We start from the raw sequence: 105,746 nt of genomic DNA, 5'->3' as shown, positions 1-105,746 counted from the left end.
CAGACGCACATCACGCGCGCCTGTGGCGCCACCTCATAGCGCCATTTAAGGCTTGGCGATTTCGACGAGTGTACGTTCGGCACGTGTGTTTACCTTGTGGTTGTTTCACAAGACGATCAGTTTTGCCTCGTAGACAACAGCGAACATCGTTTGATCAAGTATCCGAGTTCGACAGAGGAAGGATAGTGGCTTACCGAGATTGTGGATTATCATACAGAGAAATCGCTAGTCGTGTTGGACGAAACCAAACAACTGTAATGCGGATATGTGACCGTTGGATGCAGGAGGGTACGACGGACCGACGTGGTCGATCGCATTCACCTCGGTGCACCACTGCACGTGCTGATAGGCAAATTGTGCGCATGGCAGTGACGGATCGCTCAGTGACATCCCGAACCATAGCACAGCACATTGCGTCTGTAACGCATCATCCAGTGTCTGCGCGTACCATTCGACGCCGTTTACAGCAGAGTGGTCTGTCCGCAAGACGTCCATTGCTTCGTCTCCCATTGACGAAGAACCACAGACGTCTCCGTCGCCAATGGTGTGATGACAGACGGATGTGGACGGCAGAATGGAATGACGTTGTCTTTACTGACGAGGCACGCTTCTGTCTGCAGCACCACGATGGTCGGATTCGAGTGTGGAGACACCGTGGAGAGAGGATGCTGGACAGCTGCATTATGCACCGCCACACTGGTCTTGCACCGGGTATTATGGTATGGGACGGTATTGGATATTACTCTCGCACGCCTCTAGTACGCATTGCCGGTACTTTAAATAGCCGGCGCTACATATCCGAGGTGCTGGAGCCAGTTGTCCTTCCTTACCTTCAGGGCTCGGCCACAGCCATATTTCAACAGGATAATGCGCGACCACACGTGGCACGCATTGTCCAAAGGTTCTTCGTCAATAACCAGATTGAATTGCTTCCCTGGCCGGCTCGCTCTCCGGATCTTTCGCCGATAGAAAACGTGTGGTCCATGGTTGCTCAACGAGTGACCCAGATTACATCCCCAGCTGCCACACCAGATGATCTTTGACAACGTGTGGAAGCTGCTTGGGCTGCTGTACCCAAGGAACACATCCAACGTCTCTTTGACTCAATGCCGAGACGTGTGGCAGCGGTGATCTCCAACAATGGCGGCTACTCTGGCTACTGAATCTGGCAGGAACCACATGTCACAGACGTCTGTAAACGTAATCATTTGATACTTGGTCAACATGTTATCTACAAAATAAATTTTGTTGTGCTACCTCTTGTCTTTCTTGGTGTTGAATTTACGGTGGCCAGCAGTGTATGTGCATGATTTCGAATTTTTTAGGTGTCCTTCAGGATGAGGATATTGATCTGAGCTTGAGCGATGTGTCCTGCTAGAAGTTTTCCACACTGATTTTTTTGTGTCATGGGGTGCTCATTTTCCCCAGTGTGAGACAAAGTTTCTGGATAATATTCGGTTACTTGTGATCAGGATTCATCTCACTGTGCATTGTAATGCTTCAGCAATCAGTAAGGCACAGTATAAACTGCATTCACTAGTACTACAACTTGTTCAGACTCATATAAATAAAACGAATTATTGTTAAATATTTTTACTTTCTTATCAAAAGTTTCAATTATTTTTAAGACATAGAAAACAAATAATTTCCTGACTTTTAGCACACAGAAATGCGACAAGGAACCACTTGAGTGCGAGGTCCAAGTTCATTCCTTACTGACACTCATTTGAAAGTGTTGTGTTAACAATTATGGCAGGAAAAATATTAACTGCTAATGACTCACCACGTGCATCAATACGGAGACTGAAAATAAATGTTCGGGAGGCGCAGAGATCTATCTATTACACTTCGCAAAATAGACGTCGACAAAAGCCAAGAAATGTTAAAAACAAACCATTGACTTGCATCATGGACACCGAATGATAAATGGTGCCCTCAGTGATCACAAACGTTCGCACCATCAAGATCGAAGGCGAACTCCTTGGGAGTTACAAACCGTCCAGGACGTTCAGCAAGGTATCTTGTCGTAAAGAATGCATGTAGAATTATATTGGTGTAACGGGCTGATGGGAACTAATGGTAAGTGATGCATGCAACCGAATTCGAAACAGTCTGTTGTGGAGCTTATCATGAAATCGGCTGTCCTTAAAGGCGTAGCTGCAGATAGTGCGATAATACGTACGTTTAATGAGGACGGACAACCAAAAATCCAGAGGCTGTATTTATCCAGCGGTTGTAGGTGGTATGAATTGCAATACCACACACTTTTCAGAAGAGGTAGTTTGCTCTAAAGGAATATAATTTTTATTCAGAGACCAGGAATCAAGCAAAAGCAAGTTCTTTTTATCAGCTATTGGCTAAACCAGTGCTCATACCTTAGTTGTAGTTCTCTTACGCCCATTTCACCACTCCTACTGCCCTTGCAAGATCAAGCACACGAGAAAGAATTGTAGGGGACAGCGCATCTCCAACTTCTCGTAGCACAATAAATAACTTCCCAACCATTTTACCGTGTAGAGTAACTAGCGGCGTAACTGTATACGAATGTGTTAGGGTACTGACGATAGTTGATCGTGCATTTTCTCTTCAAACCCCGAATGGTCGGAGTTGAAAACAAATTTATCTGATTTCAAATCCGGGAAATCAGCCAGGTAACACTTTCAGCGACCGCCGATATTTCGGCGGGAGAACACCCCGCCATTTTCAAGGCAAACTGCAACGGACAGGCGGCGTACATACAAATTTAATACCTCGGTTCCCGGACAGAAGCAGAAAAGATAACACACACACACACACACACACACACTGAACACTAGTGCCACCAAAGATGACCAAATTCAGAGCTATCGATAGTGAGACTATGAATTCGCAGGTGAGGCAGCATTGACTCTGTTCCTCTGTTTTTTGACAAGGGAGAGAGCCGGATACGAAACAGAGTTTAAACAGAAATCTCCATCCCTGTTAACGATGTTGCTGGCTAATTTAATCTCAACTGCCTCCCTAATAACACTGTCCCAATAGCTGGACGTGCATGCCAATATCTCGGTGTTATTATATAACATGAGGTGACCAGTATCCAAGCAATGTTCGGCAATAGCAGATCTATTTGGCTGCTGTAATCGTGTGTGCCGTTTATGCTCAGTACTTCTGTCCTCCACGGTCCTGATAGTTTGACCAATATATGCCATGCCGCAGCTACAAGAAATACGATATACACCTGCCTTACGCAGTCCAAGATCATCCTTAACGGAACTCAAAAGTGCTCTATATATTGGTCAAACTATCAGGACCGTGGAGGACAGATGTACTGAGCATAAACGGCACATACGATTACAGCAGCCAAATAGATCTGCTATTGCCGAACATTGCTTGGATACTGATCACCCCATGTTATATAATAACACCGAGATATTGGCATGCACGTCCAGCTATTGGGACAGTGTTATTAGGGAGGCAGTTGAGATTAAATTAGCGAGCAACCTCGTTAACAGGGATGGAGGTTTCTGTTTAAACTCTGTTTGGAATCCGGCTCTCTCCCTTGTCAAAGAACAGAGGAACAGAGTCAATGCTGCCTCACCTGCGAATTCATAGTCTCACTATCGATAGCTCTGACTTTGGTCATCTTTGGTGGCGCTAGTGTTCAGTGTGTGTGTTATCTTTCCTGCTTCTGTCCGAGAACCGAGGTACTAAATTTGCATGTACGCCGCCTGTCCGTTGCAGTTTGCCTTGAAAATGGCGGGGTGTTCTCCCGCCGAAATATCGGCGGTCGCTGAAAGTGTTACCTGGCTGAATTCCCGGAAGTTATTTGAAAGTTGTATACGCCAGGAGAAACTCAGGTCTCAAATTTATCTGATATATAAATTTTTGGCCCGATTCCGCAGTTTGCTGTGGTTAGTCAAGTTGAAGCATTGCTTGAATTTTCGTTGTCTTACGTCTTCCAGTTCTGTAGCACTGTTTGTAGTTATGCAAGTATCCACTCCTTCCCTTGAAATCACTGTAATCTATATCGCGCGCAATTTGATGTGCATAACGTAGTAGGTTCCTATCACGCACATCCCGTAAAATGTATCGAGCATCCTTGAAACGCACGAACACCAGTTTTTGTAACGCCCTGTTCCCCTTGAATATCCAGAGTTTTTCTTATACGCTATACGGTCATATTGCTGCGGACTTATTCGAAATCTTTTTTTTTTCTATGCTGCGGATGGTCTCACATGTACGCAATTATGTTTGGTACCCTCTCTTTAGCCCGCCCCGCTAGCCGCGCGGTCTGAACGCGCTACGTCCCGAGCGGGAAGGCGTGCCGGTCCCCAGCACGAATCCGCCCGGCGGATCAGTGTCGAGGTCCGGTGTGCCGGCCAGCCTGCGGTGGTTTTTAAGGCGGCTTTCCATCTGCCTCGGCGAATGCAGGGTGGGCCCCGTTATTCCACCTCAGTTACACTATGTCGGCGAATGCTGCGCAAAGAATGTCTCCACATACGCGTACACCATAATTACTCTACCACGCAAACATCATTTGGGGTTACACTCGTCTCGTATGAGACGTTCCCGGATGAAGGGGGGAGGGAGGGGGGATGGCTGGGGGCCGAACCGCACAATAACCTTGGGTCCAGTGTGTGGGGCGGCGGTGGGGTGGGTGGACTGCTGTGGCCTGTTGTGAACCACTGAGGGCTACGGCGGGACGAAGCCTCTCCGTCGTTTCTAGGTCCCTGGTTCAGTACACAAACACACACACACACACACACACACACACACACACACACACACACACACACCCTCTCCCTGCACAACGACTGTCGTTTGCTTCGTTTCACTGGAGATGGGATTTGTGGTTCTCTGTCCGACAAGGATAACGAACTACATGGCTCAATACCTGTTTCAATATCACTTTCATTTGTTCAGCACGTTGTTGTTGTTGTTGTTGTTGTGGTCTTCAGTCCTGAGACTGGTTTGATGCAGCTCTCCATGCTACTCTATCCTGTGCAAGCTTCTTCATCTCCCAGTACCTACTGCACCCTACATCCTTCTGAATAATCATACAGTAATGCCCTCGGGAAAAATTACGGCCGTAGTTTTCCCTTGCTTTCAGCCGTTAGCAGTACCAGCACAGCCAGGCCGTTTTGGTTATTTTTACAAGGCCAGATCAGTCAATCATCCAGACTGTTGCCCTTGAAACTACTGAAAAGGCTGCTGCCCCTCTTCAGGAACCACACGTTTGTCTGGCCTCTCAACAGATACCCCTCCGTTGTGGTTGCACCTACGGTACGGCTATCTGTATCGCTGAGGCACGCAAGCCATCGTCATCATTTTACTTCTCATGTACATTGTCCGCACAGCCGAGCGTGTACGACACCACACATTCCACTGACTCATCTCGCAGAAACGCTAATATTTCATCTCTCACTTCTTTCTCATGCTGTGAAATTCCTTGGGTTCTTTTTTGACGAAATGTGAACTTTGGCGACTGTTGTAGATATAATGCAATGTTTGCTTTGATTATCGTTACCTTTGCTCTGCTTTGTATCAACACCACTAGCACTGTAGCACTGTTGTGAGGTACTCGTCGACTAAGCAGTTCAACAGCGCTGCGAAACCTCATGCTGGGCACGTCATTGGATATCTCCAGTCCCGCCCCCTGTTGCCATTGGCAGCCAATATTGTGGTTACATGGTAACCAATATGTGGCCGTCGTACGCCGTAAACATCATCGGTCTTTTGCGACTTCGCACTGAACCCTAGTTTTGAGAAAAAAACGAGCAGAAACAGAAAGACAGATTTTTTAAGAGAAATATCAGCTATTTGTGACACAGGATGTTAAAGTAGAAGGGAATGGCCGAAGTAAAAAGGACAGTTGAGTAAGAAAAACTGGACCTTGTCCACATTCCGACTTTCAAGAACTTACGTAATTTTCTTTGTTTAATGCAAATAATACAAGTAGCACACATGAACACATCGTTTTTATTACATTTGTTAGAATACCTTCAACATCATCAGTGTTGATAAAATTTATTTTTCGGGATTCAGAAGCAAACTGGACTATATCCGCATCATACATTTTCATTTCAAAAACATTTGAAGAGAATACCTTACGACAACATTCTTAAACATTTTGGAAAACCGGAGAGTTTCCTTTGTTAACAATCTTCTTCATTAACTCCATATTCTGATGTTAGATTCAAGCCGAAGGTGTGATACACAGAGTCTAAGTATGGGTTATTTCGGTCTTCTGGTGTTCTATTTTGATGCAGATTCTTTCCGCATTGTTTCCCATACCTCCTTCATTTTCAATGTAGTTACCTACATGGCAGGTGCGATTTTGAAATATGGAAAGACAGATTGTAATTTCATGCAAAAATTGCCTGTAAGCTTATTCGTTAATAAGCTGAAATTTTCTTTCCCGAAAAGAAAACCGTAAATCCAGGAAACGTGAAGTGATATGCTGAAACTACAATCGTGTCTCGTATCGCACTACACATAAATTTTAAATAAAAACTTGAAATAAACACAAAAGTAGCCCATTGTTGAGATTTTACTTGTTTTTGCCGTTTCTATAATTGTTGTAAAAGTGAAAGTTGAAATCACAGCCTATATTCAACACTTGAGGTGGTCCATATCAATATCAAAAAAGTTTTGCATCACCTCGGTTGCGAGGGTTCCGGAACCTGTAGAAAATTGGAACAGAGATCAACATAAACATAATTTCTGCCCTTTTTATTGCTCATGAAAACCATATATTGCACGTTGTACCACCATACAGCGAGACCTTCAGAGGTGGTGGTCCAGACTGCTTTACACACCGGTGCCTCTAATACCCAGTAGCACGTCCTCCTGTATTAATGCGTGCCTGTATTCGTCGTGGCATACTATACAAGGCACTGTTGGTCTAGATTGTCCCAGTCAACGGTGATTCGGCGTAGATCCCTCAGAGTGGTTGGTGGGTCACATCGTCCATACACAGCCCCTCTCAAGCTATCCCAGGCATGTTCGATGAGGTTCATGTCTGGAGAACAATACTGGCCAGTCTAGTCGATCGATGTCTTTATCCTTAAGGAAGTCATTCACAAGATGTGGACGATGGGGGCGCGAATTGTCGTCCATGAAGACCAATGCCCCGCCAATATGCTGCTGACTATCGGTCGGAGGATGGCATTCACGTATCGTACAGCCGTTACGGCACCTTCCATGACCACCAGCGGCGTACGTCGGCCCCACATAATGGCACCCTAAAAAACAGCAGGGAACCTCCACCTTGCTGCACTCGCTGGACAGTGTTTGTAAGTCGTTCAGCTTGACCGGGTTATCTCCAAACACGTCTCCGACGATTGTCTGGTTGAAGCCATAAGCGACACTCATTGATGAAAAAAGAACGTGATGCCAGTCTTGAGCGGTCTGTTCGGCATGTTGTTGGGCCCATCTGTACCGCGCTGCATGGTGTCGTGGTTGCAAAGATGGACCTCGCCATGGATGTCGGGAGTGAAAATGCGCATCATGCAGCCTATTGCGCACAGTTTGACTCGCAACACTACGTCCTGTGGCTGCGCGAAAAGCATGAGTGTACATGGTGGCGTTGCGGTCAGGGTTCCTCTGGGCGATAATCCGTAGGTAGCGGTCATCCACCGCAGTAATAGCCCTTGGGCGGCCTGAGCGAGGCGTGCCATCGACAGTTGCTGTCTCTCTGTATATCTCTCGGAAACAACATCGCTTTGAGTCTCTCCGAGACGCCTGGACACTTCCGTTGTTGAGAGCCCTTCCGGGCACAAAATAACACTGCGAATGCCATCGAACTGCGGTATTGACCGTCTAGGTATGGTTGAACTACAGACAACACGAGCCGTGTACCTCCTTCCTGGTGGAATGACTGGAACTGATCGGCTGTCGGGCCCCCTCCGTCTAATAGGCGCTGCTCATGCATGGTTGTTTACATCTTTGGGCGGCTTTAGTGACATCTCTGAACATTGAAAGGGACTGTGTCTGTGATACAGTATCCACAATCAACGTCTATCTTCAGTTCTGAGAACCGGGGTGATGTAAAACTTTTTTTGATGTGTGTATTACTGAACAAAGAAATCTCGTTTCTTTACTGTAGGACCTGCAGCATATACTGTATTATGCCCCGTAAGACATTATGCAGAGAATTAGTTGACAGTACGCTATTTGATCTTTTTTTTAATGAATCAAGCAGTGTGCCGTCTACTATTTCTCTGCACAAAGAAATCCCGCTTCGTAGAAGTACAGAAACCTGTTATTAGATGGCGGGGAAGTACACACTGTAGGACATAACTTCGTTTTCTCTGACGGATGTCTGACCGATTGCAAGGAGCAATGTAAAAATTAGACACGGTACACTTCTCTACTTCAGAGTCAGAATATCTGCCAGTTACGACTGTCCAACGGTTTTAGCACTACCATTGTGATTCTGTGGCAAGTCCAATGGACATTGCGTTATTAGCAAAATTATTTCATTTTTATGCATTATTTCACTCCGTTTGTTTGGGTAGGAAGTAACATCAGAGCTCACAGCAAATATCAATCTATACAGACAAAGAAGTGCTAATTATCAGATTTTGCCCTCCTCTTGCTACCCGCAAAGCTCCACAATGCACTATGATCCTCACGCAACTTAGCTGGTGGCATCCAACAATGAATTAACAGGATAACCACAAATGCCAACAATCTGCGCTCTGGTATGGTAGTGTACTTAGCAGATATCTTACGTAGCTACCCAATGATACCTAAAGTTTGTGTCATGAGGAACACTTATCCTACAGAACAAAATAATGTTGTCTCATAGACATAGATGTTTTTAACATTCATTTGTTTCGTTCAAGGTAAGAAACTTCAGGGTCATAATTAATACAGACACCATTTAATGCCATTGAATTCTAACAAGAGTCACCGATGATCAGAGCCGATACTAAATCTCTGTATGTGATTTACAGTTCTCAAAAAATTCCACATGAGGGAAAGTGTGAAATACTTCCTACATGAAATCAGAAACTTGAAGAGTAATGTTCAAATACAGAATTTATTTCAGAATCTGCAAAATGAATTGTTTAACAGTTATCCACGTTCTTTGTCCATTGCGAGTCTAACGTACACCTCACGCTGTGATCAATAGGAAAAGCATTATATCAAAGCAAACGGCGTTCCTCTTCTCTATAACTACAGTAAATAATATTCGAATCAGTGAACCTACCCTACAACAACAAAAGCGTACAAAAGATATTCAACAGTTTATCGATCTGTTACATATTTACCAAGTATGATATATGATAATACATATCGTCAAAATGGTGATCTAAAACTGGCAGCTGAAGAAGCTATGTTGCCCAGTATTCAGTCAGCTTTGCCAGACCACGTCATACGAGTTCATCAGCTGGAATTTGCGTGTTGGTGTCGTGCTGGTGATGGACAGAAGGTTTCCTCTGTTCTGTTTCGAACAACACTCAAGGCGCTCCCACGTATATAGTTCGGAACACCCCAAACCAGTTTCCAAACCAACAACCCAAGGAAAACACGAGTAAGGTCTCGTGACACGTAACGGACACTATACAGCTAAATATCGGACAACCATGGTGTCGAACCGAAAAGCTTCCTCTGTGACCTACATCGACAAGTAAATTTTTTCATAAATGAGGAACTTTAACCCCATTACATTGCAGTTGTGACCGTGTTTACGTCAACCAAAAATTTCACAATCTCTCAGCTCTTGCTGAAGTCACAGAGAAAGATTCGCAGCTTAACTATAAAATCATTAAGCCGTAGAGAGTGCCCTGCTGCTAAGTCGTAGAGAATGTCCGTAATTATTTATATCAGAAGTTAACAGAGCTGCTAACACGAAGTTCGACGTTATCACAAGTGTGGTATCCAACGAGCAATATGCTAATAAATAATGCATATATACTGAGCAGCAGCGTAAATCTTTGTAAATCACTGAAGAAAGATACAAATTGTGAGCATTGGTATTGCTATTTAATGTGTGGCAATGTAATGACCCAGTTTCCTTCATTCCGCAGGAAAAGTGCATAACAAGCTGTTTGTTCTGAGAATTATTTGAGGGTACACCGTAAAATTTGTATCATTGAGGATGAAGAAGAAATTTTGCAGAGAAGACTTTGGACGAACGGATTTAGAATGGCGGCTTGGAGTAGTGATATGTAGAACAAGTAATCTATGAAAGTAAACTGTCTCATCAAAAATATATCGACATCTGTTAGAGGAAATCAATATGGGGTGTATCCACTCCTCGCCTTTATGGCGGCTTGACCGCTAGTGAAGGCACTTTCAGTGATGTGACTGAATATCTGTGGAAGAATGCCAGTGCATTCTTCTTCCAGAGTCGAAACCAGAGAATGTATTGATGTTGGGGGCTGAGATCTGGAGTAAAGTAGACGTTTTAACTGAAACCGAAGGTGTTCCATTCCATTCAGGTCGCAGCTCTAGGCAGGCCAGTCCATTCCAAGAATGTTGCTGTCCGTAGACTATTGGCTGACAGGTAATGCCTTACGACAAAGTGCATTGTCATGCTGACACGTAGTCTGCGAACTGTTTCTCTATACAATGCTGTAAAATGTATTCCTATCGTTCCGCATTTAGCGTTTTCTTAAGCACAATAAGGGGACCACACCCTAAAAACGAAAAACAACCCCATCAATGGAACCTCGCATAGGGAGAACAATTCGTTCCAGAATCTTACTCGTAGTGCGAAGGACTCGTTAAGCGAAACAATTTATCCCATATAAATTAATGTAAAATACGATAATGCGTTCCATGCAGAAAAAGTGCAAAAACTTTTATCTTATTCATGCCATTTATTCAAATAAAACAATACATACAGTATTACATACTTTGTTATCCACGATATATAACTCTTTTTTGCTACGAATCTATAATCGTTTATTTCTGTCGACGCTTCAACACTTAGCGAAAATGTGGCGCGTAGCATTAGTGTCAAACAGATTCGTAGCGCGAGTAGCCACTGCTTTGCTGGGGTGATGGTCTTCAATGTACGATGCAACCGAGTCCCATTCTTCAGGCATTTCTCTTATTGCGCCAGAAGACTGCTGCTTTGCTGTTGCCGTCTCCCCCTCCTTCTCCTCCTCCTCTGAACAACTCCACTCCACAACTTTCTGCTGTGAAACACACTGCAACTCCATAAGTTCTTCGGTGGGCATTTCTTGGCTGTGATCTTCCTCAAGCTCGTCAATGTCATTGTTATACACTTCTGCTCCCATGCTCTTGGCCAAAGACACACTCTCGTTGACTACAGACTGTATACGTACTCACTCAAATGCCTCAGAGCCACATTCGACAACGCACTCCGACCAAAGCTTCTTCCAAGCAGAAGTGAAAGTTCTGTTGGTTTTCGCTTCCCGCGCCTTTTCGATCATCTTGACGCAGGTAACGATGTCGGTGTGATATTTCCAAAACTCTCAGAAAGTGAGGTTGGCAGCTTCAGTCAAACCAATGCTCAACGAGTGCTTTACTTTAAGGCTTAGAACTAATCTGCTGGTTCATAGGCTGGAGCAAAGGAGTGGTGTCAGGAGGCAAAAGTTGGATCTCGATGAACTGAAATTCTTCAAGGAGATGGTCTTGTAGGCCTCGAGAATGGGCAGGAGCATTGTCCATAAGAAGCGAGACACGGCGTGGCAGATTCATCTCAAACAAATATTGTTTCACCGAAGGCCCAAACTGTTCACTGATCCAATCACAAGAAAGATCATGTCCCACCCAAGCCTTGTTGTTGGACCTCCAGATCACATTTAACGTGGTCTTCTGAACTTTTCACTTGTTGAAGGCTGGTGGAGTTTCTGAGTGGTAAACAAGCAGCGGTTTAATTTTCAATTCGTCGCTTGCACTGGCACAGAATAGCAGTGTAAGGCGGTCTTTCAATGGCTTGTGACCGTGCAATGCATTCTCCTCTGCTGTTATGAAGGTGCGCTCCGGCATCTTTTTCCAGAATAGACCCGTTTTGTCACAACTAAAAACCTGTTGCGGCAGACAACCCTCAGAATCTACGAACATCTTGAAGTTCTCTGCTGCCTTCGCGTCGGAGCTGGCTGATTAGCCGTGCCTCACAGTGGTGTGGATGCCGATCCTTCTATTAAACTTCTACAGCCATTGACGGCTTCCCTTAAACACTTCTCCGGCCGCTGATGTTCCTGGCGTCTTCTTAGCGACGTCGGCGACAATCATTTTCGCCTTCTCACGAACGATATTCTCGTTAATAGTGTCGCTTTGCAATTGCTTTTCATTTATCCATATAAGGAGCAACCTTTCGACATCGTCCAGGATAAGAAACCGTTGTTTAGATACACTTGTCGCTCCCTTTGAAAGATCTATTTCGTTAATCATGTCCTCGTCCTTGAGGATAGCGGAAATAGTTGATGTGTACCGATTGTACGTGTGTGCTAAATCGGCAAGGCTCGCGCCGCGTTCGTGTTTTTCAATGATTTTACGTTTCCAGAATGAGATTTTGACTCTGCAGCGGAGTGTACGCTGATTTGAAACTTCCCGGGAAATTTAAACTGTGTGTCGAACCGAGACTCGAACCCGGGACTTTTGCCTTTCGCGGGCAAGTGCTCTCTTGCGACTTTATCTTCGGGGACATTTCTACGAAGGACAGTAAAATTTGCACGGAAAAAAGCTATCCTCGCTGAAATTAGAACCAACACCAGCTATGTTTGTTACAATAGTAGTCACAAATCAAAATATCTGTCTTTCAATATAACGTTCCTGTATTATGATCACCATTCATGAGACACAAGATCGCTACTCTCCAAACAACTTTAGGTCCTCTCTCGCACCAGTAGTGTTCACTTCAAGTATTCCTGCGCTGTATGCATTTCAGTACGGAATGACATGTTTCTAAAATACACAAGTTTAGAAAAATATGTGATCACAAGCTGAACTAGGATGGTAGCAGAATGAGCGCTAAACCCAGACTGCAGTACGTACTAAAACACATTCTTCATATGACACTGGCGACAATGAAAGGCGTTCATATTGGTGAACGTTTCCCATGCTGCGCGCGAACGGCTGGTGAAGTCACACTATATTGTCGTCACTGATGCGAAACATCGCTCGTTAAGCGAGTCATTTTTTTACTATTTGTTTTGCTCGTTATGCGAATTGGACATAATGGGAGGTGGTCGTTAAGAGAGTTTCCACTGTACTGTAACATCGCCTCCTAAATACTTCATTGTTGGCACAACACACGATCAAGTAAAGTTTTCCAGGAGTTCGAGAACCCAAACGGTTCCCTCGGATAACCACAGAGGCAGGATGATTCATTGCTTCAAACCAGTTGTCTCCATTCGTTTACTTCCAGCTGCGCCGCTCTTACATCACCACAAGGGCCGCATAGATTTGAGTACAGAAATATGTGGCTTATAAGGATTTGCTCGAACATTACACCTTAGTCTTCTTAGCTCCCGACACACCATCATTGTGCGAGCTGAACTGCTGACATCACTTTGTAAGTCTCAGGTGGTTCGTGCTGTTCATTTCGGGCCATTTTTCTTTACTACCATCCTCCGCAATGTCCGATGACCCCTGTCTGTCAGTCCATGAGGCCTGCCCACCCTTGGTTAAGCCGTGGTTGTTCCTTCGCGTTTTTACTTCACAATCACATGACCAATAGTACACTTGTGTAGCTTTAGAAAGGTTGAATTCCTCCCGTTCGATTTGTTACTCGGGCGACGTCGTAAGACCCCTCTTCTATTACTGCATCTCTACTGACGACACACTACGACGCATTTCACTCTGTACTGGCGTGTCCGTCTTTCATGAGACGTAGTGGTCAGTTCTGCGTTACGAAGATGCAAAGCTGGTACTTTTTGCCGATGATACAAGTATAGCTATCACACCCAACAGACAAGAATTAACTGGTGGAATTGTATACGATGTTTTTCAGGAAATCATTAAGTGGTTCTCTGCAAATGGGCTCTCATTAAACTTTGAAAAAACACAATATATACAGTTCCACACAGTAAATGGAATGACACCATTAACAAATATAGATCTCGATCAGAAATCGGTAGCTCAGGTAGAATATTCAAACTTTCTGTGTATGTACTGATGAGGGGTTGAACTGGAAAAAACACACTGAAGATCTGCTGAAACGTTTGAGTTCAGCTACTTATGCTATTAGGATCATTGCAAATTTTGGCGATATACATCTGAGTAAATTAGCTTACCACGCCTATTTTCTTTCTCTGCTTTAGTATGGCATCATATTCTGGGGTAACTCATCATTGAGTAAAAGAGTGTTCATTTCACAAAAGCGTGTAATCAGAATAATTGCTGGAGCTCATCCAAGATCATCCTGCAGACATTTAAAGAGCTAGAAATCTTCACTGTAGTCTCACAATATATATATATATATTCACTTATGAAATTTGTTATTAACAATCCGAACGAATTCAAAAGTAATAGCAGTGTACATGGCTACAACACTGGGAGAAAGGATGATCTTCACTACTCAAGGTTAAATCTAATTTTGGCTCAGAAATGGGTAAATTATGGTGCCACAAAAGTCTTTGGTGATTTACCTAATAGCATCAAAAGTCTGACAGTTAGCCATACAGCATTTAAAAGGAAATTAGAAGGATTTCTGAATGGCAACTCCTTCTACTCATTAGATGAATTTTTGGATATAGTAAGTGGGTAATTCCCACCCCCCGCCCTCCCTCAACCAAAAAAATTATAAATATTAACTGTTATGTAATACTTTGCGTAACGTAATATCTTGTATGCACACCTTTTATTAACCTGACACGTTCCACATCATTACGAAGTGTCATATTCATTATGTATGGAACAAGTACTAATCTAATCTAATCATAGGGGTGTTCTGACACTTTTGATGAAATAGTATATTTTGGGTGAACCAATTTAGGATGACGATACAAAATGACGACGATGTCTGAAAAAAGTTTGTTATGTACCATCACAGTATATGTTGTTTCTAATGGGAAACTGTGGGGCGGCGGGAGGCTTTATTTTGTTTATATAAATGTTCCTGAATGCAAAACCAGTTCCTATTATTTATGATGTCTTTTGCCGTTCTCAACACTGGCTCTCTAACTACAATATTGGCAACCAGAAAGTGATTAGCAAAACGTGAAGCCTGTAATTAGAATTCTTAGTGCCCACTTCATCTGAGAAATACACTTATAGCTACAACTTATAGCTCTGAGAAATTAGGAGATTGTCTGGGATTCATAATCAAAAACGATAGTGAAAAAAATGTTCTCTGTATTCTGAAAGTCACAGATGACAAAAAAAAAAAAAAAATCCACACAACCTGACTAACAGAGCAGTTCAGAGTCTAATGCGCTGATGCAACTATAACTGTCCAAATTAAATGTTTAAATGAATGCTCGCCATAATTTGATGATAATGCTCATCAAACGCCACGCAAAATAATGGTAGAATGTCTGTCCCGCGGCGGCACGTGAAAATACGACATACGCAAACTGAAGATATATCATTAAAGTCATCCCAGAATTAACACTTCACTCGAAAACGATTTCATGGTTACGCGTATCCAGATTAACTTAATACGGCATCCGAGGCTGTTTATACAGGGTGTTTCAAAAATGACCGGTATATTTGAAACGGTAATAAAAACTAAACGAGCAGCGATAGAAATACACCGTTTGTTGCAATATGCTTGGGACAACAGTACATTTTCAGGCAGACAAACTTTCGAAATTACAGTAGTTACAATTTTCAACAACAGATGGCGCTGCGGTCTGGCAAACTCTATAGTACGATATTTTCCACATATCCACCATGCGTAGCAATAATATGGCGTAGTCTCTGAATGAAATTACCCGAAACCTTTGACAACGTGTCTGGCGGAATGGCTTCACATGCAGATGAGATGTACTGCTTCAGCTGTTCAATTGTTTCTGGATTCTGGCGGTACACCTGGTCTTTCAAGTGTCCCCACAGAAAGAAGTCACAGGGGTTCATGTCTGGCGGATAGGGAGGCCAATCCACGCCGCCTCCTGTATGTTTCGGATAGCCCAAAGCAATCACACGATCATCGAAATATTCATTCAGGAAATTAAAGACGTCGGCCGTGCGATGTGGCCGGGCACCATCTTGCATAAACCACGAGGTGTTCGCAGTGTCGTCTAAGGCGGTTTGTACCGCCACAAATTCACGAAGAATGTCCAGATAGCGTGATGCAGTAATCGTTTCGGATCTGAAAAATGGGCCAAGATTCCTTTGGAAGAAATGGCGGCCCAGACCAGTACTTTTTGAGGATGCAGGGACGATGGGACTGCAACATGGGGCTTTTCGCTTCCCCATACGCGCCAGTTCTGTTTATTGACGAAGCCGTCCAGGTAAAAATAAGCTTCGTCAGTAAACCAAATGCTGCCCACATGCATATCGCCGTCATCAATCCTGTGCACTATATCGTTAGCGAATGTCTCTCGTGCAGCAATGGTAGCGGCGCTGAGGGGTTGCCGCGTTTGAATTTTGTATGGATAGAGGTGTAAACTCTGGCGCATGAGACGATACGTGGACGTTGGCGTCATTTGGACCGCAGCTGCAAGATGGCGAACGGAAACCCGAGGCCGCTGTTGGATCACCTGCTGCACTAGCTGCGCGTTGCCCTCTGTGGTTGCCGTACGCGGTCGCCCTACCTTTCCAGCACGTTCATCCGTCACGTTCCCAGTCCGTTGAAATTTTTCAAACAGATCCTTTATTGTATCGCTTTTCGGTCCTTTGGTTACATTAAACCTCCGTTGAAAACTTTGTCTTGTTGCAACAACACTGTGTTCTAGGCGGTGGAATTCCAACACCAGAAAAATCCTCTGTTCTAAGGAATAAACCATGTTGTCTATAGCACACATCCACGTTGTGAACAGCACACGCTTACAGCAGAAAGACGACGTACAGAATGGCGCACCCACAGACTGCGTTGTCTTCTATATCTTTCACATCACTTGCAGCGCCATCTGTTGTCGAAAATTGTAACTACTGTAATTTCGAAAGTTTGTCCGTCTGAAAATGTACTGTTGTCCCAAGCATATTGCAACAAACGGTGTATTTCTATCGCTGCTCGTTTAGTTTTTATTGCCGTTTCAAATATACCGGTCATTTTTGAAATGATACCGACGCGACGCGACTCCCGACACAGATGGCGTGCTATTCAGCGTCTGGAGAGAACTGGGGCCTTGCTTCCTTGCGCAGCGTCCTTATATACAGGGTGTTACAAAAAGGTACGGCCAAACTTTCAGGAAACATTCCTCACACACAAATAAAGAAAAGATGTTATGTGGACATGTGTCCGGAAATGCTTAATTTCCATGTTAGAGCTCATTTTAGTTTTGTCCACCTACGCTCAATGGAGCACATTATCATGATTTCAAACGGGATACTCTACCTGTGCTGCTAGAACATGTGTCTTTACAAGTACGACACAACATGTGATTCATGCGCGATGGAGCTCCTGCACATTTCAGTCGAAGTGTTCGTACGCTTCTCAACAACAGGTTCGGTGACCGATGGATGGGTAGAGGCGGACCAATTCCATGGCCTCCACGCTCTCCTGACCTCAACCCTCTTGACTTTCATTTATGGGGGCATTTGAAAGCTCTTGTCTACGCAACCCCTGTACCAAATGTAGAGACTCTTCGTGCTCGCATTGTGGACGGCTGTGATACAATACGCCATTCTCCAGGGCTGTATCAGCGCATCAGGGATTCCATGCGGCGGAGGGTGGATGCATGTATCCTCGCTAACGGAGGACATTTTGAACATTTCCTGTAACAAAGTGTTTAAAGACACGCTGGTACGTTCTGTTGCTGTGTGTTTCCATTCCATGATTAATGTGATTTGAAGAGAAGTAATAAAATGAGCTCTGACATGGAAAGTAAGCGTTTCCAGACACATGTCCACATAACATATTTTCTTTCTCTGTGTGTGAGGAATGTTTCTTGAAAGTTTGGCCGTACCTTTTTGTAACACCCTGTATAAAGCCGCGGTGCGGATGTCTAAGGGAACGCCTGATCAAATCGGCTCTCCCGACTAGCCGCTGGGCTAGTAATGCACCACATTAAGTTATTGAATAAATCATCGCTTCCTTTGCTGATGGCCGATGAAGCTCTCAATTTAAATGTGCATTCAACATACAGGTAAGTAATCATAATAAAAGTCTGACGTGGCTAAGTTAAATCTTTTGGGCGAGAGAATTATTTTAATTACACTGCACGCAGTAGACGAACTCTGAACTTGCCCTTTGGAGAAACGCTATCGCTATAGTTTTATAGTTATTCAAATGAAACTTCTCACATCTTTATGATTATAGCGAATCTCCATTATACTTAAATTTAAACATCCTAGCCTTATTTATTAGCCTACTTAATCTATCTTGCTTCCTTAATTTTTAATACAAAAACCAGAAAATCATGAATTTCAACTACAATCTTAATTCGTGAGATCCAAAGTACTGTTTCTATTGAATTATTATGAAAAAGGAATCTAAATATAAATTTTTAAATCTCTAGCTCTTTTCTGTTGCGCCAATGATTTTTACAGAAAAACGTCCAAATTTCGAAAATGGTTAAAGTTATCGAACTGATATTCAACACATATCAATTTAGTATTACTCCTGACATGCTAGAAACATTTTAGGTTATTTACTTGATTTTTAAAGTATTGCGCAACATTAATGACGTCAGAGCTAGTTACAGCGGACTGGCTGGCACACAATGGAAAGATTGATGTGAATTTATTATGGCGTGAGTAGGCTGCTTCCCTACAAAACGTTGAAAAAGTTCGTAAGTCACATTCATACTCTTTAAACCACAGTGAAGTTTCTGCTTGCTCGATAGAAACAAAATCGTTCTGCTGTCTCATATTCCATTACTTTTCGATTGTATACATATGAAGAGGGGTTTCCAAAAGGACGGCTGTAACAAACGCCTGAGGACGCGGAAGACTATACGACAGTTTTCCTAATTGATCAGCATGTCTCAAGGCTCTGGTGAATCTTCCTATTACGACAGAGCACGTCACTCTGTGGTGTTCTAGGAGTCCTTTCCTGACTATGAAACGTCAGTTTGGAGAGCTGAGTCCCACAGTACACACCAGACTGCCAGACTCTTGTCGCTCGACGATGCCTCCTGTACAGTACACCCTGCAGCCGCTCTCTGTGTCGCAGCGATCGACAGCCACTTTACGTCAGTCGGAGCTGTCTTCCCTCTGCGCTGGAACGCGAGTAGAGTCCGCCGGTCTTGTGAGCGCCCTTGACGGACAACTCGTGATTCCGCGGTCTTCCCGGCATTGCCCCGCCTCCCGCAGCAGCAAAAAAGCCGTGTTATGCAAACGCTGCCACATGATGAGTCTGACAACTGCAGAGCAAGCAGGCCGCTTCTCAAAGACTGGAAACGCTACGCTACGGCATAGCGTTTCCAGCGCCTTACTCGCTGCCGCGCATCTGCGGTCGAGATCGCTAAAACACGACGATCCTGAAGCACTCAAACTGAACGTAGCACATCCGAATGCAGAGCACGGTACATATTCACAGCAAAAGTGAAGGAGAGAAGACGAAACAGCTATCCAACAGATGCACTGACGATACACTGAATACAACATCCTAATCATTATTCACCATCTTCACATTAATCCGTACGTGAACTGGTGTGATGCAAGTTACGTGCCGAATCTATGTGTCCACATGCGAGACGTACAAGCACAAGGTTGAAAAGGTAATCAGCAGAAAATACGACAGGTTTTGCTAGTGTGTCCCACAGTACTCAGTTATTGACTACACCGAGCGTCGGAGTGACACGGTGCAGTTGTCAGCACACCCTACTGGACGACAGTTCAAATTCGAGTACAGTTTTCCACATTCTGGTTTTCCGTGGTTTCCCTAAATCGCACCACCCAAATACAGTGACGGTTCCTTTGAAAACGGCACAGTCGATTTCGTTTCCAGTCTTTGAAACATTCCGAGCTTGTGGCGCACCTCTAATGACCCCGATGTAGACGGTACGTTAAAACGTAATCTTCTCTTATTCCTTCCTACCTTAAACTGAGGAACAAATTGAAAAATGTAGCACCATAAATATGGATTAGCGTCATATGTTCACTGCATGTCCATTTATGCAGAGATTTCGATTAAGGTATTAATTAATTCATTTTTAACTTAGTTCAGTTTCTTCCTCCGTCAGACTCACTTCATCTGGTTCAAGTTAGTGTGAATCTTGTAGTACTGACATAGACAAATACGAAAAGCAGAAGTAGGAACATTCTTACACTAACACACAAAGAAAGCAATCTTTGACTATACAGCAGCCTTGGATCACTGACAGAAATACATGTTCTCGTGTGTGCTATTAGATACTACTTGTTTCCTATCTTTTCTTAAATTGCTTTCTGTGATGTGTTTTACTAAATTTGGATTACACTAACGACTGCAGTAAGAAACTTACTATACACCTCTCTATGCGAAACGTTCCTATTTCATTTCATATTTCTGAAATGGAAAACTTAAAGATGAAACTTTTCTCCGCGGCTTTAGAAAATTTACTATTTACATAAATATAATGAAGATCCAACATTCTTTAATTTTTTCCTTCATTATTTCCCTACAAATTCCCTCAGTCGTAGTTACTGATTTTTATTCTCATATCAATGATTGTTCATCAAGTACCGTATTTCTGCAGCACAGTGCAACGTATCTTAACACACATTCTTGTCAAGAAAATTTCGTCAATCTTATGATGAATAGTTCCACGCGTTGCTCCCATCGGAAATGATCACTGAAACGTGGCTCTAGAATACTGAAGCCCTAATCCCAACAACATATTGGTTTTCATTTTGTTTTTGTATGTCTGCGGCTCATACATACATGTATCATAAAATAAATTCAAGCCATCTTTAGCTATCGACCAGTTTCAAAGTGTTCTTTAGTAAAATCTTTTTTATGACCTGTAAACAATAATGCCTCTGATGGGGGCTAGTGTGATGGCAGATCACGTGTAAATGCGACGAATAACAAAGGTGCTAATACAGAACCTTGAGGCACTCTGTATTTCCAAATTTTCTGGAAACCATTCTACCCAAGATCGATTTTCGTTCCGGAGAAGTGTACTAAGGCGCGAGGTAAAAAGGTAAGTCTAATTTTATAACATTTGTAAATTCAGAGAAAAGCATTTGACAGAATTGGTTCCAATAAATATTTGGAATTATGATTGCAGCATGAATAAAATGCGAGATGCGAAAGGTTTTGTACAACTTCCACAGAAACCAGACTGCGGTTGTAGGAGTCGAAGGTCGTGAAGGGGAATAAGCAGTCAAGAAGGGATTGGGATCGCGCTGTAGCCCGTCCGCGCTGTTATTCAGTGTGAGCTTTAAGAAAGCAGTGAGAGATACAGATGGGAAATTAAAATTCAGCGAGAAGAAATTAAAAGTTCGTAAATTATATATTGCAGTGATCAGTTGTCCTTTTTAAATTTTATTGTCCAGATCTAGATGTCGGCTAGGATAGTAGTATTCAATGAACTGTGGATGAAGCCCGACCGACAGGGAATTACATGCACTGAGCGAAAACAATAGTGGTATGTAATATACAAACCATATGAGTTAAGCCATTACTTGTAACTTTTTAGGACATGTATTTCTTGCATTCTTAGCATTGAGAACGGCTAGCTTCTAGCCGAAATCTAGATCTGGACAGTAAAATTTAAAAAGGACAACTGATCGCTGCAATCTACAATTTACAAGTCAACATAACAGTCACTAAGTGCAACAGCTTTCTGAATGGAAGATAATCTGATGAATTAAAAGTCTGCGTTTGAATACATTATTTGAGTGACAGTGATCAATGTGTTACCAATATTTACTGTTAAAAACTGTTTTGATCACGTCGTGATCAAGACTGTTTTTAATAGTAAATAAAAGTCTGCGGTTTGCCACCACCATTGCAATTCCGTTCGGGATGACATGATTTGGAACATCGGTGGAATGTAATGGGTAGTATCTTGAAATGACGTAAGATGAACATCATAAGCAGTAAAACAAGGGTAATGAATGCGAATGGTAAACGACGGACTGTAAGTTCCACAGAGCAGACAAATAGGCGGATTATTACAAGAATAATGGGTTCAATACAAACTACAGTCGGTTGGAAAATGTAAAGTAAGGAAGATATTTTCGAAAACACTGAGAGAATACTAGAAGTAAAGGCTCTGTAACGATTAATCGTCTTTGCACACCTCCACTGAATGAAAGAGAACACACTAACCAAGCAAATAGTACTGTATTTCTGGAAAAATAATTCGGTGTTAACGTGTATTACAGAAACAAGAAGAGAAATAGAAATAAACAAAATCACACACTAGAGAATGACAAAAAATTTAAACAATAAAATAGGAAAATTGGGCTTTAAATGCGGAAGAAAAATAATGGGAAACAACATGAACAGAAGACTGGAAAAGACACAGTTGGGAGAAGATGAAAGAGTACTGGAAAAGATAGGAAACAGAAGAGGCAGGAGAGGAATTGGGGTTGTTTCGTGATCCTAGTTAGTGAATACGGAGGTAAAAGAAAGTAAGAGACTGTAGTGTCACCGAAATAAATCAAGTAGTGCTTAGGGAATTAAATTAGAAAATAAGACACTAAAAATAGATGATCTTTCATCTTGTTGTTTTCATGCATGGACGTCCCTAAGTTAAATTGGAATAAGTGTTGCTGTAATTACGACGAGTAACCGTGACTACCTATAACGCACTGTTGATTGCCGCTCTGTCAGCTAAAATCTAAATCTGCAGTAAAAAAGACATATTACGACCGATGCTAACCCTCTTTCTATTTTCCCGCGCCCGGGTTCCCGGGTTCGATTCCCGGCGAGGTCAGGGATTTTCTCTGCCTCGTGATGACTGGGTGTCGTGTGATGTCCTTATGTTAGTTAGGTTTAATTAGTTCTAAGTCTAGGGGACTGATGACCATAGATGTTAAGTCCCATAGTGGTCAGAGCCATTTGAACCTCTTTCTATTCAAAAATGGTTCAAATGGCTCTAAGCAGTATGGGACTTAACATGTGAGGTCATCAGTCCCCTAGAACGTAGAACTACTTAAACCTAACTAACCCAAGGAATCACAGACATCTATTCCCGAGGCAGGATTCGAACCTGCGACCGTAGCAGCAGCGCGGTTCCGGATTGCGGCGCCTAGAACCGCTCGGCCACAGCGGCCGGTTCCTCTTTCTGTCCTAGATTAGTTTGTTACAGCGGCAGCGTAAATAAGTGGCGATACCCGAGCGAGGAAGATATAAAACCATTTCTGAAACGAAGAATCTTGTTAAGAATCGAATATAAATTTCTAGGTTAGGTAATTTTTTCTGAAGAAATTGCTTTTCCTGTATGAAAGTGAAACGCAAGAAATGCTAAAGATTATATGAGTAGATTGGGTTCTTGTTCAAAGTGAGGAGAAAGGAAAGTTGTGCCACTTCTTGCCTAAAAAATGTTCAAATGTGTGTGAAATCATATGGGACTTAACTGCTAAGGTCATCAGTCCATAAGCTTACACTCTACTTAACCTAAATTATCGTAAGGACAACCACACACACCCATGCCCGAGGGAGGACTCGAACCTCCGCCGGGATCAGCCGCAGCTACTTGCCTAAAATAAGTTATCTGCTGACAGGACGAGCTCGAGGTACGACGGAATCGTCATTTGATAATGGAGAGAAATGAATGGGGGTGGGTAGGGCAGGTTAAAATAATAGTGGGAGATCAAGGATTGATTACAATAGCACGGTTTAAAAGCCGTAGACTGCAGAAGTTATGCAGGTACGAGGAGAATTGGGCAGGCTTGGCTAGCGCGGAGACATCACGGGACCAGTCCTCGGACTGAAGACCAGCACAACAGCAACCCCTTGCCGTTGTCCTCAGTCGTATCTGACGTTAAGATCGGCAAGTGCTTTGTCGGCCTTTGGCGCCACGGTGACAACACTGGCTGGCCGGTCTGAGAGGTGGTCGCACTTGGCACAGTTGGGCAGCGCAGGGGCCCACGCGACGTGGACGGCCGGCCTAGCGCCGCTGCCTCCACCTCGCTCCCCCCCCCCCCCCCCCCCCCCCCCCCCCGCTCCACCCTAACCGACGCTGACTTCATAAGGCGGCGCACCGCGTCTGCTGCCTCAGTGCCCGCTGCCCGCCCACACACTTGGCCACACGACACCACAGCACGCCATGGACGCGGCCCTCCACCAGCAGCAGCAGACGCGCCGGCGCCGGGTGAGTCCTCCGTCTCAAAACAGGGGCGGCAGCCGTCACGCACGGCGTGCAGACCTCCTTCTGCTGGCGATTTTCCGCGTCGCGGAGCGTCCTCGCGCGCTTTCACTTACGACATCTGCAGCGCGTAACGCATTGTTTCCACATATAATGGTCGTACACGTTACAGCTGCTTACACAGCATCACACTTCAGGCACAGTACACTGCCCGGGAAGAAGAAAAAATGAAGTTCCCACAAGGGGAGCAGCACACGATATGAAACCTCACGGCTTGGAAGGTACATAGGCCATTAAAATTGCTACACCACGAAGATGACGTGCTACAGACGCGAAATTTAACCGACAGGAAGAAGATGCTGTGATATCCAAATGATTAGCTTTTCAGAGCATTCACACAAGGTTAGCGCCGTTGGCGACACCTACAACGTGCTGACGTGAGGAAAGTTTCCAACCGATTTCTCACACACAAACAGCAGTTGACTGGCGTTGCCTGGTGAAACGTTGTCGTGATGCCTCGTGTAAGGACGAGAATTGCGTACCATCATGTTTCCGACTACGGTAAAGGTCGGATAGTAGCCTATGGCGATTGCGGTTTATCGTATCGCGACATTGCTGCTCGCGTAGGTCGAGATCCAATGACTGTTGGCAGAATATGGAACCGATGGGTTCAGGAGGGTAATACGGAACGCCGTGCTGGATCCCAACGGCCTCGTATCACTAACAGTTGAGATGACAGGCATCTTATCCGCATAACTGTAACGGATCGTGCAGCCACGTCTCGATCCCTGAGTCAGCAGATGGTGACGTTTGCAAGACAACAACCATCTGCACGAACAGTTCGACGACGTTTGCAGCAGCATGGGCTATCAGCTCGGACACCATGGCTGCGGTAACCCTTGACGCTGCATCACAGACAGTACTGCCTGCGATGGTGTACTCAACGACGAACCTGGGTGCACGAATGGCAAAACGTCATTTTTTCGGATGAATCCGGGTTCTGTTTACAGCAGCATGATGATCGCATCCGTGTTTGGCGACATCGCGGTGAACGCACATTGGAAGCGTGTATTCGTCATCGCCATACTGGCGTATCACCCGGCGTGACTGTATGGGGTACCACTGGTTACACGTCTCGGTCACCTCTTGTTCGCAATGACGGCACTTTGAACAATGGACGTTACATTTTAGGTGTGTTACGACCCGTGGCTCTAACCTTCATTCGATCCCTGCGAAACCGTATACTTCAGCAGGATAATGCACGACCGCATGTTGCAGGTCCTGTACGGGCCTTTCTGGATACAGAAAATGTTCGACTGCTCCCCTGGCCAGCACATTCTCCAGATCCCTCACCAATTGAAAACGTCTGGTCAATGGTGGCCGAGCAACTGGCTCGTCACAATACGCCAGTGACTACTCATGATGAACTGTGGTATCGTGTTGAAGCTGCATGGGCAGCTGTACCTGTACGCGCCATCCAAGCTCTGTTTGACTCAATGCCCAGGCGTATCAAGGCCGTTATTACGGCCAGAGGTGGTTGTTCTGGATACTGATTTCTCAGGATCTATGCACCCAAATCGCGTGAAAATGTAATCACATGTCAGTTCTACTATAATATATATGTCCAGTGAACACCCGTTTATAATCTGCATTTCTTCTTGGTGTAGCAAATTTAATGCCCGTTAGTGTATTTGATGTTACTGCAGTGATCACAATATCGAGTCAGATTTACAAAGAACTTGGCAGGAGCAGTTCACTCATGAATATGTCGTTTCATCCCCTCTGGTTTGGGTACATACACTATTTCAGTTCGGAAGGCTTTCGTAATGCTGTTGTATCCCGTCCTAAGGCAAGTTGGTCCACAACTCTTGAAATTGGTCATTGATATCCTGGGTACTAGCACTGGGACGAGTTACGTTGGACTTGGTCCCACACAAGCTCTGTGGGTCTTTCTGGCCACGGAAGTACCTCAACATAACGCATGAAGTTCATAGAGACATGTATCATGTGTGCATGGCCATTTACAGAGTGAAAAATGTAGCCACGATTATGTCGTATCAAGGTAACGAGGACAAAAGATATGCGTGGTGTACGTTTCTGTTGTCAGAAATCCCTTATTCACTACCAACCAGGAGCTGAGGTCGTCCCCGACAGGTCGACGACATGACGACGGCACGGACACAGCTGTGCCCCTCAAAAACACTGTAACAATGAAAGCTCTCCCCACGTCGCTGCCAGTCTCGCAGACGATGGGTTATCCAGGGTAGCGCAGAACTGTGATCATCGATGAAAAAATGCATCCCCATTCACGAGCAGTCCACGCTTCCCGTTCACAGCACAACTCCAAACGCAGCCTTTCTGTGGTGCTGGCGTCTCTTAGGCGTGGGGCGGTAGCTTTGTTAGTCAGTTACATGTTCCATAGACCATTTGAACGACTGTTTTATCGAAATGATATGAAGCGAGTCAGTTTACAAGATATGTAAGCACTGGTCAGTGTTAACCAGTTCAAATGGGTCAAATGGCTCTAAGCACTATGGGACTTAACATCTGTCATCAGTCCCCTACACTTAGAACTACTTAAACCTAGCTAATCTAAGGACATCACACACATCCATGCCCGAGGCAGGATTTGAACCTGCGACCGTAGCAGCAGCGCGGTTCCGGACTGGAGAGCCTAGAACCTCTCGGCCACAGCAGCCGGCTTGTTGTTAACCAGTAATCAGCACATTATCATTGTAGTTCCACTCATGTAACTACACTTCAAAACGAGTTCTTTTCTTATTTTTTATTTGGGTTTTACTGGCTACGAGTTTTTAAGTAAAAATTTCTCAGTGTAATGGAAGAGGTTGTCAAGGAGAAATTATTTCAAATTAGATTTAAAACTCGCTTCGCTACCTGTCAGATATTTTGTGTTATTGGGCAAATTACCAAAAAATTTTACTGCTGTATATTGAACTCCTCTCTGAGCCACTGACTGCTTTAACAATGGGTAATAAAGATATGTACATCACTATTCTTCTCAAACTGTAATGGTTTATTCAGCGAAAATATGTATTTTGACGTTGCAGTTAAAACGCCATGTTCCTTGAAGAGGTACCTACATGTCGACCATGGGTGAACACCATATATTGTTCTTACTGCTTGCTTTTTTGCAATCAGTACTTTCTTTCTAAGCGATGAGTTACTCTAGAAAAAAGTGTTCTCTGCGACATTACTGAGTGGAAATATACAAGATATGCCAGAAGCATGGTATGTTTGTTTCCAAGATTGGCAATTATTCGAAGAGCAAAAGTAGCTGAACTTAATTGTTTGAGAAGCTCAGTAATTTCCTTCTCCCAGTTTTAGTTTACATTAATATCTACATCCTAAAATTTGGAGCATTCTATCCCACTTACTGACTCCTGCTCACATGCTACATCAGTTACTGGTATGACTATTTGTTGTACAGAACTGAATGCAGTGGCTTTTTTTTTCAAAATTTAGAAACAGTCCATGTTCAAAGAACTACTTAACAGTTCTTAAGAGAATATCATTTCTTAATTCTTCTGCTGCTTTCTCACTAATGGGATTCATCACAACAGTAGTATCATCTGCAAGAAAGTATCAGTTTTCCTTGTTGAATGTTAAGAGGAAGGTCATTCACATATGTAAGGACTAAGAGTGGACCTAAAATTGAACCCTGTGGGACTCACTTTGTGATTTTACACCACTCACTAAAATTTTCTACCTTTCTGATATTTTATGAATTGTTCAGCACAACCTCTTGCATTCTATAAAGCTTGAGTTTTCCTAAGAGAGTGTCATAATCTACAGTATCGAAAGCCCTGGAGCGATCACCAAAGAAACTGGCGATACATTATTATTTAAACCTTGTACTATTTGATGAGTGAATGTGGAAATAGCATTCTCAATCAGTCACCCTTACTGGAACCCAAACTGTGATATGCTAAGTAAATTTTTCCACTTAAGTGTGCGTCTAGTATAGAGTACATTACGTTTTCTCATATTTCGGAAAAAGATGTCAGTAAGGACACTGGACGATAATTCTTGAAATCTGTCTAGTCACTTGTCTTATGGAGTGTTTTAATAATTGTATATTTTAATCTGCCTGGAAAACCTTCCTGTGCCAGTGACGCACTGCATATATCACTAAGGATTACTTATTAAGTTGGAACAACTTTTCAGAATTCTATGAGAAATACCATCAAGAAAGTTTGCTTTTTACAATTGTTATAATTTTATTAATTATGGAGAAGGATGTTGGTACTAGTTCTATTTCCTTAAAGTTCTGTTAAATGGTATTTTCAATATACTCTCTTGCTTCTTCAACAGAACCATTTAATCCTATATTTACTGCTACATTTAGAAAGGAATTGTTAAAAGTACTTGCAACCCGTAAATTACCAGTCACAACATTGTCGTTTGGTCTAATTGTTATGGAATCTTGTACACTGACTTATTGTCGTATCTCCTGTTTGACAATATCCCATATAGTGGTAATCTTATTATCTGCATTCTTTATTTCTGCCAGGACATGCGTACTTCTGGACATTTTAATGACTTTACTACAGTATTTTTTGTAGTATGCAAGCAGTCTCGGATCTTGACTTACTCTGCCACTAACATTAATTTCTCTCTTCTTCTAACATCTCCGTGTCCTTCACAGTTATCTGACGCTGTTCACGCCTCTTACATACCCTACCACGACAACGCAAACAACATTGATGCACTCTGGTGTCCACTCTCCATATCACAGAGAATTCTAATTGTAATCATTTACATACTCATTGGTGGTGCATACATGTACGAAATTACACTGAAATCCGACCATATCTTCGCGGCCCTTCACTTTTTTGTCAAACACTGCAGTTCAGATTTCAGAAATAATTTTGTATCACATACTGCCTTCCAGCTGCTCAGATTGTGACTACACTAGCTGATACATTAGAGATTCATGGACTTACAAGATTCATCAGTATTTCGGAATACTGTGCCTTAAAATTTCCCATCCAGTATTACCTTAATCTTCAGTGACTCACTATTTGCTCACATACACTGAAACTACTGTGGATTGTTGGTTTTACTATATTTCCTTTCGTCCATTGATCTATTAATGATAATTCCCATACTTATTTTAATGTCAGCAGTTTACAGTAGTACACACAAGAGCTAAAGCTCGGTCCACAGGCCGTGTCAGGCCATTTACAAGGGCTTGCTGATAAGTAATGCCTCCTAATTTTTTATGTGAAAATTCGTCAAGCTTTTTAACTAACACAGACGTTATTAACTTTCTACATCTTTATTGTTTATGTCTACATATTTATTTCTTTATACACTCATCCTGGCGACGACCAAATTTCTCCCAACGAGAGGCCAGTTTCTTAATACCGTCATTGTAGAATATTTGTTGACGGAGCGACAACCCCACCTCTGGTTGAACCACTGCATCAGTACCAAAGTGAAGTCTTCCATGGTGTTCTTCACATTCTGAAAATAGATATATGTCGGTTGGGGTCAAGTGGAGATTGTAAAGAAGATGATCTGTGACAGTGAACCAAAGGCGTCGGATTGTTCCCGATGTCTCAGCGCCTGTCTGTGGTCCGGCATTGTCATGTTGAATAGGAAGGTTCTCCACGTGTGTACGAACTCTCCGAACTGTCGCTTTCAGTTTTCTGTGGGATTGCAACACGCTGTTTTTCAAGCTCAGATGCAGTCATGTTACACACCGCCATGTTACATTCACTAATTCGAAGTCCTCTAGCGGCAGATAGTTGCAGCTTGCGTCAGCGAAGCGAGAAAGTCGATCGAGTAATGTGCATGGCACTAAACCTCAACCGACATTGAGAGCAGAATTAAAAGTTGGGAGGCATCAGTTTTCATCACACCCTCGTAGAACAGACCGACCACCGTTTCATCCTCCGCCAATGGCGTCATTCAAATGTGGTATGGAGGGGCGTAGGGTGAGCTCACTGTACTCCCGGCTTCCCAGACGTTGCAGTCACTGTGTCTCACTTCAGTAGCTCGTCAGCTGGCATCGAGCGGGTGAGAGCACTCCTGACCAGTCCTCCCGCCAACGAGAAATCCCTCCCAGTGTAAGGAATCTAACACGAGACCTCTACGTTGCAGTCAGACACTTTGACCACAGTGCCGTAAAATGATGTGAAGAGAAACAGATTTAAAGGAAAAAGAAATTCTCATATAGAAAAGAAATATGAAACCCAAAATTATATGTGATAATAGTTATTGTTCCCTACTTTAAACTTTTAAGAAGATTAGTTGGTGCTTTTACAGCATAAAAATTAAAAACTTGGTGTTAACCTCATCATTCTTTTCTATTTGTTGGTCTTTGAGGTGAATAGGGACACGTCAAAATCTGTCTTGGATCTAGGAGAATAAGGGAAAAAGTTGATGTTTTCATTCTGTTTTATGTCTAATTACTCACTGTACCACTAAATTGATGAACTTGGTTTGTTTCTTTCTAATGATGTGACTGGTTTCGATTCAATGAAACAATCAATCATATCAGTAGGTCTGAAAATGATTCGATGTAACCGAAACCAATCGTAAAATTAAAAATATATGCAACTATATGGACCATAAAATCTGTTTTAGAACCATTTATTGCGTATTTCTTCCAAAAAATACCGTATACTTCTGAAACTATTTTACAAATTTTTAGGCACTGTAGACTAACTTTTTCATAACTACCTCCATTGCCTTACGTGTGACTTACATAGTCGAGTTCTAGCTGGTTTTGGCAGGTCACGTGTAAGCTGAACAGGACTAAGTTAAGAAACACCAGTGGTTGACAAACAGTCTCATCAAATTATGACTGGAGCTGCGGAACAGACAATGAACGTAGACCATTACGTATTTTACTATAGTCTGTTTCTCCGCATGTTGCAATCTCCGCTCTACATACCGACAAAAACCGTTCTGTGGAAATACAAAGGAGAGCTGAACTGTTTTTTCATAACTTTGAGACTAGCAAATGATCACGTAACCTAACATTCAAAAAGAGTACGATAATTTAAATCTTATGAGTTACACATAATCTGCTGCCTTCAGATCCTCTACTATTTTCCAAAAAAAAAAAAAAAAAAAAAAAAAAAAAAAAAAAAAAAACGTAAGTTTGTGTTAGTTGATTTTAAAGTTAAATAGGCACTGGTCGAACTGTCAACAAAAGTACGAAACGAACAAATCTGAAGTGGAACAGGTAAACACTGTTTCGAAATGAAGTAATGATTTTATCACTAATTGACTAAGTTTATCATCGGCACTGTGATTCGCTGGCCCGGAATAAAATCCCATATCGCTCTTAACGTCCCCAATCAACTCTCCTTCAGGTGCTCAAATCTGGTTACTAGAAAATCTGGTTTTCATTTATTGAATACCAGAAAGCTTTTAATGGGCGGAAGATTGATGGCACTGGCCCCCCGTATTTATCCTCACCTCTGGAATATCGCCTTAGCACCATGCAAATCGAAGAAGAAGGTCATTGGTAAGGATCCAGTTCCGGTATTCGAAAGGTAGAGCGTCTCAAACTACTATTCCTCGGTTCTTTGGTTTTCCTTGGTATCCTTTAATCAGTTCATGTGAAAGCCAACGTGAGTCCTCAAACAAAGCCACAGTCCATTTTTGCACAACGCTTGTCTCACTCGTGTATCAAACAATGGAAAATTCATGATGGAATGTAACAATATTATGATAAGGATAGTTGCTTCTCGACATATAGCGGAGACGCTGAGTCGCAGATAGGCACAACAAAAAGACTGTCGAAAGGGTAGCTTTCAGCCAGCAAGGCCTTTGTCGAAAATAGACAACATACATACACACATACACACACACACACACACACACACACACGACCACAGTCTCTGGCAGCTGGAGCTGGGGAACAAGATTATACAACGTATCAATATTTAGAAGAGTAAAAAATGGAAATGATATGTTCTAACAGAAATATAATGGACTCCAACAATGGCGGTAGGTTACGAAATAAGGTTCTAAAGTAAATGTTTGTAACACAGCAGTGGGGAAAGATGAATAGTTGACAACGGGAAAGATCAGAACTAAAACTAGTCCGACCCAGGCGCTCTCGAGTGCTACGCATCTATCGAGCAGCAAGTTAAGTGTTTACCTTTTACTCTCTTTTCCTCGTAGTATGCTTCTTATAGCGTCTTTCTCTGTTTAAGAGGTTTAATCTCGAGTTTTTGTAAGCGTAAATTCAATCAGTGTGTATCGCAGTAGTTACTCATTTGTTTCGTTTTGAACACAAGCGTGCGTCCGTTTCGTAAGGCACACTCTGAGGCCCCAGCTCTCGGTTGAGACACATCTACGGAGTGGCCAGTTAAGTGTTTATCATTTCCTGTGTTTTCCTCGTAAAATATTTGTTAAACTTCTTGCGTATTTTTCTGTTCAAGAGGTGTAAGCTTGCATTTTGTAACTGTAAATTCAGACAGTCTGTAGCGCAGTTTTCATTTCTTCTGAACAGTCAGCTACATAGCTCATTGGTGGCATCAGCGTTCATTGGTGACTGTGGTGACACATCAGGAGGGTAGCAGGTTGCATATGTAGGTATCTGTAAGCTTTTATAGTCTACTTCTCAAGTTAGTCTTGATAGGATGGGTCGTATGTGCGCATGCTGTGTGCGGACGCAGGAGGAGCTGGTTGCAGTTGGGGAACAATACGCCTTTGGCTGAGGTCAGTCACCTTCGGGGGTGTAGCTGTGGCAGAGAGTCTGGCACGTCGCACGGGACACTTCAGGTGTCACTTGTTTTCCCCCCCTGCTCTGCTGCCCTCACAGCACAGTGAGTGGCTCGTGGCAGCCAGCGGAGGGCCAGTCAGGGGATTGGTCGGTTGGCTTCGCCCACTCACCCAGTGAGTGGACAAGTGGCCGCTACTTCAACTGTGTCCGAGAGGGCACACGCGGGGGAGGGGTTTGCTAGTAGTCTGTAGCGCAGTTTTCATTTCTTCTGAACAGTCAGCTACATAGCTCATTGGTGGCATCAGCGTTCATTGGTGACTGTGGTGACACATCAGGAGGGTAGCAGGTTGCATATGTAGGTATCTGTAAGCTTTTATAGTCTACTTCTCAAGTTAGTCTTGATAGGATGGGTCGTATGTGCGCATGCTGTGTGCGGACGCAGGAGGAGCTGGTTGCAGTTGGGGAACAATACGCCTTTGGCTGAGGTCAGTCACCTTCGGGGGTGTAGCTGTGGCAGAGAGTCTGGCACGTCGCACGGGACACTTCAGGTGTCACTTGTTTTCCCCCCCTGCTCTGCTGCCCTCACAGCACAGTGAGTGGCTCGTGGCAGCCAGCGGAGGGCCAGTCAGGGGATTGGTCGGTTGGCTTCGCCCACTCACCCAGTGAGTGGACAAGTGGCCGCTACTTCAACTGTGTCCGAGAGGGCACACGCGGGGGAGGGGTTTGCTAGTTACCGGGAACTCCAATGTTAGAATCGTTATGGAGCCCCTTAGGCAGATAGCCTTCAGGGCTGGAAGGAAAGCGTAACTGCACACGGTATTTCTGCGAGTGGCCCCATCCGAAATGTGGAAGCGGCCTCTCCTGCGCCTATCGAGAGTGCAGCGTGCAATCGTTTACAAGTTGCGACTCACGTCGGCACCAACGACGCCTGTAGCATGGGTTCTGGGGCCATCCTCAGCTCACATAGGCGGCTGCCGGCTGGAAGAACTCGCAATTTGACTACTGTTCCCAAGTTTGATCAGGTCCTTTGGTTTGGAGCTGAGTGGAAGGTCTCAGCTACAGCATTCGTCGACTCTGTGGCGGTCTTGCCTGCAGATTTGTAGACGTGCGTTATCATTTGGAGATTTGTAGCACTCCCATTGATAGGCCCGGGGTGCACTACACAAAGGAAGCTGCTACTCGGGTGGCACAGGACCTGTGGAGTGCACTTGAGGGTTTTTCAGGCTAGATGGTAGTTTGAGGTTGTTAAACACTCGCCAGTCGATACGCAGCAAGGGAAGTCAGACCGAGTTCAGAGTAAAGCGACTTCGACTGTCAAAATTTTATCAGTAAATTGTCGAAGTATTCGTAACAAAGCTCCCGAATTTACTCCCTCCAGAAAAGTTCTCACGCTCAGATTATTCTCCGGACCGAGAGTTGCCTGTATCCCGAAGTGGAAAGCTCTGAGATATTTAGCGAGTCATGGAACGTGCATCGGAAAGACAGATTAAAGGATGTAGGAGGCGAAGTGTTCATTGCTGTTGACAAAAATACTGTCTCTATCGTGGTCGAAGTTGAAATGACAGTGAAGTTATCTCGTCGCGTATAACAGGTGTAGGTCAAACCAAATTAATTACTGGGTATTTTTACCGGCCATCCGATTCTGCTGTGACGGTTCTAGAGTCATTCAAAGAAAGCCTGCGCTCAGTAGAGCGTAAATACCCAGAGCATGCGATACTAGTTGGAGACGACTTTATCCTACACAGTATAGACTGAGATGTCTATGGATTCATTGCAGGGGCTACAGACGACAGGCGAGAAATAATTTTGATCATGTTTTCTGAAAACATGCCTTGAGCAGCTAGCTGGGCAGCCCAGAAGCAATGGAAATGTCTTAGACCTTGCAGCTATAGCTGGACGTCAACGCCAGTATAGAAACAGGGATTACAGCTCATCATTTCATTACAAGACTTTGGTTACAAAAGATAATATATCAGTTAAGAAGGCTAGAAGAGTGTTTCTGCTAGAAAGAACAGATAATCAATTTTAGCGTCTCAGTTAGTGGCGTGACATCCTTAGTTCCAGCAACATCGACGTAAAGGAACTACGGGCAAAGTTTAAGTTGATTAAGGACAGGAAAGATCCACCATGGTTTACTAACAAGATTCGGAAAAGGTTGAGGAAGGACGGGCTGTTGCACTCTCGGTTCAATGCGAAAATTCAAAGCTTCGTAGAGATTCGTGCGTCTATGAAAAAATACTTGCGCAAAGCACACAACTACTACCATCGTCATACGTTAGCAAAAGATCTGCCGGTGAAACCGGGAAAATTCTGGTCATATCTAGTATCATTAAGTGGGTCTTACGCTTCCATCCAGTCACATGTTAACCAGTCTGGTGTGGCAGTTGAAGGTTTCAAAACGAAAGCCGAAGTTTTAAATTTCACGTTCAAGAAATCGTTCACGCAGTAGAATCGTACAAACGTGACCATCGCACAGTGTTCCGTGTGGACGACATAGTAATAATCATCCGTGGCATAGAGAAACAGTTGAAAGAGTTGAAGAAAAAGCTCACCATCGCCTGATAGAAACCCAGTTCGGTTTATCAAAGAGTAATCACAGAACTGGCCCCTTGCTTTGCATTTATCGCCAATCTCTCGCCCAAAGTCCCAAGCGACTGGTAAAAAACGTAGGTGACTCCCGTAAGAATGAATCTGCAAAATTAGTGGCCAGTATTACTAACACTGGTTTGCTGCAGAATTCTTGAACAAATTCTCAGTTCGAATATGATAAGTTTTCTTGAGACCGAGCACAACATGGCCAAGAATCGACATGGTTTTAGAATGCATCGCTCGTGCGAAACTGAGCTTGCCCTTTCCTCACATGATATACTGTGAACTATGGATGAAGGGCAACACGCAGATTCCATATTTCTAAATTTATGGAAAGCGTTTGAAATGGTGCCCCATTGCAAGCTGTTAGGGAAGGGTCGAGCATATGGAACAGTTCACAGGTAAGTGAATGGCTCGAACGCTTCCTAAATAATAGAACCCAGTATGTTGTCATCGACGGCGAGTGTTCATAAAACATAAGAGTATCGTCAGGAATGCCCCAAAGAAGTGTGATAGGAGCGCTGTTGTTCTCTGTATACATAAACGATTTGGTGGAGAGGGTGGGCAGCAATCTGCGGTTGTTTGCTAATGATGGTGAGGCATATGATAAAGTGTCATAGCTGAGTGGCTATAGGAGGATACAAGATTACTTAGCAAAATTTGTAGTTGGTGTGATGAATGGCAGTAAATGAAGAGAAATGTAAGTTAATGCGGATGAGTAGGGAAAAACAAACACATAATATTCGGATACAGCATTATTAGCGTTATTATTGTCCTGTCTGACACAGTCACGTCGTTTAAAAACCTGGGCTTAACGTCGCAAATCTAAATTAAATGGAACGAGCATATGAGAATTGTGGTACGAAAGCCAAATGATCGACTTCGTTTTATTCGAACAATTCTAGAACAGTGTGGTTCATCTGTAAAGGAGACCGCACATAGGACGGTCGTGCGACCAGTTCTTGAGTACTGATCGAGTGTTCGCGATCCGTATCAGGTCGGTTTAAAGGAAGACATCGAAGACGGGCCGCTTGATTTGTTACTGGTAGATTCGATCAGCACGCCAGTGCTACGGAAATGATTCGGAAACTCAAATGGGAATCTCTGGAGGGAAGGGGAAAATTTATAGAGCCAGCATTTGAAGCTGAATCCAGACAGATTCTTCTGACACCAACATACATTGCGTGTAATTACAACGAAGATAAGAATCGAGAAATTAGGGCATATAGATAGTCGTTTTTCCATTTCTCTATTTGGGTATGGAACAGGAAAGGAAATGATTAGTAGTGTTAAGGGATGCCCTCCGCCACTCGCCGAACGGTGAACTGCGCTGTATCTATTTATATGAAGATGCAAATGATAATACTGTTCAAAAATATAAAACTGTGCACGTTGCAAAAAATAAGATACGTAATATTCTTTGACTAACGTGTCAATAAGCTAGCCACGCGGTCTGACGTGCTGCTTCCAGAGCGGAAAGCCGTGCCGGTCCCCGGCACGAATCCACCTGGCGGATTAGTGGCGAGATCCTGTGTGCCGGCCAGCCTGTGGATGGTTTTTGAGGCGGTTTTCCACCAGCCTCGGCGAATGCAGGCTGGTTCCTCTTATTCCGCCTCAGTTACGCTGCGTCGGCGATCGCTAAGCAAACACTGCCTCCATCTGCGTGTACACCATACTTACTCTATCAACAAACATTTGGGGTTACACTCGTCTGGTATAGACAGTTCCAGGAGGGAGGGGGGTCCACTGGGGGCCGAACCGCACAGTAACCCTGGGTTCGGTGTGGGGCGGCGGTGAGGTGGGTGGACTGCTGTGGCCTGTTGTAGGGCTGTGAACCGCTGTGGGCTACGGCGGAACAAAGCCTCCCCGTCGTTTCTAGGTCCCCGGTACACACACAATACACACACACAGTGTGTCAATGAGTCATAAGTGGAATCAAGAACTCATTGCAATTACTCCCTGTAACAGTTTGTGGTTACACCAAAGTGGATGATTGGGTTCTCTGCAGAATGGCCGAAGAAAGGAAAATATGGAAAACTGACAGGAAGAAGCGACCGTATGACGGGACATGTGGATTAACGTCCATGGCACTAGATGTGAAAACTGTAGTGGGATACACCCAGCAAATAACTTAGGACGTAGGATGGAAATGTTACTCTTAGACAGAGAGTTTGGTTCCAGAAAGGCATTGGTTTCAGGCTGCACCAAACCAGTCAGAAGACTGACAACACAAAAAACAAAACAATAAATGAATAGGAAACTAGAGTGAGTTGTAGAGAGTAAAAACTGTAGAGGAAGACAGAAACTGAAATACACCCAGCATAAAATAGAGGATATAGTTTGCAAGAGCTACTCTAAGATGAAAAGGTTGTCACAGGAGAGGCATTCGTGGCAGGCTGCATCAAACCAGCTAGAAGACTGATGATTCAAAAAATAAAATAAATAAAAGTGATTTTTGATATACCGTATTTTTAAATCGGACTAAAAAGTATAAAGTAATTTCTCGTACCCGATACAGATTCCTAACCACATACAGACACTCATGAAAAATGTTGACTCACAAATTAAATAGTTACGAAAATACTTGTAACATTTATAACAAAGTACGATGGTTGCGTGGAATAGATAATAGTAAGACGAAGTACTATTCAAGCATCATTGAGTATATACTGTAATAGTAAGGAGGAGAATTAGTTGTACGCCGGCCGCTGTGGCCGAGCGGTTTTAGGCTCAGGTTCGAATCCTGCCTCGGGTATGGATGTGTGTAATGTTCTTAGGTTAGTTAGTTTTAAGTAGTTCTAAGTTCTAGGCGACTGATGATCTGAGGTGTTAAGTCCCATAGTGCTCAGAGCCATTTAAGTCAAAGTCTCTGACCCATACATTAGAACTGGTACTGCCATCACATTTCAAAATTTGAGTGCTTCCCCTTCCTAACTCCTTTGAGGAAAATGCGATTTATAGTACCCACCACCTGTACGCAATCTTGATCATTATGATAATGATGATGTGTTCAAAACAATTAGTTGTGCATTAATTATGTATTTCTTGCGCCTGTGCCTGCTTTATTTTTTGAATTTTAAAAATATTTTCAAAGCTATTAAAAATTCACAAACATAAATTTCCATATCTGTAAGAGGTTATGAAACTCCATGGGGCTCTTTAGTCTTCTGTGTGTGACGTTTTTCAATCGATTACAAACATTGTGGTGAGATTAAGGAAGAGACATTTCGTAAATTTTAAAGTTATTTTCATTTCTCTTCACCTCGCTCAACCAACAGACTGCTTCCTCCCACGTATATGTCATGAAACGACTGTGAAGGTAAAACTTAGAGAGAGTCGAGCTCACATAATGATAGTTCTTCTTGCAAACGACTGACGACTAGAACGTGAAAAGGAGGAAATGGCACTGGTACACAAAATATACTCCACCACACACCAGACAAGAGAGCGAGTTAATATTGCACTGCCATCCAGTTCCAAGCTATGTTCGAAATTTCAAGTCAACAGCTCATTGGGAAGTTAGTTTAAAAGGAACTGCAAATTTTGTACCAGACAGACAGACAAGAATCCATGTCCAACTCCTCTTCCCTCCATTCTCCACTCGGCCATGCCCGTCTACTCGCACACCGCCTGGAATGCATTCCAATACTGCCTGCACAACACATCATTCGTGCAGGGCAGACTGGATGTCAGTTGTTAACAACATTTTTCACCCCCTACCTTACTGAACAGATTAATAAGAAAGCGAGCTAATACTGCAGTCTTAGCTATCAGGAAGTTGGCTTAAAATCAATTGCAAAACTGATACTGAACAGACAGAACGACGAGAAAGCGACCTAATAAAAATGTGGCAGCAAAGAACCGTCGTAGGGTACTAAGAAGTGGTCGCCTGCTGTAAACCAGTCGAAGTGGTTGTCTCGACTAAGACAGAAGACAATTTTTACGATAGTTTCGCTTTATCGTTCTATGTTCATTAAGTGTGCATGTAGTATTCTGTAGAAATTTTGACTGAGAGTTCATATGGCTCTGAGCACTATAGGACTTAACATTTGAGGTTATCAGTCCCCTAGAACTCAGAAATACTTAAACCTAACTGATCTAAGGACACCACACACATCCATGCCCCAGGCAGGATTCGAAAGTGCGACCATAGCGGTCGCGCGGCCCCAGACTGAAGCGCCGAGAACCGCTCGAAAGAGGATACAACGACTTCATGACATCCTTCGCATCCGAACCAGTGCATGCATCTAGGCGAGTGGGGTGCCACTTCGTATTGATAAACGGCTGATATTGCCAAGTCCGTTGTAAATTTGACTAGATTTTGTAATCATCAAAATAGAATACCCTCCAATCTGTGAAGTTTCATTTCGATTCGTCCTCTCCTTTTGGATGCTTCTTTTCTTCGGTCAGTGTAAATACGTTTGTACTAAGTTGGACAATATTTCGTACGGAAGACAGTAGGAGCTCGTAATCACACATTCCACAAATTATCTTGCGATCCTCGCTGAAACGTTTTTGCCCTCTATCATCGTACTTTTTCACACTCATTATTTTTCGCTGTTAATTATTGTACAGGCTGTAAAATCTTTGACGCTTAGCAGGTGAATGTTTTGGAGAGCTGAAATGTTCCTAAGTGGACTTGTTCTGGGAACGTGATGTTCATCGACTCTCACCTGTCGTCCAGTGCTGTTGCGGCACGCGTATGAAACTCCTCTGGGCGTCAGTGGGTGGGCTTTGCGATCTTTGGGTACTTCTGTAACGCGTCCTACCCTGTAGTAGAGGCGATACGTGAATAATTAACGGTGTTTTTACTGGATTGGACATTTCATTTTTAATCAACAACGGAACATTGGTGCAAGGGAACGTTTGTGAAATGCTGCACTATCCATTAAGAAATTCTTGAGTGAAGACAGAATAAGTAGCTTAGTATTATCTATATCTGCCCTCAACCGTCAATTTTTCTCTCCTGGAGTGTTAAATGTTCTCTGGGCAGTGATCGAGAGAAGCCGTGCTTCGGATGAACTGTGTCCAGTAGGAGCAGCCCGCTCTCGCCTAGACTCGCTGATTTACGCTCTCCGTCATTTCCCGCATTTAACCAGCTGAGACGTCCCCACATCCCCGATGTTTATGTAGATACTGCAGTAAATATTATGCTTAAAAGTGCATGGAATCTAGATGTTTTTACCTTTCTCGCTAGAATATCCCATGTATATTACAAACGCAAAAGTTCGTGTGAGAGTACGTTTGTTACTGCTTCACGCTGGACGGATTTGGAATATATTTTGTATAGGATTAGCTTACACCCTGAATTAACCGTTATTACACTTTTAAAGTGTGTAGTACAAGATATCTATTTATTTGAAGAATATAACGCGAAATGTGGAACTTAATTAGACAAAAATATTTACTTTTTGCCTTCTGAACGGTATCGTATTTGTGAAAATACTTTTATTTTTCAATATGTCCTACATAACACGATTCAACGTAATGAATGCAATGCTTACACAAGTCTTCAAGTGTATAACCCATACTTCCACGCAAGCCCGTTGGATTTTAGACTAACCAAGAGAGATATTTTAAGGCTTCTCAGACGCTTGAAGACTCAACGATGGTATTATTTAAATCATGTACGACAAAGAGAGGTCGTGCCTTTAGATGTAGAACGTCGTAGGGTTTTAGTGAGGCTGGATTTGATTATGAGGCACACACGTGAGGGTGGATCACATTTTTGCTCGTACAAATATTATAAAATTTGCGCCGCACAGAACTATAAATAGCTAACTTTCTTTCTTCGTCGAGTTGGCGTAGAGTTACTGCCACCGAAGAATGAAGCGATAGGAAGCATCAACAAAAACATTAATGATCAAGTTCCTGGTGAGGTAACCACCTATGCGTGAAGCGATACAGTGATGTTCCTGTAGAGTTTATAAACTCATTAGAACTTTCGGGGGTGACGCCCCACAAGCTGGAACTCAAGGTGCGTGTGCCTGTCATACAGAAGACTTGGATCCACCAAGACTATGCAATGGCTCCAGGCTACGCACAACGGAGCTGAGAAGACACATCGAACAGGCCACCATCATCAGTAGCGGAGTCAAAGAGAGACGGTATTAATAACGACGAATTCCTATCACCTCAAAAAACTTGCCTTTCCAGTTGAAACGCTTGCAGTTCCCTTTGAAAGTGATCTTCACAATCACTTTAAATAAGAGTCAAGGGAAAACGTTAAGAGTGGCTGATATTAATCTGGACGCATAATTTTTTTTTTCGCGCGGACAGCTCTGCTTTGGCTGTTTGCGTGTATCGAGGGCCAGAAATCTCTACATATACGCAGAGCACAAAAAGTCTCTCAAAGTTATTTACAAAGACGCCTTACGGTAGATTTCTGGCTTTCCATATACACCAAGACAATTACAATCTTTTACGTGCTAGTCATGTCGGAAACAATCGTGAACTTATTCACTCCCTTTACTGGCACATTACGTAATTTCCTACTGGGTCGCGTGAAAATTTTTTCGGCAACGAAAGGACTAAGTTTTGAGCGTCACGTATTCTTTCAGCTTCTCCCGCGTGGTTCTCGCGTCATTACCTCCGAGACATAACTTTTGTGAAGGCGTGAAGGCGTAAAATGTATCGATATGAACATTTCTCTATAACTAATTGTTTAATCACTTGTTATATTCACATTTCGTCGAACCTAAGTATTGCGAAGTGATTTCCCTGTTGTTTCACAGGATTTCAGTAGACTACACAGACCATACTTCGAAGCGCGGGATGTGGTATCTTCTATTTTTGCGACGCGAAGCCCCTCACGTAGGCCAATTTCATGTTAAAGCAGAAAAATATGTGGAAAAATAGGTACACAAAAATCGGAACTTGCCCTCAGTTTTGGCTCCGAACAAGACACCCAGCTTGCTGTCACTGCGGAAGCACCCGAAACTTAATTTACGCGTCTTTTATGTCCAGCTTGGTCAGAACACCACCGCGAAGGTGAATAAAGGCCCAGGCAGAGTGGGCCCACAATTAGCTCCTGCCGGTGAACGAACCCGGAAGCTATAATTACCACGTCTGTCACGTTATTCGTAAGAAGTGGCTGTTTGGCTAGACTGGGTACCAATTTCTTTTTAATTCCCATTTTCTCTCAGAGAGACACAAAATAACATAAGAATTGTCGTGCTGACATTACACTCATCCGCACTGTATAATAATACATACGAGACGACACAGTCTCCCACGCTCGGCTGACTGACTGTGGTTCGTTGAGCCAAAACTGCTCAACTGGAGTGAGGGAAGCTCTTTGTTTTCTGCAGACTCTTCTGCCCTTTTCTCTGTCTCTGGCCCTCGGGCGCGGCACTCCCGCTGGTGCTGAGCCATCCGCTCCTGCGGCCTTCCCAGTGCTCACTCGCCTGGGTAAGGTCACGGTGGGGCAGCGGACCGCCGCACGGCCAGCCCCACATCCGCCCCACACAGTCCAAAGCCAGGGGCCGCCGACCGCGCGCCCATTGTGATGCAGATTCCAGTCGCTCACTGGCCGCTTCTTCCCACAATCCACTCCCAGAACATTGGGGAGAATCCCGATACCAGGTGGCGAGAGAGGGCGGGGTGGGGGGGGGGAGGGGGGGGGGGGGGAGCGGAGAGGACCGTTACAGAAACTAAAAACCGCTGATCTATGTACAGGCTAACAGATTTCATTCGCAGTGATGAATCTTTCAAGTAACCGGTAATGTTGTCGGATCTTTATATAGCGGTTTCACCTGAAATACTCAACTTTAAAAAATTATTTCGCAAATGATCGCTTCGTAAAACACACACACGTGTGTCACCTGGAGTGTACGACGTCGCCACTTTGGGAAATTCCCGTTTCGTCTTTTGCCTTTTGCACTACTTCCTTCACATTCCGTGATTGTCAGAACATCTGTCAGCTATAAAACTCCTTCACATTGTTAACCAAGTAAGTCAGATCGGCAACTTTACTTCGCATATTCGGCCTGGAACATGTGTAGATCTACCGTCTATTGACAAGATGTATTCACCCATGAAGTAAATGATTAGTTCCACAACTTTCCAGTTGACTGTCACAGCCGGCCGGTAGTGGCAGAGCAGTTCTAGGCGCTACAGTCTGGAACCGCGCCACCTCTACGGTCGCAGGTTGGAATCCTGTCTCGGGCATGGATGTGTGTGATGTCCTTAGGTTAGTTAAGTTTAACTAGTTCTAAGTTCTTGGACACTGATGACCTCAGAAGTTAAGTCCCATAGTGCTCAGAGCCATTTGAACCATTTGAGTGTCACATTCCTTTACCACTATTTGCGTAGCTGCGAATAATTCCGTAACTTATCACCGCGCGATGATCTAATCTCTGTTACCAGCGGATATGGATTTAATTGTGCGTCATTCATCAGTTCTATTGTAGAGAAAGTAAGTAATTTGACAAAACATTGTTCCAAAGACTTTTCTGTAACTCTGGAACGTCTCTCGCAGAGCATAATTTTGTCCGCTAGCACAGGCTACGAGAACGTATTCTCTTACCACATTCTTCAGTTTCACAATTCAGTCAATGAGAGGTCTGAGGATTTAATCCCTGACCTATAGATGCAGTACACGCGCTAATAGCTCGTGCCCTCAAGAGGTCCCTTACCGTCCACCCGCTGAACGTCTACTTACAATAGAGCGCAGCACCGCTCGCCCAACTCTTTGATAGGCTACTCTGATGGCAGCAGCGTCTTGGATCACATCCGACAGCCAGCGAATGTCATTAGTCAGACCTGTGTCCCAAAGTTCAAAGACCAAATTGATTCTGACTGTCGTTTAGTGCAAGACAAAAATTGTTGCGGTCTTACATTACATTACTATTCACTACAAGAGCTGTTATCATTGTGTTCTGTGATTGTAAATGTCTGTCATCCCTCATGTGGACATGGATTTCTACGATAGGCTTTTCAGACATATACTTTAGTATTAATCCGTTTAATACATGATTATGCTCATGAGCAACACACATGTCTTTAAAAAGAATAATAAATTTGTAGATATCGATGTAAAGATCCAAGAAAATAAAGGCATTACTTTAATTTTATCCTTTTCCCCTCTTTTTCCCTGGCTTGTGAAGCCCATGTGAAGTCTATATTGCACTGTCATCAAAACCAGGTGGCGAGAGAGGGGGGAGGGGGAGGGGGAGGAGAGAGGACGGTTACAGAAACGAGGAACCGCTGATCTGTGTACCTACTAACACATTTCATTCGTAAAGATGAATCTTTCAAGGAACCGGTAATGCTGTCGGATCTTTACAAAGCGGTTTCACCTGCAATACTTAAGAAAACTTTAAAAAATTCTTTCGCAAATGATCGCTTCGTAAAACACACACACGTACCTCACCTGGACTGTATACGACGTGGCCACTGGATGCAGCAGTGGTCGGTCACGGCGTCTTCAGCCCAGAGGCTGTGAAAGAGAGCAGTGAAACGACCGCGCCAGAGCGTGGCGGACGAGCAACAAACACGTTAGCTTTGCTCGCCACACTTTCTGCGTTGAACTTGAATTTCGTGTCAGAGTTTCATAATATAGAGATCTCTCGGGTAAAGGTCCCAGTTTCTTTTTCAGGAAACATAGTATATCTGTAATTTATACGCACAAATTACTTCAAATATAAGACAAGACTATGTTAACAGTTTATTGTTCTGAATTGTTCTATTGCTAAACTCTTAGTTTTATGTGTTTAAAAAATACTGTGTTAGAATTAATAGATACCTCGTTACTCCAGTCATGGTAAACTATAGTTTGTTGTAACATAATACTGAAAAGTAAGGAAATTTATTGTAGAATGGTGAAAGCTGCCGGAGTTGCAGCTGAACTTTTGCCGAACAATAAGCAAGAAAACTCAAGAAACGTTCATAGGATTTGTCGAACTGGAAATACCGTTTGGGCATGTAAAATGGGGCAAGATGTTCGACTTTCTGTGAAAAACAGGGTGTGGTCCGCCTTTAGCAAAACACAATTTTGTTTGTTGTCCCAGATATGTTTCACTACAGTTGCAGCATCATCAGTGGTTTTTTTTATTATTATGGCTGTTAAACATAAGGAATGTTCTTTGCTGTAAATATTAGTTTCTAAATCGTAATTACAGATTTTGGAGGAGCACATAAAATTATCTATTTATACCTTCTTACCACACGGTGTGGTTTTCCTGCTGTGTTACGTTTTTAGAATGTCAGTTTTTCTTTACACTTTGACATCTGCAACTATATACAACTTGATGTAGGCAAAATATTTACGCAAAACTGACACTGTAAAAATGTAACACAGCAGGAAAACCACACCATGTGGAAAGAAGGTATGGATAAAAAATTTTATGTTCTCTTCAAAAATCTGTAATTATGATTTATAAACTAATATTTACATGTATTTAAACACTAAAGAACATTCCTATTGTTAAACAGCCATAACAATAAAAAAAAGCACTGATGATGCTGCAACTGCAGTGAAACATGTCTGGGACAGCAAACAAAACTTTTTTGCTGAAGGCGGACCCCACGCAAAAACATATCGTCGACAAAACTCAGCATAACCAGGATCACATCCGAAGATGTCCAACGTAGCTTTGAATGAAACGTCAGGGAAGAAGAGTTCCAAGGACCACGGCCATACAACCCGGAAGAATTCTCGGCAGCTACTACGAACAGCATAGTGAACGCATTATTGTAGCCAAGATAGACACGAAGCCCACGCCTACCACAGTACTACAAGTTTATATGCCAACTAGCTCTGCAGATGACGAACAGATTGGTAAAATCTATGATGAAGTAAAACGAATTATTCAGATAGTAAAGGAAGACGAAAATTTAATAATCGTGGGTGACTGGAATTCGATAGTAGGAAAAGGAAGCAAAGGAAAAGTAGTAGGTGAATATGGAATGGGGGCAAGGAATGAAAGACGAAGCCGAATGGTAAGTTTTGCACAGAGCATAACTTAATCATAGCTAACACTTGGTTCAAGAATCATGAAAGAATGTTGTATGCGTGGGAGAGGCTTGGAAATACTGGAAGGGTAGATTATATAACGGTAGAGCACATATTTAGGAACCAGGTTTTATACTGTCACACATTTACAGGGGCAGATGTCGACTCTGTCCACAACCTATTGGTTATGAACTGTAGATTAAAACTGAACAAACTGCAAAAAGGTGGGAACTTAAGGAGATGGGACATGGATAAACTGAAAGAACCAGAGGTTATAGAAAGTTTCAGAGAGAGTATTAGGGAGCGATTGACATTAACATGGGAATGAAACACAGTAGAAGAAGAATGGGTAGCTTTGAGAGATGAAACACTGAAGGCAGCAGAGGATCAAGCAGGTAAAAAGACGAGGACTAGTAGAAAGCCTTGGGTAACAGAAGAGATATTTAATTTAATTCATGAAATGAAAAAATATAAAAATTCAGTGAATGAAGCAGGCAAAAAGGAACACAAACGACTCAAATGAGATACAGGAAGTGCAAAATGGCTAAGCAGGGGTGCCAGAGGACAAATGTAAGGATCTAGAGGCATTTATCATTAGAAGTAAGGCAGACACTGCCTACAGGAAAATTAAAAAGACCTTTGAAGAAATGAGAACCACTTGCATGAAATCAAGAGCTCAGATGGAAACCCATTTCTATACAAAGATGGGAAAGCAGAAAGGTGGGAAGAGTATATAGAGGGTCTATACATGAGGAATGTACTTGAATACATTATTATGGAAATGGAAGAGGATGTCGATCAAGATGAAATGGGAAATATGATACTGCGTGAAGAATTTGACAGAGCACTGAAAGACCTAAGTCGAAACAAGGCCCCGGGAGTAGACAACATTCCATTAGAACTGCTGATAGCCTTGGGAGAGCCAGCCCTGACAAAACTCTACCATCTGGTGAGCAAGATGTATGAGACAGGCGAAATACCCGTAGACTTCAAGAAGATTATAATAATTCCAATCCCAAAGAGTGTTGACATATGTGAAAATTACCGAACTATCAGTTTAACAAGCCACGGCTGCAAAATACTAACACGAATTCTTTACAGACGAAAGGAATAACTGGTGGAAGCCGACCTCTGTGAAGATCAGTTTGGATTACGTAGAAATGTTGGAACACATGAGGCAATACTGACCCTACGACTTATCTTAGAAGCTAGATTAAGAAAAGGCAAACCTACGTTTCTAGCTTTTGTATACTTAGAGAATGTTTCTGACAATCTTCATTGGAATACTCTTTCAAATTCTGAAGGTGGCAGGGATCAAATACAGGGAGCGAAAGGCTATTTGGAATTTGTACAGAAACCAGATGGCAGTTATAAGAGTGGAGGGGCATGAAAGGGAAGCAGTGGTTGAGAAAGGAGTGAGCAGGGTTGTACCCTATCCACGATGTTATTCAATTTGTATACTGAGGAAGCAGTAAAGGAACAAAAGAAAAATTCGGAGTAGGAATTAAAATCCATGGAGAAGAAATAAAAACTTTGAGGTTTGCCGATAACATTGTAATTCTGTCAGACAGAAAAGGACCTGGAAGAGCAGTTGAAAGGAATCTTCAGCGTCTTAAAAGGAGGATATAAGATGAACATCAACAAAAGCAAAACGAGGACATAAATCAGATGATGTTGAGGGAATTAGATTAGCAAATGATACACTTATGGTAGTAAATGAGTTTTACTATTCGGGGAGCAAAATAACTGATGATGGTCGAAATAGGGAGGATATAATCATAAAATGTAGACTGGACATCGCAAGGAAAGCGTTTCAGAAGAAGAGACGTTTGTTAACATCGAGAATAGATGTAAGAGTCAGGGAGCCGTTTCTGAAAATATTTGTATGGAGTGTAGCCATGTATGGAAGTCAAATATGGACGATAAATAGTTTAGACAAGAAGAGAATAGAAGATTTCGTAATGTGGTGCTACAGAAGAATGCTGAAGATTAGGTGGGTAGATCATATAACTAATGGGGAGGTACTGAACAGAATTTGGGGAGAAGAGAAATTTGCGGCACAACTTGACTAGAAGAAGGGATCGTTTGGTAGGAGAAGTTCTGAGGCATCAAGGGATTACCAATATAATATTGGAGTGCAGCGTGGGGGGTAAAAATCTTAGAGGGAGAGCAAGAGATGAATACACTAAGCAGATTCAGAAGGATGTAGGTTGCAGTAGGTACTGGGAATGAAGCTTGCACAGGATACAGTAGCATGGAGAGCTGCATCAAACCAGTCTCTGGACTGAAGACCACAACAACAACAACATCAACAACCTATAGCTGTCGTCCAATCTCCCTTGGACTCGAGGTTCAGCCGGATTAGGATCACTCTCGATGCCAGAGGTAGCAGCTCCGTCTAATGTAAGGGGCGATAAAAATGTCTCCCTTTGAGGGATTTGCTGCAGCGTATATGAAACCTAGCGCGACTCCGATGTCGGTATATAAGCACCGACATGTAGGCAAGGGATCAGTGTGACCTTCGAAGGGAAACGTTTTGATCGCTTCTGGTACACGGTGTCCCAGAAATGTTGCAACACACTTCGGTTGGTTGCAGAGGCTTTCTTGAGTGTGACCTTGTACGCAGTGAATGTGACCTTGTACGCTGACAGATCGTAAGCTGAACGTCTCGCAATGTTCATTGCCACGAACGCCAGTGGAGAAGATGCAGCTAGCTGCTGCGTAGACGGGCCTTGTCTCCAGTGAAAGCGATGCTATCTTGACTCGGTGGATGACGGCTTCAAGCACAGGTTTCAATTTGCAGTTTATTTTTCTCCTATATACCGAAAAAAATTGGAGACTTTAGAGGGTTCCACAAGAAAAATGAACTACAGAAGGAAACAAGTGTCCGAAATAGTCATCCACGAAGGTAACAGAGCATCGCATTCATAGGAGACAACATCTTTCTACGCAGCAGCTATCTCCAACTTCTGCATTGGCGATCGAGGCAATCGGTTGCGATCACTCAATAAAAAACAAGTATACAACTTATGATAGTTTTACTTCCATTGAATACATTATTGTTTCCTCATGGATAGTTTGTTCGAGACTGCTAACTTCTTTTGATTTTGATTTGTGGACTTGTTACTTAGCTCAGTCGAAAAAGTTGCATCATGTTATATCAGGGCTGCAGGAAGGCCTTTCTGTCAATCTCCAGCGACGAATCCGCCTGCCAATGGAATTGTCATCAAGCCATTCGCTCACTGCAATTGCGTAGTGGGGTGGAGCGCCATCTTGCATGAACAGAAATACCCTTTTATTTTCCCATTCTTGAATCAGGAGCCATACGTGCCTTCGAAGCATCTCCCAGTATTGTGCACCGTAACTTGAAATACTGCTTCACCTGGCCACAGGACACTGTCGTGCATATCGGGATAATCATCTTTCCAAACGAGCATAATCTCGCAAAATTCCAGTCTACTGTTGCAGTCCTCATGAAATAGTTGAATAGTTGTTGCGCGTAATCTGGCTTCCAAGATCGAAAGAATAGCTCCCTTTTTATAATGGTCATTACCGTGTGACATGACAATCCGTTTGAGACGCCCGCTAAAACCGCTGGGCAGAACAGGTAATAGGATCGTGGAAAGGGCCAAGGGTTGAGGTCAGTTTCTGCTTCTAATTGTCATTTATTGTAATTTAGCAACTCTTTCACAGCTGAAGGCCTCCAACAAGAAATCTTAACAAGATAAATATCCAATTAAGATAGCAATAAAATAATTCAAAAGCAACATACGCAAGGCGCAATACCAATGGCTGAGGGACACAATTAATTTCCAAAATTTGAGAATATATTATCATAGACCTTTAACGGCAAAAGGCCAACAAGAAATCTTAAAAAATCAAAAATTCAATTAAGATAGCAATGATTCTGGTCGTGTGTAAGGTACGCCAGCGGCAAGACACAATCAGTGCCTTCTCTGCTCGATATCAATGGAAATACTATCGACGGCAATGCTGCCAAAGCTGAATTAGTTAACACTGCTTTTCGAAATTCCTTCACCAAAGAAAATGAAGTAGATAATCCAGAATTCGAATCAATAACACTCACTAACATGAGTAACTTAGAAGTAGATATCCTCGGAATAGCGAAGCAGTTTAAATCACTTAATGAAAGCAAGTCTTCCGGTCCAGACTGTATACCAATTAGATTCCTTTCAGAGTTGTTGTTGTTGTGGTCTTCAGTCCTGAGACTGGTTTGATGCAGCTCTCCATGCTACTCTATCCTGTGCAAGTTTCTTCATCTCCCAGTACCTACTGCAGCCTACATCCTTCTGAATCTGCTTAGTGTATTCATCTCTTGATCTCCCTCTACGATTTTTACCCTCCACGCTGCCCTCCAATACTAAATTGGTGATCCCTTGATGCCTCAGAACATGTCCTACCAACCGATCCCTTCTTCTGGTCAAGTTGTGCCACAAACTTCTCTTCTCCCCAATCCTATTCAATACTTCCTCATTAGTTATGTGATCTACCCATCTAATATTCAGCATTCTTCTGTAGCACCACATTTCGAAAGCTTCTATTCTCTTCTTGTCCAAACTATTTATCGTCCATGTTTCGCTTCCATACATGGCTACACTTCATACAAATACTTTCAGAAATGACTTCCTCACACTTAAATCTATACTCGATGTTAACAAATTTCTCTTCTTCAGAGACGCTTTCCTTGCCATTGCCAGTCTACATTTTATATCCTCTCTACTTCGACCATCATCAGTTATTTTGCTCCCCAAATAGCAAAACTCCTTTACTACTTTAAGTGTCTCATTTCCTAATCTAATTCCCTCAGCATCACCCGAATTAATTCGACTACATTCCACTATCCTTGTTTTGCTTTTGTTGATGTTCAGCTTATATCCTCCTTTCAAGACACTGTCCATTCCATTCAACTGCTCTTCCAAGTCCTTTGCTGTCTCTGACAGAATTACTATGTCATCGGCGAACCTCAAAGTTATTATTTCTTCTCCATGAATTTTAATACCTACTCCGAATTTTTCTTTTATTTCCTTTACTGCTTGCTCAATATACAGATTGAACAACATCGGGGAGAGGCTACAACCCTGTCTTACTCCCTTCCCAACCATTGCTTCCCTTTCATGTCCCTCGACTGTTATAACTGCCATCTGGTTTCTGTACAAATTGTAAATAGTCTTTCGCTCCCTGTATTTTACCCCTGCCACCTTTAGAATTTGAAAGAGAGTATTCCAGTCAACATTGTCAAAAGCTTTCTCTAAGTCTACAAATGCTAGAAATGTAGGTTTGCCTTTCCTTAATCTAGCTTCTAAGATAAGTCGTAAGGTCAGTATTGCCTCACGTGTTCCAGTGTTTCTACGGAATCCAAACTGATCTTCCCCGAGGTTGGCTTCTACTAGTTTTTCCATTCGTCTATAAAGAATTCGTGTTAGTATTTTGCAGCTGTGACTTATTAAACTGATAGTTCGGTAATTTTCACATCTGTCAACACCTGCTTTCTTTGGGATTGGAATTATTATATTCTTCTTGAAGTCTGAGGGTATTTCGCCTGTTTCATACATCTTGCTCACCAGATGGTAGAGTTTTGTCAGGACTGGCTCTCCCAAGGCCATCAGTAGTTCCAATGGAATGTTGTCTACTCCGGGGGCCTTGTTTCGACTCAGGTCTTTCAGTGCTCTCTCAAACTCTTCACGCAGTATCATATCTCCCATTTCATCTTCATCTACATCCTCTTCCATTTCCATAATATTGTCCTCAAGTACATCGCCCTTGTATAGACCCTCTATATACTCCTTCCACCTTTCTGCTTTCCCTTCTTTGCTTAGAACTGGGTTTCCATCTGAGCTCTTGATGTTCATACAAGTCGTTTTCTTATCTCCAAAGGTCTCTTTAATTTTCCTGTAGGCAGTATCTGTCTTACCCCTAGTGAGATAGGCCTCTACATCCTTACATTTGTCCTCTAGCCATCCCTGCTTAGCCATTTTGCACTTCCTGTCGATCTCATTTTTGAGACGTTTGTATTCCTTTTTGCCTGCTTCATTTACTGCATTTTTATATTTTCTCCTTTCATCAATTAAATTCAATATTTCTTCTGTTACCCAAGGACTTCTACTAGCCCTCGTCTTTTTACCTACTTGATCCACTGCTGCCTTCGCTACTTCATCCCTCAAAGCTACCCATTCTTCTTCTACTGTATTTCTTTCCCCCATTCCTGTCAATTGTTCCCTTATGCTCTCCCTCAAACTCTGTACAACCTCTGGTTCTTTCAGTTTATCCAGGTCCCATCTCTATAAATTCCCACCTTTTTGCAGTTTCTTCAGTTTTAATCTACAGGTCGTAACCAATAGATTGTGGTCAGAGTCCACATCTGCCCTTGGAAATGTCTTACAATTTAAAACCTGGTTCCTAAATCTCTGTCTTACCATTATATAATCTATCTGATACCTTTTAGTATCTCCAGGGTTCTTCCATGTATACAACCTTCTTTCATGATAGCAATAAAATCATTTAAAACCCTAAAGGCAATATGTGCAACGTGCAACACAAACGGATGAGGGCCAGAACTAAATTTCAAAACTTGAGAGTATATTACCGCAATCTTTAAAGGCAGAAGGCCGCAGTGTTTAAGCACGAAAGGTAAATTTAAAAATTAATTTTGCAAAATTTTAAGAAACAACAATAACCGTGAGCCTAAAATTTAAAATAGCTGACAACAAATAATTAAACACGGGTGGAACTCAGAAAGCCTCCAGGGAGTTCGGTCTGCCCACGTTCACTTAGGCGAGACGGGTGGTGAGCCCAACTACACTTGATCCGTCGGAACCCAACCAGGGGGCAGCCACAGACCGACCGACACAACGAATTGCTTCCTGCCAATCAGTACATGAGAACCCCAACCGGCAATGTTACAAACGTGATACTCCACAATGGAGTACGCATTAGCTGTCAAAATTACACACCATGTTGGACAGCGACAACAGGTGAGGCAACGACGCTGCCTGAAATTGCGTTAGTGTCCAGAGCAGGTAACCAGAACACTAACAGCCACCAGGCACAGAATTCCGCTGCTACATTTGAATTTGAAACACAGTCATGGTTAACTCGCTCAAAAGAACACTGCTTGATTTTACGTCAGTGCCCAGGGCAGGTAACCAGAATACTAACGGCCACAAGACGGAAAATTCCACTGGTGCACTCAAATCGTAGTCGACCAAAATAGTTTATTGCACCGCATAGCGGCTAAATTTCAGCAATAGAAACACTCGGTGTTGCTCACCAGAAAACCTCCCCAACAGCAAACCACCGAAGCGAACCACCACAACAAGAATAGATGTGGCTTGGGTATTTGAAACCACTACTCAACTTTGACGTCCTTGGTCGGTGAACCACGAAGCTTGTGGTGATCGGACAGCTCCACACACACTCCGACACTGTGCAGGGGCTGCCAGCGGACCCAGCCGACTGCACCGCCTGTAGAGCTTCCTTTGTCCGCAACAACCGAGCGATCACTCCAGACCCCCTTGCCGGAAACTATACGCAACAAACCAAATATGGTACACGGCGCAAATATCGATACACATCACTGCTGCCACGCGTAGAAGGAAGAAGAACCACGACGTAACCGCGACAAGGGCGGGAAACCACAGATAGACAGCGAAGTTCAAAAATGGTTCACATGGCTGTGAGCACTATGCGACTTAACATCTGAGGTCATCAGTCGCCTAGAACTTAGAACTAATTAAACCTAACTAACCTAAGGACATCACACACATCCATGCCCGAGGCAGGATTCGAACCTGCGACCGTAGCGGTCGCGCGGTTCCAGACTGAAGCGTATAGAACCGCTCGGCCACTCCGGCCGGCCAGCGAAGTTCACGAAAACGCATAGTTGGGAGAGAGTAGGGCTCACCCTTTCCCTAGCATGTTGTCTTGTTAACTTTGAAGGGCTCTGTCAAAGACGTGCTGAATAATATTCGCATTGTCTTCCGGTCTGTATGTTGAGCGTCTTCCACAATGACTTGCATCTTAGACACCACCTGTTGCCATTAATTTCTTATGACAGTTTTTTATTGTCTTAGGGTTAAGCATCGCATTCCTACCTCGGTCTTGCCTTCACCGTCTGTGAACTTACACTACCGACCGCCTGGCAAATGGTGGCAATCATATCACTGTTTCCTACTGTGAGTACACTAACCATTTTTTGGTTTTTACTCGATCAGCCTCTGAAATCACCAACTGTAAACCCCAAGTTAGTCAATGTTATTACACGCCAGCAAGAGCTGATGCTACTTCTACGAGAATCAAAATTGAAAATAGGTATTGGTGTTACAGCCACAATGTATCTCTTAGCCCGTATAACGGCAAACCGAGTATAAATTTAATAATGTCTTCTTCCTACTACACGCTATACTCACAGTAAGAAAAATTTCGTTGTTTGATGTCTTCCGTGGAATTGCAATTTTAATCGTTATCTGTGTGTATTGTAGTATTGCAGATGAAATTTGAACAAAGGAGACTATGTTACTCAAAACCATAATACCACAGCTCAATATGTGCCCTTAGCTTGGCTGTATAGAATGTGTCAGATAAGCAAGAGGTATAGTCGCGGGATTCCTGTGTTTGCTGTGACAACTTGCCTGCTCATCTTGCAGCTCTCCTTGTCCTCACATCGTGACGAGTGAGACGCGCTCCTGTTCTGTTGCAGGTCGCAGCCGTGAAGGCGCCGCGCCCGCCAGTGGCGCCTCTGGCGGTGGCCGCGGTAACCGCCGCAGCAGTGGCAGCCTTCCTCGCTCCTCCGTGTGCGGCCATCACCATCTCGCCTGTGCCTGTGCCCGGTTCGTACCGCTGCTGCATTTGCCGATTCACGTCAGCGCAGTGCCGTAATGCTTAAGCACTGATTCACTCAGTACCGATGTCTTTCTTTCGTTTCACTTTCATTTAGTTTCAGTTGTAGGACACATGAATAATGTTACCCCTTTAGATGAACATAAGATGAACTTCAACAAAAGCCAAAACGAGGATAATGGAATGTAGTCGAATTAAGTCGGGTGACGCTGAGGGAATTAGATTAGGAAATGAGACACTTAAAGTAGTAAAGGAATTTGGCTATTTGGGGAGCAAAATAACTGATGATGGTCGAAGTAGAGAGGATATCAAATGCAGACTGGCAATGGCAAGGAAAGTGTTTCTGAAGAAGAGAAATTTGTTAACATCGAGTATTGATTTAAGTGTCAGGAAGTCGTTTCTGAAAGTATTTGTATGGCGTGTAGCAATGTATGGAAGTGAAACATGGACGATAAGTAGTTTGGACAAGAAGAGAATAGAAGCTTTCGAAATGTGGTGCTACAGAAGAATCCCGAAGGTTAGATGGGTAGATCACATAACTAATGAGAAGGTATTGCACTGAATTGGGGAGAAAAGGAGTTTGTGGCACAACTTGACTAGAAGAAGGGATCGGTTGGTAGGACATGTTCTGAGGCATCAAGGGATTACAAATTTAGTATTGGAGGGCAGCGTGGAGGGTAAAAATCGTAGAGGGAGACCAAGAGATGAATACACTAAGCAGATTCAGAAGGATGTAGGTTGCAGTAGGTACCGGGAGATGAAGAAGCTTGCACAGGATAGAGTAGCATGGAGAGCTGCATCAAACCAGTCTCAGGACTGAAGACCACAACAACAACAACAACCCCTTTTTCCACATGGTTTTTAGAACTATCTTTCTTCCAAGAGAATCGCTATTGCATTTGCTAAAAAAAAGAATATATCTTATTTCAGCACGGATAAATAGAAAAGAAATACTACGCATTTCCTTCTAGGGAAGTAGCAGCTTTTGGTGGCTGCATCACAAGCATAGCGCCTAGATAATCCTCAGACAACCCATGTCATACAGCTACTATGATTATCTTTTATATCCGGGAAACCTTAAGTTTATATATTGTCATTATTAATCGTCACAACCGCGCGTTTCGAGTATAAATAGAATTACTGTACAACTATCGTTATTTCTCTGAGATTGTGTGAAAAATGTATACTGACACGAGAAATGAATGAAAGCAACTAACTGGAAGTCAAGTAGGAAGTACTAATAAGGGAGACTTCCAAAAGATGTAGACAAGACTCAGAAGACTCCTTCAAACAATGGCTACTGCTGATATCAAATATTGTCAGATTACAGAGAAGCTATCGAGATAAAGTCGGAGGGTTAAAACGTGGGGAAAGCTGAATTGCGGTGCTGTAGAGATATGCTGTCATTTATGTGTACAGTTATGGTACAACATATAGACGAATTACAATTAACAGGCATTATTAAATTAAAAACAGGAGAAAAATAATATAGTAAATAAAGTAAAGTAAAAACAACTTCTTCCTTACAAAGTAATTCAACAGCATCTCCAAAAGGCTAAGGAGTACCAGCAAAACCTAAGTTATTAGCGCTTTTTCTTACTAGAAAGTACTGGAAATGTTGTGAGGCAGCCACCGCGTGCTATACGGCTAATTGCTAATAAGTCATCATTTCGTATTCAACTGCAGATAATCATTGATCCATACTCGGCAAAATACGACATGCCGGGGGAATGCATCACTGTGCAAGAACAGATGTCAGCAAGATTAATCATGACGTCGACTACCCAAGCTGAGACTTGTACCTGTATGCTGCGGCTTGTCCCATCAGGCAAATGCAAGTAGACAGGAAGTTGAGACTTATTAAGTCAAACCTCGCCCCGCAGTGCAGTTCGTGTCAGCAGCTGGGGAGTGAGAGCTGCTCTTGGTGTGGGGGAGTCAGTCACTGGGGGGGGGGGGGGGGGGGCTGCAAATTTCAGCTGCTGGGGAACGTCAGATACTAGGGGGATATTAGATACTAGGGAACACAGCATTCCTTTCACTCCTCTGTAGCTGATTGTATGTTGTCTCATTATTAAAAGAGGCGCTAAAGAGGGATATAGATAGACATACAGATAGATAGAGTGATATACAGAGGTAAGTAAATTTTCTGTGGTGCATGAATAAGAAACATAATACAATTTTATTTCGCAACAAAGTTTGAGTTTCATTCGCTTTAAGGCATACGTTTTTTCTCTGAGTTTTTTGCAGCACCATCTATGGCCATGTTGTGATGAAGGTAAAGCATAGCTAAAATTCTCCTAATGTATTACGAAAATATTAAGTTCAACTGCCACATCAAAATAAAAAATTCTTCACATAACTTCTTCTTCTCTTCCTAAAACCGTGTTTCCACAATTCGTTTGTTTACTGGCTGTTTTTTGTGTATCTGTGCGTTTTTACTTCGCGTATCTGGAAGGATCTTGCTGTTAATTTATAGTTGATTATAGAATACGTTTTAGAAAGCCTTGGCACTACAGTTACGACTAGTAAATATTGCAGCATTCCGCGGAAGATCGTTTTGAAAGTAATCTCTAGTACATCTAGTTCAAACGCACTTAGAAAGAAATATTCGGCTTTTAATAACATGGATAAAATTTTATGGCGTACAACACGGTGCATTATTTTCGTCCGCCGGATAATGGTGCTTGGTAAGATGAAGCATTACAGAAAAACTTGCAAACATCCTTCACATATTTTAGATGTGTAATTGATACTACACATTGACAACCATCATAGAGCAATTTAGACGAGAAAATATTTAATCTGAGGTTGCATTGTGTCTGCGAGTGTAGGCATAAAAAACGTAATTAATTACATTGTTCCACTAACTGGAAGTAATTCAGATTGCCTATTTGACAGTGTCCTTGCCTGCTTAGCATAGTATTTCAGCTAACACGTGTTTTCTGCAGTTATAAGAATGGGGCAGCAGCCTATCACCTAAGTTATTCAATCTGTGCATTAAGCAAGCAGTAAAGAAAGCCAAAGAAAAATATAGAGTTTGAACTGAAGTTCATCACTGCAGTTACTTCAGAAAAAAGCAAAGTGCTTGGAAGTTCAGTTGAACAAAATGGATAGTGTCTTGAAAGGAAGATATAAGTTGAACATTCTCAAAAGCAAAACAAGAGTAATGGAATGCAACCGAATTAAATCAGGCGATGCCAAGGCAATTAGATTACTAAATGAAACACTAGAAGTAGTAGATGATATTTGCTATTTGTGTAGTGAAATAACTGATGATAGCCCAAGTAAAGAGTATACAAAATGCAGAATGGCATTGGCAAGAAAAGCATATTTTAATAAAAATAAACTGTCAACAATGAACATAAGTTTAAGGTTAGAAAGTCTTTTATGAAGACATTTGAGGGGAGTGTAGCCTTGCACAGAAGTGAAAAGTGAAAATATACAGTGCCGACATAAAGAGAATAGAAGCTCTTTATATGTGGTGCTACAGAAGAAATCCGAAATTATCTGGGTGGATCAAATAACTAGTAAGAGAGTACTCGTAAGAACTAGGGACAAGAAAAATTTGGGGCATAATCTGACTAAAATAAGAATGATTTGATATGTGGGACACATTCTGAGACATCAGGGAGTCAACAGCGTAATATTTGAGGAAAGTGTAGGAGATAAAATTGCAGAGAAAAATCGAGAGGAGAGTACAGTAAGCAGGTTCTGATGACTTTTGGTTTGCAGTAGTTATTCACAGATGAGGAGGCTTTTACAGTTTGCAGTAGCGTAGGGCGTTGCATCAAACCAGTCTTCGAATTAAAATCGTAATAACAACTATAACAAAAGCTTGGTCAGTTTAGTTTTACTACATCGTCTACATTAAGTCTAAATATGAAGTCTACCTGCCAGATAAGCAAGATACTTTTTAGCCACTTGTGTTTTGGCATGAAAATAGCATTGTGGCACTTACTAGGGGTTCACATTCATGTCTTGGAACCAATTATGACGAATATACGTGTGTGTGTGGAAAATAACATTATGCCACTTGTCCCATAACTTCATTATCGACTATCGATCATTTAGGAAAGTTGATCAAACCATTAGTAACAAACTGTTTGACCGTAACCTATACTGATAATACATAATTTCAATAATTTTATAGATATGACACTTTTATAACAACAGCGCTACATTTCTAACCGCTTGCTAGTTCTATAGATACCATACACTACTTCTGAAATTGTGTTGTTGGAGTCACGTAAAAAGTCCATATTTCGAATTCAGAAACCATTTAAATTAAGCGCCCTGTATTTTGCTACTATGGACTGAGGACCTGTAACGTCTAAAGATCACAACAGGATAATAGATTTCAGGAGGCACCTATTCCTTTTGTTAATTCCAAAACTGTGTCAGATATCGTCGTGCGAATTATTAGACAATATAAAAATCCAGTTAAATGACTACATTGAAGAATAATGTGAAACAAAACATGTTTTTCTCCAACATATGTAGACTAAACGCATTAGCTCAAATATTATCAATAAAATATTAATTCCAACATTAAATTCTGCATAACTGAGGATGGTTACAGACTCGCGAAGTCAAAGACTAGTTCTAGAATCATCAGTACATTCCTTTAAGATGAGATATTTTGCACACCATTTCACTGTCATTTTAAATTTCGTAAGATTTATGTTTATTTTATTTTGCTAAGATGGGAGAACGATTTGTGAAAGGAATAGATATATTGGTTCTACCACATTCATATACAGGGTGTTTCAAAAAGGACTTTACAACTTTAAAAATTCATACTGATTTATTGAGAGAAGATTTGGAGCTGAGTTAAGTGTTATTTTGTAAGGAAACACGCCAAGTTTTTTTTTTTTTTAACCTTAAACTAAAGATCTTGTATTTGGCTTCCGTTGGTTATCCTGCACACATTCCATCGAAAGTCAATTTCTTCACAAACTCGCTGTAGCACTCCGAATGTAACTTGCTCAGTAGCGGAATAAATTCTTGCTCTAAGTTCAGGTAGAAAAGCCATCACAGGAGGCACAAACACGATAACCTTGATGAATCCCCGTAAAAAAAAAAAAAATCAAGTGGTGTCAGATCAGGGGAACGGGCGGGTCATGCAGTTGGCGCATCACGGCCAATCCATTGACCTGGAAAGAGGTCGCTGATAAAATCCTGAACGCCAGCCAGGCAGTGGGGTGGTGCACCATCCTGCATCAAGTAAACATTTCGTTCTTGGTCGTCCTAATCAATCCGTGGTATCAAAAATTGTTGTAACATACCCAGGTACACTTTGTTCTTGCTCAATGCCCAAAAAACGTTCAGTTTAGAGCTATCACGAACATGTTACGTTAACCTTACCACTTAAGTGAAAAGTCGAATCCTCAGAAAAGATGATTTTGCCCAAGAAATGTTCATCCTCATGTAATCGGCTTAACATATCTGCACAGAAGTTCTTGCGAGCAATTTTATCAGTGTCTTTTACTGCTTGTACGTTTATGAATCTTACGGTTTCAAATGCAAACGGTTTCTCAACACACGCCAATCAGTCGCATGTGGAATCTGTAGTTCGCGAGATGCACGCCGGGTCCATTTAGGATGGCTGTTGGCAAAACGTTGTCTCACTCGCTCAACGACGTCGTCAGATGTGCTTGGACTACCAGACGATTTCGCAAGTCCTACCAAGTACCCTGTTTCTACAAAACATTTATGCCACTCATAAATTGTACGTTACTAGGAGGATCTTTAGCGTACTTGGTATGGAAATTACGCTGAACTGTTGTCACCGACTTCGATTCTTCAAACCAAAACACACAGTTAGCACGCTCAGGCCCAGTGAAGGCAGTCATCTTTAACGCAGCTGCCGCTAGCGCTCCTTACGGTGCGATTTGGCACTAGCGAACTACGCGAGTCGGAACCTCATGTATTTTCCGACAAAAAAATGGCACTACAATCATCTTTGCAGGTACTATGAATTAATTAATATTTTTAAGGTTGTAAACTCCTTTTTGAAACACCCTATACATTGAAACTCTCTGGCAGATTAAAACTGTGTGCCGGACCGAGACTCGAACTCGGGACCTCTGCCTTTCGCGGACAAGTACTCTACATCTGAGCTACCCAAGCACGACTCACGACCCATCCTCACAGATTCAATTCTGCCAGTACCTCGTCACCTACCTTCCAGACTTCACAGAAGTTCTTCTGCGAAACTGCACTCCTGGAAGAAAGGATATTGCGGAGACATGGCTTAGCCACAGCCTGATGGATGTTCCCAGAATGAGATTTTCACTCTGCAGCGGAGAGTGCCCTGATATGAAACTTCCTGGCAGATTAAAACTATGCGCCAGACCGAGACTCGAACTCAGGACCTTTGCCTTTCGCAGCAAGTGCTTCACCATCTGAGCTTCCCAGGCACGACTCACGACCCGTCGCTTCAATTCTGCCAGTACCCCGTCTCCTACCTTCCAAACTTCACAGAATCTGCCAGGAAGTTTCATATCAGCGCACACTCCGTGCAGAGTGAAAATATTCTGGAAACATCCGCCAGGCTGTGGCTAATCCATGTGTCCGCAATATCCTTTCTTCCAGGAGTGCTAGTTCTGATGTGATGAAGAGTAGGTTGAAGTCCAAGACATTAGTCAGGAAGAAGCAATACGCAAAGAAGTGGGATACGGAAGTACTAAGGAATGACGAGATGCGTTTGAAGTTCTCTAACGCTATAGATACAGCAATAAGGAATAGCGCAGTAGGCAGTACAGTTGAAGAGGAATGGACATCTCTAAAAAGGGCCATCACAGAAGTTGGGAGGGAAAACATAGGTACAAAGAAGGTAGCTGCGAAGAAACGATGGGTAACAGAGGAAATACTTCAGCTGATTGATGAAAGGAGGACGTACAAACATGTTCCGGGAAAATCAGGAATACAGAAATACAAATCGCTGAGGAATGAAATAAATAGGAAGTGCAGGGAAGCTAAGACGAAACGGCTGCAGGAAAAATGTGAAGACACCGAAAAAGATATGATTGTCGGAAGGACAGACTCAGCATACAGGAAAGTCAAAGCAACCTTTGGTGACATTAAAAGCAACGGGAATTCCACTGTTAAATGCAGAGGAGAGAGCAGATAGGTGGAAAGAATACATTGAAAGCCTCTATGAGGGTGAAGATTTGTCTGATGTGATAGAAGAAGAAACAGGAGTCGATTTAGAAGAGATAGGGGATCCAGTATTAGAATCGGAATTTAAAACAGCTTTGGAGGACTTACGGTCAAATAAGGCAGAAGGGATAGATAACATTCCATCAGAATTTCTAAAATCATTGGAGGAAGTGGCAACAAAACGACTATTCACGTTGGTGTGTAGAATATATGAGTCTGGCGACATACCATCTGACTTTCGGAAAAGCATCATCCACACAATTCCGAAGACGGCAAGAGCTGACAAGTGCGAGAATTATCGCACAATCAGCTTAACAGCTCATGCATCGAAGCTGCTTACAAGAATAATATACAGAAGAATGGAAAAGAAAATTGAGAATGCGCTAGGTGACGATCAGTTTGGCTTTAGGAAAAGTAAAGGGACGAGAGAGGCAATTCTGACGTTACGGATAATAATGGAAGCAAAGCTAAAGAAAAATCAAGACACTTTCATAGGATTTGTCGACCTGGAAAAAGTGTTCGACAATATAAAATGATGCAAGCTGTTCGAGGTTCTGAAAAAAGTAGGGGTAAGCTATAGGGAGAGACGGGTCATATACAATATGTACAACAACCAAGAGGGAATAATAAGAGTGGGCGATCCAGAACGAAGTGCTCGTATTAAGAAGGGTGTAAGACAAGGCTGTAGCCTTTCGCCCCTACTCTTCAATCTGTACATCGAGGAAGCAATGATGGAAATAAAAGAAAGGCTGAGGAGTGGAATTAAAATACAAGGTGAAAGGATATCAATGATACGATTCGCTGATGACATTGCTATCCTGAGTGAAAGTGAAGAAGAATTAAATGATCTGCTGAACGGAATGGACAGTCTAATGAGTACACAGTATGGTTTGAGAGTAAATCGGAGAAAGACGAAGGTAATGAGAAGTAGTAGAAATGAGAACAGCGTGAAACTTAACATCAGGATTGATGGTCACGAAGTCAATGAAGTTAAGGAATTCTGCTACCGAGGCAGTAAAATAACCAATGACGGACGGAGCAAGGAGGACATCAAAAGCAGACTCGCTATGGCAAAGAAGGCATTTCTGGGCAAGAGAAGTCTACTAATATCAAATACCGGCCTTAATTTGAGGAAGAAATTTCTGAGGATGTACGTCTGGAGTACAGCATTGTATGGTAGTGAAACATGGACTGTGGGAAAACCGGAACAGAAGAGAATCTAAGCATTTGAGATGTGGTGCTATAGACGAATGTTGAAAATTAGGTGGACTGATAAGGTAAGGAATGAGGAGGTTCTATGCAGAATCGGAGAGGAAAGGAATATGTGGAAAACACTGATAAGGAGAAGGGACAGGATGATAGGACATCTGCTAAGACATGAAGGAATGACTTCCATGGTACTAGAGGGAGCTGTAGAGGGCAAAAACCGTAGAGGAAGACAGAGATTGGAATACGTCAAGCAAATAATTGAGGACGTAGGTTGCAAGTGCTACTCTGAGATGAAGAGGTTAGCACAGGAAAGGAATTCGTGGCGGGCCGCATCAAGCCAGTCAGTAGACTGATGACCAAAAAAAAAAAAGTTCTGCAAGGTTCGCAGAAGAGCTTCTGTAAAGTTTGGAAGGTAGGAGACGAGGTACTGGCAGAATTGAAAGTGTGAGGAGGGGTCGTGAGTCGTGCCTGGGTAGCTCAGATGGTAGAGCACTTGCCCGCGAAAGGCAAAAGTTCCGAGTTCGAGTCTCGGTCTGGCACACAGTTTTAATCTGCCAGTTTCAAATCAGCGCACACTCCACTGCAGAGTGAAAATCTCATTCTGAAAACCCTGTACATTACTTTTAATGTAGTATACAAAGAACAAATTGTTTTTCGTAAAAACTAATATAAATTAAAATAGTGTTAGCCATCAGGCAGTTTATTTCTACTATGAAGTACATATTTTTACTTCGTTTTTGAGACCTCATATCCCCTAAACCGATGGGGAGTGGCCTAGTTAAATATATATTTAAGTGGCGCCGCAGGCAGTTCAGGGTAAGCTAACACTGAGATAGATCGTGTGACTGCCAATACGCGTATTTTTTTCTAAATCCCCACCAGAATTAGGTTGCCACCACTGGAAAAATCCGCGTGACTGATGACCGTTACTGTAACTGTGAATGTGAAGTGTATTTACATAATAAATGTTATTTACGGACGCATATTTCGACTCATTATTTGATACATCGAACACAATACCAGCCCAAGTGAACCCTGGTACGGAATTCCTAAGAATGGACAACAGCCAGGTTAATTAATTCTTGACCCTATGAAATTCAAAAGTTGAATTTGTGGCATAATCAATGTGAGTTCAAAATTTAACTGTTTATGAACCTAGAGTTTAGCACAGGCTACATACTTGATGTAAACATTGTATTTTTAATTTGATGTACTTTACAAGGCAGTTTAGAAGCGAAAAGGACATATGTACATGTGACAAACATCACAGAACAATTAGACGTGAAAAATATTTAATTTGAGGAAAATAACATTGCAATACTTGACATAAACTTTGCATTTTTGATTTTCTGATGTATATTGGGAGACATTTTCGATTTAGAAATAACACTGTAATACCTGAAAATCATCATAGAACAATTTAGCGGCGGAAAATTATTTATTTGAGACTCCATTGTGGCATACATATATATGCTACAGAAATCGAATTTTGCACTTCGTTTTTGGTAATTTCTTTTGGCTTAAATCAAAAAAATTCAGGTACTTCGGACACGTTTTAGCACAGCTAAGACGCCTGCTCTGGGGCTGCCTTGTGATTTCGCTTCGATTCAGACTAAAATACTATGCTGTAATTCTTTCATTTAAATACTACACTGATATTCTCTGGAGAAGGTCTGGTGCAGTAGGAGGGGGATGGCATTGCTGGTCATGTGATAATTAAGATGGGTGTGGTTTTTTACGTGATGGGTAGAGGCGCATTTCTGCCAAAATCATGGATTCTGACGTCTTCTATTGGGCATAGACCCGTCACTTCACAAATGCAAACAAAGTTGTCTGGGCGCCCCTAGACAGGCTACTATCCTTCAAGGCAAAGGGCATGTTTCATACCTTGCAAAATTTTGGTACTGCAGAAGCCTTCAGCATAACATGAGCTTGCTTGTCCCTGATAGTAGTTAATGTGGGCTTGAGAATAGCTGGGAAACTACGTTTGAAGAGCATAAGGTGTTTAGTGGGTACCATCGCCCACACCTGATTGGCTGAATCGAGCATTTCCAGGTTCGATTTGGGGAAGAGATCGAGACGCAGAACAGTAATAGCTTCTCGTGATTTGACCACTTACAACCCTGCCGCGACTGTGGAATCCTTATACCCTAGCATTATAACCCCAATGGTCGGAGCTGTGGTGAGCCTAACCATTGGTATGCCAGTTGAGAATCACTGCTGGCGAGCCTGTATCAGGGAAAGTGACTGAGATGCCACGGATTTACACTTCTAAATTTAAAGGTTTGAATGAGAAAATTGCATGAAGCTGAAAGTCACCACGAAACGAAGGTGACAACGCTTGTACATCGTCAGAAAGGCATGTACCATTGACTTTCAACCAATAGGCCGAATTACGCACTTCGTTCTCGAGGCCCTAATTACAACAGGAGCGACACTTGGCCTTCTGAAAATAACTGTTCTCTCGCTGATGAGTTCTAAAACTATTAAGACAAGAAAATAACTTTTTGAGGGCGGACAGTTGCATCCAGCCCGTCATGTTCATTACACTTCAGTCTTGGACGTTGTGTACCAGCCTGAAATACAAACTGGATGTCCCGCAATGCTGTAGGCGACGTCACTGTTTACTTAAAAGCACGGATGAGTGGCAAACAAGCGTCTAATGAGGGACGGTTCAACTTCAGGAAGTAATTTCTTAGACACTCATTTGGTGATCACATGCCGCACTAAAAAGTTCGTATATGGCAGCTTACGCGTCTCATTGAGACACTAGGACTTACAAGCCCGCGTCAGTTGCTGTAGCTGGGCTATGCACTCACGGTAACAGACTACTTGGATAGTAAAACTGAAAAATTTGTGTGTAACGGCTGCTACTTGTATATTCGAATCAACGTAATCTGATAATTAGTCTTGTAACTGAATATGCTTTAACTTACTAGAATGTACGTCCAGGTTAAGTTGCTGGATAAGTGTATCTATATCGGCACCAGAGTATGCGTGTAAAACTGTTTTCTGTTGCGTGAAACGTGTAATACCCTGGGTAACGGAGGGAAAGTCGGAGGAGAAAGAGCTGGAAATAGTTCAAATTTGATACTGTCATTTAGGTGTACAGATACAGAGCGGCATACAGCTGGACTACGATGAACGGCAATTGTTACATTTAGAACAGGAGAAAAATAATACAGTAAATAACTTGATAAACTAAAAACTCGTTCCTTATAAAGTAATTCAACAACATGTATGAAAGGCTAAGGAATACCAGCAAAACCAACCCTATTAGGACTCGAACTTACTAGAAAACGCTCAGAATGTTGTGAGGCAGTCATCGAGTGCTGTACAGAATGCTCTAAATTGTCAGTTTATTATAAAGGTGGCTCCGAAACTACCAATGAGAGTGTGTGTGTGTGTGTGAAATCTTATGGGACTTAACTGCTAAGGTCATCAGTCCCTAAGCTTACACATACTTCACGTAAATTATCCTAACGACAAACAGACACATCCATGCCCGAGGGAGGACTCGAACCTCCGCCGGGATCAGCTGCAGAGTCCATGACTGCAGCGCCTGAGACCGCTCGGCTAATCCCGCGCGGCCCAATGAGAGTCCCACGAAAATCAGCACCTTTATTAGAGCCTGCGTGAGGAGTCTAAAATGAATCACACAACTCTATCAATTATCAGGTAGATGCAAGATCCAGATAGTAGATTCAAATGACCACTTTTTATGTATACTGAGATGACAAAAGTCATGTGATACCATCTAATATCGTGTCGCACTTCCTTTTGAACAGCTTGACATGGCTTGGACTGAACGAGTCGCTGAAAATCCCCTGAATAAATACTGACCCATGCTGCTTCTACAGGCGTCCTTAACTGCGAATGTGTTCCCAGTGCAGGATTTGTGCACCAACTGACGTCTCTATTGTGTGCCATAAAATGTTACAAGGGTCTTAATGTCGGTCGATCTGGCTGGCCAAATCATTCGCTCGAATTGTCCAGAAATGTTCTTCAAACCACACAATTGTCGCCCAGTAACATGGCGCATTGTCATCCATAACAATTCCATCCAAGAATGGCTGCACGTGGTCTCCAAGTAGCTGAACATAACCATTTCAAGTCAATGACAGTCAATGATCGGTTCAGTTGCACCAGAGGACCCAGTCCATTCCATGTAAAGACAGCTCACACCAGCTTGGACAGTGCCATGTTAACAACATGTGGTCTGCACCACACACGAATCCTAGCATGAGCTTTTACCAACTGAAATCGGGACTCATGTGACCAGGTCACACTTTTCCACTCGTGTAAGATCCAATCGATATCGTGATGATCCGAAGAGAGACACTGCAGACGATGTCGTGATGTCAGGAAAGGCGCTCGCATAGGTCGTCTGCTGCCATAGCCCATTATTGTGAAATCTCGCCGCACTGTCCGAGCGGATACGTTCGCCGTACGTCCCACGTTGATTTCTGCGGTTGTACGACATAGTTTTGCTTGTCTGTTAGCACTGACAACTCTCCGCAAACGTCGCTGCTCTCGGTCGTTAAGTGAAGTCCGCCGGCCATTGCTTGGTTTGCGGTGAGAGGCAATGCACGAAATCTGGTATTCTCGACACACACTTGACACTTCGGATCTCGGATTATTGAATTTCGTAATGATTTCCGAAATGGAATGTCCCATGCGTCTATCTCCTGCTGCCATTTCGCGTTGAAAGTCTGTTCATTATCGTCATGCGGCCATAATCACGTCGGACATCATTTTATACGAATCACTTGAGTACAGATGACGGCTCCGGCAATGCACCACCCTTTCGTACCTTTTGCAGTCGATGCTACCGCCATATGTATACGTGCGTAGCTATCCCATGACGTTTGTCACCTCATTATGAAGTCAAAACCAAGAGAGTTAAGAGATCACTTAGATCCAATGTGGAGCACAAACACTTGTTGAAGATGAGAGCTGGATGGTCGAACGATCGCTTCCTATCGACCACGGCTTGACTACGAGTGTGCAGACGTAACGTCAAGAGCGGGCATGACGGTCAAGAACTTCAGAGCAGACAGGACTGTGAGACGATGTCAGCCAATAGTACGACGTCCGACCGCTCTCTAGGACGACACCGAGATAGCAGCGGCATCTGGTAGCCTGGCCGCGAACTAGTTGAAGTCTAACCAACCTACGAGCTCTACAGTAGCGACTTAGGAAATGTGTTGTTTCACGTGTCTTAGGAGTTGTAGGGCCTATATACTGAAGAGACCTTTTATTTGTCTACGCCCATTGTTTGCGACACTTCTGCATTACACAGAAGTTAAGTATTGTCATTTATCTTACTGTAATAAAAATTCATTAACACGACTTGCTTGAACTGTTGTCTAGCGACCCTAGAAAGCAGGTTTCCTAGGCACCAATATTAGACGAGTGGGCAGAACACAACAACGAGAGTTGCCCAAAAAGTAATGCACCGCATTTTTTCTTCAACGATTCTTTGTTGAACATAAAGAGAAATACACACGCGAACGAATTTATCTACACACCCTATTTTTCCCTCGTAATCTCCATCCTGTTCTACCTCCAGCGCAAAAAAGGGGCGTGTATGTCCTGTCGGTACCGATCCTTGACCCAGAGACGGAGCCAGTGCTTCACTGTGCAAACATCCTTTTCTGATGGACAGATGCTGCGCCTGTCCTCGCGAATTAGATCAGTTCGCTGCAACATGTCAGCCGTGGGTGGTCTCCTCGAACGCTGCAAATCGTGGTGCTCCGTCGAACCGCCTTCTCATGTCCTCACCCCCAGTGTCCAGATACCACGCTTCTGTCGACAACAGATGCTCCATAGACTTTGAACAAGCGTTTGTGTATATTCCCTGCACGTTCTTTCCCTGAACTGAGAAATTCAATGACGACACGTGGCTTGTAACGTGCATCACCTACAGACGCCATTTTGAAAATGTCCTGCAGCCACGCTGTCTGCCGGGAGTGACGGAAACTTGGCGCGCTCCTCAGGAGACTTCAAATAATACATACGTAACGTTTCGCATTCGTAGCAGTGTTTTCAGCTGAGAAAAACTTTCTGGGCAACCCCCGTACTTCCTGAACTCTGCACTAATTCGTCAAATGGAGCTGTGACCCACACTGTCTCAGCAATCGGAACAGCTGCTTTGCACGTCTGTTCCCTCCTAAATACTGGTTGAGCAGAAACAAATTATTGAAAATACGCAAAATGACCAGTTAAGGTAAACATTAACTGACATATAAAATTTAACTGAATATTTTAACAGTATTTAATTATATAAGATTTACTGAAAATATACAGTACCTAAGTGACACACAGGGGCAATTCACATAATGACATTAAGCATTTTAATTACGATTAATGAGATTTATGCAGCTGTAACTTCCTAATTACAACTGTTCGTAGTTGTGGATCATGTTTACAAGTGGAAATTATAAGTAGCGACAACAATTAGTATAGATCCGTAAATAGTTTTTACACATTTCATTTTGGAGAATGTTTTTTCACAGGGTAGTGGGGCCAAAGGGATCCACTCTAAGTGTCGAGTTTTCTCAGACAATTCCATTAATATATTTTCAGCAATATCATTTGCCATTCGGGCCACAGTGTTTCCTGACAGATTGATGTTTTTAAATCAATCAGCTTTTTTCTCAACATATTTCGTTAACTGTTTGCAATTATGAAATCATTTATTAATTCGCCGTCAGTAAATGCTTTCCCAAGTTTTGCTCTTATGGGAGCCACGCGGAAGCTAGCACGAGTAGCTGCTTCTTGTCCATTATTTACTTTCTTGAACAACATTTGCTGAGATTTCAAACCGCGTTGCAAAAACCCGTATATTTCTCACCATTGGCTTCTGGTAAGAATGGAGCATCACAGGAAATGTCTAATCTCATAATGACGTTATATATTCTGTTCTTTGAGAACTGATATTGTTTCACTGCAATTTATACACATTACCTTATTACTCGACCAAGTCACGAAATATTGATGCCCCCATTGCTCTTTAAAATTTCTGGACTCGCTGTCTATCTTTCGTTTTTTTTCCCCATTTTTACGCAAATCCACACAAAAGGGTTATAACTGCAAATTAAAATCATGTCAGTCAACAATATTAAGGGAAAGGGTTTTGAGTAAAAAACTGAACTGGATATATTGAAAGTCGCGAGCTCTTTGTTCTTATCTCGCGTTTTCTACTGAAAATCTCGTGCTTGTACTCTTGTTAACTTTACTATTACAGAGATCACCAACACTTTATTTTTTTTTTAATTGGTCCTGTGGGCTACAAATAACTTACTTGGTCTTTCTGCTGCCACTGCTTGATCTGCTGCATTCCATTATTTTACAAAAACATAAAAAACCTATTATTCATGCTGAGTGCAGTGCATGTTCTGTATGGCGGCTCCTGCTGTTGCTGCGGCTGCTGCTGCTTACCACAACTACATATAATTCGAGAGAAAGGGTTTGGTCAAATCTAAACTCGATAAATGATAACCCAAACAAAAAACTATATTCTGAAAGCGATTCTTTCTCATTCAATTAACAAAACGGTAGAAGCACTTTGAACAATCGCTTCGTATGTAAATCTGCCTCCAGTGGCATTAAAGCAATATTACAAATTAATCAAACTCTTAAGACAGACTGAAATACTTCTAAATTAAATACATAGCGAAACAATTCCCTGACAATTACAAAAGAAATCAATGACAAAAATCAGTACTTAATCTATTTGCCTAACAACGGTTTCCCTTACGAATTCAACTCCTATCATTATCAAAATTACCGTCTGAAGCTACCCACATACAAGCACCCTTTTCTTTAAATTAATTAGCGCGCTGCAAATTATAAAAAATATCAACTAAATACCAAATCCTGTGTCGCTGCTGGCGGACACGGCAGTACGGCAGCTCGGCGACGACCCCTCGCCCAACACACGTGCGCACCACAGCAGGCGGGCTCCTACACTGGCTTCCAAACTGCCACTAGTTAATCCGTGCGCTGCGAGGCGCGACAACAATATCTTAGATTCCAGAGCTTGTGTATGCGCGCTGTAGCCAACCTTTAAATCCTAAGAGAGAATTGCCAACTCTCAATATCTTTAAGGCATTTTTGATTAAATTAAATAATGACAAACACACTGTATCTTCACTAAGAAACTGTAGTCACAAAACAGACTAGGCTCAATATACTTCGCTTTTCAGATCGCTCAAATTGCTGCTATCCACAAGATGGTGCTGTACCGCCTCACACAATTTTTCTACTCTCCGGAAGATGCCAGTTATACATTTAGCGTTGTCGGAAGTAGCCGTAACAACACGCAAAGCCCAGCACTCGCATCGGTGTCACTGCAGCAATGGGAAACGACCTGGACCCTTGCCTGTAAGTACCAGCAGGAACAGCGGACTAGAGTCCACCCCAGGTCTGTATGTCATAGAGAGCTCCATCACAGTTTACTGCTGAAACGAAAAGTTGCAATTAATTCAACACTACAGTTTGTTGGTCTATGATGACTACAGTCTGTCCAGCTTTTCTTGAGCCACATACGCAGTGACCGCAGCGAATAAAGATGTAGCCGCTATTGCCACCGCGTGGCGAGGAATGCTGTGGTGGGAGGATATCCCTCATGCGTACAACAAATTATTCAGCTCGCGCCACGCTCAGGCAATTTGCTGTGGTATTAATGATAAAGTAACAGCGTTTTGTGGACTCGCGTTACAACGACCTTTACGAGTGGTATTTATCTGTAGCAAAGTTTACGAAACGAAATTAAGACCGCAGCTCAAGGCCAAAGAATAAACAGACCACTGCGTAATGACTGTTGGAGAGCCACTCAGTATCAGCTGGTAAGGACCGACAGCAGTGGTAAGCGTCACGAAAACTTCTGAACTGTACCAAGGAGTTTCAAGCAGTACTAGCGATCAGGTCTCAAAAACGACATACTACAGCTGCTAGGTTTTGGCCCTTGGCTCTTAGTGGAAGAGCCTGTGTGACCAGAGGCTAAAACGTTTGGAGACCCCTGCTCCAGTCCATAAAACACAGGCGAATGTTCTCTCTTCTGATTGGCTGTGGTACATCACAGCTAAAACCCCTGCTCCAGTCCATAAAACACAGGCGCATGTTCTCTCTTCTGATTGGCTGTGGTACATCACAGCTAACGATCTATCGGTATTAAACCGCACTATCCCACGTTTTTACTACGAACCAATCACAACACAAATCTTTTCAGAGCGACTTATTAAATTAAGGACTTTATAAAAACCACAAATACTAAAGCACTCCTCTCTTACTGACTCATTTTTAGCATTTCCAAGGAAGAATCTCCAGTCACCAAACCTACAAAGCACACTTATCCACATCCACTCTCTGCAAGCCTCTGTGAAATGCATGGCACTCAGTGCAAGAAGCAACACCACTCAACGCAGAAATACATACTCATTCCGTGACAAGATGTAATGAAGTTGAATAGCAATGTTGGCAAAACCTGCTAACAGGCAGTTCGCTACGAAATGCGTGAAAGTACGGAAAATCGGTTCAAAAATGGTTCACATCGCTTTAAGCACTATGGGACTTAACATCTGCGGCCATCAGTCGCCTAAGACTCAGAACTACTTAAATCTAACTAACCTAAGGACATCACACACATCCGTGCCCGAGGCAGGATTCGAACCTGCGACCGCAGCAGCAGCGCAGTTCTGGAATGAAGCGCCTAGAACCGCTCGGCCACAGCGCCCAGTGGAAAATCGGTGTAAACAAAAATAAAGCAGAATAAAAGCAATACATGTACAATGCATTTAAAATGAGCAGTGCACTCACAGATTCGTTAGCAGTAATAAATACACAAAAGTGCACTGAATACCATGTGACGAAACCAGGTTCTGGCTGGTATGGAATAACGCCAAAGATGGATTCTTTTACCGCACCCAGTTTTACGGATGCGAGCAGATCTCAATCAGAATACGCTCGTCATATTTCCAACGCACTTCAAAGAGTGCAATACACACAGGAAGTCGTAATCAGAAACACAATGTGGTGAGCAAGTTTCTGTCAGCCGCGAAACGAAAACAGACATGGAACACTAAAAACCAACCAATAAGAAACCGAGATCGTGGACTGATATACTTGCAGCGCTCCAAGTGGCCAGCCAGTGAACCAAAGCCGTGTTACCGGAAGTTCGTGTGTGCATTTCATTCCTTGCTACTCACCCTATCATATACGGGGTGGAAAGTATTTAAACCGACAAACTCTGGGAGGTTGTAGGGGACATCAAAACAAATGTTTTTCCCTAATGTCATTTTTCCTATGAGGATTATTTAAACCGGTGGAGGCCGTATTACGCTCTTCAGTTGTAGGCAACTGCTGTCCACCAGTGTAGTAGTGCATTGTCTCTGTTTACTACGATGGAGCGATACACTTGGAGTGAGTACACTGATATGGTTGGTGCGTACTACGTAACGCACCACAATGGACGAGCTGCACAGTGGGTCTATCAACAACAATATCCTAATCGCCGTATCCTGCATCATACGACCTTTGCTGCTGTGTACCAACATCTGCGTGAGACCGGGTCATTTAGCGTATTACCTGCACAGGAAGGCTGTCGCACGGTAAGAAGGGTGAAATTTGAGGAAGCTGTCTTGCAGCCTGTGGAGCGAGATCTTTCAATCAGCACTCGTAGAATTGCACATAACATGAGGGCGAATCAGACTAGTGTAAGAACAGTCCTTCGACAGCAATTGTTACGTCCATTTCACTTACAGCGTGTCCACAACCTGGAACCAGTTGATTATCCATCCAGAGCACAGTTTTCGCAGTGGTACCTGGAACAGTGTGAAATGCATCCTACATTTCCATTCCCTGTGTTGTTTACAAGTGAAGCGACGTTCGGGCGTGATGGAGTCTTCAACATGCACAATTCGCATGTTTGGAGTGAGGATAACCCACATGCCACAGTTACTAACGCTCATCAAGTGCGGTTCTTCGTTAATGTGTGGGTCGGTGTTGTTGGGGACTGTTTAATTGGGTCATATCTGCTACCTAGGCCATTAAAAGGCAGGCACTATCACAATTTTCTCGCCAGAGCATTGCCAGAATTGCTGGAAGACGTCTCGCTCCCTACACGACAACGCATGTTGTTCCAACATGACGGGGCGCCGGCACGTTTCAGTCGTCGTGTGCGTCGATTCCTGGACTGACGGTTCCCAGAAACGTGGACTGGCAGAGGTGATCCTGTACCATGGCCTGCTCGACCCTAGATATGCTCCATCTCAACTTTTTTGTGTGGGGACAGTTGTTTACGCAACTCTTGTTGCATCAGAAGAGGATCTGGTTGCCCGGATAGCAGCAGTAGCAGGAACAATTCAGGATACTCCTGGGGTTTTTGCCCGGTGTAACCTCTGTTTACGAATCAATGGCGGCATTTTTGAAAATCTGCTGCAATTGAAATTGGGTTGTGTTAATGTTTTGTCTCTTGGTCATAAAAAAATGGAAAAGTGTTCGCTGGTTTAATTAATTTGCCGCCAGAGAAATCATTCTTTACCGGTTTAAATATTCCTGATAGGAAAAAAATGACATTAGGGAAAAATATTTGTTTTGATGTCCCCTACAACCTCCCAGAGTTTGTCGGTTTAAATACTTTCACCCTGTACACAGCAAATATACATAACAATACCCAGATACCAAATTATCCCTCATTCACACCTAAACAACTTATATCAGCAATTAGTAATAAAGTAATAATAAACACAGAAGATATCATTTTGTTTACAAAACACATTGCTTCGACGGCTTAGCGTTTTACTGTCTGTGTGTTGCTGACATCGGTCGGTGATGGCAGAAACTACTAGCAACTGGTGGAGCACAAGAGCTCAATCCACTGCGGTGGCACTGTGACTCAACACTCATGAAGCTGCTCGTTCTCATTAAGAGACATAGGTGCGATGAAGGGGCGCTAAGCTTCTTTTGTGGTGCTCCTGTTTGTATTAATTGACCACGCTGCGGTAAATTTCAGAATCCAGCAAGCAGATCGAACTCCTCTTCAAATACGCGACAGTATTTCCGGTCCGTGAGACAATACTTCGGTGTACTGCAGCTACCTTTCGGCTACGTTGAGGGCAGCACTATCCCTGTAAAATACCCCCCGTGTAAACGCAGCCTTGCTGCGGACTCGGCCGCTCCAGCTTCTTGCTGGAGGCTAAGTGCGGTCCAGCCGCGGCCACCTCCCGTTCCAGACCCCTGGCCGGCGTGTCACGGCCGGCTGCAGACGGCGGCCGGCGCTGCATATTCATGCTGACCTTGCCGGGCCGGCAGCGAGGAAGCGGCGAGCCACTTCCAAGGTCGATGACTGCTGCCCGACACGTCACAGCCAGCTTACGGCAGGTGTTCCGCTGTTGCGTAACACACTTAGCGGCGAGCACTTCTCCCCTGGCGTAACTCCGCTTCGGGGGAACTGCTTTGCACGTACTTGTCTTATTAAACCAAGGTCACGGTACCACAAGTAAAACAAGGTCACAGTACCTCAGAATAGGCTACGTTAATCATTCATCGTGTGTCTTGTTATAATTCAGAAAGTTGACAGTAGTTGTTGTTTTCTTCTCTCCAAAGACTGGTTTAATGCAGCTCTCCATGCTGCCATGCTGCTCCATACTGTGCAAGATTCTTTATCTCCGAGTAACTACTGAAACCTACATCCTTCTGAATCTGCTTAGTGTATTCATCTCTTGGTCTCCCTCTACGATTTTTACCCTCCACGCTTCCGTCTACTACTAAAGTGCTGATCCCTTGATGCCTCAGAACAGGTCCTACCAACCGATCCCTTAGTCTAGTCAAGTTGTGCCACAAACTCCTCTTCTCCCTAATTCTATTCCATACCTCATCATTAGTTACGTGATCTACCCATCTAATCTTCAGCATTCTTCTGCAGCGCCACATTGCAAATGCTTCTCTTCTCTTCTTGTCTAAACCGTTTATCGTCCATGTTTCACATCCATACGTGGCTACACTCCATACAAATATTTTCAGAAAAGACTTCCTGACATTTGAATCTATACATAATGTTAACAAACTTCTCTTCTTCAGAAACGCTTTCCTTGCGATGACCAGTCTACATTTTATATCCTGTCTACTTCGACCATCCTCAGTTATTTTGCTTCCCAGATAGCAAAACTCATCTACTACTTCAAGTTCCTCATTTCATAATCTAATGCCCTTACCACCACATGATTTAATTCCACTATCCACGTTTTGCTTTTGTTGATATTCACCTTATATTCTCCTTTCAAGACACTGTCCATTCCGCCCAAATGTTCTTCCAAGTCTTTTGCTGTCGCTGACAGAATTACAATGTCATTTTCAAACCTCAAGGTTTTTATTTCTTCTCCCTGGATTTTAATTCCTACTCCAAATTCTTCTTTGGTTTCCTTCACTGCTTGTTCAGAGTAAAGATCGAATAACATCGGGGATAGGGTCTCACTCCCTTCTCAACCATTGCTTCCCTTTCCTGCCCCTTGACTCTCACAACTGCCATTTGGTTTCTGTACAAATTGTAAATAGCGTTTCTCTCCCTGTATTTTATCCCTTCCACCTTTAGAAATTGAAATAGAGGGTTCCAGTCATTGTGAAAAACTTTCTCCAAGTCTACAAATGCTATAAAGGTAAGTTTGCCTTTCCTTAACCTTGCTTCTAAGATAAGTTGTAGGGTCAGTATGGCCTCACGTTTTTCAACATTTCTACGGAATCCAAACTGATCTTCCCCAATGTCGGCTTCTACCAGTTTTTCCATTCGTCTGTAAAGAATTCGTGTCAGTATTTTACAACCGTGACTTATTAAACTGACAGTTAGGTAGCGTGGCACAGCAGTCTTTTAATAATACTTTCATAATACACTGCTCAAAAGAATTACAGGAACATGACTTTCTGTCGTCTGCCATACTGTACTGAGTAATACACTGAGGTGACAAAAGTCATGGGACAGCGATGAGCAAATGGCGGCAGTATCGTGTACACGTGGTATAAAAGGGCAGTGCGTTGACGGAGTTGTCACTTGTAGTCAGGTCATTAACGTGAAAAAGTTTTCGTCGTCATTATGGCCGCGCGATGGGAACTAACAGACTCTGAACGCGGAATGGTAGTTGACGCTAGACGCATGGGACGTTCCATTCCGGAAATCGTTAGGGAATTCAGTATTGCAAGGTCCATAGCGTCAAGTGTGAGCCGAGAATACCAAATTACAGGCATTGTCTCTCACCACGGACAACGCGGTGACCGACGGCCTTCAGTTAACGACAAAAAGCTGCGGCGTTTGCGAAGTGGTGTCAATTCTAACAGACAAGCAACACTGCGTCAAATAACCATGGAATACTATGTGTGACGTACGACGAATGTATCCGTTAGGACAGTGCAGCGAAATTCGGCGTTAATGGCTTATGGCAGCAGACGACCGACGCGAGTTCCTTTGCTAACAGCAAGACATCGCCTGCGGTGCCTCTTCTGGGCTCGTGAGCATATCGGTTGGACCGATGGCCTGGTCAGATTAGTCCCGATTTCAGTTGGGTAGAGATGATGGTAGGGTTCGAGTGTGGCACACTCCCCACGAAGCCATGGACCTAGGTTGTCAAAAGACACTGGCCAGGCCTATGGTGGCTACATAATGGTGTGAGCTGTCTTTACATGGAATGGACAGGGTCCTCTGGCCCAATTTAACCGATCATTAACTGGAAACAGTTAATGTGGGAAAACATTTGCAGCCAAACAACGATGGAATTTTTATCGATCACGATGCGCCACATCCCTGGGACACAGCTGTTCGCGAATGGTTTGAAGAACATTCTGGACAACTCGAGAAAGTGATTTGGTCACACAGATCGTCTGGCATGAATTCCATTGAACATTTATGAGACGTTGTCGAGAGTTCAACTAATGAACAAAATCTTGGACCACCAACACTTTTGCTGTTGTGGATGGCTACGGAGGCAGTACGCCTCGGTATTTCTGCAGGGGACTTGTTGAGTCCATAGCACGTCAAGTTGCTACACTACACTGGGTGAAAGGAGGTCCGGTACTATGTTCTGAGGTATCTCAAGACCTTTGTCACGTCATTGTAATTGAGGACTGGGTATGTTACCAAATTATAACTCAGTCTTTCACAAATGAAGTACATATAAATATCGCTATATCCTCGATCGTTTACGTAAAAATAACTCAAAAATTCGACAGGTGTCGTAAACAAAATAGGAACAATCATTCATCCGTCATCCCGAGAGCTTCAATAGAGAGTATGCCCTCCTTGAGCATTTATCACTGTTTGACACCTACGTGACATGCTCCATATAAATCTAGGGCTGTCTGATGAATGTTAAATAAGTCTGGGGAGGTCACCATGTGCTATCCATTCCCATTCATTAATGAGATTCAATGAGAGTTCTTGGAAAGACTGTGATGGAATACGTCTGTCAGGCATGTCCCACATACGCACGACAGGGTTTAGGTCGAGACTCACTGTTAGCCATTCCATTACATCAATGTCCAGGATTCACATGACATCCCTGCTGATGCCTGCCACATAGGGCCTAACATCAGAGTTAATTCATTACCACCACTGCATGCAGCAGCCACCACATTGTCGAACAAAATCTGTCCAGTGTACTGCTCGATGGTTAAGGCGACCGTAGGCCATCACAAAATCCCTATGGCTGTCGACACTGAAGCCTTCTCACAAAATGAAAAAACCTTGTAGATCTGTCGACTTTCTTGACAATATTTGACAGGTACCGCTCACCATGGGTCTCCACACATGAACATGGTCATCACAGTCCGTCAGAATATGTCTGGACTCGTCTATGAATTTCACCTGTGACAAAGTTGCCAGTTGACGTGGAAGCAGCATAACTGAATAAGAGCTACAAGATGTTGCAGTGTTACGCAGGGTACCAGAACAGGACGTCTGTGTCGTAAGGTCCTGTCTCGTAATCTCTTCATCACAGTCTGATCAAGCACAGCGGCTCCAGTGAGCCTTCTCAGATGGACGAGTATCGCTCTTCACGTGAGTTTGTAATGCCTTGATGACCTCAAACTCACCTTATGTACTGATTTGCCTCCCTGTAAGGAGATGGGACCTGGATAAACTGAAAGAACCAGAGGTTGTACAGAGTTTCATGGAGAGCATAAGGGAACAATTGACAGGAATGGGGGAAAGAAATACAGTAGAAGAAGAATGGGTAGCTTTGAGGGATGAAGTAGTGAAGGCAGCACAGGATCAAGTAGGTAAAAACACGAGGGCTAGTAGAAATCCTTGGGTAACAGAAGAAATATTGAATTTAATTGATGAAAGGAGAAAATATCAAAATGCAGTAAATGAAGCAGGCAAAAAGGAATAGAAACGTCTCAAAAATGAGATAGAGAGGAAGTTCAAAATGGCTAAGCAGGGATGGCTAGAGGACAAATGTAAGGATGTAGAGGGTTATCTCACTAGGGGTAAGATATATACTGCCTACAGGAGAATTAAAGAGACCTTTGGAGATAAGAGAACCACTTGTATGAACATCAAGAGCTCAGATGGAAACCCAGTTCTAAGCAAAGAAGGGAAAGCAGAAAGGTGGAAGGAGTGTATAGAGGGTCTATACAAGGGCGATGCACTTGAGAACAATATTATGGAAATTGAAGAGGATGTAGATGAAGATGAAATGGGAGATACGATACTGCGTGAAGAGTTTGACAGAGCACTGAAAGACCTGAGTCGAAACAAGGCCCCCGGAGTAGACAACATTCCATTGGAACTACTGACGGCCTTGGGAGAGCCAGTCCTGACAAAACGCTACCATCTGGTGAGCAAGATGTATGAAACAGGCGAAATACCCTCAGACTTTAAGAAGAATATAATAATTCCAATCCCAAAGAAAGCAGGTGTTGACAGATGTGAAAATTACCGAACAATCAGTTTAATAAGCCACAGCTGCAAAATACTAACACGAATTCTTTACAGACGAATGGAAAAACTAGTAGAAGCCGACCTTGGGGAAGATCAGTTTGGATTCCGTAGAAATACTGGAACACGTGAGGCAATACTGACCTTACGACTTATCTTAGAAGAAAGATTAAAGAAAGGCAAACCTACGTTTCTAGCATTTGTAGACTTAGAGAAAGCTTTTGACAATGTTGACTGGAATACTCTCTTTCAAATTCTAAAGGTGGCAGGGGTAAAATACAGGGAGCGAAAGGCTATTTACAATTTGTACAGAAACCAGATGGCAGTTATTAGAGTCGAGGGACATGAAAGGGAAGCAGTGGTTGGGAAGGGAGTAAGACAGGGTTGAAGCCTCTCCCCGATGTTATTCAATCTGTATATTGAGCAAGCAGTAAAGGAAACAGAAGAATAATTCGGAGTAGGTATTAAAATCCATGGAGAAGAAATAAAAACGTTGAGGTTTGCCGATGACATCGTAATTCTGTCAGAGACAGCAAAGGACTTGGAAGAGCAGTTGAACGGAATGGATGGTGTCTTGAAGGGAGGATATAAGATGAACATCAACAAAAACAAAACGAGGATAATGGAATGTAGTCGAATTAAGTCGGGTGATGCTGAGGGAATTAGATTAGGAAATGAGACACTTAAAGTAGTAAAGGAGTTTTGCTATTTGAGGAGTAGACATGATATAAAATGTAGACTAGCAATGGCAGGGAAAGCGTTTCCAAACAAGAGAAATTTGTTAACATCGAGTATAAATTTAAGTGTCAGGAAGTCGTTTCTGAAAGTATTTGTATGGAGTGTAGCCATGTATGGAAGTGAAACATGGACGATCAATAGTTTGGACAAGAAGGGAATAGAAGCTTTCGAAATGTGGTGCTACAGAAGAATGCTGAAGATTAGACGGGTAGATCACATAACTAATGAGGAGGTATTGAATAGGATTGGGGAGAAGAGGAGTTTGTGGCACAACTTGACGAGAAGAAGGGACCTGTTGGTAGGACATGTTCTGAGGCATCAAGGGATCACAAATTTAGCATTGGAGGGCAGCGTGGAGGGTAAAAATCGTAGAGGGAGACCAAGAGATGAATACACTAAGCAAATTCAGAAGGATGTAGGTTGCAGTAGGTACTGGGAGATGAAGAAACTTGCACAGGGTAGGGTAGCATGGGGAGCTGCATCAAACCAGTCTCAGGACTGAAGACCACAACAACAACAACAACAACGTGTCCACAACCGCTGTACAGGCACTGGCATCTGCAGCAACATGGTTGAAAGTCCAGCCTTTTTTGATTAAACAGGCCACCGTTGCAACTTGCACTACATTAAGATGTCCCAATGCATGTGATTGGTTGAATACAACGTCCACAAATGACGACTCGCATCTGAGCATAACACAGCCAACAGATGGAGAATGACTTTAGTTGTTACCTACACTGATCCTAATAGTATTTGCATGAATCGGTATTCAAGAATGGCTTCTGTTGGTGGAAATGCATGCTCTTGATCGCCGAATCATACGGGTGGGGAGCTTCTGTAACGAATTTGCAGCAGTCCTAGTGACTGTGACTGGTGGAGTGCAGTCACCTGAAAAGCGGATTCTGGTACGGTACGACTACAGATGTGACACAATTGCTGGTATCAAGCATGCGCGTCTAAGGGAATGAAAGTTTTTACAGCACTGTTATTGGTTTTCCACTACAAATTGCCTTGGCTGTAGTTCGTTCCGTTGCCTGAGTCTTATCACAACACGTACGTTGTTAGATGTTTTCTGTGAATCCTGTCTTGTAAAATGCACACCCAAAACAGCCACTGCATCAACTAGTTACTCCCAAATACTCCATACTACCATAACTAAAATAGGGTGACAGTTTACAATCAAAAAGGGGAAGTATGAGAGCATTCTGGAAAGTTCTCGACCTGATAGTGAAAACAACCATTTTCACTGATCAGCCAGAACATTATGACCACCTAACTAACAGGCAGAATGTCCACCTTTGACATGGATAACACTGGCGACGTGTCGTCGCATGTAAGCGATGACGTCTTGGTAGGCCACTGGAGGGAGCTGCACCATATCTGCACACAAGTCACCTAATTCCCGTAAAAATTTGTGGTAGGGTGGGGGGAATGGGAGGGGCAATGAGCTCTGATGCCGTGTTCGATCACATCCCAGATGTGTTAGATTGGGTTCAGATCTGGCGAGTTAGGGGACCAAAAAATCAACTGGGAATCGCCACTGTGTTCCTTGAACCTTTCCATCACACTCCTGGCCTTGTGACATGGTGCATTATCTTGTTGAAAAATGGCACTCCTATAGGGAAACATTATCGTTATGAAGTGGTGTTTAGTTTGCAACCAGTGTACGATACTCCTTGGCTATCGTAGTACCTTGCACAAGCTCCACTGGACCGTTGGATGCCCACGTGAATGTTCCCTAGAGCGTAATGCAGCTGCCGTCGTTTTGTCTACGTCTCCCAGCGCAGGTGCCAAGAAGCTGTTCTCCTGGAAGGCGACAGATTTGCAGCCTCCCATCTGCATGATGAAGAAGGTACCAGGATTCATCAGACCGTGCAACACTTTGCCACTGTGCCAACGTCCAGTGCCGATGGTCACGTGCCAATGTCAGTCGTAGTCACTGATGCCGTGGTATTAACTTTAGCACATGCATGCGTTATCAGCTGCTTAGGCCCAGCGTTATGAGTGTTCCGTAGACCGTGTGTTCAGACACACGTGTGCTCTGCTCAGCATTAAATCCTGATGTTAGTTCCGCCACAGTACACCGCCTGTTGTTTTACCAGTCTGCCCAGCCTACGACGCCCGACATATATTATGAGGGTGGTCGACAACACCACAACGTCTGGGCGTGGCTTCACATTGGTTTCGCCACGTGTTGAAACACAAACCACAACACTCCTCGACCACCCAACAAGTCGTGCAGTTTCCGAAATGCTCATGCTGAGCCTCTGGGCCACCGCAATCCACCCTCGTTCAAACTCAGACAGATCGCGCACCTTCCCCGTTCTACACATGGGCAGCACTCTCACTGATATAGTATGTACCGTGCGCGTGTCTTGGCTAGCAGTCGTTCCTCAGCTATCGCCTGGACAGGTTTTTATCGGTAGTGGATCGGTGGTCATAATGTCCGGGCTGATCATCGTATGTTTTCAAAGAAATTTTATTTTTCAAAATAATCTTCCGTTATACCAATACATTTTATCCAGCGGTGTTCCAATACCATCTCCTCTCTGTACTGTAGCTGCAGAAGCGCTTCAAAGTACCCATCTACAGCCGCATTTGTTTCTTGACTGTACAGAAAGTGCTGACCAGTGAAGAATTTCTTCACATCTGAAAATAGGTCTAAGTCCAAGGGAGCCAAATCTGGAGAATAGCGTGGATGTTTCTGCATATGGCAGTGCAAATCCCTCAATTTCCCCATTGCCAAAACATTTTTCTGGTGGGTGCATTGTCTGAAGGACGATGAGTTTTTCCTTGAAGACAGATGTTTTCATGAATGCTAGGGTCCAGTTTCGTTGGAAGCTGAGAGCAGTATTTTCCAGTGACGGTTTTACGTTTCTCAAGATAGTTAATCAACAAATTCCTTTCACATCGCGAAACACTGACACCTTGATCTTTCCCACTGGTGGCACCGTCCTTCCAGTCCATGGAGCTGCTCCACTGGCTTCTGTCCCACTGCATAGAGTGCTGTTTGTATTGGGGTGCGTGGTGGTGAATCCAGGTTTCATCCACTGTCGTTGATCAACGTAAAAAAAGTTGCTTCTGTTTTTCTTAAAACGTACTAACCACTTTACAGAAAGTTCAGTGCAAATCCAATTGTGATACACAGTGAGCAGCCTTACCACCTATCTTGGGAAAGCTTTCTTATGTTCAGTTCCCAGTGTAAGATGCGACCAACACGTTCCTTTCATATCCCTACAGCGTTAGAAGTTTCACACACCTGTACACGCCGATCTTTGAAAATCATAACACGTCCTTTGTGAATAATTTCCAGTGTGCTTGCACTTTTTGCACGCATTCCGCATGAATCATCAACGACCCTTTCACGGCCACACTTAAACTCGATCACCCATCGCTTCATGCTGTGAATTGAAGGTGAAAAGCCATCGTAGTGAAAGGTATGTGCTAAGGTCTGATCAGGGTAGCTCCAGAAAATAGTCGGTAGTTGCCAACAGCAAGGTGGAACGAGTATAATATCTTTGAGTAGGAGGCTCTTTGATGGTTAAGAGAGCCGGGCGTGTGCAGAAAAAAAAAATACTGGGGAGTCGCAGGTAGGTGCCTGGAGGAATCAGATGTGTGGTTACAGCTGTAAGGTAGGTCGCGCTCGCTGCCCCAGACCAAACCTTAGTACATAAATGAGAGTAGATATATAATGATTTGAAATTGGTTTTACGCTTACTGTGTGAAACCTTGGACATACAAATCCTAACTCTGAATATTATCTAAAAAAACAAATTTCAGATCATTATGTATCTCCTCTCATTTACGTGCTAAGGTTTGGTCTGGGGCAGCGAGCTCGACCTACCTTACAGGCTAAAATGGTTCAAATGGCTCTGAGCACTATGCGACTTAACTTCTGAGGTCATCAGTCGCCTAGAACTTAGAACTAATTAAACCTAACTAACCTAAGGACATCACACACATCAATGCCCGAGGCAGGATTCGAAACTGCGACCGTAGCAGTCGCGCGGTTCCGGACTGAAGCGCCTAGAACCGCGAGACCACCGCGGCCGGCTCCTCTTTTCACATAGCCTTTCTAGGTGTCCATAGAATACAACCCTTGGCTCTGTTATATCATACACTAATTTACATTTCCCATTCTCACATATTAGTCCCAAGACTTTCCTGATTATCCTTCCTTCTCTTCTGTTTCACCCAATTCGTTAACTGTATTTAACGAGAGTCATTCTGAAGCATAATTACAGTGCTGCAGTGCCAGAGTTTTGCATTCATGGAAACAGATTTCTTGTTAGACAGGTTTCTTGTTACTTGAAAAGCCACCTCCAGTTTCCTTGTTCTTGTTGTTAGGTTCTTTGTGCAAAGCATTTCGCTGTATTATTTCACCTAGACGTTTAAATTTTGTAGTCTTTTTTATTGTTCCATCATCAATTTCGATGTATTTCAGTGCCTTCTTCGCATCTGTCATATTATTCTGGTTCTTTTCTTTTCCTAAAGATATGCGTAGACATCCTTTTGAAGCTTTCTCTTGAAGCATATTTATCTGCACAGTTGCATCGTCTATAGATTCAGCTAAGATGACAAAATCGTCTGCAGAAGGCAAACGATCAAAGCTCAGGTTATCCCCCTCTCTCCCAACTTCCATTTTTTAATTTCCTTTATTAGAGTTCTTTTCCTCCATTCCCTAATTACCTTTTCTACTACCAGTTGAAAAGCAATAGGAACAATCCATCTTCTTGTCTTACACCAGTTCTGATACCAAAAGCCTCGGAAGTTCCACCTAATACTTTAACTTTTGATTTTGTATTTGTTAGTGTGTGTTTTCTGATTGCCATTGATTTATTGTGAGCTCCAAACTCTTTTACATTGTTAAATAACGTTTCCTGCCGGGCAAGTTGCAGAACTCGGACTGCGGGTTCAGTAGTCCTTTCCTGAATCTTCTCTGGGCGCACATTACAATTATGACTTTTTAACTTTAGTAGGCGTTTCCACTTATCACCAGTTGCCTGTTCTCGGATGCCACTAATTTCAATCCTGACACAGCTCTCTTTTCCATGGCTTTGGCTGTGGTTTACCTGCACATTCCCCTCGGCTGCCTCTCCCTGGCGGAGACCATTTGAGCCAACACTGCGGCCGTCATCATTTTTCCATCGGTCGGACTTGTCCATGCCATTTCAGAGCTCGAACATCAATCCTGTCTGTGACTAGTTCCACTGAATCCATCTCCATTCTTGCGTATTCATTCCTCAGTCGATCCTAGCGAGCCGCTCTATTGCTCCGACGTAACCAACCCATTTCGACAGCCCCCGCTTTCCACCTTCGTCTCTCGTTGAATGTTCAACACTCTGAGCCATATGTCAGAATGTTTTCAACCACAGAACGAAAGACAACTTTTTTTTTCTGGATATGTGCCGACACCAAAAGATGTTATTTACTGATCTACCACCACCCTCTCGCTCGACTTATCCTTTGGGATATGTCAACATCACACTGTCCAGTCTTATCGATTAGTGAAGCGAGACACTTGAACACTACACATTTCTTACCCGGCCAAACTCAAAACCCAAATCCTCGTCTTGTCCACATCCAACAGCAAGATATTCTATTTTATCAATATTGACTGTTAGTACCCATTGTTTATGAGTATCAAATTAATTTTCTCACTTGATGCATGGCATCATCCTTATCCAAAGTCATAAATACTTGATCGTCAGCAAACAGTAACGAATGTAAGCTTTGATGCAGTAATGACTGACACATCCAAACTTCTGCAATGTCTACTCCAGTAACGAAGAACAACTTCTAAATACAACTTAAATAAGGTTGTTGGTACAAAATATCCACATCTTAATCCTCTACATGCTTCATAGCCTTCCAGTAGTACAATCAACGTTCACAATTGCCTCGCATTGATGGTACATGCTTTTCACCAACTCTGTTAATGAACCATCCACTCCAACTTTTCCAGTGTTCCTTAGCAGAGAATCATAGGCCTTTTGTAAATCAACAAACACCAAATGGTGATTCTGATTTTTTGCGATCATTTTCTGACATATCTGGGGTATACAAAAGACGTTATGAGCACTGCTTCTCTGAGCAGTAAAGCCGGACTATTCCTGCGATTCAACAACCTGTGAAATCTTTTCTAAGCTTTTCTTTACTGTTGTATTGTATGTCAACCGGGGACCTAGAAACGACGGAGAGGCTCCGTCCCCGCCGCAACCGCAGTGGTCCACAACCCCGCGATGACTGCCGCAGTCCACTTCACCCCTCCGCCGCACCACTCTGAACGCAGGGTTATTGTGCGGTTCGGCCCCCGGTGGACACCCCAGGGAACGTCACACCAGACGAGTGTAACCTCTATGTTAGCGTGGTATAGTAATGGTGGTGTACGCGTACGTGGAGAACTTGTTTGCGCAGCAATCGCCGACATAGTGTAACTGAGGCGGAATAAGGGGAACCAGCCAGCATTCGCCGAGGCAGATGGAAAACCACCTAAAAAGCATTCACAGACAGGCCGGTTCACCGGACATTGATACAAATCCGCCGGGCGGATTCGTGCCAGGGACCAGGCGCTCCTTCCCGCCCGGAAAGCCGTGCATTAGACCGCACGGCCAACCGGGCGGGCTGTTTTTGCAAATTTTTTTTTCTTTTTTTCTTTTTGTCATCAGTCTACTGACTGGTTTGATGCGGCCTGCCACGAATTCCTTTCCTGTGCTAACCTCTTCATCTCAGAGTAGCACTTGCAACCTACGTCCTCAATTATTTGCTTGATGTATTCCAACCTCTGTCTTCCTCTACAGCTTTTGCCCTCTGCAGCTCCCTCTGGTACCATGGAAGTCATCCCCTCATGTCTTAGCGGATGTCCTATCATCCTGTCCCTTCTCCTTATCAGTGTTTTCCACATATTTCTTTCCTCTCTGATTCTGCGTAGAACCTCCTCATTCCTTACCTTATCAGTCCACCTAATTTTCAACATTCGTCTATAGCACCACATCTCAAATGCCTTTTTTGCCATAGCGAGTCTGCTTTTGATGTCCTCCTTGCTCTGTCCGTCATTGGTTATATTGCTGCCTAGGTGGCAGAATACCTTAACTTCATTGAATTCGTGACCATCAATCCTGATGTTAAGTTTCTCGCTGTTCTCATGTCTACTACTTCTCATTACCTTCGTCTTTCTCCGATTTACTCTCAAACCATACTGTGTACTCATTAGACTGTCCATTCCGTTCAGCAGATCATTTAATTCTTCTTCACTTTCACTCAGGATAGCAATGTCATCAACGAATCGTATCATTGATATCCTTTCACCTTGTATTTTAATTCCACTCCTGAACCTTTCTTTTATTTCCATCATTGCTTCCTCGATGTACAGATTGAAGAGTAGGGGCGAAAGGCTACAGCCTTGTCTTACACCCTTCCTAATACGAGTACTTCGTTCTTGATCGTCCACTCTTATTATTCCCTCTTGGTTGTTGTACATATTGTATATGACCCGTCTCTCCCTATAGCTTACCCCTACTTTTTTCAGAATCTCGAACAGCTTGCACCATTTTATATTGTCGAACGCTTTTTCCAGGTCGACAAATCCTATGAAAGTGTCTTGATTTTTCTTTAGCCTTGCTTCCATTATTATCCGTAACGTCAGAATTGCCTCTCTCGTCCCTTTACTTTTCCTAAAGCCAAACTGATCTTCACTTAGCGCATTCTCAATTTTCTTTTACATTCTTCTGTATATTATTCTTGTAAGCAGCTTCGATGCATGAGCTGTTAAGCTGATTGTGCGATAATTCTCGCACTTGTCAGCTCTTGCCGTCTTCGGAATTGTGTGGATGATGCTTTTCCGAAAGTCAGATGGTATGTCGCCAGACTCATATATTCTACACACCAACGTGAATAGTCGTTTGGTTGCCACTTCCCCCAATGATTTTAGAAATTCTGATGGAATGTTATCTATCCCTTCTGCCTTATTTGACCGTAAGTGCTCCAAAGCTCTTTCAAATTCCGATTCTAATACTGGATCCCTATCCCTTCTAAACCGACTCCTGTTCCTTCTTCTATCACATCAGACAAATCTTCACCCTCATAGAGGCTTTGAAGGTATTCTTTCCACCTATCTGCTCTCTCCTCTGCATTTAACAGTGGAATTCCCGTTGCACTCTTACTGTTACCACGTTGTTTTTAATGTTACCAACGGTTGTTTTGACTTTCCTGTTTGGTGAGTCTGTCCTTCCGACAATCATATCTTTTTCGATGTCTTCACATTTTTCCTGCAGCCATTTCGTCTTAGCTTCCCTGCACTTCCTATTTATTTCATTCCTCAGCGACTTGTATTTCTGTATTCCTGATTTTCCTGGAACATGTTTGTACTTCCTCCTTTCATCAATCAGCTGAAGTATTTCTTCTGTTACCCATGGTTTCTTCGCAGCTACCTTCTTTGTACCTATGTTTCCCTTCCCAACTTCTGTGATGGCCCTTTTTAGAGATGTCCATTCCTCTTCAACTGTACTGCCTACTGCGCTATTCCTTATTGCTGTATCTATAGCGTTAGAGAACTTCAAACGTATCTCGTCATTCCCAAGTACTTCCGTATCCCAGTTCTTTGCGTATTGATTCTTCCTGACTAATGTCTTGAACTTCAGCCTACGCTTCATCACTACTATATTGTGATCTGAGTCTATATCTGCTCCTGGGCACGCCTTACAATCCAGTATATGATTTCGGAATCTCTGTCTGACCATGATGTAATCTAATTGAAATCTTTCCGTATCTCCCGGCCTTTTCCAAGTATACCTCCTCCGCTTGTGAATCTTGAACAGGGTATTCGCTATTACTAGATGAAACTTGTTACAGAACTCAATTAGTCTTTCTCCTCTTTCATTCTTTGTCCCAAGCCCATATTCTCCTGTAACCTTTTCTTCTACTCCTTCCCCTACAACTGCATTCCAGTCGCCCATGACTATTAGATTTTCGTCCCCGTTTACATACTGCATTACCCTTTCAATATCCTCATACACTTTCTCTATCTGTTTATCTTTAGCTTGCGACGTCGGCATGTATACCTGAACTATCGTTGTCGGTGTTGGTCTGCTGCCGATTCTGATTAGAACAACCCGGTCACTGAACTGTTTACAGTAATACATCCTCTGCCCTACCTTCCTATTCATAACGAATCCTACACCTGTTATACAATTTTCTGTTGCTGTTGATATTACCCGATACTCATCTGACAAGAAATCCTCGTCTTCCTTCCACTTCACTTCACCGACCCCTACTATATCTATATTGAGCCTTTGCATTTCCCTTTTCAGATTTTCTAGTTTCGCTACCACGTTCAAGCTTCTGACATTCCACGCCCCGACTCGTAGAACGTTATCCTTTGGTTGATTATTCAATATTTTTCTCATGCTAACCTCCCCCTTGGCAGTCCCCTCCCGGAGATCCAAATGGGGGACTATTCCGGAATCTTTTGCCAATGGAGAGATCATCATGACACTTCTTCAATTACAGGCCACATGTCCTGTGGATACACGTTACGTGTCTTTAATTCAGTGGTTTCCATTGCCTTCTGCATCCTCATGTCGTTGATCATTGCTGATTCTTCCACTTTTAGGGGCAATTTCCCACCCCTAGGATAAGACAGTGCCCTGAACCTCTATCCGCTCCTCCGGCCTCTTTGACAAGGCCGTTGGCAGAATGAGGCTGACTTCTTATGCCGGAAGTCTTCGGCCGCCAATGCTGATTATTTATCAAAATTTAGGCTGTGGCGGGGATCGAACCCAGGACCGAAGACGTTTTGATTATGAATCAAAGACGCTACCCCTAGACCAAACTATCTAATAACCTACTCGTCGAAGCCATTACACTTATTCCCCTCATATTAGTCGCATCTCTGCTCCCATTCTTCTATGTGACATCTCCCATTCTTGGAGTACGTCATCTCCTTAAATAACTTTATTAAAAATATTTATCAGCGCTGCTACTACTTCAGGTCGTGCGTACTTCAGTAATTCAATTACTATACCTCCAGGACGGGCTGCCTTTCCAGTTTTTGAATTTTGAAAGGCCTGATAAATTTCATTGCCAGTCACCCTTCCACGCGATCCACTTCATTCTGCTCTCGTCGAAACTCTTCCCTATCTTCTGCAAGAAGATCTTTAGACTGTGTCTTCCACTCAAAAATGGCAATCATTCTGGCTCTCTCTTCTAGTTTCAGCTGGAGCTCTTCTCACTTGACGTAGGAATTGCCAAACTTCTGAAGCCCTCTGTTGTATCCAACTAAATGTTCTAAAATTGGTTCAAATGGTACTGAGCACTATGGGCCTTAATATCTGAGGTCATCATTCCCCTAGAAGCTAGAACTACTGAAACCCAACTAACCTAAGGACATCACACACATCCATCCCCGAGGCAGGATTGAAACCTGTTACCATAGCGGTCGTGTGGTTCCAGACTGAAGCACCTAGAACCGCTCGGCCACACCGGCCGGCTAAATGTTCTACGTCGGCACATTTCTTCTTCCACGACTCCTCTTTAGCCTGGGTAACCATCCTTTAAATACATCCCTCTTAACTGTGTTGCAGTGATCAATGTCTTCCTGCCTTTAAGGGTTTAACAATTTCTCTTGAGCATTCTTCTTTTCCTCAGCCCTTTCTCTTAAGGCCTGAGTCATCCACTTAGCGCCACTTCTTCTTCCTCCTCCACTTCTAACAGCCTCTTCATCAGCTCCCAGAAAACATGATTCTGGCTCCTCACACAATGATGTTGCATTTCCGTCCTTATCCAGTCTGAGTTTCTCCTCAACTCGTCTCTGGTAAAGGTCTCCTACACTCCAGCACTGCAGAAGTCCTAGCTTTAGCCGTGGCGTTCCTGTACTGAGTCCTTCTTCCTGTTCCCTCTCTACATCCTTGAATCTTAGCAGAATTGTGACTCTTCCCAGTACTGTATGGTCATATATACGTCCGTGAAGGGACTGGATGATAGGACATCTGTAAAGACATCAGGGAATGACTTCCATGACACTAGAGAGAGCTCTGGAGAGCAAAAACTGTGGAGGAAGGCAGCGACTGGAATACATCCAGCAAATAACTGAGGACGGAAGTTGCAAGTGCCACTACTTCGAGATGTAGAGGTTCGCACAGGAGACTGATTATCCAAAAAGAAGGTCCATCTTCGTGCCAGGAGGTCTTGGGGACTACGGCCGTTCACTATTGTATGAATTACGGCTGTAGGGGTTCCATTTCTTACAATATGGTGATGTATTCCACATCCTGGCCCTCGAAACACTCTGCGCGCCCTGATAAGTGCGCAGTTGAGCGCCCCACAAACCAAACATCATCATCGAAACACTCTCACGCCCTGAACGAATTTCACTGGGTGCAAATTACCGTGGGAACATTTTACACGACAGCTGTGACACTAGCAGGTGGACGCAGCAAGGTGACAGGTGTGCAGTGTCCACCGTGTTGCAGGGGCGCCCCCGAAGGAACCGCGCCAGATGGTTGGCCGCGCCCGGTTCCTGCAGGGCGAGGAGGCGCGACTGGTGCGCAGCGCAGCCACAGCGGGGCCCAACCTGTACTCGCCGGCCGTCGTCAGCGGGCCGGCCGCACAGCTGGAGAGGGTGCGCGCCCCCTATGACTACTACCCCAAGTACCACCCCTCAGCCGCGGGGTCGCCGCCGGGGGACGAGGACCGCCTCGACAGAGGTCAGTGCGACGCCGAAACACCTCACTCCACTGTTGTTCATCCATACCTCATCATGATTAGATTAGATTAGATTAGTTTTTCGTTCCATAGATCCGTGCTGAGGAGATCCTCGTGGATGTGGAACATGTCAATATTTATTTAAGCTGAAATAACAATACTAATCGTATGAATACATACAATACATCATTTGTTTCTATTAAAAAATTCGTTAATGGAGTCGAAGGAGCTGGCCACTAGTAAGTCTTTCAGGCTCCTTTTAAACTGATATTTATTTGTAACTAAATTTTTTATGTTTGCTGGCAAATTATTGAAGATGAGTGTTCCTGAGTAGTGGACCCCTTTTTGAGCTAAAGTAAATGCTTTTAAGTCCTTGTGCAGATCATTTTTGTTCCTGGTATTGTACGTATGAACTGAGCTGTTTGTTGGAAAAAGAGATATATTATTTAGGACAAATTTCATTGAGGAGTAAATATACTGAGAGGCAGTAGTTAATATACCCAGTTCTTTGAAGAGGTTTCTACAGGACTTCCGTGAATTTACTCCACGAATAATACGTATTACACGCTTTTGGACTCTGAAAACTTTTGTTTGACTTGAAGAGTTACCCAAAAATATTATACCATATGACATTATGGAATGAAAGTCGGCAAAGTATGCAAGCTTTTTCATTTTTATGTCGCCTATGTCTGCTAACACTCGAATTCCAAATACATTCTGTGGTGTGCTCCTCCCAACTGAATTTATTATCAAGTTGTAATCCCAGGAATTTAAGACTGTCAACCTCTTCTATCTGCTCTTCTTCATACTTTATGCATATGCTGGGTGGAAACCTCTTACAGGTTCTGAATTGCATATAGTGAGTCTTTTCCAATTTTAATGTCAGTGAGTTGGCTTTAAACCATTTATTATTATCCATGGAAATATCATTAGCAGATCGTTCTAGAACTACACTGACATACTATTTCTTGCAATACTTTCGTCATCTGCAAACAAAACGAACTCTGCATCTGGCAGTGTAACTGCTGAGAGATGTATACAAGAAAAAGCAATGGCCCTAAGATGGATCCTTGTGGGACACCACATGTAATTTCTTCCCATTCTGATGATGACTGATGACTTAATTCACTCGTCCCTTGCACTGACGCCCTTTGTTTCCTGTTAGCGAGAACCATACTGACTTGAACCATTTTGCAACACTGCCCGTGACACCAGTGACATCATCATCTTCATTTTCTTCTTCTAGAGTTTCTAGCCACTGACCGAGTCTGATTAGAACACAAGTCTCTCCGTCTTTTCCTGACCTCCAGCTATGTCTCTCTCTGCACTCTGTCCCAGTCTTCATCACACTTTACTTCACCCCAACGATCCATCTGTCTCTCGGTCTCCATTTGGGTCTCTTGCCTCCTATTGTCACCCCATGGACTTTTCTCGGTATCTAGCCAACTTTCATTAACAATCCCATACCATCTTAAACGTTTCTTTTTTATGGTGTCTTGCATGAGTTACTCTCCCACTACTTGTCTTACCGCATCATTCGTTACTCTATTCGTTCTAGTAAATCATGTTCTCCTTTCTTGATATTTAATCTCTCAAACCCATATCCTGCTCACCTGCCTTTTCTTCATTACCCCCATTTCTGAGGCATACGTGAGAAATGAAGCATAATACTCGTACGCTCGGCACAATATTTCCTTAATTTATGGTGGTGCATCCTTGCTCCAGATATCTTCCACTCTGCAGGAAACATAGGCTCACCTTCATTTTTCACTCATCACCTTACCATTCTCCCTACTGTCTTTTATTATGCCCCCCAGCAACCTGAAATTTTCCTTTCTTATTACTTACCCTCTCATACTTATAACAATTCTATTCTGCTCTTAAATATTTCACATTGTCACCGTTACTACATATTTCCTTGCATTAAATTTTAGCCCATACTGTGTGCCACTTCTCCCACACATTTACCCTTTCTTGTACATTTCCTTCTCCATTTCTTCACATCATTAAATCACCTGCAAACTTCAGTGCTTTGATATCTTCATCTGCTATTCGCACTGCAACCCACGTCATTAACTCATGCGTGATGGTGGCGAAAAGTATAAAGTAGTACACAGCTCTGCTTCAGCCCATTTTTCTGTTCAAACCACTCTTCTCTCCTCCCACTTTGACACAACTCTCGCTTTCTTGATAGATTTCAGTTATTCCTCTCAAAACCAGTCTTCGAATTCCCCTTTCCTGAAGTGATTTAGATCTTGCCTTTTTTCACAGTATCATACTCCTCCTCAGTGCCCACAAAAACCAATTTCTCACCAGGCTCATAGTGCCTTTTTTGGATCTGCCTTACACTATAGATTTTCCTGCTCCAAACTCACATTGTTCCTCTCACTGTCCTCCTCTTTCAGTCCTCCTCCCTCCTCCTACTATCTCCCATACTCTCTTTTCAAATGGTTCAAATGGCTCTGAGCACTATGGGACTTAACATCTGAGGTCATCAGTCCCCTAGAACTTAGAACTACTTAAACCTAACCAACCTAAGGACATCACACAACACCCAGTCATCACGAGGCAGAGAAAATCCCTGACCCCGCCGGGAACTCTCTTTTCCATAATATTCTCAGATAACTTGGCAGTATGATACATCAAAGTAATTCTCCTATAATTCTGACATACTTTGCTGCAACTATTCTAAAAACTCACATTTCGATTCCACTTTCCCAGTCTCGAGGAGTCCTTCCTTTCCAAACAGGAAATGGGTATTACAGTTTCAAGTCTAGATAATGATTTCAAGCTTTTGAAACAGAAAAAGATTTGCTCAGAGTCTTTTTGGATCATCAGTCACCTGATTCTTTTGTTTTCCACTCTTGTATTTACTTCTTCATTTCAGAGCAGCACTTGCACGCAGCGTCATCAGTTATCTGTTGTATGTATTCAAATATCCGTCTTCCACTAAGGTTTTATCCTCTACAGCTCCCTATTGTACCATGAAAGTTATTCCCTGATGTTTTAACACATGTCCTATCAGTCTATCCCTTCTTATCGTCAATATTTTCCGCAAAGTTTCTCTCCTGACCGATGACGCACCTCCTCATTTCTTGTATTAGCAGTCCACCTTAGCAGTCTTAAATTGCAAGTGCTGCGATTTTCTTCTTTCCCAGTTTTACAATGTTACTTATAATCCATCTTGACTGCAAAATCTTTATTCATATGACCGGTTTCGGTTCCCCTAGAACCATCAGATCTGATATTTCGGTTACAGGAGTAACCCGTCCACACACACAGCCACCTTCACATGCTGCGTGACATCACATCACATGTGATGCATGTCATCTTCTTCTTGTACTTCGACGGTGTCTTGAGCAATCTTCTTGCCATATATCTGACGGGCAATTCTGCCTTGTTCCATTCTAACAACATGGCCCACCTGTTGCATATTTCTTGCTTTGGCGACGATCACTACCAAGGTTTGGTCGGCTAGCCTCTCTGGTTCCTCGTTGGACCTCCAAACCCATTTTTATGTTGCCTGGATCACTGGTGCTCTGCTTTTTTGGTCATACTCCATCCTTCGGCTAGTATAACAGTACTGGCCTGATGACTGCAGAAGTGCCGCAACACGACGTGGCATGGACTAGACTAATGTCTGAAGTGCGGCTGAAGGGAACTGACACTATGAATCGTGCAGGGCTGTCCATAAATCCGTAATAGTACGAGGGGGTGGAGAGCTTTTCTGAACAGCGCTTTCCAGGGCATCCCAGATATACTCAATTATGTCCATGTCTGGGGAGTTTGATGGTCAGCGGAAGTGTTTAAACTGAGAAGAGTCTTCCTGGAGCCACTCTGTAGCAATTCTGGACGTTTGGGGTGTCGCATTGTCCTGCTGGAATTGCCAAAGTTCGTCGTAATGCACAATGGAGATGAATGGATGCAGGTGATCCGACAGGATGCTTACGAACGTGTCACCTGTCAGAGTCGTATCTGGACGTAGCAGGGATCCCATGTCACTCCAGCTGCTCACGCCCCACGCCATTACAGGGCCTCCACCATCTTCGAAAGCCCCCTGCTTACGTATAGGGTCCATGGATCCATGAGGCTGTCTCCATACAGGTACACGTACATCCACTCGATAGAATTTGAATCGAGACTCGTGTGACCAGGCAACACGTTTCCAGTCATCAACAATGTTGGTGTTGATGGGCCCAGGCGAGACACGAAGCTTAGTATCGTGCAGTCATCAAGGGTACACGAGTAGACCTTCGGCTCTGAAAGCCCATATCGATGACGTTTCTTTGAATGGTTCGCACGCTGACAGCTGTTGATGTCCCATCACTGAAATCTGCAGCAATTTGCGGAAGGATAGCACTTCGGTCACGTTGAACGATTCTGCTGAGTCGTCGTTGGCCCCGTTCCTGCGGGATCTTTATCCGGTCGCAGTAGTGTTGGAGATTTGATGTTTTACTATATTCCTGACATCCACGGTGCACTTGTGAAATAGTCGTACAGGAAAATCCTCACTACATTGCTACCTCGGAGATGCTGTGTACCACCGCTCGTGCGCCGACTATAACACCACGTTCAAACTCACTTAAATCTTGATAACCTGCCATTGAAGCAGCAGTAACCGATGTAACAACTGCGCCAGGCATTTGTTGTCTTAACATAGGCGTTGCCGGCTGCAGCGTCGTATCCTACCAGTTTCCATATCCCTGTATTTTAATACGCGCGCCCATAACAGTTTCTTTGGCACTTCAGGGTATTTGAAGCTAGGAGTGTTGGGGAAAGTGTAGTTTTGTACGTTAAAGTTATCACGTTATCCTTTAGTCATATTTTTCCTTCGTATGATCACATATTTTGTTTCTTCTTCATTAATTTTTAAACTTACTTTCACGGTGCTTTCATTTAGCTTCTTTCACAATTGTTGTTTCCTATTAAAACTTTTATCATCTGCATAGGCCAGTATATTTGATTGTCTTTCTGTGAAGTTTCCATTTGTTGCTCGTTTGGTTTCTCTTACCACATTTTCCATGACAAGGTTGAAGAAATTTGGGGATAGAACATCGCCTTGCTTCAGTCCAGTTTTGTTGTGAAAACAGTCGACACCGAGTCGCAGTATGCCACCCTGGTTCCTGCCTTCTGATTACATATTTTGATCAGGCTGAGCTTCTTGAGGATTCTATATTCTGCCATGATTTCCAATTCTATCCTTCTGTGCACTGAATCGTAGGCCCTCTGAAAGTATGAACAGGTAATGGATGCTCTTGTTGTGTTCCCATATTATTTTATTGATGGTCTTGATGCAGAATATGCTATTGTTGACATATATTTGATGTATTGACCAGTCACGGTCTGCCATCTCTGCCTCTTTCACTCTTTGCCCATCCTGCTTTCTTTACGTCTAAGGACAGAAACTCAGGTTGAAAGCTTCCTGAGATTATACATGTAGCATCTTTGATAGCTTACAACAATATCCAAGCAGACAACTCAGAGCATGCCATTCTTCAGCCATGTAATAACATAAGGAATTGATCAACTAAATGAGAACACTAAGAAAATGGTAGAGAAGTGTCTCCTTAAATAAAGCAGCCTTCTCTCTTAGGTGACTGGTACTTTTGTTCCAAAACATATAAAAGATGATCGGAATAATTTCATGATCTTTAGGTCGTATCAATGTTGACTAAAGAGAAATGAGAAATACTGTGCCGTTCAATGGTGATCAAGTCATATTGTCAGAAAAACATATTTAGGGTCATATCTCTTCGTACTAGCTTCGCAGAAGGGGATGTAGTATTAGAGGTACGTGTTGTGTCGACGACGTATCATTAGAGTCGGAACAGAAGTTTGGATTGTGGAAGAATCGGAAACGAGATCGGGCGTTTCTTTTCAAAGGACCATGCCGGTATTTGAATTAAGGCATTTGGGGAAATGACGGAGAACCTAATACTCTGTGGCTATTCGGGGACATGAACGTACGTTCTCCTGAATACAGATCTAGTGCCTTACGGCCTGGCCATCTACAATCTAAAAGGATTTTGTAGATGGTTGTTTGTTCCGTACTCAGTTTCTGGTCATTAATACAGGGACAAAATGTACGTCTTACTGATTACGACCAAGTATGATTCTGCATCAAATTTTGACTTTCTTTTACGTCAAGAGCGAATGGATTCTCATCTGTCAAAGCGGACGTTAAAGGTACGTTTGGCAAACAAGAATAAAGTGTACTGAGCATTCTCCAATACCAGAGAAACAGTGCGGTAAATGCCCTGAAGGGCACCACATCAATTCGGTCGAAACGTCGTCAATTTACTTGCTTTGGGCCATTGTTGTTCAGAAAACGTCTCCCGGTACAAACATTGAGTCTCATGGCCATTATTGTCCGCCAATCCGTACGGTAAATCGGCATCTTCCAAATCCCCTTTCGCATACATTTTCACTGCATCGTACCGGAATCCAGGTGCGCCATGAACTAAACACTTGTTGCGAGGTGCTTCCTACTAGCAGAATAATTAAATTAGCTGCATTTAAATACACGCCAAAAAAGTGAGTGTCATATCAACATTATCTTTCTTAAATTCGAACAGCAACCTCTGACGGTGAACCTGAGAATTACAATTTAAATTTACATTCTAAAAAAATGGTTCAAATGGCTCTAAACACTATGGGACTTAACATCTGAGGTCGTCAGTCGCCTAGACTTAGAACTACTGAAACCTAACTAACCTGACATGACACACATCCATGCCCGTGGCAGGATTCGAACCTGCGACAGTTGCAGCAGCGCGGTTGCGGACTGAAGCGCCTAGAAACGCTCGGCCACAGCGGCCGGCTGTACATTCGATGACGTAATTTTGAGCAACTCATGTACGAAAACGTTTGGTGTAATTCCGGTACGTTTTCTTTCTTTCTGTTTCGCATGATTGTTGTGATACTGAAGAGAAGCAGAAAATAAGCTCTAAAATGTAAACAAAGCTTTTCCGGACCCTGCCACAACTTTTTGTTGCTCATAAGGTTTATATTCAGGGTGAACCAAAATTCAAGCACTTGGACGCCACAGCATGATTCCTTACACACTACCAGCACAAAAATGTCTGTAACAAAATTTCGTGCCAATCATAGTTTCACGAAGAAATGAAAGACAAAGAAAGGCAATTTGGTAACTCTGTAATCAAACGTACGATGAGGGGGATTTGTTGTAGATAATGCAACTTTAAATCGATTCTCCAGAATCCATTTTTACTACCATTTATAATAGCGCCTACAGCTGTGATTCATTTACTTTTTCTTCACCGAGTCGTCATACAGTGCTGTACAGTTTTGCAGCCCACTTAGTACACTGGCTACAGTATTACGTTAGAACACTCGAGTTCGCGAATTCTATTCCGTGTATAGATTAACTTTGTTTAACTTCCTCGTTTTAGACAGCATGATATGGTACCTGGCTTCTTAATCTATAAGCAAATGCAGTAGGTCTCATACAGAGCACGTGCTCTCATTTAGTGCTAACACGGAAGTGAGTTACAGCCCTATCTCATTAGTCTAAATTCAAGTGAAGATTTCGGAGAAACATTATCCAGCGAGTCGCCAAACGTTCGGAGATCTGAGTGTGTTGTGAAAAGCACGCTGTCACTCACAGTGTATTTAAAATATTACATCTGTCTGCTGTTACTGAAAGTAATTAGCATACGTATGTTTAACCTACTTATTGAAAAGTTTTGTAATTATTTCTCTGCTACGGCATATAATTTATTTTTAACTATGATTACTCTTCACGAATATTTGTGACGTATCTGGTAAATACTTGTTATGCTCAACGTTTAAAAAATATACTTGTGGATTTCGTACCGTTTCATAAGCAGTGTATCTGCATTATTGGGCAGATCGAAATTAGAAAATTAAAAAAAAGAAACGGACAAGTTCGAGTGGGATTCTAACTTAATTAAATATTAATAATAATAATAACAAAAATAAGTATAATAGTAATAACGACTTCGTGTGGTCCCATGCCCTGGCCCAGGTCTTTATAGCGGACGCCACTTTGTGGGCCTGCGTGTCCCTGACCTACCCCATTTACCCAAGCGTGGAAGCAGGCCTACAGTTTATCGTGCAATACAAACCACGAGTTGCTTCTCGTGACTCCTCACATCGTTGAGAATTGAAGACTAGGTTAAAATGAAGAAAGAAAAATTCGTGTGTCGACATCTCGGTTTCCAAGCACGCGTTTTTCCACCTGACCACTACCCTTCACAGGTACATAAGTATTTGCAATTTATTTACAGGTTTTGATAAGAGAGCTAGCGAGTTTCTAAATATGTGACTTATATGGCCGTACCTTATGATTGCATGGACTTACAAGCTAAACTTATTCACACCGCCAAGGGACCGTAGACATTACTGTTGTTGTTGTGGTCTTCAGTTCTGAGACTGGTTTGATGCAGCTCTCCATGCTACTCTATCCTGTGCAAGCTTCTTCATCTCCCAGTACCTACTGCAACCTACATCCTTCTGAATCTGCTTAGTGTATTCATCTCTTGGTCTCCCTCTACGATTTTTACCCTCCACGGTGCCCTCCAATGCTAAATTTGTGATCCCTCGATGCCTCAAAACATGTCCTACCAACCGATCCCTTCTTCTAGTCTAGTTGTGCCACAAGCTCCTCTTCTCCCCAGTCCTACTCAATACCTCATTAGTTACGTGATCTACCCACCTTATCTTCAGCATTTCAGCATTCTTCTGTAGCACCACATTTCGAAAGCTTCTATACTCTTCTTGTCCAAACTAGTTATCGTCCATGTTTCACTTCCATACATGGCTACACTCCATACAAATACTTCAACAAACGACTTCCTGACACTTAAATCTATACTCGATGTTAACAAGTTTATCTTCTTCAGAAACGCTTTCCTTCCCATTGCCAGTCTACATTTTATATCCTCTCTGCTTCGACCATCATCGGTTATTTTACTCCCTAAATAGCAAAACTCCTTTACTACTGTAAGTGTCTCATTTCCTAATCTAATTCCCTCAGCATCACCCAATTTAATTTGACTACATTCCATTATCCTCGTTTTGCTTTTGTTGATGTTCGTCTTATATCCTCCTTTCAAGACACTGTCCATTCCCTTCAACTGCTCTTCCAAGTCCTTTGCTGTCTCTGACAGAATTACAATGTCATCGGCGAACCTCAAAGTTTTTACTTCTTCTCCATGAATTTTAATACCTACTCCGAATTTTTCTTTTGTTTCCTTCACTGCTTGCTCAATATACAGATTGAATAACATCGGGGACAGGCTACAACCCTGTCTCACTCCTTTCCCAACCACTGCTTCCCTTTCATGCCCCTCGACTCATATAACTGCCATCTGGTTTCTGTACAAATTGTAAATAGCCTTTCGCTCCCTGTATTTTACCCCTTCCACCTTTAGAATTTGAAAGAGAGTATTCCAGTTAACATTGTCAAAAGCTTTCTCTAAGTCTACAAATGCTAGAAACGTAGGTTTGCCTTTTCTTAATCTTTCTTCTAAGATAAGTCGTAAGGTCAGTATTGCCTCACGTGTTCCAACATTTCTACGGAATCCAAACTGATCTTCCCCGAGGTCGGCTTCTACCAGTTTTTCCATTCGTCTGTAAAGAATTCACGTTAGTATTTTGCAGACATTACTATTTGACATAAATTTCAGCTTCATACCCTTACCCGCTCTTGAGAAAAATGGGTCTTAACAGTTGCACAGACAGACGAGCAAAAACGCGATCCTATTACGTTTCTGTTTTTCCGATTGAGATACGGAACCATCCAGTGCACTAACTGGGTAGCAAGCCTAATTGTAATGAGTGAACGTTTTTGTCGTACATGACAGTATTCCCGAATTGCCTGTATCTGATGTTCATTTTCTACAGAAAATGTACACAGGGCGAAATTCTGTTACATATTTATGCTGCTAGTCTGCAGGGAATCCCGCTGTGGTATCCAGTTGCGTGAATTTGCGTCCAAAGTGTGTAATGGGTGTACTTTGCTGGTTGACTAATAAAGAGACAATAGTGCTTCCACTTTAGGTGAATGTCGTGGTTGCCTTGCAGCGGACAACTGCCTGGACGACAGAGGTGGCGGTGGGCACAGCCACGGTCCATGGCGCCCTGGTGGCGGCGGCACCAGCAGCTGGGGCCGCGGCTGGGGGCAGGCTGGAGGCGGCACCTGGTCTGGCGGGGGCGGCGCTGGGAGTGGCAGCTATCCTGGTGGGGGCGGGCGCCCCCATGCCGGGAGCGGAGGCTTCTCCGGTGGGCCGCGGCCCGGCGCTGGCGGTGGGAGCTTTCCCCATGCCGGCCACGCCGGCTTCCACCCTGGGGGCGGCGGGGGCTGGTACAACCAGAGGCCCAGCTTCCACCCCAGCAGTAGCGGCGGCGGCTATCCCAGCGGAGGCGGGGGCTCGTACCCCAGCGGTGGCGGCGGAGGCTACCCCAGTGGAGGCGGTCACTACCCAGCTCCAGGTGGAACCCACCACGGCGGGGCAGGAGCACGACCTCACGGTGGTCGCTACCCCACAGGGCCCGTTTATCCTAGTGGCGGTGGTGGTTATCCTGGGTACCCTGGATATCCGAGTGGGGGTGGAAGCTACCCTAGTGGAGCAGGTCACGGCGGATATCCTAGTGGTGGTGGTGGTGGTGGTGGCGGCTACCCTAGCGGGGGTGCTGGCTACCCCAGCGGAGGCGGTGGCTACCCCAGTGGCAGTGGAGGTTACCCCAGTGCTGGGGGCGGCTACTACCCAAGCGCTGGGGGCTGCAGTGGGCGGTGCCACCCCACTCACCCCACAGCTGGAACCGGCGGCAGTAGCGGACCACACCTCGGAGGGGGAACCGTCGGGTTTTACGGAAGGCGGAAGAAGAGCCATTGGTCTAAGTAAATGCACGACCTCCCTCTCTCATAGTTCCCAATGTACTTTTATCTGGACTCCATCTCTGCAGACTGTTCTAAAAAGGGGCAAGGCATCGCCATTACCTGCCAAGTTCTGTGAGAATTAATCGTATTTTAGCATAAGATGTAGCATAGTTAGACCCATAAAGACTGTAATTTATTTAGGCTTTTTGTTAAACATTGTTATTTGTAGTACGTAGTCCACTGATGCATATCGAATATAACATCGACATTTCTCGTTTCTTCACAATTCGTTAGCTGACGGCAAGTGATACAACGATCTCTATTTGTAAGTTTCCTTACATCACAAATACGTAATTTAATGCTGATATACGTCAGCTGTCACCGTCAGGTTACGGTCTATTGTTGAAGGCAAAGTTTAATTCCTAATTTACTTACGCGTTTTTAATTTATCCATGTTTAGATGTAAGACCGTTGCGGTACTCGACCTGAAAAATGAAATGGATGTTAAACCACACACGATACAAAAGTACTGAGTTGACGCCTTTCAAAATAACGTATCCTGCATCATTTGGAAATATCTACACACAAGAATCTTTGTTGCACGGAACACACAAACTTTCATCCACAATAAGTCTTAGCGTGGATGCACATTTCTAAATGCTGGATACAAATACCATGTAATGAGGTCTTGTTTACAGATATTTACGATGCTGAAGGCTCGTTCCTTCGAAACACGTTAAATTACTGCTTATACATCGTGCGTGGATCCAACATTTTTCAAGATACTTACGTCTGAACCGTAAGGTTTTACGAGTAACGTTCTAATATTCCTATCTTGATAAGAAATTGTTAGAGCAAAATGAAAAATCTTATATCTACAACCATGTTTTTCTGAGAGCGTTCAAATATAATAGAGACTGCTATGTTACAATACGTTTCCGGTAGCGGTCCACATATTATAATGATGTAAGATGTCAACGACTTCGCAAGTTGTGCGTGGAATTCATTCGCTGTGTTATTTTCTGCCTTTACTGTCTTCTTCGTATACAGATAACCTAAAGAGGTGAGTTACAAAATCGGGTTGCTAGAAGGTAACTCCTCCTTTTTGAAGTTTACAATAATCTGTGTGTGTCTCCATTGATAAACGTCTAAATTTCCTAACGGGAAATGACAGAAGCTACTACGAACGTGATGGTTCTCTATTATTGAACGCCTATTGCAACAACGACAGTGATAATTTTACGTTATCTCTTTTGAAAGTATTTATTTTAAAGACAAGATTTTCGTCACACCCAGTAGACTACGGACACTGTAAGGCGGAAACATGAAAGAGCTTGAAATATACTGTGAGAACTGTCTGTGAATTACGACATCTCTTACGTGAGACAGGCCTGGAGTGACTCACATTGTCCACCGTTTGCGTAATGGCGACTCCAGGGGCCTGTATAAAAGCAAGCCATGCGAAGGCAAGTCTAACTTGAAACCCGTAGATGTATTAAAACAGTCCGTGCAATATTTCTAATACTGCAATTACTTTTCTGTTTACTGAACAATGTATCTTTTATTGTGAAATAAAACTGTTTCTCTCATTTCCAGCTGCACAGTCTTGAGTCATTTCCATCTTTTATTCTAAAACAAAAATGTTTACTTCATTTTCTGCAGCACAACAACATCTATAATTTTACTGACAGGTTTGTAAAGCTTTCTACAATTATAGACTACTGCAATTTGAAACTTCTGGTCTCGTATTTTCGGAACGTACGCTTTCTCTAAAGTAATTAACTTAT

General features: G+C 43.2%; 1 protein-coding gene across 1 annotated transcript; it reads left to right on the top strand.

Annotated features, from left to right (window-relative positions):
• The first annotated feature begins 24,215 nt into the window (after positions 1–24,215).
• On the top strand, positions 24,216–105,531 carry LOC124795561 (glycine-rich protein DOT1-like). The gene is made up of 4 exons (XM_047259634.1): positions 24,216–24,260; positions 55,221–55,350; positions 92,864–93,097; positions 103,164–105,531. The coding sequence occupies exons 1-4, from the start codon at positions 24,216–24,218 to the stop codon at positions 103,982–103,984; spliced, it is 1,230 nt and encodes a 409-aa protein (XP_047115590.1). The 3' UTR covers positions 103,985–105,531.
• Positions 105,532–105,746: the final 215 nt, after the last annotated feature.

This window comes from Schistocerca piceifrons, chromosome 4, assembly GCF_021461385.2.
Source record: "Schistocerca piceifrons isolate TAMUIC-IGC-003096 chromosome 4, iqSchPice1.1, whole genome shotgun sequence".
NCBI classification, from domain to species: Eukaryota; Metazoa; Arthropoda; class Insecta; order Orthoptera; family Acrididae; genus Schistocerca; species Schistocerca piceifrons.
Note: the sequence above shows the minus strand (reverse complement) of the source record. Positions and strands in the feature narration are given on the sequence as shown.

Coding starts and splice junctions, on each gene's coding strand:
- LOC124795561 (XM_047259634.1), top strand. CDS start 24,216: ATGGACGCGGCCCTCCACCAGCAGCAGCAGACGCGCCGGCGCCGG. Junction 55,351..92,863: donor CTCGCCTGTGCCTGTGCCCG/GTTCGTACCGCT, acceptor ACCGTGTTGCAG/GGGCGCCCCCGAAGGAACCG. Junction 93,098..103,163: donor CGAGGACCGCCTCGACAGAG/GTCAGTGCGACG, acceptor GTTGCCTTGCAG/CGGACAACTGCCTGGACGAC.